The sequence below is a fragment of the Thermobia domestica genome, chromosome 8 (assembly GCF_964235325.1).
Source record: "Thermobia domestica chromosome 8, izTheDome1.hap1.1, whole genome shotgun sequence".
NCBI classification, from domain to species: domain Eukaryota; kingdom Metazoa; phylum Arthropoda; class Insecta; order Zygentoma; family Lepismatidae; genus Thermobia; species Thermobia domestica.
Window position 1 is genome coordinate 147108998 of NC_137461.1, and position 144179 is coordinate 147253176.

General features: G+C 34.7%; 1 protein-coding gene across 1 annotated transcript; it reads right to left on the reverse strand.

Annotated features, from left to right (window-relative positions):
- Nucleotides 1-21235: 21235 nt before the first annotated feature.
- LOC145691853 (alpha-tocopherol transfer protein-like) lies at nt 21236-108041 on the reverse strand. Its single transcript, XM_081767165.1, has 7 exons — nt 107904-108041; nt 67047-67192; nt 56048-56210; nt 47836-48085; nt 36037-36147; nt 28878-28983; nt 21236-21799 (listed from the first exon to the last, which is right to left on the reverse strand). Exons 2-7 carry the CDS (start codon nt 67183-67185, stop codon nt 21648-21650), a joined length of 921 nt encoding a protein of 306 aa, XP_081623291.1. The 5' UTR covers nt 67186-67192; nt 107904-108041; the 3' UTR covers nt 21236-21647.
- Between the last annotated feature and the right edge of the window lie 36138 nt (nt 108042-144179).

A 144179-nucleotide genomic window follows, 5' to 3' on the forward strand; every position in this document is an offset into this window, starting at 1 on the left:
TTAGGAATAAAACATTGTATTCGACCAAGATGGGTGTTAGGTCATAAGGTACGGTTGTTACCTAGGTCTAAGACTACGGTAGAAGTAAATTTGGTTAGTTCCTGGAATAACAAGGAATACTTGTTAGAACCGGATAGGAAGATAGAAGCCCAATACAATGTGTTGATTCCCCGTGCACTTTTATCGGAGGAAAATAACAAGATCGAGATTATTAATCCATCTAATAGAGCAGTTTTATTGAAACCGAATATAACATTAGGAAAAGCGGAAGAATGTGTGGATGAAGAGCAATTGAAGAGTGAAGGATTATCAGCTGAAGATATTGATAGTATTTTAAGATCTCGTAGAAATTTTGATAAATTTAGATTGAAATTTGGGAATGAAACGAAACCGGAAATTAGGAATAGAATTGAGAATTTGTGCTATGATTTTGCGGATGTTTTTGCATGGCAGGATGACGAATTAGGCCAAGTAAAACATTTTGAGCATCACATAGAGTTAGAAACAAAGGTACCATTTAGACGTCACCAATATCCGATTCCCATAGCGTTAAAAGATAAGGTTAAGGAGCAAATTAACATTTTGTTGAGACAAGGAATAATTGAAGAAAGTTCAAGTGCTTACAACTCTCCAATGTTGTTTATACAAAAACCGTCAGGGGGTATTCGTGCAGTTTTGGACTGTCGGTTTTTAAATAAACATGTTAAATTGCATAGCATTGCGCTGCCCCCGATACATCAAATTTTAACGTGTATGGGAGGACACAAATATTTTAGTATTTTGGACGTAAAATCGGCCTATCATCAAGTACCAATTTCTGAGGAGTCACGGGAGTATACTTCATTCAATATACCGGGCGTAGGAGCTTATCAGTATCGTGTTCTTCCAATGGGTTACTTACAGTCACCCGCCATATACACAAAGATAATGGCAATGACCCTGGCAAATGTAAATCCTGAGTCAGTTTCCTACTATATGGATGATGTATTCCTATATACGGATAATCAGGAGAAAATGGTGGATGTACTTCAATCAGTTTTCAAAAGATTGAGACATTACGGACTCAAACTATCTGTGGAAAAATGTCAATTCATAGAAAGGAAAATTATGGCTCTGGGACATATTGTCAGTGATGCGGGATACGAGGTTAGCCCGAAGATAATCCAAGCGATAAAAGCATGTAAGGCCCCGAATAATGTAAAACAGTTGAAATCTTTTCTTGGTTTAACTAATTATGTTCGAAAATTCTGTAAGGATTATGCCAAAATCACATCAGCGTTTCAACCTATTTTGAAGAAGGGTCATAAGTTCGAATGGAATGAATCTTACCAGCAGGCGTTCGAGCAATTAAAATCAGCACTAATGAATGCACCATTGCTAACACCATTTAGGGAAGATTTAGACACAAGATAGATATTTTAATAATTTAATTAACTATAATAAATGTACTTTTCTACGAATTTTAAGTAGGCCTATCCCGACTTTATCTATTTCTCGTCTATTTCAGATAATATCCGAAAGCGAAGGAAATGGACATCAATACTATATTATTATTAATATCAGCGTTAGTTTTAGGAAGTGTATTAGTAGTAATAGTAATTATAACATGTTATATTTTGTTAAAATTAAATAGGATAGAGAGAAAATACGAAAATAGTGTAAGAAATAGTAAAAATAGTGTAAGATCAAACATAGATGTAGAAATAAATGGTAGAGATGAGTCTGAGACTTACGCAGTTTCCCATGCATCACCAATTTATGCCACTATTTTTAATAAGAGCAAATCTACACTAAAAACTATTCCACAAAGCACTGAAATCACTATTTTAAGAATTTGCCAGATGGTAGTATAGTAGATTTTTGTGAGAGCACTGAAACTGAACGGAAACACACACAATTACACCACATCACCACAGAAGATGAGAAAGACACTAATACATCAATGGGACACTGTAAATTCACGAAAACCGACGTTTTCAACGAAGATTCCGACAAACACGGGAAAACTGAGTGCCCGAAACAGATGAAAAGTGAATTTTTTTATGCGTGTGACATAGTGGTATTGTAAAACAAAGTGTTTTAAAACTAATAGTGTAATAATTGCGACGCAATATTGGAACTTGATGTTATCCAGTCAACGGTGACGCGTGAATAGAAGGCAGGAAGTTGAATTAACCTTGACAAAGCTTGATTGAAAAACTGTTGAGCTTGCAGTTACTAGGCTGCATGAAGAGTCAGGATTTCCAATGCCCTGCTGCAGGATTTTCTTTCGGTTCAGATTAAATATCAGTGAATAAAATTTTTCATGAAAATAAAACATTAATATTTTCAAGTTTTATAGTGCAAATGTGAATATGTTAATTACATATGTTCTAAATAACTATGTTACAAGTTTTGATTTTTGCAGTTCCATCCACAGAGAGGTGGAAAGAGACGAAGTTAAAACATTACTGATACGGCCAATAACTTCATTGGTTGGCAAGTATGAACATTCAGAGTAATGGAAGTTTTTGGTTATTTGATATTGTAAAAGCGTTGTCGCTAAGAGGAGATAACTCAAGAGTACTTGCAAATGTATGTATGCACAATCACTCTGGACAAAATGTGATGTGCAAGTAGTTTAGTAAAAACTCGCTAGATGTCGCGAGGATACACTTTGCGACATTACATTTTGAAATGTCGTATTTTATAATGTAAGAAAGTAATACAAAGATTAAAAAATTCGAATATATATATTTTAAATAAATGTTAGGTGAAGGAAGATTAATTAATATTTATATAATTATGTTGAATAATAATACATATCTTATTTCGTTTCAAGTTGATATTTATCCTTAATATGGTGTCAGTATACATTATGTACAGGGTGTTTATAGAAAATCGCCCTCTTACGATGTCGAATTTGGTTTGCGGAGCAACCAAGTTTTTAAGGGGGGACATGTGGAAGAACTCGATTTTCGAGAATAATAATTTGTATATTTTAGATTTATTGTTATGTTTATGTCTCGAAATCGTTAAGTAAGGTTATGGGAATTTAATGTTGAATATGTAAAGTTAATGCAAGCTGCACAATCTCGCTAATAGTTGTGTCAGCAATTCATTGTAAACAGTTGTGTATAAGAATGTCATCGTAACGTGTCTGGCAATGTAGGAAGGAAATGTTGACAATGTGTCTTTCCTCACATTAGCCAGATTCTAGAAATTGTACAAAACGTGAATTTGTGGGATTTTATGAATTTCATGAGATTACGGATGTACGGAGAAGTGCTTAGAATCGGGAAGTCAGAACGTGTCGAGGGTTGCAGTTTTGAGTTTTGACACATGGAAGGAATTTGTCTCTCCATGTGAAAACGGTGTCGCACGTGCCACAGCAGACGGAAAAAGCAGACGATGGTAGTTGGACCCGGCCAAACAAAACCACAGGACGAGAAGGTTTTGAGAGAGAGTTCCTGAGATTTCCTAGAGAGTTCGAGAGGATCAGTTTCTGAGTTCTTGATGATTAGTTCTGAGAGTTCCAAGTTTGTTCATCTACTTTGAAGACACTTGGGTTCGAGTCTGGAGAACCAAGTTACATTTAATTATCCACCAGATGATAGGAGAAAACAGTACGTTGTACTTCAACATATTCTAACGACGCAGAACTTCGAGGGAGATTTACATTGAGAGGCCCATTCCTCAATGCACACTTTCATCGTCCAACAACAAGGAGTGTCAGCTTAAGGAGCAGAGTTCAACACCAGAACGACGTGGGACAGCAACAGATTTATCCAGGTATGTGTGACTCCGAGTCAGAATTCAAAGCTCAATACTTGATCGTACTATACCTTACTGGCAAATGACTCCGAATATCCGTTATAGCAAACATTCAGAAATCTCACAGTTCATTCATCAGATTTCAGAAATACAGTGTTTTATGTTAAATGAAGTGGACGTATATTTATTTGTTTAATCCCCATATGAAAACCTCTTGCAAGTTAAGTTATAATTTACCCACTCATTCTAGATGGTGAGTGGAAGGCGCCTAGTAGCACTCATCTTTGCATCCCCAAGTAGGCACTGAGTGGCTAGGTTGTCAATATTGAATACTAATTAACTACCTGAATATTGAAAAAAAAACACGAATAAATTTAACCCTATATTGTCCTTATATATATATTTTTAAAAGGCCTATACAAAAAACTTAGTTTACATATATTGGTGGCAACACTTCTAATACACACACCACAACTATAAAATTATTTTATTTTATTTTATTTATTTATTTATTTATTTATTTATTTATTTATTTATTTATTACATTTATTAGCACTACGATTGGTAACCTCCGGAAATCCTTGAGGTTAAGTTCCAGTCCTTGATAGGGTTTCTTTAATATTAATCAGTATTATATTATAAATCATTTTTATAGCTGTTACTTTTTTTACTACAATTTCAATTAACTATCATTTAATTTATTATTAATTTTACATTATCTTTCAACAAGAAGACACATACATAATACAACCTAATGACATAATATGATTATGATAGGTGACTCTTCACAGAAGCTTTCGCTTGTGAGTGAGAAACCATCTTCATAAAGTATATATCAGTGAAATTTTATTATTTGTTCCTCTTTTTTCTCTTTTTCTTCCTTCTCTCCTCCATTTTTTAAAAATAAACCCCTCAGTAGTTGTAGATAAGCATATTTCAAGTGACGTTAGTCGATTATTTACTAATTTAATACATTAATTTAATACGTTAACGCTCTTAAGTCATCATTCTTTATTTCCTTTAACCAATTAGTTATCAGTATTTTTAATCTATGCATTTTTCCTTCTTCCCTAATTTCTTTTGGAGTATTATTATAAAGTTTCGGAGCCAAATGATATGTTTGATTTTGTGATATACCCTTATTTACTTTAATTGTTTCAAGATCTTTTTGAGTTACTTTTCTTGTTCCATACCCATGAGAAATTTTATTCTATTCATTTTCATGTTTTTTTACATAGAGTAGGACTGCTTTTATATATAATTTTTCAACAGTTAAGACTGAAAATTCTCTATACAAGTTTTCTAGACTGTCTTCTTTGTTTTTATTTAAACATATTCTTATAATATTGTTTTGCTGAACTTTTAAAGGTCTTATATGCGTCTCATAGGCAGATCCCCAACTTAAGATACCATACTGCAATATATTTTGTGTTAGTGCATAATATATCATACGTAAAACTTTTAATTCTAAACACCCTCTTAATTGTACAAATTTATACAGCAATTTTCTTAATGTCTTGGTTACATGTTGAATATGCGATGTCCACTTTAAATGTTTATCAATTTTCACTCCTAAATAATTTTGTTCAGTTACTTTATTTATTGTATTACAGTTACAGTCTAAAGTATTAATACAGTTATGATATTTTAAGACAAAATTTTGTGGCTGTCCGGTTATTGTTGGTGAGAAAGCAATATAATTGGTTTTCGTTAAGTTTAGTACCAAGGAATTTTGTTCAAGCCATTGTTTTACTTTCTTTACTGTTATTTCCGCTTTTTTTAAAAGTTTCTTCCCACTTTTTCCCTGTTATTGTTATAGTGGTGTCGTCTGCAAAAGATTGAATATAGCCATCAATGCCTATATTGTACAAATCATTTATATAAATTATAAATAAAATTGGACCTAATACTGATCCTTGTGGCACTCCATAGCTAACCTGTGTTGTCACTCATAAAATTTCCAATTTTAACAGCTTGCAATCTATTACTTAAATAACTAGTAAACCAAGAGAGTACTACACATCTTACTCCATAATGTTCTGGCTTAGTTAACAATATATTATGAGATATTGTATCGAATGCTTTGGTTAAGTCCAAAAATACTGTTATTACTTTTTCATTATGATCCATGTAATTTGTTATTATTTCCGTTAGTTTATAAATTGCATCAGATGTACTTCCATCTTTTCTGAAACCAAACTGATTTAATGCAAGTATGTTATTAGTTTCAAGAAAGGAAACTAATCTCTTTTTAATACATTTTTCTAATATTTTAGCACAATTACTAAGTAGCGATATTGGTCTATAGTTATTGAGATCCTTTCTTGACCCTTTTTTAATACTGGTTTCACGAGTGCTAGTTTAAATTGATTAGGGAAAATACCTGTTTCTAAACTCTTATTATATATATGCAACAGTGGTTTAGTTATTTCTTCTTTTACATTTTTCAATATTTTAGAAGTTATTTCATCTAGTCCTGGAGCCGATTTTGCTTTTAGTTGGTTTATATGAAATGAGATTTCTTGTTCAGTAATAGGCGTAAAAAACATACTATTTTTAGCTTTGTTTCCTAGATTTTCATTTATTTTGGTTAAATTTACATTTTTTACTAACCTTTCACCTATATTGCAGAAATATTTGTTGAATGTGTCAACTACCAGTTTAGGATATTGCTGAAAGTTAATGTTACCCGTAGCCGTTTGTATTACTTTAATGTCCATGCTTTTGTTTTCTTTTTTGTCAATAATGTTTGATATTACATTCCATAATTTACCTGTATTGTTTTCACAATTAACAATCTGCTTTTTATAGTACTCATTTTTTACCATTTTTATCAGTTGAGTTACCTTATTTCTATATTTTTTATAGTGTTCTTTTATTTCTAGATTATCTTTATTTTTTATTACAAGTTTGCTTAATTTGTAACTTTCTCGTATATGTAATATCAATTCATCAGTTATCCATGGCTTTAACTTACGATATTTTGGGATAGTTTTTTCAATTACTATTTGTGAAGTTTTAATACATTTTTGTAATGTCGAAATGAAAACTGAAGTAGCTAAATTTACATCCAAACTTTGATACACATTCAACCAACTACACTTCTGTATTTCATTTTTTAGTCTTTGGTAATCTATAATAGTTCGAGGTTTGTTTGTTGTTGATTTATCGGCAATTTCCATATTTAAGTTAACACAGGTAATATAATGATCTGTAATTGCCGTATGCAATATTGCTGCAGTGACATTTTGAGTATATTTTTGCCTTAAAAAGATATGATCTATACATGTTTTAGTTGTTTCAGTTACTCTTGTATAATTATTTATGCATGATATATACCCGTTTTTATAAAGTATGTTTAAGTAGTTGTCTACATTTTCGTCGTACCTATTACTTAATATGTCAAAATTTATGTCTCCAATAACCAACCCATTTGTTTTGACATTTTTAAGTTCATTTTCGAAGGAGCGTAAGAATTCTCCTTCATTACCACTTGGCGTTCTATAAATACACATTAAATTATAGTCTTCTTTGCTATATGAAATATTTAAACTTAGACCAGAAGCATCATTTAATTCTAATTCTGTAATATTCTCAATACTAATATTATTATTTATAAATACCATTACACCATCTGCTTTATTTAGAGATCGTTTTGTGAAGAAACAATGATAATTTTTTAAATTTATTTCATATTGATTATGCCATGTTTCGGAGAGAACTAATACATGTAAATTTAATTCTAAATTTTGTAATAAAATTAAAAGCTCATCCCAATATTTACGAACACTTCTAATATTAAGATTCAAGATGTTGATACCAATTTTATCTTTAAACACGTTATTAAATAAAGTATCAGTTTCGCATACATTAGTTTCGATATTTTGTTGAGTATTTATATCTTCAATTATAGAACATGTTTCAAGCATTTATTTAACCCTTCCTACAATTCTTACTACCTGTTTTTGCTGAAAATTACGTCAATTTATCAACATCTTCTAGGCTACGTAATATAAAAACATCTTTATCTCCCTCTCTTTTATGCAACTTTATGCTACCTGTACTATCTACCCACAGGAAGGCATAATTCTTTTCGCTTTTAATTTTCCTGGCTTTTCCAAATACCTTTCTGCGGTTTAGAGTTAGACTTTGATTGACATAGATGGGTTCATTATGGTTATATCCTAAGTGGGTACAATTGAGATTCCTCTTTACTTTACGTTTCTGGAGGAAATTTTCTTTAACCTCTCTTCGAACAAACTTAACCATTATTGTTCCTGATGTTTGGTGAGGAGCTTTCTTTACTCTATGGCATACATCTATCATTTCTCTTTCAATGTTTATGTCTAAAGCACGGCCCAACTGTTTTACAACTTCATATGTATCTTCGTTCGTTTTTTTTGGTACACCCTGTATTTCTAGCGTGTTTCGCCTTCCATACTGGTTGAGCTCACCTAATATCATCTCAGTGTCTAGTAGCTGCTTTTTGAGAGCGATGTTTTCTTCCTTCAGCCGTTCAATAGTAGCAAGGCACGCTGAAATGCTTTCTGATTGTTTTTTGATGATGTCTGCATTTTCATCCAGTTTCTGATGCGCCAGGTCAAGAGACTTTCCAAGTTCACGCTCAAGGTCGGTGTTGTTTTTTTTTTCTTCATCACGGATATATCATCTTTTAGTTCTTTTAACAGTTTATAAATGTCTTCGATAGATGGAAGCACTTCATTCTGTTCTGAATTGGTATTACGCCTAGCTTTTATGTAACCTCTACACTTCCATGGCAAATTTGATTGTTTCATATAATCCACGTCACTTTCTTTTAACTGCTAACATTTTAGGTGGGTCCAGTTTAGACATTCAGTGCACTGAATTTTGGAGGTAACGTTTTGTCTCAGAACAGGTTTGGAACACTCAATGCAGGAGCTCATAATGTTTGTTTATATCTTATGATCGTACTCCTATTCAGGTATTTGATGTTTACGTGTCAATCAATTTATGATTTTTGCAACAGATAGTAAAGTCAGCGATATTATTTAACAAAATGTATCTAGTTAAATGTAAGAGTGCTTACCGAATTCGTTATTCTTGTATCACTTCACTCACGTAAACAGTATCACTTAAATTTAAACTAAATATTAGGAGCACTTTATAGTGTGTATTTACACATCCATATCAGTGTTGCCATATTCTACCTTTCTTCTTTCTTCTCTCTTCAAAATGTCCTCCCACTCTTCATTAATATTCAAACCATTATTCCAGTTCATAGCTTTATTGTAAACTTCTTTTATCCTCTTCGTTTCTTTCCACTTTCTAACCAGTTGTCTCCCTTCATATTCCAATATTTTCGCTCCTTCCCAGTTTACTTCGTGGCCTGTTTCATCGACGTGCTTGTAAATAGCATTAGTGTCTCTCTTCAATCTTACATCATCTTTATGTTGTTTCAAACGTTCTTGCATTCTCTTCTTGGTTTCCCCTACATACACCTTATCACACATTCCACACGGTACTTCATATATCACTCCTTTTTACATAATCCCGCTGGCGTTATCATCTTCTTTTTCCTTATGATATCTATTTCTTCATTCCTCCTTTCCTGTACGTCTTAATACCTTCTCTCTTAAGAATTCTTCTTATCTTCTCTGATATCACCCCTGCACTTTCAATACCATGCCATCTTTTCTTCTTGTCCTCTTCTTTCTCTTCTTCTTCTTTCTCACTTTTCTTCCTTCTCTTCTTGCTCTTTTTCTTGTCCTTTTCACTGTAACCATTCTCTTTCAGCTGTTCCCATATCTTTCTATATCTTTCTCCTTTCGATCTTCCTTCATATTTATCATTCTGATCCTCTCTTCCATATTCCTAATGAAATTCAGTTTTGTTCCTTCATCAACATCACTTCTTTTATTGCAGTAAACTCCTGCTGCACATTCGTTTGGACCCACTAAAGATTATAGACAGCCTTGTAAGAAAGTTGTATTTAGTTTGTGTTTAAGATGGACACAAGGCCTCTTTATCATAACAAGAAAGAAAAAATATATACGGAGCCTGAAAGCACTAAAAGATAATAATTATTATTTTTCTGCCAGACCAGAGTATGCATTTCTTTATTAAAAATAAATTGTTTCGTAACAGTTTCCATAACGTAACGTTATCTTCCTCAGACGTTAATATGTATGTTCATATTAATGCAAGTAATAGAGATATCATAGTATTAAATTGTTGATATTCATTGCTGTTTATTATATAATTTTAAATTTATATTATTTAACAATACGATATTGTTATGAATTACTGTTTCATTTATATTTAATGTAGTGAGATTCTAGTAAAGTGAAGACTTCTTCCTTTATTTTCTGAACCTCTAACTCATGGGCTTTTCTTCTATCATTTTGTTCTATCACTTTACAAGAATTTCGCTACATGCCGGATAAGTACAAGATCAAAATGATAGAATAAAAGCCCATGAGTTAGCGGTTCAGAAAATAAGAGAAGAAGTTTTCACTTTAAAAGAATCTCATTACATTCCGGATAAGTACAAGGTCAAAATAATCGATCAAAACTCTATGAGTTAGAGGTTCAGAAAATAAAGGAAGAAGTCTTCACTTTACAGGAATGTCATTACTTTTCGGATAAGTAGAAAGTCAAAATGATAGAACGAAAGCCTAAGAGTTAGATGTCCAGAAAATGAAGGAAGAAGTCTTCACTTTACAAGAATCTCATTACAGAGCTTCTTCGTGGCTAAGCGGTTAGCGTACGCGCCTTTGGTGTGGGATACCCGGGTTCGATTCCCGGCGGGAGCTCGTGTGGTTCGGATTCCACGTTAATCAGTAGGTCCATGTCTCATATAGCCTAGCTGCTGAACGGAACGTTAAATTCAAAATCAACTCAACTCAACAATCTCATTACGTTCCGGATAAGTAGAAGGTCAAAATGATAGAACAAAAGCTCATGAGTTAGAGGTTCAGAAAATAAAGGAAGAAGTCTTCACTTTACAAGAATCTTCTGACATTCCGAATAAGTAGGTCAAAATGATAGAACAAAGCCTACGAGTTAGGGGTTCAGAAAATAAAGGTAGAAGTTGTAAGGACAAGTATTACTGTGTTTTATTTTTTAAATAAAGGATTAGTGTAAAAGTGTATATAATTTTGTTACTGATAAAGGTAAGTCTGGCCAGACATATATATTTAATTACATATATACGTATTATGTGTTATATATTTATAATTTCATCTTGGTTATTGCTTACTTATTTGTATGTGTATATCTGCTTAAACTGTGTATTTCTTACTTGGATTTCTTTCAGCTTTATTTAACAAACTCAACATTCGAGTTTTTCCTATATAGTTTTTTCGTTTAGTGATCGATGGAATTATCCATAGGCTTGCGACGGTTGCTCAAATTCAAAAGATTTTTTTTTGCGGATTTTTAAGCGAAAATAAAATTAAGCAAACTAAAAAGAGAAGGGTAGTCAACCATATAAAAGGAAGCCTCTCGGAGCATAGGGGCTAAATGACTATGGCTGTTAGAGCCCTTATACGTTGTTGAAGGTCCTGCCTCGCTTTTTAAAAAAAAAAAAAACTTTCCTATCTTGTAGGGAACGGTCTGAATGATAACGGATGACAGAGAATAAATTATTTCTCTCGAACCTGAGTGATGCCGTTAGAATTTCTGATTTTATAAGGAAATAAGTAGGGACTGGCCTAAGTGATGGCTAGAGTAAGGAATGAGTGATTTCCTTGGGTCTGCGTAATGACCAAGTTTGATAACATTTAGCTAGCCAGGTGAAAAGTTTGAATAACAGCTTATTTAGATAAGTGATTCCCATTATCTTCTAGTTAGGAGAAGTAGGTTATGATTGTTTTTTAACCTCAGAGGCAGAATACACTTTAAGGTTTCTTACAGATTTTTTTTTTTTTTTTTTTTTTTTTTTGCTAGGTCAGAGAAGCCTGAGTAATGGTCTTTTCTTTAGAAAAAGAAAATCAGTCTTTGGACTAAGTAATGTCTATTAACAACAGGGTCTCTTACATTTGTAGACGGAAAGTTGTAATCAGGCTTTCCTGATAGCGGTAGGCGTCAAACAAAACTGTAAGGGAGTAACGAATCGGTGGAGTCTGACTAAGTAAATTTATAGAAGTCTGTTAGTCTAAGTAATAATCATCTAACTTAAGGAATAGAGCTCTGAAGTGAAAGAAATCCGGAATCTTCTTCTTCTTCTTCTTCTTTTTTTTTTTTTTGTTACCTTAAGGAATTTCGTCGTATCACTTCAAATTATTTATTTCCTACATAAATATTTATTTACTCTGATAAGACTAATTTTCATTTGAGAATAAGACAACCCATAATATTTGATGGTAAATTTTATTATTTGTTTGTGATTAATTATGATTGGATTCCCTTAGAGAGCCGAAACAGTCTGGAAGGAGTGAACCACAAAAAAATCTTCACTTTACAAGAATCTTCTTAGATTCCGGATAAGTACAAGATCAAAATGATAGAACAAAAGCCCGTGAATTAGAGGATAAGAAAATAAAGGAAAAAATCTTCACTTTAGAAGAATCTCATTACATTCCGCATAAGTGCAAGATCAAAATGGTAGAACATAACCCATGAGTTAGGGGTTCAGAAAATAAAGAAGTCTTCACTTTACAAGAATCTCATTACATTCCTTATAAGTACAAGGTCAAAATGATAGAACAAAACTCATGAGTTAGATGTTCAGAAAATAAAGGAAGTAGTCTTCACTTTACAAGAATATCATTACACTGCTGATAAGTACAAGGTCAAAATGATAGAACAAAAGCCCATAAGTTAGAGGTTCAGAAGTTCCCTGTAGGCTAAAGAGGACAGTTGATTAATGAAAGCGGATGATTATGAAATAATTGTGTGGATGCTGTTAGATGAAACAGCAGAAAATTCATGGACACAATGTTGTACGCCACAAACTCACATGAACTGGGATAGGACAAGAAAACCTTCTTACCAGAGTTGAGCGCTCCATCGCTCAGACACTCTACCCTTATATGTTACTTTATCTTTTAAGGTAAAGTATATATCAACAATGTTAACAGTAAGCTTTCATTATTGAAACCAGCTCCAATACCCGTTCTTACACGGGAAATATACGTTTATGGAAAACATTTGAAAGGTTTATGTTAATTCCTTTTCCTTCCTTATATTGCGTATTTTATTGACGGCAAGATGAAAAACTTTGCTCGACCCAAGTGCTAACTATATTTCAAACAACATTGTATATGGTGCAGGCGGTATTCTTCGTGTAAAAACTAAAACTTAAACCCCTTCACTGTTAGGATATGCATTTCATTCTAAGTGGATTGACAGAAACCAGGTCGATAGATGTGAAATATTCAAAAATTCCTTTTAAACGGTCCGAACATTTCATTACTTTAGCCATTTTATTAATACAAAGTGACAAATTATTTAGAAGCGAAATTTTCGAGAACAATTGGAAACATGTCAACTTACGCTCATTTAGTAATAACTTGAGGTGTTGATGACATATTCTGAATTACATTTTGAACTTCTCGTCCTTAGGATAATCAAAAAAGTAATAAAATAGAATAAATAAATAAAGAAAAGAAAAGAAAAGAAGAAAATAAAATATATCGAGCCTTGTGCCAACTATGATCCAAAATCTATTTCAAATAGTACAGTCATTTTCCCATGATGATGAGAAAACACCAAAATATTAGAAAATGTCACCTCTTCCCCTTACAAGTGGAATTTTTGAAAACTTAGGGTAGTTTATGTACCCAATTTCATCTTACTAACTCCAAATGTTTGGGGAACACTATAATTTTGTAGCACATATTTAACGCCACCCTTTCCGTTAGGATATGCATTTCAATGAAAGTAATATGATCGTAAAATGCGGCTTTAGGATAGTGTTATTCATGTTCAAAAATTCGGTTTAAACAGAATTCAGTTTAATCCGTTTTCCGGCAATAATAAGATAGGCAATTTCATTTGAATGACGAGAAAAGACCTATAAAAATTCCTCGATCTCGCCCCCTTTAAAAGCGGAATTTTCGAAAATACCGAAACATGTATTCCGTTAATTTAAATTAAGATTTGCAAACTTACAATTTAAATGAATCCTTACGTTTGGCATTTTCTGAATAAATAGTGGAAGTTAATTATTATATATAATGCCCTCTTTCCCTCTTTTCTTACGTGACAAAATGAACTCTGCTCAAGTTGCATCTTTTACCTATAGTAGTATGACCTGAATGATGATGAGTAAGTCATTTTTCCTCTTCTGTAGATACATAATGCTGTAAACCTACTCCTAATATGTTTTAGAAAAGTTAGTGAATACCTACCTGCCATAAATGTGAGGTAATGTATACACATAAAGTTCATATTTAGAAAATATATTATTCTAATTTCATATTTTTGACGATTGATTTTCATACCTTGCCTCTCTCTACTCATCATTAACAAAACTGTCTCTATGTAAAAGTATAATTAAAAGTCGATAAGCACTCAATAAATAGCATGAAATACATTGTTGGATTTTTTCTGCACTTCAAAGACTCATTTGACTACCTTTAGTGACTACAGTTATTTGAAGAAATACAGGTAACGAAGTGTTATTACAAAATTTACAACACTTTTAAAATATTATTGCACAGGCAGAGTTGTAAGAATATCCAGTGGTATGCTAGATGCATTAATGGAAACTACGAAAGGATGTTCTTATGGATCAATTGGTGGGTTCGTCTTCTGGGTAGTTGGTTTTGGTTCCTGCCTAAAAGACCTGGCATCAAATAACGTTAAACGGGCAATAGCATGTGTAGAAAATATACTAATATTAGTAGACACAGATCAAGACTGAAAAAATTTAAAATAATATTAAAACATTTAACGAGATAGCATAATAAAACAAAACTAAAAATTTTCATGAAGAAAGGTTTATATGATATTATAAGTTAAACTAAGTCGAGATCAGATTAAGAAATTATCGAATGGCAATCAAAAGAAATATTAAAACAATTAAAATTAAAATTAACGAGAAACAAAACTTAATAACGTTTATATAAAAGCCAATAAAATAATTCACAAGTAAATATTGATTAAATAAAGAAAATTCTAACTACTTCCAAACAGCATATTGTTCTATAATCAGATCCATTATTACGTTGCGTCACATTAATGGACACATATGTTTAGACACGTGAAGGAAGACAAATATTAAGAAAGAAGCAATGAAATAGGACTATGTTCAGTGGCGAGGCTTAAGGGAAGAAGGGCAAACAGCGTCTACCCTTTAAAATTTTATATGTATTAAACCATTAAGCCTGATTTACTAACTTAAAATTTTGTAATTTAAAGATTCTGAACATAAAATTTCCTTTTTTTTTTTTTTTTTTTTTTTGTTTGTTTGTTTTCTTTTGTTTACTGGGATGAAACTACTATACATACTTTTCTACAACATGCTTCCATGTGAAAGACAGAAAGCAAAGCGTCTCGCGAAACCTTGAACATTATTCCTCTGCTGCATCCATTTAACTTGCACCGACCTATAGAAGCGTAGGAGTCACAGCCACGTGAGAAATTAAAGTCCAAAGACTCGCGCTGTGTAGTAGTACCTGTGAAAAGACAGTTGCCGTTCTGTCTACTTTTACAGGGCTACCTATCTTATTTATTTTAAGCTGGATTTTTAAGTGACAGAAACAGACCGCTATTTCTTCTTATTTGTTTTTATTTTAAACCATCTTTTAAGCTCCCTCTATAAAATATTAAATTGTTATAACGTACCCTTGAAGAACTTTAGTATATATATTTTGTCCCTGTGTGTCTCCAACTTCAGAATTTAAAAAAAAAAATCCCCATAACGAAAAGTTGAGATGTATGGACAATTCTATCACTTTTATGTTTTTCGCGAGAGAGACAAGTGCGAAATTCAAGCATGATGATGATGGCTAGCTTTTATCCCTGTGTATGTGTGTGTGTCTCCGTCTGTCTGTCTGTCTATAAATTATTTTGTTATGTGGTGGTGCTCTGGTCATGGAATCGGATTCGACAAACCTGATTTTAATTGTGCAGCTTAGGTGTTGTAAGGTATTTAGAAATGACTATCCCTAAACAGGGTATCAGGAAGTAATGTCCCTATTTCTAGCAAATGTAATACAATTCAGAAATCTGTACTTCGGGAAAATAGTACTATACACCAAATTTAACTAATTATAAAATTTTATATTTAAAGGAACAGAGTAAACATATATTGCAAAGAATATTAAAAACTCGAATATTAATACTATATGTATGAATTATCATGGATCATCTTACTTGGAATACGGTAGTGATTAGTGTATATCAGCATCCTTTATATAATACGAAATATCAAAACTAAAAATAGGAGTAAAAAAACAAAAACCTTACAAATACAATATATATAAGTGTGTGTGGTGTCTGTCTGTCTACCCAGTTTTTTCGGCACGCTTCGCCACTGGATGTGTAATCTGACCTGAGCCATCATTGAGGCAAATTCAATATTTACAATTCTACTAGTTAGAACTAGACAATGAATAGCTAAATAATGGGTTACAAAAGTTTGAAACTACGCTAGTTAACATGACCAGCTTGCTTGTAAAAGAAAAAAATTGATAATGTTAGTCTGGCGTTGTCTCTATATGTTTTGACGTTTTACTTCAACTTAAAAAAAAAAAAATCTCTATATTCTCCTCTCTGTCAATTTTGTTGTTTGCACGGCAGTTTTAATTGTAGTCTTCGAAATATTATAAACATCTAGTTTTGTTTCTCAGACAGAAACATAACCACACCTCTTGCTTTTTTTTTCAGTACCATATATTGTAAACCTATTATGTTTAGTGTTTTAACCTCTTCAGAACAACGTATTTGTGACGTTAAAAAATGGCAGGTTGTTTCCTGAGTCATAGACCTCAAAAGCTGGGAAAAATTGCCTTATAATCTTGAATTGTAGTTTTTTTGAGGAAATTTAAGCGTGAAGCTCAACCTCAGCAGAAAGGAATAAACAACAAATTTTAACTTGGAAATAAACGCAAACGTAGTTACGTGACAACCGAAGTAACCGAAGTAATTAATTAAGGAAGCTAGAAGAGCGCTAGCTGGATGCTCAAAATATATACAAATAAGCTGGATGTATTATCAATGTCTTTAGTCAGACACAAGTAGGAAATTAACAAATTACACAAAGATAAAAGTAATGAGCAAGGATGTTGATACATTATTATGGTTAAAAGAATCTAGAATCTGTTATTACACTTATCCTTAATAAAAGAAAAAGGTATACAGAAATGTTTCCAGAAAGCTTAAGACTACATGATCAAAGTTCACTGTGAAAATAATAATAATAATCCAATGAAGTAGATGACGTAAATCCGAAAGTTCGTCCATGGAATCGAACCAACAGCTTCAGACGTGGAGTATCGTAAGACTAGGATTATGAATATAGTGAAATTGAACAGTAAAATATTTGTCTAAGAAGCAAGGATTACTTATGGAGGGATTAGAGGAGGGAGAATGTAATGGTTATACGCGGACAAATCATATAATATGACGGAAAGAAAAAGTACGGGAAAATATAATCTGATTCAGGATCGAGAGAAAAGGAAAACTATGTCAAACCAATTGAAAGATTTGCTGCAATATCCAGCAAATTCACAATGAAGTGAATGTTCAAAACTAATCTGATTTAGAGTAGCATCAAACATAACAAAATCTTCACAATCAGCATTTCACAATACAAAAAATATTTTACAATGATTTTTCAAAATTTAGAATAATTAACATTATAAACTGTATATACTGAGATTTAATCAAAAGAGCGTATTAAATACTTTATTTTGTTTTGTAAAAGTCATTTTTAACACTAGCAATATAATGGAAACTTATTAATTTAACAAATAATAGTTAAAAGTGTCGGTGATTATTCAATAAGTTTCAGTAACTTTACTCGTTATATATGCAATACTTCAGTTATTGTTTTGGATGAGCCAAAGTCAAGGTAACTGTCACTAACGATGTTTTGAAGCCATCAAAATACAACAACAACAACAACAACAACAACAACCACAACAACTACTACTACTACTACTACTACTACTACTACTACTACTACTACTACTACTACTACTACTACTATTACTATTACTACTAATTTTACTACTACTGCTGCTGCTGCTACTACTACTACTACTACTACTACTACCACTAATAATAATAATAACAACAACAATAGTTCCATATTCCGAACAGTGTTTGAATGAAACTTACGGTAAACACAACTTTTCGCTAAAGAACTATCTATATAACAAAGGAATTATTTCATCAATTTTCGTTAAGTTTAACTACAATGTGATACCTTCTTGAACCATTATCGACATAGGCTTTAACTGAGGCCTCTACAATAGAACGATCACCTCTTGTGTAAGAGGATCGTAGTGTGAATTTAAGCCACCGAAGCTCGGAGGTGCGCAATACTGTGTTCGTCAGTTTTATCGGTGTTCTTCCATTTCTCCCACATTCAAATCCCATCAGTTCTTTCAAAATCATTCATTCCCTATCACCATGTCTCTTTCGACCTACACATGAGAAATTTGTTGGTAGAAGTAATAATAATAATAGTAAGCTTTATTAATTTCTGTCGGCCAAATCGAACAGATGTTGACCAAACTGAGGACTTTGTCAAAATCATATTGGTTTATTCAAATATATAAGTACTAAAGAAAAAGCAATGGAGCCGCAATCACTCAGTGGAAAAACTTCACCTTTGTTGCGTGGGGTCCCTGGTTCGATCAAAGTTTGCGCCAAGTAAACTTTATGGTGGGTAAACACCGTGTGCCTGACCTTCCTCAGAGTTGACTTATTTTCTTCTACTTTCTTCATTCCATTATGTCTTTCGTTATCAACGTCGCTGGCTCACTTCATAAACGTGGAATGTTAAACGAAGCAAAATAAATGAAAAAATAAAAAATAAACGAAATATTAGCTTACTTGTTGCATCTTCGAATCAATCTGACCACTCATTACATACTCTTTTGTTTATTTAAATACATGGACAACTCTTGGTACACTATTATTATTATTTTCTTTTAGTTTTCTTGAGTTGTTTTCTAAATATAGTTTCTTAGCAAACTATATATAATAAACTTGTTAGACCTATTAATATAGTCATACTTTGTCTTATATAACTCCGTAGTTAAGTTTTGATATCTTTCGATATTCCTAGGAAGGAATTAATAATTCATATTTTTCTTTCTTTTTAAAAGTCTGTGGTAGTAAAGTTCACAAATTCTTGTTTATTTATTTATTTTTTTAGATAATGCTGTAGAACAAAAAGAAAAATAAATATGAAGAAAACAATACTATTACTTGGAATACACTATGTGATAAAATATTATGAGATAATGTTGATACTGAGAAATATGTATGTCATAATATTATATTATGTTTTGTGTCTTTAAAAGTGGTTTCTTGTGTTTGTAGTGGTTTCTAAATTTTCTGAAGACGATTTGTTTCATAAATTTCAACTTTCTTTTCTTGTTTAACGTGCCTATATGTTAATTGCTATGCTATCAGACCAGTCCCTGAACATAGTTTTATCAGTCTTAAAGTCAGTGCTCAGCTGTTTAAGAAATGGACTGGGTAGCATAGTAGTTAATGAACCACCATGGCAGGCCACTGATCCGGGTTTGATTCTCGGTTCATTTTCTCTGTCTCTCGGTCCAGTTTCACTCTTTGTATTCAATTTATTGCATGCTTAGATCATACGCATGAAATTACATTCGGCTATTTGTAATCAAAATTACTAGTATATGTTATTACAGTCAAATATTACAAAACTCATCAGAAGTATAAAAACTGTTTTTTGATTAGAAGATATCTTTCACCAATTTCTTGAATTTACGAATATTTTTCTCATTTTATATTACAGCGAGTAACATGTATAATTTCTCATTTATGTATGTTATACCTTTTTGATAGTGTGGTTTCTATGTTGATAAATATGAAAATCATCTCTTCTACGCGTATTAAAAGTGTTATATCTTTATTTAATACGAAATCTTCATAGTTCAGCTACATGACGTACACTATTACACGATACAAACATAAACTTTGTAAAGATAAAATACTAAGCACCTTGAACAGGTGTCGATGGAAACTTATTGTTCGTCACAAAAATCTGAGCACTTTGTTTTAAAATTTAAAAATACTATTACTACTGGTGCTACTACTCTTGCTACTTATATATAATTTTATATGTTTTAGCTACCAATACCGCCTTAAAGAAATTCCCACTTATACTTGCATGAAGGTATTTGTTTCATGATCCATTGGGGAAATATAGAAGTTCAATAGAACAATAGCAGGTGATTGGTTTCTTCTCTGAAGTTTAACGTACATTTTCATCACAGATGCTATACGAAACGGGACCAAATATTTAAAGCAAGATCCAAATCTGGGTCGCCAGAGAAAATCAAACCATGGAGAGCAGGCATATTAACCGCTAAGGAGGGTCACATTAAGGAGGAAAAGTAGCAAAAAGAGTTAGGGTCTCGAAGGTGCAGGAGCGTGTCCTATTTGAAGTTACTCTCACTTACAGTTCTTCCGTTCCTTATTTTCACTGGTGAAATCACTCTTCTGCCTTCTTTCTAAATGTCATGCTAACAATTCTAATAATATTTCTCTTTAGAAATCATAAGATTTTAAATTGTCATTTGTGTATGAAAGTAGAACATAATTTGTTACACCACTATACAAAAATACTGGTGTAGTGGCTAGTGTCTTGCCCCCTTTGTACACGGTCCTGGGTTCGGTACCCGGAGGGGAGAGCGTTGAACTTTGTGCTCATTACAGTGGTTCGAACTTCACAATAAACTGTAAGTCCACGTTTCATACAGCCTTGGTGCTGAAAAGGAACACCAAACTCCAACCAACCACTATGTAAAAGAAGGTAATTTATCAATTGGTAAATTCTTCTGAATGAGAAGCTGGGTTATGATTTAACTGATATTCATAGACTTAAACTTCGGCTTTCTGTATATGTCATTGGAAATTATTCCATATAAATTTTCGTTGTGATCACATTATTTCTAACGTAAATTTTCAGTCTTGTTTAAGTATTCGAAACCAAGATTGAAACTTCACCAAATTTAGGCCACTCTTGTAAGTTGCCTTTCTGAATACGGGTACATATTATTTCTTTGACGTGTTTAGAAGACTAATCCATCTTATACCAATACCTTGCGTGTGCATGTCAGTTACGGGTCACGTAACTACCACCATGCCAATTGCCATACCTAACTAGCTATATTTTTAAACACTGCTAACAAGTTGTTATATACTTACTATTATTGTTAATTTTAAATTGTTTTATTTTCCTTCTACATATATACAGCAACGTAAGATAAAAGCACAAAGCGTAATAAAATGTAATGGCTGAATTGGAGCAATATATATATATATATATATATATATATATATATATATATTTCAAATACATATTTTTGGAATGTATTCAGGTGTACACTAATGCATATTCGTACAACAACAACAATAGTACAACAAACCATTCAATCATTATTTATTCGTATCAATTATAGCATTGTTATTTTAACTTTGAAATGCTACATTAACCTGGAAATTTCTTTCATTTTACATAGTCTACATTTCTTATCTTCTTGAAAATATTTTAATCTATTTTGATTGCAAAATATTATCCAGTTTCTCTCCTTATGAGTTATTTCTGTCTAAAATCTTCTTATTACATGAAGTTTAATGTTAGATGCCATCCATATCAATATTATTCAAATATGTACACACACAGTTATCATTTTATATTTCATGTTGAAGGTTGTCTGTTGAAGATCAATTTAGGATTTCAAGAATTATATTCGCTAATCAACAGAAAGTGCTCTAAAACTCCCTTCCATACCAAACATGTCACTATAAATTTTTGATCTGTTTGGGATTTTCGTTTCGTCAGCAGTCAAACTAGACATTTTCACTAACCAGTCACGTTTCTGTAGGAGATATTTGTTGGTATTTTCTGAAATTATAGACATAATACAATATAAGAAACATATCTTAGAATTTACTTAAGTATTTCTCAGAAGTATTAAAATTCGCAAAACAATTGCATCGAGAAACTCTTCACACAGCAAAAATAGTTTATTTCCTCATTTTTGAAAAGTTTTTTTAAATATTGATTTAAAAAAAAATTCTTCATTTGCTCTCTTTCTATCTCTATCTCATTCTCTCCTCTTCCTGCTCTTATCTATCATAGTTGGGACAACTGGATCCCGAAGCGGATACTAAAAACAAATAACTTACTGAAAATTGGTTAAAATTAATGCTAAACACAAGTAAAAGAAAACTGTGTGGTAAGAGTTATCACTTATACTTCATCAGAAATGATAAAGGAAAAGTAGGAGGAAAATATATATTAAAGAAAAGAGAAGTAACTGATGAACATTAGATCTGACACTACATATAGAATATATCATGGCATGAGTCTGACAATTTTTAGTTGTTGCTCGTAATTTCTAGTACTTTTTTTCCTCTTTCCATTCTTATCTGACAAAGCATTAGCGAAAGTACTAACAACATTACCAACGATGCAATCTAACAACATTTTATTAAGATTGACTAACACTCGACAACAAGATTCGGTGTCGAAATCATACTTGGAGGTTTCCCAAAGCACTTACAATGATTTTTTTCATTTCATTGTGTTTAGCAACGGTAGTTTTAATTAATTTATGGTTTTTGTTAGTAGTTTTTTACATAGCAAGTTTTGATCCCCTTTACTTAAGAAACAATTGATATTTGTAAAAAGTGCCAAAATTAATGTTCCAATTAATTTTGAAGGGGTGATGTTTTGAACTACTTAAATTCAACCCGTAATGTTGCTAATTTTGAATTTACTACGACTCGCCAGCAAGTGTATTCACACCACCAGTGTAGCCAAGGGAAAATTACACATGATCTGTGGTGTTGTCACATTGTGCAATTTGCAATTCAATCGTCAGTGCATGCAGTTCTTTACTATAAGTGAAAAATTTCGAGGTACGAGAACACGTCTTCTCTCAGGCCAACCACATGGTTCCACTGGAATGAAATCATCTGTTTGTATTGCGGTCTATTAGATCGATAATGCATAGTGACACTTGCCCATACTTCTTCTATTCAGTTCTCCACGCTCTGTTACCTCACTGCAACGTAAGTCACTCTCTAGTCACCACTCGAAAATCGAATCAAGAGCACTAACAGGCTCGCACATGCGCCAATTCACTGAAATTTTAATCGTTTGTCCGCTATAGTTCGCAGTACAAATTGCAACATTTTTTGTTGCTATTTACAAATAGCAGTATATATATATATAAAGGATGTCCAGATAAATATGTATCAATAAGAAACCAAGGTATCTCGGTAATTATTAGTGATAGGATCGTCCGGTTTCGATACTTTAGAAAGAAAAACTCACCAAGATTAATCACCAATACCAGAAGATCATTGTATTCCTTGGTGGCTCGACAAACATCAAGATGGGAGTCAACTTTCTTCCAGGTGCTCTTTATTACTTAAGGCATCAAAATTCAGATGTAATGATAATGCTTCGTCAAAAATCGTCCAACTCTTGCAGTGGTGTTCAGTATACAAAAGTTTTGATGTATCCACATAGATAAAGTCTAGAACAAATCAGGGGACTTCGGTGAGTAGGGAAGGGCATTGAATAGGACCTCTTCTTCCAATTTAATTATGTTGAAAATGGTTATCGAGGAAACTTCTGACATTCTGAGTGTAATGCGAAGGAGGCGGAAGAGGGCGTCTTATTTGAATGTGTATTCATGTGGGAAATGGGACACAGTATGGTGGTCAAACATTTCTAAGTACATTACTTCTGTAACTGTATCCTCTTCATATCAAAAGGGCCCGATTACAGGATGCTATCATGTTCCAGAATTAAATGGAAATTTTCTTCATTCCCTATATTGCAGTACCTCGTTTGAAGAGTTACATATTTAAAGAATTCATTTCATGCATTTCAATAGCGAAACTCATTGCCACTGTAGGTCAATCATTATACTAAAGTTTTGAATAAGCTCTAACCCGTAAGCTTTTGTGTGTGATATAGTATACATTCAATCGTGGGATTTGAAGTTGTATACTTCCCTGTCTAATTGATTTCCGTGGGTTACAGAGGAAAGCTTTCTGAATTCTCTACTTGCTCTTTATTCACTATTTTCTTACCTCTGCGTTTTCTCCATAACATGAAATCTGTTACGAGCAATCAATTTTCTGATGCACAGAAAACGACGTTACATTGTTTAGTTGTAATATTTGTTACTAAAGCAAAACACGTGCACTCTAGTAGCGTTGTGATCTTCCACCTTTGGGTAATTTGAATTGTAACATTTCTCTTTCTGATATGCCAAACTGGACGATCGTCGAAACATATATTTTTTATTACTATGTCAATATATTTATCTAGACACACTATATATTCCAGACGGGAAATAACACCTGTTAAATTCAGCTCAACATATTCACCTTCTAAGGTAGGGAATCATTTCACTTAAGAATGTTAAATATCAATAATAATAATATGATGTTAAAGAAATGATATGACCATTCTCTTACTACTGGAAAAATCGTCCTTGAAATATTTTATTGGAGACTCTTCATAAAGAAACACAACGGTTCTCTTCTACTTGGTTGGGAAAAACTGATATTTGCTATTTTTTAATGGAGGAGGTGACGGGTGGAGATACAAAACTTTTGACTTTTTAACAACTTCTAAGTTGAGGAAGCGGGATGGGAAGGAACTGTGAAATTCCAAATGAGAACCTTAGTTTTTGCAATATGTATCTACACAACAAAATTATCTAAAATGCGTTTTTATAAGAGAAGATGTCTGTAATAATAATAATTATATATATATATATATATATATATATATATATATATATATAGATAGATAGATAGATAGATAGATAGATAGATAGGTAAAATTCTTGTTAACTGGTACCTTCAATTTTGATTACAGGCAATGATTTATGCAAAAATGAATCAACTGAAATGCGAAACCAATTTGTCGAACAATGTGTACAAACGTTGGTTTTGCTCAAAAATCGTCTGCACAATATTGGTTCATTAAAGTACCAGTCACTTGTACACCCAAGCGTTTCAGACAAACCATACCTATTGCAAGTAAAAGTGGGGTTCTCATTTGGGACTTTACCATTTATTCCTGCTTCATCCACTTACGGAGGGAGATCGGAAAGATAGTATTCTGAAAATTAGATTTCCTCTTTAGCATTTTGTCACTTATACTTTAATAATCTTTTTCTCCGTTGGATAATTCTCGAGGTGTGGAATGATAAATACCCTATGTAATTTTCTATACGAGTTTTATCCTTTTCATTTATCTCCAACCGTTTTCATATTAGTGGTACTGGACGTTTTATCTGATACAGGCACCATATCTTAGCGGCCATTTTGAAAACGGTGACCCATATGAACAATCTTTTGCCACAATGCTGTTTAGTGTAGGAAGATCTATCGAACGAGGTATCACTTGACACAAATTTTCGTTTAAAATTTCTAATTTGGGCTTAGACCCCATGAAAGGCGGCCCTGGGGAGCACCGCGACAACATCATTCGATTTGCCCCATGGTTTTCCTATTTGAGTTTTTGTTTCGTTCATTTTTGTTCAATCGTTTACATATTAGTGATACTGGACATTTTAACTGATATAGACACCATGTATTGGCGGCCATTTTGGATACGGTGAACGATATGAAAAATCTTTTACCACATCGCTCTTTAGTTTTAAAAGATCTATCGAACAAAGTGTCACTCGCCCCAGTTTTGATTTAAAATTTTAAAGTTGGGCTTCGGGCCCCCTTGGAGAGCGGCCCTGGGGGACACCGCGACGTCACCATTCAATTTGCCCGACGGTATTGCCTATTTTCGTTTTTGTTCAGCCCATTTATGTTCAATCGTTTTCGAGATATTTTCGTGGAAAAATTAAAATGGGCCACCCTGTGTATATATCGTCAAATCTCGCAGAGGTGAACAAAATGGCGTGTTTCAGGATAAATTCTGATTAGTAGTTTCGTAAAAATCGAGATAAACAAACTTGTATGACCCTATAACGTATGCCATTCATTGTCAATCTGATGCAGTTGATAGTTTATAACCTATGCTACTAGAATAGATTCCTAATTTATCTATGTATTTAGGTACATATTCACTAGAAAGAATATGTATATATTGTATTTTGATTTTTCCTAACAGTGATGAACATACTAATTGTAATGAGAGACAAACGAAATATAAATTAAAGAAAAAAATTTAGAAACAAGATAATATTAGATATAAAAATCGGTAATACGTTAAGATATAGATGACTCACCAGACAGGTAAACCAACTTTGATGCTTAATAAAAATTAGATGAGATGCATAAAAACCGGAATGGGTAGTGAAATGATTACGCGGATATAATGGTAATATAAGTGCCTTCTCATTTTTCTCTGAGGGACATGGAAAAGTCTGAGAGAAAGAGTTTGAGGATACTTATGGAGAAAAGGTGGTTGAATGTACTGTTATGATGGGTTGAATGTCCTGAGATTAATTTAAGCTCTTAGGTACTATCGGCGATTATTGATGCGAATCAAGAGAAGAATTAGAGCCTGTTTTCTCTTTTTATAATCATTTTTCTTCTTTTTAGTTTTCGTTGTATTTATCTTATTTAAAAAATCTTCTTCCATAACTTAATGGTTTCTAAACTTTCTTTCATCTTCCGTTAATTTCTTTGGTTACTTCAATATACTATATATAAGCAAACGATGTCTTCTAGGTTATAACCCCCTCCACAAGAGATTATTTAAAAAAATATATTTACCGTGTTAGGATGTACATACAAAAAATCCTTAAACGATAAAAGCTTAGAACTTCAACCTCCCTTGATGAAATTCTGTCTACTCCACTATATAGAGGAATTCATAAAATACTAATTGAATTTATATATATAATATATATAAATTCAATTAGTATTTTATGGATTCCTCTAATTTGCTTTACATATTTAGACACTTGGTTTATGGTTACAGAGTGGTCAAATTTAAATATCTCTCCTTTCAGCAGTTAACTCTTCTCCTCTTCCCTGTCATCTTACTGACCAATTCGTCGCATTGAATTTACCTTCCTCCACTCAATTCTCTTGACTTTTATTCTTGCGGTACTATCACATCACTCAATATGGTGCGTTGAATATGGTGCTCAACTGGATGACTACTTATATATTCTTCTGTTAATTTTTCTTTTTTTCCAAGTTCTTGTTTCATCTATCTGATAAAACATATAGCGAAGGAGTTTATAATTCACATTCTTTAGTATTAAGTGATACCTACTATTACTATCTTTCTAAGTAATTTTGATTATTATTCACCCGTCCGAGTACTTTCTCTATTACAACATTGTGGTATCCACAAGTTTCTCAGAAGTGATTTTCTGACGGTTATCCATTGTCTCTCTCCCTCTCTAGTGATTTCTTCTTCGGACATTCTTTTTCTTCTTAATATGATATTAATATTAATCTTGTAGTTGCGCATGTACTCCTGAATTAAATGAGTGCTTACAAGGTAATCTATGGTACAGTTTTCATATTTATATATCAAATGTTTTAATATGATATCTTGAACACGTAAGGCAGTCTCAGAATCTTGAAAATATGTATCAAATCTTTTATGTTTTTTTTTCTATAACTACTATATAAGTTCCTTTTATTCTTATTTTGTTTGGATTTACACATGCCCATGCCAATATTCCTTTTTTTCTAACTATTCATCTATCATTAGATCAATGCATACATACTTATATATGTACAATCATATACATACATACGTAAGTTCGATTTACATACATATAGAGAAAAGTTAAAGTGTACTAAAGATACTAGAACACTTAGGTTTCAAGCTTCCTACGAGCAAGATGTGAAAAAAGGAAAGAAATTAAACAAAGGAAAATTAGGTTAGTTTGATCTTTTTGGTGTCACTTCTTTTTCTCGTTTTTGGATATAAATGTGATTATGAAGAAATACAGGTATGATGAAACGTGGAAATCATATATGATACTGTGAAAAAGAAGAAGAGAAAGTACAGGAAAAAAATGAGTAAGATACGTCAGGGTGGGGAATTGTCTGAGAATGAACACTTTGATAAGTAAAGAATATTCATAAGATTGCAATGGCTTCAGATATACATGTATAAGTGGATTTAGAAAGAGTTATTAGTTCAGACTTAAATAATGTTGCGCCTAATTAAAACAAAATACTAAAGCTGACCCCTCAAAGGTTTTAGGTTTAATAAGTATTTGGACATTTTTTTAATAAAACGTAGAAGGCAAAGAAGAGAGTAGCAAATTCATACCATAAATCCCTTGAACGAAGGAGCGTCTCTAATAGATGTTGAATCGGCAATTAAAATAATAAGGAGCGGCAAAATCAAGGGGTTGATTATATTTCAACCGGAGGTCATACATTAATTAAAAACAGCAACAGACTAATGTATTTAATATGGAAAAAGAAAGAAAATACGAAAGTAATTCACAGAATCGATAACAGTGTAGTCCTTATTTTTAAGATAGAGAATAACATGAACTATAAATAACTATTGTCGCAACTCTTAACCTATTATAATGTCTTACGGAGGATTCTTACTGTTAAAAATAAATGGAGTAATTTGAGGAGTGTCTTTTTCAAAATTCAGTAATCATTCAAGTGTTACAATTGAGTGTTTGTTTATTAATATTAATCTTGTAGTTGCACATGTACTCCTGAATTAAATAAGTGCTTACAAGAGTAATCTATGGTACAGTTTTCATATTTATATATCAAATGTTTTAATATGATATTTAAAAAAACGTATTTTCTGGAAAGGTTACTTCTCTGCATTTATCGAGTTTTGAAGAAAACACTCCTCAATTATCAATGTTATTCCAAATCAAAAACAGAAAGTGATTAATCAGTATTGATATACTCTGCAGTATTGTTGTTTTTTGTGTTTAAACATACTTTGAAGTTCGTAAATTTATAAATTTACTACATAAAACAAAGTGTACCTTCCAGGCTTTGCAGTGGCCCAGCTGTACCCCCATATTCATCTGGTAGTGATTCCTTTGGAACTATATCATGTAGGTCCTTGAAGTTCTTATTAAACAACCTTACCTAGAAAAGAAAGACAAAAATCCATGTTAATGAAATGAAATGAAATTTTTGAGTTTTACGTCCCACGGTTATGCCGGTTAGGCTAAAGGAGACGGTAATTATGAGAGATGAATGAAATGATGGAATGAAGAAAGTGGGAGGAAACGGGAAAACCCCGAGAAAACCCACGCACACGGTGTTTGTCCACCACAAAGTTCACTTGGCGGGAGCAAGGTTTGAACCCGAGACCCCTAGCACCAGAGGTGAACGCTCTACCACTGAGCAATCCATGTTAATAATAAATACTGAAATTAAATAATATAAAATAACCAATATGTATGAAACTTCTTTCTGTTTGCTTCATTTTGTCACTATATTACAATAATACACAAAGTAGCAAAGATAAAAATAAGAAAATTCATTACCTTATCTTCAGATTTAAAGGTATATGAGCAATTTTTCAAACTTACTTTTTGAGGATTTAAGATGAATAATATACAATAGCTACTATTAAATAAATATAATAGCAGGAAATTAAGCTCTTTATCTTTCTTCAATAAATATGACTAGGATTTAAAGGAGATATTTTGGAGTTAAAACTAATAATAATAATAATAATAATAATAATAATAATAATAATAATAATAATAATAATAATAATAATAATAATAATAATAATGTTTTAGAGTAGAATAATGCTTTCAGTAAATTTATATATAACATTTGATTAAAAACCTAATCGTATAATTTACGTCGAGCACCATTGTGTGCAATGAAATTAATTTTGCATTAGTTACAAACAACCACAAAAGATAAGAACTCAACAATAAACACGCTTTTTAATTATCTGCCAATCAACCCATTCTCTTTATTATTGAGCTATAGATTGTCAACAAGACACACAGAGCTAGCTCTACCGTACGCGCAGCGCATGTATTTGCATAGGGCAGTAGGAAAAGACATAAAATATGGAAAATTGAAATATATGAAAAATGTATTATTTAATATAAATTTCTCTATTGGAACCTGATTTAAATGATGTTTGTTAAATATAGTAACCTGTTCCATATATTTGCATATAACATTCATAGATCATACTTTTTACGTTAAGTTGATTGATGGTCGCGTGGGCACTGTTAATATTATACAACACTATGCGGCGCAACAAAGCAGGTCAGTTGTAAAGTTAAAAGAAAGTGTATTTCTAATTCCGTTGCTTGCCGCGATCTTCATATAAGCTTTAAAACCCTCTTATTGGCGATTTTTATCGTTGTTTATTAAAGTAAGATATTACTAATATTTGCGAAATTATAATAGTGTATCTTTAATCACAGAATAAATTAATTAATTTCAATTTTTTACATGATCATAATGAGTTTGTCTTTATAAACCCGTCTGCTTCAGTCACACACATTCAGTTATTTGTTACAGAGAATAGGATAAAGTTTATTTTACTGTAGGCCTATAGCATGTAGCGAAATGCTAAGGTATTCTAGTGATGTGTCTTGTAATGGTATACACATTACAACGTTGCAGCGATCACCAATTAGAAGATCTTTTTTTTTTTTTTTTTGTTTTGTTTTGTTTTTTTACGAAAACTGAAAATTAATAGGTTCAAATACTTTTACCTCGCAATATGTCACGCAATGCATTGTAATATATTAGATGCCGAGTATTGGGAAAGGAAGTCCAAAAACAAACTCAGTGGTGTGCAACAAAATGAATCTTTGTGTAAATATTTAAAATGTAGAGCAGGAATGCATTATACGAAACCACTGAAAATAGAATCATGTCAAGTACTTTTAGTAGAGAACTCAGCAATACCAAAGTTACTACCAGTAAAAAATCAAGTCCAATTCACAAAAATTGGAAAATGAATGAAGTATGCATACTGATCTGACATTGTCGAATCCGTCTTTAACTGATACCAAAATAGTGAAAATACAATATAAAGATCCGCCGGAAAGACCAGGAGCTGATTTTGTTTATCCACGTAACTTTTAATAGTAGAAAATTTTCACTGGAACTTTTGCACACATAAACAAAAGAATATTATTATTATTGAATTCTATATTTTAATTATGATGTGGTAATTTAGTTTCAAGCTTAAGTTTCAAGAAAAGGAGAGGGTGATAAATTATGTTGTTTCATAGATGGTAAATTGCCCTGGAGACAAAACAAGTAATTAATGTCATCTCCGTTTTGTAAGATGTCTAGTGATGTAAATGGTGTTCTATCTCCAGTGTGCAATGTATCTAATTCTTACCTTACTATCTAGGTTCATTTTGACTTCTCGTGCCATATTTTAACGTGCCCTTTAGATATCTAAAGCTTGTTGTTAATACGTATAACTAACATAAACGTTAAAAATCAGAAGCTGTTGACGAGGTCAGTTTGGCCCAAGATACAGTTTCTCATTCTTTTCACACATATATAGCATCTGTATAAATTTTCCTTCTCAACAAATATTTCTTTTCTGATGTTAGTAAAAATGCAATATTTGAAACATGGTTCATATAAATGGTAAACTACAAAATACCTAGTGCGCAAAGAAAATCAGTTATAGACTTTTGAGTTACAACTTAAGTTTCTCTTGCTTGTAATTGAAATGAAATGAATTGTCTTTTTTATTTCTTTCTTTCTTTTCTTTTTTTTTTTTTTTTTTTTGGTTTAACATCCCACAGTCATGCCCTCTAGGCTAAAGGAGATGGATGATTGATGAAAGTGAATGAATGTAAAATTAAATTGCTCTCCACCGGAAGTCGAACCCGGAACCATGTGTATCAAAGGCACACGCGCTATCCTCCTCTAAATCAGCTAGGAGTTTCTTTTTTCTTGTGGTCATTCTATAGTAAAACTATGCACACGAAATATCACAATGGTAACTTATTTATGTTGAGAGCAGATTTCTCTTTAATACAAGTAATATTGATTGCGAATAATATTATATGAACTATGAAGTCAAATGAACTGCTCAGTGGTTTAAAAAATTTATATAATTTAAGGACTTACATAATTCAGTTGCTCATCAGTTAGTATTTCGTGTACAGTAAATAAAAATCTATGATAATCTCACACATTCTCAAAAGTGTAATTTTAATATAAAACATTATTAGAATATTTACACAAGAACACTACTGTCTAGGTGGCAAAGATTTATACTATAAACGTAATAGATAAACAGATAGTAGGGCTAATAGTTAATCACTAACGTAACGTGAAAATCTATGCATTTTGATCGCAGCTTCTATACGATAACATAATAACAATAGAAAAATATATCTTACAATATTCTATATTTTGACATTTCATAATGCATACACAGGTGCTGTCTTTTAATATTTATGTATTTACTGTAAGTTATTAGTAGTTTATTATATTCATGAAATCACTATTAGACTGCATAGAAGCATTGACGCATTAGGTATCTTTTCAGAAGCTGTGAAAGCCGCAGCGAGAAAAAAAAATATTTCTAAAGAAAGTGCTGAAACAATACATAAATAAATAAAGTAAAATAAAACATATAACTAAATAAATAAAAGTATATAAAAATCGTTATCTTGTGTAAATCTAAGAATTTTTCATCCAATGTTTTTCATATTCATTGCTTTAAAACTACAAAGTTTGTTTTCTTCTCAATATTTTTAATGACAAATGAAACAATCGCAATTAATGTTGCGCTCCACGCAGTCACATGTTTTCGCAAAGGTAATTGAAACTGGCATTGTAACTTATATATATATATATATATATATATATATATATATATAGAGAGAGAGAGAGAGAGAGAGAGAGAGAAAGAGAGAGAGATAAATATTTATACAGTATACAATAGAAAGGAATACTATGCTACCATGACACGCAATCGATTCAAGAGCTTGCAATTACAAACTTTATTGTAGTTTAATTTCCAAAATTTCGCTTCATTCCACCCCATATAATCTATTCTAAAACCAAGATAGAGAAAGGACTGTATATTATATCAAAAGAACGGATAAAATCATGTAAATGCCCTCAAATTTAGTATTTTCTTTTCTTTTTATGCCTGTTGCGAGACAAGTGTTAGGTAAATTAAACTAGTTATTATAATGAAATGTGCTAAATAAAATGATTTTCCAATTAACAGAGGCAGTAGATTTGTTAGTAGCTAATGAGGTTTTTTTATTATTATTATTAGATTTTTTTACTAACCAGCTATCAAAAATGCTACAGTGAAGAAGATGATTCACCAAAAAGTTTTGTGCCTTTACATGATAAACCTGCTACCTATCTCGAACGTACGAAAAATTTTCCATGACTCGTAACACTGATACGCAGTGGCTAATTGCTCGTTTTGCTTTGAAGTAAATGGAGCAACATTTATTAATTATATTATGTGCTGAAAGATACTGGTATTTTCTGCCTTGTAGTGAAGTGCAGAGATCATGAGTATCAGAGAATCATTTTAACTTTTAATTTGATAAAGTAAAAATTACTGTAATAAAATTTGCTCTGATTGTTTACTATCGGTAAATGCGGAAATATGGAAAATCGTCACTCATTTACCATAAAGGATGTCCAAAACTTTTAAATAGGCATTTAGTATTTTTCCTGCTTTCTATCGCATCTGTTATGCTACTACATCCTCGTGGTGAGTTCTGGGGAGTTTCAGAATGTATGTGCGAAACGAGCTAAGGGCTGCAAGGGAAAGTTCATCAACAACTTTTCGTGCCCTACTGTATATGTATAATGTGTTTTGAAAACATCAATACGATTTCTTCAATACGATCAATTGATTCTAATTTGTAACCACATAGGAACAATAATATCGCATCTCACTTTTCTCTTCCGTTTTATTTTCAGTCTCAGAATGCTTCAGTGTGAAAAAGAACCAAAGGTTATTGCTGTGTAGCACAATTTTCTTCGTATTGTCGTGCGGATTGCATAGCCGCAGCTATAAAAATATTCAAGTTTCATGAGGCAAAGGAAGGGGTTGATCAAAGAAATCCAAATTTTCTGTATTGACAACCACTAACACGACAACTTTTCCGCAATCCGGCCAATCGAAATAAATAAATAAATTAAAAAAAAATCGGCCCACCTTAATCAACAATGGTAACGTCATGGAATCTTCTGAAACAGATGCATCCCTAAATTGTTACTATAGATCGGAAGCAACCTCTATGTTACAACATTCTAATAGCTAGTCTATTAGGTACATTATGGAGCAGTGTATCAGGTACGTATGTATGGGTACGTTTGGTTTCATTTATCTAAGAAACTACATGGTCAATTTCAATGAAAACTTTAATAATATATTTTCTGGAATTTTAGGATGATCATAATAACATTCTAATACTATGTAGCTGATTAATGGCCAAAAAGGTTATGGAAAGTGTGTGAAAATCAAATAATTGCCTTCTTATCGTGGTAACCTAACAATTTCTATGAAATTGTATCTATGAATATAGCATTATCATTACCAGTGGCGAAGAGTACTATGAGGCTTTGAGGCCAGGCCTACCCTGTTGTCTACCGTATATTTTCTTCATCTTTGCTTTCTTATTAAATAAAGTCAATACTTCAACATTTAGCTTTTTTCGGTAACAAAATAGTAGGTTAGAAACACTTGGAGACTCTTCCCTCTGAGCTTTACCAGCTCACTAGACAGATTTACGGGCTTTGCTGCTATTATCGCTGGGGATTGCACGCGTTGTTGGGAAGGTGCTAAGGTTCGCCTGTGGGATTTCAGTTTTAGCGTTGAAAGTATCTTTCTATGCTAACATGTTATAAAATGATTTCCTTAACACAGAGTGAGAAGCTTCTGTGTAGAATTATGTATTTCTATTAGTGATAACTTGTTTAATTAAGGTATGTACTCTCAGGAGTTATTAAGAGTAGTTTTTTTTTTCCTACATGGGGTCTGGTCCATAATAGCTTGTAGAGTAAAAGTTTGATAAATTAAACATAAGTATAAATTTACCAAATGCTACCGTACAGGATAAAATAATTATATTTGTGTGTAATTTTTAGTTGAGATTCTATTTCATAGAATCAGTGGGGTATTTACAATTTTGTTTCGGGGGCTCTGCTTGTTTCGGTAGGGGCTTTGCTAACTTTATTCCTGGAAATGTGAAAATTCTGCAATATACATATAAAACAATAAAAAGTTGCGATAAAATTTCGATGAGTGCTTAAGCCCGGAAGTCACCCCCTTAAATGTGCCACTACTGCATAGAATACAACATTACATATCTTGCGTTGATTCTAATGAAGTTCCTTCTGAGCATTAACATTTCTAGTGAAGTCATTACCATGTGATGCATTAATTAAATGCAGTATTGTACCTAATTTAAAGTATGAGATGCAAGTAACAAACGCTTATCCAAGAAATATGACAGTTAACTGTAAGAATGTACTTCGTTTTTTTCATCCCTCCATTTTCAAATACGCAGAAAATAAAAACAGCAAGTGAGGATGAGATTCCCCTCATCTGCCTTGCAAATCTCAGACAGAAGAAAATATGAACTGCACTTCAAAATATTTGTAGTGGAGCTAAATGAGAATATTCCATTAATAATAATAATAATAATAATAATAATAATAATAATAATAATAATAATAATAATAATAATAATAGTCTACTTTCCATTTACTTTTTGCTTCTTCATTCTTTCTTGTTAAATTAAACAACAACAACAACAACAAAAAATACTGTATACAGCTAGAGAAAATTACTGCACACTGTATACAGAAAGTTCATTAAAATAAATAATTTGGTAATTCTTTTGTTCAACTCAATAAGGAAAATAGAATTCTGATTATAATTTTAAACATTTTATGATATATTAAATGTTATTTGTGTTATTAGTTTATCGAGCCTACCCTACTTGTGGGATTACGCTTCGCCATTGATCATTAGGTACGAGAAAGCAACTTATCTATTTCCTGACATTGGAGAAAAAAGTCATTAGGAAATTTTTACGAAGACTTTGAATCAGTAGTGAATTCGAACTCACCTTAACAAGTTTTGTTATCCAAATATTCTTTGAGTTCATTATTCTTCTTTGAATAAAAGAATTTGAAGAAACTCACCTTATTTCTTATATCTTTCGGAATTACGCTTAATATGAACTTCGTAAGTGCCATGGCTGCATCATGTACATTTACTCCAACAAAATATTTGAATTTCTCAGGATAACCTTTCTAAAAGAAGAGAAAAGTACAGAATAATTTTTTTGAATATACGTATAGTACATTAGATGTTCATAGATTCAAGTTGATGGTATAATTAGTAAATTTTCGTCTCTACTATATCATATAAAATACTCGAAATACCCTTTTTATGTACAAAAAGAAAATCAACACTTTATGGTTCAATCAATATAATCAAGTACTTAAGCTTTTATACCTGACAGACGCAGCAACCTAGTGTGAAAGGCTCATCCTCAGGATCACGTGTTCTCAGTGGGGTTATTATAATTTTTTAACAACCAGTTCTGTACATATATATATATATATATATATATATATATATATATATATATATATATATATATATATATATATATATATATATATAGGGTGTTGCAAAATAAGTGTTACAACTCTTGGGAGGTGAATCCTGCCACTGAGACAAGAAAAAAAGTTCTCTTGAACTTTCGGCTATTGGACATAGTTTCAGATCTACAAGGTGCCGAAAGCGTGGGAAAATGACTTTCGGACGCTAATAGTTCGGAAACTATCCAACGTAAAGAGGGCGGGTAAAAAAATCACTAAAGAAGTCATACCTGCTCTATTGAATTTTGCATATTTCACAATCCTACCATGCACGCGCAAGGGATTCCCCAAAGAAACGTAGGGAGTCCCGGATAATCTGCTAAATGAAAGTTGGTCTAAATGGATATGAATTGATGGGGTTTCTACCAGGTAATAATAATTCGTTTGTATTAAGTCGATATCTAGAACAAATACAAAATGGCGGAAACTTTCATGCTCGTCATGTGTGGTTGCATAATCGCCAGATACGGATGCTGGCCAACAGTGAAGTTCTGAGTATTAAGTGTAGCGTATTTGTACTCAGATGCTCTAGAAAGACATCTGGAGTACCGGTAGAGCACAAGAGATGGAGCAGGGTGATTCACATGTGTGGAACACGTAACGAAAAATGCCCAGAAATGCACTTATACTCAGTAAACGTGAGTCCAAACCGTCGGAAATGTAAGGATTAGCGTCAAGAACATGAATTTCAATTCACCAATAATATTCCCTCAAACCGACGCATTATGATGTGCACGGTTGCATACCAATAAGGATGCAACAACTGAGGCCAAGTTGAAATTGTGCAAGGGGACTCACTAAGAAACTGGGTAAACTAAATGAATGTCTCTAGTGGGATCACATGATCGATATTGAAATGCGGACAATTTGTGTGTTGATATCGACATGTAGCTAATGGACAAATGTGAACATGTGCGACTACTGCTGGGACACCATCCCATGTGGGAAAAAATAGGAAAATAACTACCCGGGTTCTGAATCTGAGGCCGTGGGCTCCAAGTAGGATTGGAAACTGCGACCACGCGAGCGAAAGCGAGCGCTCTAGCCCTGAGGCTCGAGGGAGCCTGACTTTCTCTGTATACATTTCTTTGAGGAGTACCCACTTTGTATGGCAAGCACTTTTGTACAGCCTCCCGACACGCTTGTTTGTTACATTTTGTTACTCCTGCTGCACAGTTGTAAACAATCAGAGCTTTAAGATGTTTCTTCCTATTTCTCATGTCGGTTTATTTTCCATATGTATGGTATTCCAGCTGTAGTATTACATGTGCCAAATTGGTTCATTTTCGTCTTTGTCTTGGCATGTGCACTGTGTGTAAGATACATATTTCTGGAGGTATTTTGATATCGAGTACGTCATATGTCCCAGAAGACGTGAGACATGATACAAGTTTGTTATTTTCACGCTTTATCACAATTTGAGCCATGGATTAAGAGATTTCTTTTCATATGTGTCGACTGTGGGACAATGTCCCAAACAAAGTGGGACATTGATACAATCTTGTTCGAGTTACGTTCTACCAAAAAGTGCACTAGATGTAATAGCAGAATGTACAACGTTATTTTCCTAGTTTTCGCATGCGAGACGGTGTCCCAGCAGTAGTGGGACATGTTAACATTTGTCCATTAGCTATATGTCGATATCAACACACAACATTGGCCACATTTCAATATCGATCATGCGATCCCACTAGAGACATTCATTTAGTTTACCCACTTTCTTAGTGAGTCCCTTTGCACAATTTCAACTTGGCCTCAGTTGTTGCATCCTTATTGGTATGCAACCGTGCACATCATATTGCGTCGGTTTGAGGGAATATTATTGGTGAATTGGTTTTCATGTTCTTGACGTTAATCCTTACATTTCCGACGCTTTGGACTCACGTTTACTGAATATGAGTGCATTTCTGGGCATTTTTCGTTACGTGTTCCACACATGTGAATCACCCTGCTCCATCTCTTGTGCTCTACCGGTACTCCAGATGTCTTTCTAGAGCATCTGAGTACAAATTCGCTACACTTAATACTCAGAACTTCACTGTTGGCCAGCATCCGTACCTGGCGATTATGCAACCATACACAACGTGCATGAAGGTATCCGCCATTTTGTATTTGTTCCAGATATCGACTTAATACAAACGAATTATTGTTACCTGGTAGAAACCCCATCAATTCATATCCATTTAGACCGATTTTCATTTAGCAGATTATTCGGGACTCCCTACGTTCCTTTGGGGAATCCCTTGCGCGTGCATGGTAGGATTGTGAAATATGCAAAATTCAATAGAGCAGATATGACTTCTTTAGCGAATTTTTTACCCGCCCTCTTTACGTTGGATAGTTTCCGAACTATTAGCGTCCGAAAGTCATTTTCCCTCGCTTTCGGCACCTTGTAGATCTGAAACTATGTCCAATAGCCGAAAGTTCAAGAGAACTTTTTTTCTTGTCTCAGTGAAAGGATTCACCTCCCAAGAGTTGTAACACTTATTTTGCAACACCCGATATATATATATATATATATATATATATATATATATATATATATATATATATATATATATATATATATATGTGTGTGTGTGTGTGTGTGGAGAGAGAGAGAGAGAGTAGATGCAAAGGTAGATAGACATATTTAACTCTCTTAGGAAACAAACCATATAAAGTAGACAAAAACAATTTTTTTACTGGATACCACAAGTGACAAGTAGGGACCTTACACGGCATCCTAATATAAGGTGATGTGACAAAATTAATTAGCACTACAAAAATCTTGGAAACGAATTATCCTAGATAGATGGTTGTCAAAAAGTATTGGAAAGATCTTAATCCAACAATGGATCGACAATTGTTGATAATGGTGTGTATGCGTTTCAAATATAAATAACTATCACCACTACACTCACGTGATCTCAGTTCTCATTCTTGATATCTGAGCATTTGAGATTAAGAAATAAACGCTTATACCTTCTTCTGAGAGATCATATATTTAACCCCGTAACTGTAAGAATTTCTAAAAGCAAAGATAGTTAAAGTATAATTTACTGTTCCTAGGTATAACTGGTAAAACGTACTGTTTTATCTGGGTATAACAAACGGTTCTGAGAACAGGAAAGATTTTAACAAATGATTCTAGCGAATCGATGCGAATCGCCTGAATAGTACCACTGCATATTCTACGTTAGATTCTTAGTAATTTTTAATTTTTGTGTTGAACTTTCTTGTGGTTCACTGCAAATTAGAAGGCTCTTTTAGATGGAGGTGGTACATGTATAATTAAAAGTTTTAAATGGCTAAAATTTGAGGGAAAACACACAGAAAATATGCTAGGCAGGACTAAGTCAATAGAAATTCAAACAATAATTATAAGCAATACAAATTTTCAAAAGTACATAGGCTTGGCATGTATTACAGACTATTAATTTGTCCACAGTAAACTAGATTATCATGTTTCCGTGTTTTCATTCTGTATTTTTTAAAAATATAAAATTATCTATGCTTCTGTACATTTACTTTTTCCTGAAAACAAAACCAAATTCAATCTTTCAAAAGTCTGGGATTCATATCATATGATACTAAGCTTTACAAAACCTGGGTGTAAAAAGGAAACTCCTTAATTACTCCAGAAATTAAATTGCTAAAGCTGACTACATGATAAATTTGAGAATAAATAATAATAATAATAATAATAATAATAATAATAATAATAATAATAATAATAATAATAATAATAATAATAATAATAATAATAGATATTTTATACCCATGAAAAGAACATGACTAATTGGTTTCCTGTATTTTCTTTTCGACCATAAATCATAGTGCTCAATGGTTACTAATGCAAATCGTGTATCCTGAAAGTGCATCAGTACTGAAACCTATTTTCAACTCAATGTAAGAACATCATTTTGTTTTATCTAACCACATAAGTAAGAGTAGCATAATCTCTAATGCTTCATCCGAAATTTCAGAGTATTGATTTCTCGATGAAAATAACTAACTAATCAAATAAATAAATAAATGAAAAATACATAAAAATAATAAAAAATAAAATTGAGAGAAGTAAATAAAATGAAAATAGAAATAAAAACACAAATACAAATAAATGTAAAAATCTTTGAGCAGAATATACAAGACAGAACCCAATACCAGAATTTCCTCCCCAACTACTGGTACGCAACCAATAGGTTTAGAATCGTTGATATAGGGTAATGATAATGGGTCATTTACATTTGTTACAGTTAGTGAATTGATTGTATAATGCACTGGCGATAAAGTCTATTTCCCAGTTGAAATACTGGAATTTCGAGAGATGTGTGAAAAATTTTGCATCCAGCTGGGGTAAAAAGTGTTCAGGGTCGGTCTTAGACAATTTGTCGCTCCATGTAATAGCATCATTTGTCACTCTTCTTTCTCTAGAAAGAACACTTCACACAACCGACGATTTTAAGTACGGTACCCGATAATAAATTTAATAGCTTAATATGTATATATACACACAGTAGTGTCATTAAACGGAGTTTCATAACGTAGTACTTGAAAGATGAATCACGTTTCTTTAATTGTTTAGTTAATGGCCTAGAACTTGCAACATCAAACCTTTCAATCACCCTCATTAAAACTGTATCCTGTAAAATGTTTAGGTCTGCTGCTGTTTAGAGGTAACAGACTCTTGACCTTGACATCTTTCTAGGTTTTCCCGTTCCTTCACATGTTCTTAATTATTAACTTTCTTCCCTTTTATGTCTAGGATCATCACTGTTTCTGATTTTTCAAACAAATGTAATAAAATTTAACCAACTCAATATAACACTGTTTACAATATTTCATAGCATCGAATGTAATCTAAAAGAACCTGTTGGTCTGACAAACCGAATAAGTGTAGTGACCAGTAGCGCTGCAACAAACATATACAGTAGTAGCGCGACACTGGATGGAAAAAGGAGCATATACGAGGGACATGCTCCTTTTTCCATTTATAGTTTTCAACAGACCTCCTTATAGCAGACTGAAAATTAAGAAATATGCTCTTGATCCTTTCAATGGGTGTAGGTATTTACAAAAAACAAAATAGCTATCTCAGTTTAGTGAGTTTTCTTTAAATATTTATTTGTTTTTTATTTCACTCATTCAACTTAAGAAATGGGAACGGGAAAGTTGTGTGGTGGCCCGTACAAACACATTCTTGTTATACTGTATCTTGCAAAAATGTTTTCAATTTCATTATAACCTCTTCTTTAATTTAGCTCATCCTTCAATTAGAATGTTTTCACAATTTATTAAAATATTATTTTGTTATGCTTTAATGCAGTTTACTCTATAACTAGGGCCTGGAAATTGAGGAAAAATCCTACTTTTTACGAGTACCCGAAGACGAGGCTTAACATAATATGTTTATTTTCGGTCATTGTAGGCCAGAAAATGGTGGATTTTATTTGTCCTTTTTTGCCTTGTTCGGCCTTTTTTTTCTTATTGTTTGTTTTTTAAGCTTTACGTAGGTCTTAACGTCTTTTCTTGTACTTCATCTTTCGACAATAAATTTACTGGCCATTAACTCGAATCACCACCACCTCTTAAACATTTTTTCTTTAGTAAAGAAAATTACAATGATAAGACATTCTTCAACGACTGGACTGATAAGACCAGATCTGCAACAATTACAACTCAAATAAGGAGGCATAACAATGTCCTCCAGTAAGGGGGGTGAGGGTGGGGAAGTTTTCTTATTTTAGTTTCTACTTCAGTTTGTGGAAGGAGGACAGACCGTTAACCTATCAGACGGTTGATTCCTTGAGCATTATATTCATTAAATATGTAATTCTAATTAAATTGAGTCTTATTTTTACGTCCTTTTTTTAATTTTTAGGTTCTCTTTTGTTATATTTTTAAGTGTTTTTATAGGTTCTTTTTAGACAATTTTTAGGTCTTCAACTTTCGAACCCTAATTATAACATTGTATATTAGAAATATTATTTTAATAACATGTAAAACAGTATTTTTTCCAAAAATCAAAATATGTTGAACGAGTTTTAAAGTTGCAAAATAACATCCCTTATAGTGATGGTCCTTGTGTTGTTTCATGTTCAGAATGTTATTTTAATAGAATGTTGTTTGGATCAGGAAGCCATTTAAAAATGGAAAAGGAACTTTGAGACGATGTAAATGGAATGTCGTCTGACTTTTATTTATTTTATTTAATTACATGTGAACATCTTATCTTCTATCAGCTCTCTATGAGGCTGCATAAATAGTGTTCTTCCTAACATTAATTTTAAAATTTAACATTTTCAAGCGATTTATAATGTTATATGTAAAGGAAGTTCCTCGAAATGAGAATCTCTTAATATAATGGACATGTAGTAAATAATTGCTTAACACTAAAACTTTCTCATCCATATCTGCTATTCAATCATATATTCTTCTCGAATTCCTACATTTTATGCTGACATGATATATTTCTATGCTTACTTATTTTCCCCGTTCTATCTTGTTCAATAAACTGAAGAAAACCATGTCACCTACCTCTGTTTGTGATGCTTTATATTCTAATCCACAGATGGAACTAAGTAAAGCAAACGTAAATTTTGATTGGTGAATTAAAATCTTTTTCTAAAACCAAAACATTAACTTTCTTCTAAAGGTCTGCGAGAATATAACCTTTCAAAGGGAAGGGTGGTTAAATTTTCTTGAATAAGATTTTACATAGATGTCGATGATGGCCTGCGTGCAACTTGTTAAATGATCAAATATCTGTTTTAAATAAGAATTTAGACAGGAACGTAAGTTTACACTTATATGTTTTCACATAAGTTTTCACTTTTCTTTACTCAATTCCTATATACACAATTTGGAGTTTACATATACCTCTTATAATTTGTATAAGATTATAAAATTATGAACGTGAAATATTATCGTATCATTATACTAGCACAATAATTTATAATTTTTCTCACATTACATTCGTGAGTAGCCGTATGATTGTTTACGTCATGGTATATAATAGCCTGAAAAAAAAAGAGTGGTTTCAAAAAATAATTTGCTTACTATAATAGGAAATTTTCGTTACAATATGGCTTTTATTCCACAATTTAAAAACAATAAAATACCAGAAAAGTGTTTCTTAAAATGTTTCTTCAAGAACTGTTTTATATCAGGGGAATAGAGGGGGTAGTAACTGAACCAGAATGTTGTTAAAAGAAAAAGAAAAGAAAGATTTTATTGGTTCACATCACAACTATTAGAAAAAGGATATGTTTGTTCTACATTGAGAATTTGTTTCACTGTGAAGAAAGATGATTTTATATAAAGGGTTGAATATCAGAGTAGCCATGTGTCAGGCTCATACTTGCGAGAAAATTGGACCAAAAGTCTAACTTGTACATAAAGTTTAACAGCGTAACAAGAAATTACCGCTTCCAACACTGAATAAGTCATGTTTTTCGATAGGTTAATATCGCCTTGAGTAAAGAATGACATCTATTCAGTTCGTGCACTTAACTGAATAAATTTCTATTTTGGTGCTCAGGCAACTTTAGCACTCAACACTTTATATTACAGGTAGAGATTATATGGATGGTATAGATTACAGGTATATGAAAGTATACTCTCAAAAGTTTTTCTCATATTTGCAGAACTCTTCAAAAACATCGAGTTATTTTTTTGAAAAAAAAAATATTTTGTGAAGTACAAAAATATTTAGCAATTAAATACTATAGTTAGTAGAAAAAAATTGAAATGCATGAGTTTAGTTATTTACTCAATTACATATCATTATTTAATACTTCATTATAAACATTTTGAGTATGAAATTTCAAAGTAAACTTAATTTTCACTGAAATCATGAAATAGGTTGATTTAATGAGATCTTATCGAGCAGAATGTCGTTATAATTTGAAGGTAAACATGTGGAAGTAAATTAATAACTATTTGGGTTCTGCATTGAAGACAGTAATTTGTGTGTTGTAACTAGTATATAATAATAAGAGTTATAGTTCATAATCTATAAACTATGTTTTACAGTAAAAAAACAAAAAAAACTTAAGAATTGCAGTCAACCTGAGAACAGTGTCAGTGCAAGGCTAATTTATTTCAAGTCCTTAAGGTTTTTCCTTCAGAAATTGGTTTACCTTTCTATTTATGTATCACAAACAATTAACACTATATAAAGAAAAGAAGTTTAAACGTTGGTAGTTACCGAATTTAAATCCTTTTTGTGTTCCGACAAACAAGAACTACGAAGATCTTATCAACTTTATAATATTATTAATTTATAATAATTATAAGGAGAAAACAAATAACCAATTTTTAACATACGATTATTAATACTTTAATTATTATGTATATTGAATAAGAAAAAAAAAGAATATGTATATTTACAAATAGTGCTCAGAGACACTAATTAAATTATTTTACGTATTTTACTTATTCTGCGTATTGTACTGAAAATATTAATTGGACACTGCAACCTATGAAACATTAAGTTAATTTATGAAGACTAACATATCAAAGATCATATCTTCCGAAAACCAACTTATAATTTAATACAATAATGCTTAAGTAACAAGTTGGAATTACTTCCTCGTTAAAAAAAAAAAAAAAAAAAAAAAAAGGAACACAAGAACTTTCTTAAAATATGTTCTAGCCTAGTCCAGTAATGTTTTTATTGTATATTCAAATGTATATTCCTTTTCCTCTTGCCTCAATTTCAATCGGACAAATAAAATAAATGTATGAATAAGATTTTTATTATAAAAACAATCAAATTTGTTTCTTCAACTTAGAAGATTATTTATTTTAGACACGTGACAAAGCGACAGGAGTCCGGTTTCAGTCACTAAATATCAATACCTGTATTTTCGTATATAGACACAATATATAAACTTTATCTGCTATATAATACTCACTTCGATAGAATTTATGCTGTTTGTCCATGTCTAACTGTAGAAAATGGAGTAGTCTGTCTTCAAACAGTACAAATATGGATAAAAAAGCTTGAAATGTGATTTCTTATGTTACGATATAAGAGAACGACAATCTGAGGTTATATGTTGGAAAAATATTTTTGTATACTTCTTCGATTAATAGAAGACATTATCAGTGCAATAATGCAAACCATAATTTATTAAGTCCTTTTCATACCATTGAACATGCATTTAATTTGATATTTGTCACCTTTAAATATTTACTAAGATATGTACAGTAATATATATCCTTTATGTTGCAGTAGTAGCCAAAAGTAAATACATGAAAATGATAGAATTACATACACATCTGAATTATCTGTAGTGTAATATGATTAAAATGCTGATGTCAAGAGCCTGAAACTATGCATAAGTTTTGTTTATTAGTATCACAATGTTCTATTGTATTTTTTGTATAATTTTCTATGCGCTGATCATGAATAATATGTTATTATTTATCTAAATGTAATTTTATACAAATATAATTTTATTGTTAGAAAAGTGTTATGACACCGAACTTTCCTTATACTGAAACTACCGTCGTATACCTAGATCTCCGTCGTGTTACACCATGTTCTTCTACACTATATCCTATGGCTCCATTATATATTTATCAATCATTAACTAAGTAAGATAATTATTTTTCAATACATTAGCATAGTAATAGACCACTTAAAGTTTTATTTGCTTTATTTTATTGTAAGCTATAATGTGATTACTATACATAATATCGTATACGGACACAACTCCTGTTGTCTTCAATTTAAGTAAATATGTAACAAAAAGCAAAGAAGGAGTGAGTTTTTTTTTTTTTTTTACGATAAAACGCTCACTTTTGTAATAAATTATGAGCATAGTCCTGTGCCGTAGATATATATACACACTCAAAAACATCATAGAACTAATAATTCCATGTTAAAGAAGAACACACATACAAATCATATCTATCTATGAGTTGCTGTGGCCGGTATGAAGGCGCACGTTCAGCTGGGTGATGTGTGAACAGTTCACCGATTCCTATCAAGCATTATTTGCGGTTTTCTGAAACCCGACTTAGCTACATCTTAATTTACTTAACTTTACACGTGCCTCGTGATACTGAGTTAAATATCGAAAAATAACATTTCTTCAACCAGGAATAGAAACAGGAACCACGTACATCGAAATCAAACAATTTGGCTAAGCAGGAGCTCAGTAATCTTTAAGAAAGGAAAAAAAAACCTTCAACATTCATTTTCTTTTCACCCACCTCACAGATAGCAAATTTCGATGCATATATTAAAGTAAAAGATATCAAAGGGATAAAGAATACACTATGTAACTAATTTATTGAAATCGCATGTAAAATAAATATAGAATTTCTGGAAAGTAAGTTCATTGAACATGACTGTACAATAGTTATTGTTTGGGATAAATTATATATATATAAAAAATGCCATAACATCGGAGATCATATGTGGAACTTACCATATGTAAGCAAAATTTATTTTCGACATCATTATATTAATGAAAGGGTAGACGAGCTCGAGCATAGTCATCAGCTTCTGCTGACTTCACTGAGATAAATGAATAATATTGCTCTTCAATTTCTTGTTTACGTCATATTTGTGTATTTTTGTGTAGCAAGTAGCAATACGAAATCTCTTTTAACTATAACGCTGGTTAAACAATCTCCAATCTTATCTTTGAATTAGCTTCCTTTTTTTCTGTGGAACGACAAATTCTTTTGTTAACTCTGTTAACTCATTATAAAGATCAAGGAGAAGAAGAAATGCTTCTCATATTTATCATTCCAACCTTTCAAGGTTGCATGCGAAGTTCAAAATTTATCTTACAGTGAAAATAATAATAATAATAATAATAATAATAATAATAATAATAATAATAATAATAATAATAATAATAATAATAATAATAAAGAATTCGATATGCGTCCTGAACTGAACGACACATTCCATTTAAATATCCAGAGGTTTCGTAAAAATGGACATTTTTGAATTAGATTTTCACACATCTTGAAAGAGTATATTTTAAATACTATAATTGCATCATCAGTAATCCAGCCGATGTTATTTAGTAAATCAGTTGTCAAAGCTTACTAAAGCTTTAGTAGTTTTTTTTTTTCTTTTTTTTTTGTACTATTAAATAACAGAGCAGATCTAGGTTAACGTAAACGCTGTGTTGGGTGTCAGAAGCTATTTTCTATATGATTGATTTGTGTTAAATTTTTTTTTTTTCCATCAGTTATGTAGTTTAATGTGAAATTTGTCACTTGACCTACGAGATCAGGCGCAAAATACCACGTTTGCAAGGCATTAAGTATTAAAGAGCTACTTGTCAAAAAGTTTATTTACTGAATTATTACTATGATACTTACAAAAGCCATAGTTACATATTTCTGTACATCCGAAGGCGTCATTCTTAATGTATGTCCGAGCTGAAAATTGGCCACATCATACACTATAATTAGACCAAGTCTAAAAGAATCTTCTTCCATTAGAACGTCCATTCCCATTGCTATTTTCATACAAGATATTTTAAAGTCAAAATCTTCTGGATTTCTTGAATAACCGATTATTACTACACGATAGCCTTCACTTGTTAATCGAGGACTAATACACATTGGTCTGAAAATGTTACAAGAAGAACAATAGCTTTAAATGAAACACAATTCTCAAATCAGATGAATTATTTGACCCAAAATCAACCATTCACCTTTTTTATCTTATAGTAGTCTAAGTGCTAGCTCGTCTACTGTTCACAAATAAGATTTATAGAGAATGTTTTTAAATTATACAACCCTCTGACTTCGAAACTCATTGATATAAGTTTCAACCTAGTTTAGCTGCAGAATTCTCTCTTTAAATAACTTTTCGAAAAGTCAAGTCTAAGCTTTATCACCTTCTCATTTAATCTTCACAACCCAGTCCCTTGAAGCACCACAATCCTGGTATGGGGAGTAAATTTCGGGATTTTCGGAGAGGTGGACAAATTTGAAATATCTTACGTAAGCTTTATTTGACAGAAACTCACCAAATATAAAGCATTTTACTCCACAGTGTCTATAGTTTGACTTATGAATATATTTGTATACATGGGAGTCAATGATCTTAGTTATTGATGATCTTAGATTTTTATTGTTTTTAATATATAAAATATTCAGACCTTCCCTCTCTCCGTCAAATATTGAGAGCAGCAATAATATGATTATCTGCTCCCAGACTTTCTTTAATGGACTTTATAATATACTAAAAATTTTCACAACGATAGATTTTTTTTTTTTTAATTTTCGGCATCCTGCCATACAATATATTATTTACTGAGAAAGAAATATTTCTAATTAGGCTGGAGCTCCTTCGTGGCTAAGCGGTTAGCGTACGCGCCTTTGGCATAGGAGACTCGGGTTCGATTTCCGGCGGGAGCTCATGTGGTTCGGATTCCACGTTAATCAGTAGGTCCACGTTTCATATAGCCTCGCTGCTGAACGGGACGTTAAACTCAAAATCACATTCTAATTAGGTTTCTCGTCTGGAGCATGAAGACTCCAAGGAGATAAAATTGTGTACGAAAAAGAAAGCAATAGAATATAACATTTTTTTGCCTCCTGCTTCCCTATTCTCTGTCACATACATCCTTCATACTGTGTGGTTTCGTGCATAAATAAAAACTAGGAAACTTATAAACAGCGTGTAAAGTTTACGGAACAAAAAATGAACATTTATTCCACTTGCAAGTTAGGTTAAAATAGCCCATCATAAGAGAAGAAGAAGAAGAAAAGTAAGAAGTGTCAAACAGCTAGTCTTTGTGACACTAAAACAAACTTCTATGCCAGAAACTGGCTCCACGAGATGGTTGGGTCTTTACACAATGAAGGTTTGCTTGAGTCTGACTGCTCAATGGAAAATTCCAGACCTAGAATCAGCATACTCTATGTTTTCATCAGTACTACAAGAATACAGTAGTACTGATTTGCAGGTAGAGAAAAATAAGGATTAGCAGTTTAGTACTGATACGCGTTCTAAATCTTAAATAAATATAAAATCAGACAGATTAATAATCTGTGTTACAGTTGCGGCCTTCTTTCGACATATTTTGAAAGTCTGATGAATGCAATGATATATTGCCGAAATTATAATACTGAGTATTAATTAAAAGTGTTTACTTTCGTATTTTTTTTTTAAAAAAAATTTAAGTTATACGTAGTTCCAAAATTAGAATGAGCAGCATTCACTCAGATATGAAAACCAAAGAGTCTCTCTATTTTATGAAAATTCATAGTTTCATGAAATAAGTTTTCTCAAAGTCATCCCTAAAGTTTTAAAATTACTTTCTCAGGAATAAATTTTCTCAAAGTTGCCACTAACAACTTTCGCCAAACGAAGTTTTAGATAAACTATTCTCTTACATCACAAAATGGTACATTCATTTAATTGCACGTAAGTCCTTAGGGAATGAAAACAACGATATATACATAAACTTCATTTTACTTCTTGACAGCTTGCTACATTTTCTATGCTAACGTTGTAGTTAGTTTTCAGAATTATTTGTGTGATGGTAAGCGCTTTGTAACTAGTTTCAGATGTGAATGAAGACATGATAAAAAAAAAAGTTAAATTGAAATTGATCCACTGTTTTTATAAGGATAATTAAAGTCGTCTGAATAGTATTATGAGTACAGTTTTTGAACAGAAAGTATTTTCCAGTAAATTATAAATTGAACCCTGACGTTATACATACATACACTATGTGATCAAATAAAATGTTAGAAAACCTGAGGATGGGCTTTGAAGAATATGGGATGAAAATAAATGTTAGAAAGACAAAAGCAATGGTGATTGGTACGAAGAGGTCTGTGTCAAATATAAAAGTGGGAGGGAAGCAAACAGAACAAGTGAATAGTTTTTGATATCTGGGTAGTATTCTTAGTAGTGACATGAAGTCCGAACGTGCAATAAAAGCAAAAATAGGAATGGCGAAAGAAGCCTTTAGGAGGAAGAAAAGTCTGTTTTGTGCTACCTTGAATAGAGAGTTGAGAAAAAGACCAATAAAATGCTTCGTGTGGGGTGTTGCACTGTATGGGGCGGAAACGTGGACATTACGTAAAAGTGATGAAATCGACTGGAAGCATTCTAAATGAGGGTATGGAGAAGGATGGAAAAAATTAGTTGGGTCGAGCGGAAAACGAATGAGTGGGTGTTAGAAATGGTGAGGGAGAAAAGAACACTTTTGGATATTGTTAAGAAGAGGAAGAAAAACTGGTTGACACATTGCCTAAGAAGAAATTTATCATGAGGGACGTCATAGAGGGTATGGTAGCGGGGAAGAGAGGCAGAGGGCGAAGAAGACTACAGTTAATGGATGATATAAGAACATAAAGATCATACGTGAAGACGAAGAGGTTAGCGGAGGACCGTGGAGCATGGAAGCTTCTCAGCTGCTGCAAGTGACCTGCCAGTAAGGGCAAAATACCTATGATGATGATGATGATGATGTGATCAAAAGTATCCGGACATCCCCAAAAACATACGTTTTTCATATTAGGTGCATTGTGCTGCCACCTACTGCCAGGTACTCATTATCAACGACTTCAATAGTCATTAGACATCGTGAGAAAGCAGAATGGGGCGCTCCGCGGATCTCACGGACTTCGAACGTGGTCAGCTGATTTTGTGTCACTTGTATCAGAAGTCTGTACGCGAGATTTCCACACTCCTAAACATCCCTAGGTCCACTGTGTCTGATGTGATAGTGAAGTGGAAACGTGAAGGGGCACATACAACACAAAAGCGTACAGGCCGATTCTTCTGTTGACTGACAGAGACCACCGACAGTTGAAGAGGGTCGTAAAGTGTAATAGGCAGACATCTATCCAGACCATCACATAGGAATTCCAAACTGCATCAGGATCCACTCCAAGTACTATGACAGTTAGGCGTGAGGTCAGAAAATTTGGATTTCATGGTCGAGCGGCTGCTCATAAGCCACATATCACGAAGGTAAATGCCAAACGACGCCTCGCTTGGTGTAAGGAGCGTAAACATTAGACGATTTAACAGTGGAAAAACGTTGTGTGGAGTAACGAATCATGGTACACAATGTGGCGATCCGATGGCAGGGTATGGGTATGGCGAATACCCGGTGAACGTCATCTGTCAGCGTGTGTAGTGCCGACAGTAAAATTCGGAGGTGGTGGTGTTACGGTATGGTCGTGTTTTTCTTGAAGGGGGCTTGCACCCCTTGTTGTTTTGTGTGGCACTCTCACAGCGCTGGCCTACATTGATGTTTCAAGCACCTTGTTGCTTCCCACTGTTGAAGAGCAATTCGGGGATGGCGATTGCATCTTTCAACACGATCGAGCACCTGTTCATACTGCACGGTCTGTGGCAGAGTGGTTACACGACCATAACATCCCTGTAATGGACTGGCCTGCACAGAGTCCTGACTTGAATCGTATAGAACACCTTTGGGATGTTTTGGAACTCCGACTTCGTGCCAGGCCTCACCAATCTACATCGATACCTCTCCTCAGTTTAGCACTCCGTGAAGAATGGGCTGCCATTCCCCAAGAAACCTTCCAGCACCTAATTGAAAGTATGCCTGCGAGAATGAAAGCTGTCATCAAGGTTAAAAGTGGGCCAGCACCATATTCAATTCCAGCAGTACCGATGGAGGGCGCCACGAACTTGTAAGTCATTTTTAGCCAGGTGTCCGGATACTTTTGATCACATAGTGTATATATCTGGATGTTTGCATGTATGTATGCTCAATATATATATATATATATATATATATATATATATATATATATATATATATATATAATATATGTGTGTGTGTGTGTGTGTGTGTCAGTTGGCTTGACACAATTTAAGATAAGTGTAGAGAAGAGACCTAGGCCTTTTAGAATTTTTGAAGTGTATTTTCTGAGGGAGTAGATGTGTAACATTTATGTCAAAAATAGAGACATCGTGATTCGTTTAAATTAGATAAGGAAACTAATTTAGACAGATAAACTTCGTATTAGAAATAAGTTAAAATGTGTTTGAATGTTTTCTAAAATTCTTTTCTAAAGATAATAACAGGGCAATTTCTATATTTTAACGTATCATTTTCTAACCATAAAGGTGAAAAAGTAATGAAAAAATTGAACCGTTTAATAGCCATGTTTTTTTTAAATAGAGTTTTGAGATTTTATGAGTACACTTTGATCGAAATGTGTACTCTAGTGGAGGGAGTATATATATAAAATTTTTCATTTAAAAAATGACGACTGAACCACTTGAAATGCATTTTTGAAAATTATCTGAGGTTGTATCATTCAATTGCCATTCAAATATGCATTCTAAGATGTAAAAGAGGGTTCACATATATATTTTTCAAATATTTTTCATAGATTTATCCTTCCCATGCAAAGAGCAGGCATTTCAGCTAGTTTTGTCATATTCTCTAGAACTGGTGGTAGAACTAAACTGTCATACAGATGTTTCGCTCCAGTTTATTTCAAGTGTAAACTATAAAAAAATTCTAGGGAATGATCGGATAACTAAAAACCATAGCATGCTCACATAAACTTAAGGTTATGTATTAATTGTAATAATCTCTAACATGCTTTATATAGAGAATCAGAGTCAACAATTGAAGGCTTGATTTGGGTAAGGGGCTCACGTAAAGAATTCGAAATTTTGCAGGATAGGTTTTTCCTTTTAGTTTTCATGTCATGTTCCAGAGACTATATACTGTAATTTAGATTGTTTGTAGTCCCACATACTCATCTAAATTACTAATGTAATCTGGAAAACAAGGCACGAAAACTTTTTTAAAACCGTATTTTTTTAAAAAAAAATCTTCAGTATAATTTCAAATTTGTTTTAAAAAATGTCTTCTGTATAATTTCAAATTTGGTACGTGAGCTCTTTCCAAATCAGCCCTTCAATCGTTAATATACGCACTCAATGTCTAATGCAATATGAAAGTATTTTCTGTAGTCTGATAGGCAAGTAAATTTAATACCAGCACTTAAATATCTCCAGGTGTAATCGCCGTCAGCATTAAAATTATAAGTTAGTCACTTGATGTTATCGTGCTTTATGATTTATTTCACCTTAGTGGTCCTCATGACAATTAAAACCAAATTTCCTCGATTGGAAGCTAAGTCTGTTTCGTTGCTGCATACCGTAGGTTTCCATTTCTTTTACAATCATTTGTCATTGCTACAAGAGTTTCTTGAGCAGTTGATTTCCTAATGGCTGTGAGTAAGTTGGTGTGATAAAGGTTTACTGAAAGCTTTTGTTATGAGATGGAAATGTAAATGAAACTGTTATATAGACACAAGTGGTGCATTCAGAGCACAAGGGAATCAAGACCAATTTTTGGTCGTTTCGGACGTATTTTATCTTTAAGACCTTTATATGGAGTTCCTTTCAGAGCCTAAAGTATTCATGTCCAATCTATTACGTTTTTCCTCTGTAGCGAGCAACGTTAAAACAAGAAGTAGTTTATTTTTGTCACTTCCGGTTTCAATAGAGGGTTAATAGGCTTCTAAGATGATATCAGTTCTAAAATCGCTAAATCGATTTTAAACCTGCTGCACTCCATCTCTTACCGTTTTTGCTTTGTGTAGATCAATATCAATACTGAACATAGGAGTACACATTACCAAACGTCTCATCATACGAAACCTGCTTTACACGCTCTCATGTTTACAGTTGGTTGGCAATACTGACAAACTGGGCTCCTTGGAAGAGGAATAGTCCACAGTATATTTTTCTAGTGACGAATGATGTTTATGCCACGTTTCATGGATATACATCCAGTGGTGCAGAAACCATTTGCCACATTGTATTTACAATTGGTTGGCAATACTGACCAAATAGGTATGTCTGGGTGCAAAGCGATATTATCAAACCCTTGACCGAGTTACGTTCTAGCAATGAACCAAAAAATAACATAATGGATTCAGGCGCTTACACGTGATGCATCGCTACATTCATTTTTACTTCTGTCGAATATGCAATACATAGGGTCAAAAACACCAAAAACTGGCTCCTTATAGGGTCAGGTTGCGAGTTTGCCCGTGATTTGAAAACGGTTTCGTATTTCTCTTGGCAAGAGCTTTCAGACGATATATAGGTTTTCCCCAGGTACTTGGTCCCGGAATGGAATCATCCCTATTAAGTTTAACCGGAAAAAAAAAGAGAAAAACACGGTATGAAGCAAGTAACTTAAGAAGTCACTCAAATATATCCAAACATAGGAAACAAGAAATATTCAAAATAGAAAGGTTTATTGTAGAAAATCTAAAAATCGAAGTTAATGTGGGTTCAGCTGCACCCACTGCATCCACTGTGGCGCCGCCTATGATACTGAACCAGAATTTGTAGTGGATTTCTATCATTCCAGTCTCAGTAAAATGGATTTTCGGACACGAAATGTATTCTTGGAGGCTTTATAGATTGCAGAAAACTGCAACTAGCTATTATTTCAGGTTTCGCTCTATAGTGATCAACGTTAAAATCGAAAATGTATGCTTCTTACCACTTCTGGTCTAAATTACCTCTATCAACGGTCACAATTTCTTGCTTTTGAACCTCTACATTCTGGGCAAAATTGTTGCTGATTCATCAAATAGTTCTTGAGATATTTAATAATTGGATGGACAGCCACATGGACAGACAGGGTAAATATATAAAAGACTTTTGGTAAGCCAAACTCCTTCAAAATATGTCACTTTATGATTACTTTACTAACTCTTCAGGTGTTAATAAGCATAGGACAGCGAGAAATCACAGATAAGAAATATGGCGTGTTCAGCATACGTACTAATCAAGTCCATTTTGGGTCATTTTCAACATATTGTGTTTTTAAGATCTTTGTCTGAAGCGCCTTTCTGAGCTTAAAAGATGAACGTCCAAATATTGTAAGTCTTATAATATAATAAAAAAAAAATGTACTTAAGTATACCGTACAAACTTAACGTCTCTTTTCCTCACAATATTGGCAATTGTGCTTGACTCCCTTGGGCTCTGAAAGGAGATGTATTATTCCATAGAGAGAGCGTTAGCTTCCACCTGAAATAAGAACTCTGACTTTCCACTTCCTCAATAATGTCATCTTTCATAGTGACAGATGAAAGGGGACAGCGATAGAATTATGCACCAAGATCTCAAAGAAGAAAGACTTCAAAGGAAACTGAAGAGAATATAGACTTATCAATTCTTCTCAATGGAAGTTAGAAGGGGAAACAGAGTTATAAAATTAGACCTGCATTCCAATGCAACTAATGTAATTGGATTCCAGCATTTTACTTTAAAAAAATAGCTTTTCCCATATTTCCTAATTGCAAGTACCAAATTTCCCTAGACTGGGAAATTTAGTTCAATCTTCGAACACTGATTATAAATAGCAAGTCGAGACTAACCCACAATATTATTAGTAAAGTAGAAAACTGGTATTACGAAGATTCGGCCGTCAGCAGTGAATTCTCAAGTAACACAATATAGAAGGCAGCGGTTCAAGTCACCTTGTAGGTTTTGGAAACGTATTCGTATTATTTGAAAGTAATTGCATACATTCAGTGCGTAACTACTTACTGTTTCTCAATTTTTCGCATCAATTTGTCATCAAGGAGGTCTCTATTCTGGATTAACTCAGGAGCAAGTGTTCTAATTGTTATACAATCATTAAGTTTTTGTTTCGTCCTCTCCAGACTATATTTTGACTGTCGTAGGAAAGTGAGCAATATGTTGTCAGTGACTGAAAAATAAGGAAAGTATAATATAATCAATTATATATCTTAAATATAAGTACTAAAACTGTATATTAAAAACATAGTCTACCCCAAATTTCCTACGTCATCGGTGATATTAGATTGGTATGATTGAAATGTCCGATAACGTGCGTCACTTTCAAAAGAAAATGCATGAAAATTACAATACTTGATCTAAGTACTCGCCGGCGACAGTCATACACTTTTGTCAACGCTTAACCAATTATTGCATTCCATGACGAAAGTAATCTGGAATCTGCTATGCGAAAAAATTTCCATCATATGTTGTACCGTCCGGTCATCAGGGAAGTTTTCCTATCTTTCCAAGGAACTGAGGTACCAGAAGAAGTGATAACATAATATCGTTTTAACAAAAGAAACACTGACCAAAGCTTAAAAATCACTGTATTTTAAATTACAATATGCAACGGTTTCGGATATCTAATACATCCTTCTTCAGATACTATCGGACATAAATCTGTTCGATAGTGTCTGAAGAAGGATATGTTATATATCCGAAACCGTTACATATTACAATTTCAAATACAGTGGGTTATAAGCTTTGGTCAGTGTTTCTTTTGTTAAAATAATCAATCCAAAGCCATGGATAGTCTTGCTATAATATTGTTGCAGTTTAGCTGTTTTAGAGTAGGTGATGAGATAATTTCCATGTTTTCTTAATTCCTTGTATATCAGGATCAAATAGTTGTACCGAGATTTCATTCACAGTTATTAAACAGTTTAGAAAATCTTCCTAATCTTTGCGAATTAGTTTGAAAATCCTTTGTGTGCATTCTAAACGTTATTTTTGGAGAGGTGTCAACAACTTGGAAAGTTACTTGCGGATACCTTACTCTTAGTCAAATGCCATCAGGTGTGTAGAGTACATTGATACCGGTACTAATTATCACCTTCCTAGCTAAGAAAATTATAGTCACAAGTTTCAGTTAATAATAGCTGAGACAGCACACTTTGTTCTGTGTTTGTGGACAGACTTACATTATGGTGGTCACCCTGTAGACTTATAGCTGACTTTTCCTTCCGTCATTTGATATGTATAATATGATGGACATTCCTAAGCTTACGCAACTGACACCGTTTCACTGATCGTTTGCATGGATTTCCCTTTGTAATACTGAAATCTTATCCTGAAATTTAACAAATATCCTGCCATCTCCTAGTCTTGTGGTCTAACTCCAGTTCAGCAGAACATACTAAGATATTATTCGTCACAATTATTATTGAGACAGCAGCTTATAATTGCGTTAAATTTCAGACCTCAAGGTAAGAATATTTAGTTCTTTTTCTTTTATAAGTATAAAGTTTTTATGTTAGGTGCTATGTTCACCACGAAACGAAGACAAGGGAAGCTGCCATCTGCATACTGCAGTGCATGGGGACACGGTATTAGTCCTAAACACACAAATCCTAATAATCTCTTGTGGCGCTACCATCAGGTCCAAGCCAAGAATATTACAGTATATATAGTGAATACCGCCATGTTTTATCAAACATTTAAGTTTGTAATCTTTATTTATTGGCGTTTTCAGTGTACTTTAGGATATATTCATATATATTGATTGAGGAACGACCAAACAAAGTAGATATATATAGAACTGTTCACAATTAACAAACAGCAAAGGTTTCTAAGAATTGAATGTACAGATTTATTCGGCAACGGCGAGTACAGTTCTCCATCTAAAAATTATTTCGGTAATATTTACTGTTAATATTTCTACGACACAAATACAAGATAAAAATTTAATTTTTCTGATAAATAAATGCATATTTCTGATTGCACAGTCCATTGACAAAATTCGACTTGTAAATAATAGTATATTCCAGCCCTGGCCACGGCGAGCAGATAGTGGAAACTCTCCTCGTGAGCGCTCACGAGCATCCTACGTGCAAATACCATTGTTCGTGCTTCGTGAATCTTCGGGTCTCGTCCTTCGAGGAACGGAAGTGTTGTCAACCTTGGCGGTAATCACTAGCCCACCAAATAAAAAAAAAAGTATGTATGAATGTATGGTAACTGATTGCCATTTAGTGTAAAGTGTCTTTTACAATGTGGTAACCGTTAACTATAGACAACACAAACTTGTAACAGCAATCAAATGATAAACTATGTACGTTCCTTTTCTTCTTTTCTCTTTCCTTTTGTTAAAGAAGGATGTGGTGGAACCAAACCATCGCTTCCATTTATAAAAACTTGCTAGTTTGCCCAATGGAAAACCAGTTTTCTTATCAAGTTCTTAATCCGAGTGTGGGTTTGTTATATTATGTTGTTTCGCTTTTTAAGAAAAGAGATAATCTGTTGATAAGAAAAAAAAATACTGTAGCACTTGTTTGCAATTATCTAAGTATTATCTCCAGAAAATTAGCTTATGCATGTATGTGTGTACGAATAGGCTTAGCAAGGGGTTGGTTGTGGAGATTAGAAGCCACTATTACACTATTAATAGGAAGAATAGTATTTCTTACTCCACTTTTAAAGTTACTTTGATCCCAAAGAATCAAACAAAATATTAAGAGAGCCAAAGAGATTTTCCATTTTTAAGAGTGACCATTAGTGCCTACAATTAGTTTTTTTTTTTTTTTTTTTTTTTTTTTTTTTTTTTTTTTTTTTACAAGGAGTGTCTTTTTAATAAGGAAAAATATATTGTCTTTGGCTGGTTGCTTGCCGGTGGCTTGTTAAAAGTGAAAAAGAATGTTAAATCATACAACGACTAAAGCTACACATTTGTTTTTCTTCGATAGTTACTGACTGATTTTGAAAGTCACAATGTTGTAGGCCTACTGTAACAGCATAAACTCGGAAGGAAACGTTCCAACTGAATGATACGAACACTTATTCCCAATGTCTTGAACATGAAACGTGGGTTGCACGGATAACGCTTAAAGTGGGCTGGACTGCACTGGAATTTCCTTCCGGCATATTAGTGTTTGGTCGGAACTCAGTTCTTCTGTGTAATTGTCTCTTAACAACATTTGAACATTTATTTTAGATAATAATAACTAACTTTATGGCCTATGGAACCAGAAGGTTCAATGCCGCGTTTACAAAATATTTCCACTAACTTCTGTCCTTAGCCAACTGGATCCAGTTTCTACTCTACTCTTATTTCTGCAAGATCCATCTCAATATTTTCTTCCCATCTGCGCCTAGGTCTTCCTAGTGGTCTTCTTCCAATTGGGTTTTCAGTTAAAATTATGAAAGCGTTTCTAATTTCTTCCATTCTAGCTACATAGCCTGCCCACCTGAACCTTCTGCACTTAATGACCCTAACAATTAGGTGAGCGGTATAAGCTATGCAATTCCTCGTTATGAAATTCGTCCAATCCCCATTTTCATCCCTTTTTGGTCCGAATACTACTACTACTACTACTACTACTACTATAACTACTACTACTACTACTACTACTACTACTACTACTACTACTACTACTACTACTACTACTACTACTACTACTAATAATAATAATAATAATAATAATGCATTATTATTATTATTACTATTATTATTATTATTATTTTATTAATAATAATAGTAGTAGTAGTAGTAGTAGTAGTAAAGATTAAGTACATGATAAAACAGCTTTACTAATGTATAGCAGACAGCGACTAGTGCCACTTATGCTCAGCCTACTATCATCCGTGCTTCCAGTTTTGGCACCTGCATACATAATACGTTAGTTATCTAGCCACTAACTCCCCCTGTGTACATCTGCTTATAGAGACCAGTATCGAGCACAGTCGTTGTAAAGAGTTGAAAGCGGTAAGATGGCGAAACGACGCGGCCCTACACCTACACTTAAGTTCAACACGCAGTGGGAGGAGGATTATCTCTTTGTCGAAGAAGACGGTGTAGCCAAATGTTTAGTGTGCTTTAAAACATTACACGGATTTAAAAAGTTCAACCTTCAACGTCACTACAATACTTATCACGTGGAGCAATACGGGGAACTTGAAGGACATCTTCGCAAAGAAGAACTGAAGAAGTTGAAAGAGAACAAGGCCGCATCGGAAATGGAAGACGGGGAGAGAACGTGTGAAGCCTCTGTGCGGGTGAGTTACAAAATTGCGTTGCATATTGCGAGATTGTTGCGCCCTTTCACAGACGGAGACCTAATAAAGGAGTGTATAGTAATATCAGCAGAAGACTTTTGTCCATCTCGAATACAGCAGTTCGAATCGGTTCCACTTTCCCGACAGACTATTACGCGACGCATAGAACATCTTGCAGATGATGTTTTGAGCCAGCTATCGGAACTTTCGAAAACGTTTATTACATTTTCCCTGGCGCTCGACGAAAGTACGGATGTTACAGATACTGCGCAGCTTGCTATCTTTATTCGTGGTGTACATAGTGATCTGGAGATTCGAGAGGAACTGTTGCACATAGTACCTATGAAGGGCACCACAACGGGCGCTGACATTCTTGCGTGTGTTGAAGAAAGTGTCGAAAATACAGGTCTTGCGTGGAATGCACTGGTTTCTGTAGCGACCGATGGGGCACCTGCTATGGTTGGGAAGAAAGCAGGGTTTGTGGCGCGACTAAAACTAAAACTCCAAGAGCTTGGGGTGTTGCATGATATCAGAGGAATTCATTGTATGTTGCATCAGGAACAGTTGTGTGCAAAGAGTGTAACGATGAACGATGTCATGGACGTTGTAGTTCGTACCACCAGCTACCTCAGAAAACATGGACTGAGACATCGCCAATTTAAATCCTTCCTCGAAGACCTAAACAGTGCATACGGAGACATACCTTATTATACAGAGGTGCGCTGGCTGAGCCGTGGGAACTTGTTAAACCAGTTCTTTCAGTTACTAAACGACATTGATATGTTTCTCGATATGAACGATCATTCCGTGCCAGAACTGAAAGACGACCAATGGAGATGCAACCTTGCGTTTTTGGCAGACGTAACTACTCATCTCAATGCTCTTAACCTCTCATTGCAGGGTCAACATCTGCTAATTACAAATATGTGCGATCGCGTCGAAGCGTTCAAAATGAAGCTATCCCTTTGGGCGCAGCAATTTGAAAACAATATTTTGGTTCACTTTCCCAGCTTAGGCACCTTACAAGAATCCGGTAAACTTCTTGACTTGACTTATTACCGCAATTTGCTGCTTAGCCTTAAGGACGAATTTGAAACCAGATTTCAGGACATAAAATGTTTGGAGATGAGCTTCAGGGTATTTGCCACCCCATTCTCTACAAACATTGCAGACGCTCCTTCTGATGTTCAGTTGGAACTTATAGACTTAGTGTGCGACAGGGAATTTAAAGAGAAATTCCATCAGAAAAGCAATTTACAAGAGTTCTATAGGAATTTCCCTCGATGTCGATTTCCGCGACTGCATAGAAATGCTGCCAATATTATGTCAATGTTTGGTTCGACGTATGTGTGTGAGCAATTATTTTCAAAAATGCGACTGACGAAATCAAACCAGAGAAGTTCGTTGTCCAACCATCACCTGGAATGTTTGTTACGTCTAAGCTGTGTGCAAACAATATCACCTCGTATAGAGACACTTACGAAGAAATTGTGCGGTACATCTGCCTCAGAGAACAATGCTTGAAGTAAAACACTTGTCAGTTACTAGTGTTTATAGTGTATTTTCTTTTTTCTGTGTTTCTAACTTTATACACATTCGGCCTCTTTGTGCGTTTTCGTGTTCTGTTGGTTTGAATTTTGATTTGCTACTGTCAGACATTTGTCTCTTGTGGCGTTAAGATATTTGAGTACGCTTCGGCAAATGTGATTGCATTTTTCGAACTTTTGGGAATGTGCAACAAGTGTTTTTCTTTTGGGACCTTTGTCTACAATCTCGGATTTCTGTGGTAAGTTATAAAAGCTATTACAATGTTTATATTTTGTAGCTACGGAAATCTAATAAGTATAGACTATTTGGATGATTTCTAATTGAATAATATATTTTCGAATAAAATCTACTCAAATAATCTGATTTTCGAATTGTTCCTCATCTCTGTTTCTTTGCCTACATTAGCATCCAGTGACAATTTACGGCAGAACTTAAGCAGATATTATGCATATTTCGAACACGATCTTATTATTATTATTATTATTATTATTATTATTATTATTATTATTATTATTATTATTATTATTATTTTCTACCTCCCGTCGTTCTGCTATCAATCTAGCAACGAAAGGCGTTTACAACTTAGCAAACGTGAAGCGAGTGATAATTTCAGACCGAGTGCTGATGAAATACAACGTCACGAATTGTGTAAGCAAGCTAAAAAGGCCTGAAACAATTCGTTTCTGATTTTTACAGTCGTTTTTACGTCTGTAAGCTGACATGTTTAATATTAGTTTCTTTCTTTCTTTCTTGTTCATTTGTTAGTTACTTTAACGCTAACTGTAACCTCTATCATGCGTCTTCCTCGATCAAAAAACGTACCAATTTTATTTCCTGCAGTGTTTTCGCGTCACTGCTTTCGAAATGGGGAGGGGGAGAGCACACCTGCATATTTCAAACTTGCGTCTGCTCAATGCTTCAACATCGTGCGAATTTCTGACCAGGCTTGGCCGTAGGTTTTTTGCCATCATGTGTGGTTGGCAACACTTATCGGATGCAGTGGAAGGGGAGAAACTACCAGCCCCTGTGCTCACCTGTTCTTGTCTCTCGCTCGTGCTCGCTCTCGCTTCGGCTCCGGGAGCCAATTCATGGACAGGCCTGGTATATTCCCTCTTGGTGAAACTTGGACTACCTGTTTGCGAAGTCAATTTTTATCTTATTGACGGAGTTTATATTTTAAAATAATCTGCATTGTAGAAATAAATTGAATTAATTCATTCTTTCAACGAAGTATGTTATTTATATAATTCATACATAATTGTATAATAATAATAATAATAATAATAATAATAATAATAATAATAATAATAATCTATATATATAAAAGAGAACGTACAAAATCCTTTGTCCGCTCATCACGCTAATACGGCTGAACCAATTTCTTTCATTTTTGGGGGGTTGTTAGGATTTGGACCCTAGATGGTTTTTATCATATCACTTTAATTTTCAATTACCAGTGTCTTGAGATAATTGACCATTCAGGTGTCCATACGTACAAATCCTTTGTTATTAGTTCATCATAGGTAAAAATAAACGTATTTATATGCAACCCGCATGACCGTGTGACTCGGCGGGTTAACATAAATGACAGGCGCTATAATGTTAACATTTACTGCAATTTGAAAGCGAAAAAGTAAAAATTATCTAAGTAACAAAGTTTATTGCGTTCCGGGGTGACCGCAGCGAAGCGGGGCGGGTTAACATAAATGACAGGCGATATAATGTTAACATTTACTGCAATCTACTATGGTTTTTATCATATCACTTGAAAGCGAAAAAGTAAAAATTATCTAAGTAACAAAGTTTATTGCGTTCCGGGGTGACCGCAGCGAAGCGGGGTGAACGCTGCTAGTAATAATAATAATAATAATAATAATAATAATAATAATAATAATAATAATAATAATAATAATAATAATAATAATAATAATGTTCGAAATAACTGCATTTATAACAGCATTGTAGCAACTATTTTCCACTCCAAATTTGCAGGTCTGTGTGGTGTGGGGTGGCGGCAAATTTCAGAACTAAAGCATGTGATTGGAACATGCACGCGTTAGTTCTTAACGCCGTAAGTTCTAAGCGGCACAAGTTTTAAACTGCAGAAGACCTATAATTTAGGACATATGTCCATACTTTTAAGACTTTTGCCCATATTTTTACGACTTATGCCCTTATCTTTTAGGATTTGTGCGTTTAGGATTTGTGAACGTTATCTCAGTACGTGATGGGTACTATTTAGTATTGCCCACTAGATGCGATTTGAGGAAGTCTGGTCTTGAAACCGTGTTATGAAAGCATTATCTCGGCTCGACAAGTGTATATGTTTCTATTGGAAAGCTCAGTCTTGTCTCGTATCTCGTCAGAAAAATTCTGTCCCGTCTCATCTCGTAGGCAACACGTGGTATCGGGTACCGCAGTTTGCCTTGTAAGAATTATTGATAGGATTTCTATCAATTTGCTTACTCGCTGGAGATTTTCAGTGCCTAAAAGTGACTTCTGGAATCTCGCCACACGCCTCTTTCAGTTCTTCCAACATAGCTTACAGAGTAGGGTTGTCATTCATCCCAGAAAATCCGGGACCGTCACGGAATCAAGATTTGTGACCGGCGGTCCCGAAAACATTTCTCGGGACACTTAAACGTACCGGATTTCAGGAAAGAAGAAAGGAAGAGAATATTATAGTAAAAAATTCAACGAGAGAAGTTGTTTGAAGATAACAAACGCCGTCAGAACATATTGCCAATGAATTAACCGTTCTAAAAAAAATAATAAAAGAAGGATACAACACGAACTGACAAAACATGTGAAAGGAAACATCATACCTTGAACAAGGTAAAATAGACTCTGTAAACTACGAAACATAACAGATCCTAAGAAATAAAAAAAAAAAAAATGCTTACAGGAGGAGGGGGGTAAATCATCTGCTTACCTTTGCTTAACTAGGAAGGAGGAGGTATACTAAAATGACTAAAAATGTGATTACGTAATACTTGAACAATTCTATCTAATGGAAGAAAGTAGATTAGTGTGTAGCACTTCTTTTCATTTTAAGCATTCCGAAGATTCTCGTAGTTCAGTAGCGTCCCGGATTTTCAGTTCTGAAATATGGCAACCCTATTACAGAGCCGTTAAAATATTTAGCGGCCAATAACTGATGGAAATGCTAAAGTATGGGCAACAATAAAATAAATGAGAAATTTGTATAAAATTAAAAAAGAAAAGAAAAGAAATCACCTTTTCTCGAGACGAAACCCGCAGTAATGTTTGCTTGGGATTTTAATGACACATTTGAATGATATACAGAAATTGTTTCTTAAGACAGTTTAACGTGTATTAAATGCCTATCCCAAGTTTAAATGATCCAACTAAAAATTTTGCTACACTTATCTTTGTGCATAGAACTGCTGGTGCACACAACACAACAGGTTATTAACAGTTGTACTCTTCATTAGATTAATACTGACTGTACAGAGTAAGAGTTTCAACAGTACCTTTTAAAAAAATAATACAGGAAAGAAAATTATTAATGATGCCCATAAGTACTGCTCTTTATGTTTCACTTTTGTATCTAAGGAGCTTTCAAGTATAATTTTTTAGTTGCTAGAATTAAGAAATTCCATTATACCGAATTTGTACTATAACTACAAAAGAAAAAGTATACTTTAGTTATTTCCTTTTGTAGTTACTTTTGTTTACTTGTTCCGCTTCTACAATTTTCTACAATTTTGTTTCTAGTTCAACCGTATGAATAAAAAAAGAATACACAGCCTGCTTTAAACACTGAAGACTCTCTGTCTTGTATACTGGAAACTGAAATATTCGTTTGAATCTACTTTATTGTATTGTGTGGAACCAACTTCGAGTTTTCCCTTTATAATTAACGAACCATATTTACAGCCACCAAATTTTACACGATAATAGTTGTCACCTAGCGTTAGATTTCAGAGTAAAAGTCGCTGATTGGTTATGTCCTTGAGGAGTGATAACCGAAAAATTGCACCATAGGCTTAATATTGCAACGGGGACTTTTTCTATTGTTAAATATACTGTATGTATATGTTTGTGTGTCTATTGCTATATATTTTAGAGCGTATATCATTTGTAGCAGATAGTATATGTGTCACACTTTTTGTACGTCTATACAGAATCAGCCTTAAAAGCATTCCAGACTATTAATAGCCTTACCCAAGTCTTCAACGTAGAGTTTGTAAACTTCCACAAGCTTACATTTACACATTCCCATATCTAACCAAGAGCAAACTTGCTAGTTCCTTGATTACAAGCTTACTTCAGACTTGGTATAATACGTAATACAAAGCAAGCCTTAAAAAATCTTTAAATTGACACACCTGTCAAGTATGACCTAATATTTACGTTGGCAAAGCTATACGCAGAAAAAATCTCTAACACTAAGCCTAACACAAATACGTTTTTGCGCAAACTTCACTCTTAGGTCTTTATCTGGTCTAAACATATGAAGGTTTATAAATCAAGGTTATCTAGACTCAAAACACGACATAAAATTTACACTTGGCAAACCATACACAGAGAGAATCTCTAAAGTCAAGTCTATCAAAGGAAAATTAAGGGCGAACTTAAACTTACTGTATATGTGTTTGCTTAAAGGGAGATAGTGTATCCTCTGTTAGACATTTCACGCTACAGTGACTATTTCAAATGTGCTTAGATCAAGAGCTGGGAGGCTGTTAATCTGCTAGTACGAGGACCAATGGAGCCGCGGTGGCTCATGTCAGTGGTAGAGGGTTCACCTCTGGAGCTTGGGGTCCCGGGTTTGATCCCAGACCCAGCCAAGTGAACTTTGTGGTGGACAAACACCGTGTGCGTGGATTTTCTCGGGGTTCTCCCGTTTCCTCCCATTTTCTTCATTCCACCATTTCATTCATTAGTCACCATCACTGTCTCCTTTAGCCTAACCGGCATAACCGTGGGACGTAAAACTCAAAGATTTCATTTCATTTCATACGAGGACCAACTAATGGATTTATAACAAATAACCTACAATTTATCAAGGTAATATTATTTGTTTCTTGTAAACTTACTTACTTCAATTATAGGTGCTGTCGGAGGCAAATCCGACTGAGTAAAATATATATATATATATATATATATATATATATATATATATATATATATATATATATATTCAGGTTTCATTTTAATGTTGATTGTAACTGATACTTACGTAACTCGACAGGCAAGTGTGGCTGTTTCTCAAGCCATTCCCGAATATAAAGAAGATCTTTTTGAACTTCAACTTTATCCTCATTGTGTAATGTTAGCAATCTTTCCTTTTCTACCCAGCTCAGTGGCTCGAAAATCATATTTTACCTGTAATAAAGCATATATATAGGGTCTATATCATATCCTTAATCACAGAAATTCTACTACAAAGTATAAATATTAGGCTAATAGTAAATAACTAAAATATCGTAGTTTTGAAAACGAATTAATTTACAATGCTACTTACAGCAATACATACATGTAAAGTAATACATTGTTTCTGTCCTCTCATCCATTCACACACGTAATTCGTTTATTACACACACACACACACACACACACACACACATATATATATATATATATATATATATATATATATATATATATATATATATATATATATATATATATATATATATATATATATATATATATATATATATATATATATGTGTTATTTTGTATTTAAAAAAAGTCTAAAAAATACAAAGTAAAATTGTAATTTAGTTAACTGCTGTTTTAAAAGTCAATAAGCAGGAATAACAACAATTAGTCATGACATAACTTTTCCAATACATAAAACGAAGAATTTTAAGCGATAAGTAGAAGTCAATTTTAGAATCAGGGTGGCCACAAAGTCCCGCAACCCCTGGAAATAAATAACATAAACCACTGAACGTACCGGTACGCAAATAATTACACGGAAAGAAATGAATGACATGAACAACAAATCTTTCGTGAATTTTTGTTGAGATAGAGAACGTTAAATGTCCAAAGGATCAGTCTTGTCTCCCGTCATTCTCTTGACAAAGGATAATACGCAGCCAGGTTCTGTAGGACATTTTGCAGAGCATTGCAGGCGTAACTTGCATGAAAGCTTGTTTCACAATTTCTGTCAATTCAACAGTGGTATCGTAACGCTTTTCTGCAACGATGCCCTTTATGAACCCCCATAGAGTATTATCAAAGGTGGTGAGATCTGAGCTTCATGATTTCTCTCATATAGCCAATGCCAACAACTTGCAAGAACACGTTTTTCAATACTGTATCTGGAAGTATTAGCCATCGTTCACACAATCTGAAACAAAGGATCGAAAACCTTACATTAGCATTTATCAAGGGGTAACGGGAAAACTTACATTAGCAATTATCAAGAGATAACGGGAAAACTTACATTAGCATTTATCAAGTGGTAACGGGACTTTGTGATCACCCTGTAGGTCACAAGAGACTTTTTCAAGGGTCTTTAATATTTATCACCTGATTAGATGTAGAAGAAAGAAATAAAGAACATTATTTCGATCGAAGTTAATTTGTATAGAAATTTAAAATTCTGGGGTTTATTTCTCAAAACAAGAAGTTGACAAGCTCACAAGAGGCAAGGGATCAATTCTCATGTTACTAGTGGTATATATATATTTGTTTCTCGAATAATTTGTTTACTACTTTTTGTAATTATAAGATGGGAAAACTGTTTGAATACTTCTTCTATTTCTGCTTGCTTACATTTTAGCAATAGAATATTTATTTGTTGCTACGATCTCAGTTTTTGGCATACGTTGCCTGAGGGGGCGGCATTTTTTTAACAAAAAATTTTCTTTTAAGTTTTGTGTAATTTTGGTTAGGTAAAGTTAGTTTAGATTAGGTGAGGTTAGGTTTATTATTGCAATTTCGTGTGGATATATGGCATAAAATTGAGTGTATAAGACACGAACAAACTTGTGCTAGATGGCCACTAAAACACGAATGCTGTCCAACCGAGTCAGGGCAGGAGCGGAGCAGAACGAACCGAGCTGTATGGAGGGGGTGTCCATAGTAAACACTTATGAGAGTATCACCAATCATCTCAGCGACCGCAAAAACTATGGATTTGACACTAATATCTGTCATTTTGTATTGTTTATACATGTCTCGGTAAGCCTCCCGCAGGTAACCCCCGGCCCGCATACAATAGTAGTTGAATTTGAAAGTCATCGCTAATGAAAGTGTCACCATTGATCTCAGCGATCGCGAAAAGTATGGATTTGACAATAAAAACGGTCATTTTGGTTTACGTCCTCCTGAGACCTCCTGATTCGAATTAAAGAAAAAAGAAAACGCTTGTTCTTGGTCTGGGGTCTGGACCAAGTTACCCGTGACCAAAATTTGGTAACTCGTCTGGTCTTCACACCACACACAAACACATGGACAAACAGACACACAAACAAAATCTTTATTTTATTTACATTAGATTAGTTTAATTCCAGGATACATATTTTCCTTTATAGGTTAATTCCGGACATTAGTAATTGAATTAGTAATTTAATAATATTCCAATTATATTCAACTATTATTTCGTAAAACAGAATTTATCATAGTCAATATTGTGATATTGATCAAGTAGAATTGAACGATTCGTTTTAAATATTTTACATTCAAATACAATATGATCCAGTTTGCCAATCCCTTTGTCCTACTAACAATGTTCTGTACTTTCTTTTTATTTTCAAAGAACTTGATTGGGGTAAGTGCTGCAACAAAAGTTATCCTGTAATAAAAATAGATTTGATCTCAACCAATTTTTAATTACATTCCACAGTTTCTCCTTTCTAAATTTCTGAAGTTGATCTGGATTATTATTCTGTGATTTCCAAACTTGTACATCTTATTGTAATGTTCCTTTAATAATATATCTAATAATATGAGGGTAAGTCAATAAGGAACTGCAACATTTTTCTATTTTCTTTCAGGTTGGTTCTACGGCATTTTGTGCTCACCAGATGTTAGGTGTCACCGTTGGCTTCGCCTGTGGTAGGTTGCAGCATATCAGATCAGTCTGCTTTGCGCTGTTGCGAAATAAAGTTGGCCCTCCATTCTCTTTCTGCACCGAAGAACAGGGTTTTAATTTTAAGTTTTACGTTTCACGGTTATGCCGGTTAGACTGACGGAGATGGTGATGATGAGAAATGAATGAAATGGTGGAATGAAGAAAGTGGGAGGAAACCACGAGAAAACCCACGAGCACGGTGTTTGTCCACCACAAAGTCCACACGGTGCGAGCTGGGATCGAATCAAGGACCCCAAGCACCGGAGGTGAACGCTCTACCACTAAGCCACCGTGCCCCTCAAGAACAGTGTTTTATCATCCTTTTCTAAGGTCTGAAGGTGTATCCGTAGCGAAAATTCACGGAAGACTTCCAACACAATACGCAGACAATATGTTGCTATAGCAAAGTATTTACCAGTGGATTGAATAGTTCAAAAGTTGACGAACGAGCGTGAAGGATGAGGAAAGAGCAGAGAATCGAGTTACAGTAATAACTGATGACATTATTGAACAAGTCCGTTTCTTGATTCAGAATAACAGATGAGTGACTGTTGATGAAGTGACAACCCATATGCAGATTAGTGATGGTTCTGTATATGACATCAAGCACAACAGGTTCAACTTTCACAAAGTTTGTGCAAGATGGATTTCGAGAAAATTCAATTAAGAGCACTAGCGAAAACGTTGGGAGAGTCTGTCAGCACTTACTGGATCGTTGTGTTAACAAAGATGAAGCATTTCTTAGGCGAATCGTCACTGGAGATGAAACGTGGATTCATCACTTTCAACCAGAGAGCAAACGCCAGAGCATGGAATGGCATCCCTGGTCTCTCGTCAAGAAGAAATTCAAGAGTCAATCTTCTGTAGGGAAATGATACTCACAGTATTTTTGAAATCACAAGGGCCAATCCTGGAACATTATCTGGAAAACAGGTCAACAATATACAGTGAAAAGTACAGTGATATGCTTGTAAACAAGTTAAAGTTTGCAATTCGTAATAAACGCGAAGGTCGATTGCCGGAAGGCGTTCTTGTGTTACATGACAATGCGTGTCCAAATAACACCGCCTGCACCCACTCAAATTTTTTAAAGGCTACGTTTGGAGAAGGGGAAGTACCCTGCGTACAGTCCTGATCTCGTTCCGTCGGACTACCACTTGCTTGGTCCTCATGTTACCAAATGCTTTAAGTGAGAGAAAGTTTTATCGTTAGGAATAATTACTTAGTACGTTGCATTCATATACAAAATATGTCCATAATGGCTTTCTTATAAGCTATTATCTCCTTAGAAGCAAACACTTAAGATTAATTTTTTTAAAAACATTACTCGGGTTGTCAGAGATAAGATCCTGATACATTTAAATTATTCATATATTGATCTTTTGAAATAATATTAGATATTTCTTGTGTACACTTTACAAATTTAGAGAGTGGCACTTAAAATAAACTAAGGGTTAAGTACTGTATCTCCGGACCAATCTTAGGAAATTTACCGGGTCCAACTAAACTGCGCAGTTTTCGCCGACATAACGCTGCGGATATCCGCAAGGGTTGGCCTTAATGTTGTGGTGATCATGAACGATTCGATCATTATGAACGAATCATGGCGTGAATCAAATGAATTATGATTCTTTTCACACATGAATTGATTTTTCTAATGAATCCTTTTTGAATTGCTTGTAGTGATCGGATTGAATTGTGAATCACAAACTGCTAACTTGTGTAGGGGAATTGGTAGCGTTGTTTCTGCAGACGCACTTGCAGTTGACGAGGAATGGGGAAAGAACAAAAATACGCGTGTTCCTTCTTCCTAGTTTCGTAGATTCTGAGAGAATGGAGAGAAGAAGCTGCGTTGCTAGAAACTTAGTTTTTCCCTCAAGCCCTATTATGAAAGCAGGATGTAAAAATAACAACATTGGAAGTAAAACAATAGCATATTGAAACTTCATAATCGCAGCGAAGCTTGCAACGACTTCCCGAGCCACTCACGCACCACAATGCAACGCTGTCCGTGTCACATGGCAAAGATGATTCACGATATTGCATTTCGTCACAACCCGCTTTATGCAGAGCCGTTTTGACGTATGATTAGCGTCATACTAAAGGCCTGACTACTGCAGGAAACATATGTCAGTCGAACTCTTTAGTATGGTACTAATCACGCGTCAGAACGACTCTGCATAAGACCTAATGAATTTATTAAGTCGCACAGAAAAGAAGCGCAGTATTCCAAGCGATTCATATGATCGAATAATTCATTTGCGCAAAACAGATACCCGCAAACCTAACTGATTCAATGACTTAATCACTTCCAACAAATTCACTTGCGCGAAGGGATTGCGTTGAATTGCGATTCATATGAACGAATCAAATGATCGAATCATTTAAATGAATCAGAGTAAATAATCCGATTCCCCGAAATGAATCATTTTGCCCATCACTACTTGGCCTATAGAGTTGTTCCTCTGTGGAGATTTCCGGAACATGTGCGGCTGCTTTTAGTCGTCGCATACTTCAGGATAACATAGTTTAAAAGTCTAATAAAAGTCTGCTTGAATATGTATATGTTAGAAACTCTCAGTTTGCGAAATTTCTATTGTCACAAGGGCAATCTGAACAGTGATTTCTATTATCTCTGTTCTCAAATATTCTCTGGTTTGAACAATTTGACAATATGCCCTCACTTTTTTAGTGACTCTCAAAGTGAAAACCAATTAGTGTTACACGTCTCTAAAAAAAAAAAAATGTAGTCAAGTAACAAAAATCTTATGCTAATGGAAGCGTAGGATTGAGTTACGTAACCTTTTCAAGCAAGCCATCATCATGTTGAATATACATACAGAAATGGAGTGGGTTAGTGGGTCAATGGGTCAAGTGGGTCAGTGGACAATGAGTCAACAGGATGGGACCCACTGCGACCCACCACTCATCGTGACCCACCGACCTATTCTGCTCACTGAATTCTAGACAGCCTACGTTTTACTTTCAAGATCTTTCCTTTTCTTCTTTTTTCGTGTTTATATTGAAAACAGAACTTTAGGCACTTTTGGATATTGTTATTCGTAATTGTAATAATAACAGTTGGACTTACTATTTGGCTTTTGAGATACAGCCTGTGAGCTTTGAGAGTTGCTAACTACTGGCATTTTTTTTTTTTAATCACCTGTAATACACCCTGTTTCAAAAAGAATATACGTATTACGAAGAATTATTTTGTCCAAACTATTATCGCTGCGCTTCGGCTCGGTTATTGGAGAAACAAATACAGAGTCTAGTTTATATTAATAGCCGCTAGATGTCAGTTGTCTTCTGTTTTGCTTGGTAACCGTCATATGTTTAAAATGGCTACTCCGCAGCAGAAATCATTTTGTGTTCTCGAGTTTGCGAAGTGCAATTCCGTGATTACAGTGCAAAGACGTTTCAGGTTGAGGCACCAAATTGATCCTCCAATGGGTGGAACATTCGCATATAGTAGATACAGTTTGTAGATACAAGATGTGTATGTAAAGGAAAGAGTTCTGGCCGCCCTCGTGTTCCTGAAGAAAATGTTGCACGAATTCAAACTGCTTTCCAACGTAGTCCTTCAAAATCAACTCGTCGTACCAGTCGGTAGTTACAAATGCCGACAACAACAATTTGGCGTGTTTTGAGACGTCGGTTGGTTATGAAGCCGCACAAGTTACACCTGTTACAAGCTCCGCGTCCTGATCACAAACGCAAACTTGTGGCATTTTGTAACGAGATCCTGGATGCTATTGACAATGATAACACTTTTGCACAACGCATCGTGTTCAGTGATGAAGCGACTTTCCGTGTTAGTGGTCGGGTAAACAAACAAAATGTTCTAATTTGGGTCCTACAGAACCCACATGCAGTCATTGAACATGTACGAGATTCGCCCAAAGTCAATGTGTTTTGTGCAATATCCCGATCATCTGTTTACAGCCCATTCTTCTTTAATGGAAGCACGGTTAACAGTCAGCAGTATCTCGCTATGTTGCAATACTGGTTGTTTCCAAGGCTGCACGGAGACAACTTCATTTTTCAACAAGACGGGGCACCCTCTCACTGGAGTCGCCAAGTGCGTAAATATCTGAATGAAACTACCGAACCGTTGAATTTGTCGTCAAGGAGCTGGCGACTTAGCATGTCTCAGCTGGCCTCCACGGTCACCGTATTTCCCACCCTGTGACTTCTTCCTGTAAGGTTTCGTTAAAGACAACGTTTATGTACCACCACTCCCACAGAACGTGGAAGAGTTGAAGAACCGGATCCGTACTGCCATAACATCAGTGACGCAGGACATGCTTGCGCGAGTATGGGAGGAATTTGAGTATCGATGTGATAATGTTCGTGTCGCTGATGGAGGACATATTGAACATCTGTAATTTGAACTTTGAACTGTAATTTGAACTTGAGAGGTTCGTAAATATGTGTGTAAAATTTCATATTCATATGTCTTAAAGTTTAATAAATATATGCATTCGAAATACGTATATTCTTTTTGAAACAGGGTGTATTTGAATTACTATATAAAATATTCAATGTAACTGTGTGTGCGTGATCATCACGGCCAAATTGGACAGTCAAATGAAATACCTTTTGGTATATAGTTAGGCCCCAGTCCCAACTGTGAAATTATCATAGGCGTATCGCTTTCATTATAATATACATGGTAAAGGGGGGTGGGGTCCGAATTTTTGCGAAAAAATTAGTATCTCACAGATTGTTTAACTTAAAGATCTAAAATTCAGTATATTAACTCTTTATTAAAAATGAACAGAATATGTCCTGGCTGGGGGGATTTTCTTTATATAATTGATTTGTAAAAGTAATCAAAAACGATCGATATTAGTTGAAAAAAGAAATTGAGAAACAAAAGCTGTAGTGCTTCGCATTTTATATCTACTGCTTTCTATTATAATAATTGCTGAACCTTGTTTTTATTATATGGGGCGTTCAGAGCATAAGGCAATCAAGCCATAAAGTTGTGAGAAAAATAGGCATAAAATTTGTACTGTACGATTAAGTACATGAAAATGTTAAATCTGTACGGGATGCTTAATTATATGGAAAATTTTAGTTCCCCCCCTTTTTTTCTTCTTTACATTGGTCTATTTAACTTTAAGACTTACAAGTTTTACCTTATTTTTCACTGAAAATTATCTGCAAGTCAACAAGGAAATAATTATATATGGATCAATGGGTCGTGGTCACGATGGGTGATGGGTCAGTAGGTCGTTGGTCAAGTTTTCATTGACCCACGCCATCTCCGTACACATACCACTGAAATATTCCTCTTCCAGTATGTAAACTGACTTTTGAATTACCCTATAGAATAATGCCGTCTAAGATTAAAAGTAAGTTAAAAATTTACGCCAAACAAGACCAAGAATATTTTCGGAGGACTTTAATCTCCCTGAACTTGCTTTCTGACTGAGGTTTCTGCGAGGTTATTCCTACGATCACTGAAACACAATCTTTAACACAAAGGAATTAGTCTATTTTCTACTACTAAAGTTTATGTTCGCCAGAAATAAAATTATCCAGTTAAAACGTTTTAAAAATTACGTGTTTTATTTTTAAGTTTATTTTTAAGGAACTTTGCACTTCTTCATGTGTCTTATGATGACAAATACCAAGTATTCTTTCTATATATGTGTCGAAACCCTGAGTGGCAGAAGCTGTTAGGATGTGAAGAGAAGAAGACCACTCACTCAAAAAGTTGCTGCCTTTCTTGAAAATTTGACTTATACCTTTGACACAGCTTCTTGGGGATATTTTCAATAGAGATGAGAAAATGGTGGTACATTCCAAGCCAAAACGGAGAAATAGCCATCCATTATCTCGCCGAAATGTGTTAAATCTTCATCCAGCACTGATTTTACTATGTAGTTTGAACAAATATGTTCATAATATATATAGACACAAAGAATAAAGCGAAACATTAAACCATACACAGAAGATCCTTTGACTGGATATAAATTCCGTGTTCTGCAATGGGACATCTAAAACATTGTTTTTGACGTGTTAGGTACGTTAAATTACATGTGTGATCCTGTTAATAATTGAGATGACCATACATGTTTATACTCCATGAAGAAGCGTTTTTACTCCATAAGAGCGAACAACATCCGAAATGTAAAGGTTCAAGTAGTATCCAAAGAATCTTAATTTTTGTTTACGGGTGAATATCGAAGATACGTTCCTTCACGTTTTCTTAATGCTGTCCAACTTCGAAGTCTTCTTTCTAAGCATTTATCGAAACGTCGAGTGGCGGAAGCTGCTGGGGAATGAACATAGAATACCACTCGGAACATTGAAATCTTCTCTTGATAATTTTACTCATACTCTTCTCGCAGCTTCTCTGGGTGCTTTCAACCTTGTTGAGAAAATGGTGGTCCATCCAAAGCCAAAACGGAGACACAACCATCCATTTACATGCCGAAATATTTGAGGGGAATTCACTTTTCTGATTTGATTTATTTGTATTTACATTGTCAGCGACGTAGTCAGCATATTAGGATAACATTTCTAACGAAACATTAATAATAGCATACACAAGGGATCCGTTGGGTCAAACCTTGTGTTGTCAAGTGGAGCGCCAAACGATGACTTTTATTCTTAAAGATCAGTAACAAGAGTGATTATTATCGAAACAGAGATCAACCACACTTGATTATACGTGAAGGAATGTTTACATAACACAGCGGGAAACCAAAATATACAAAACAGAGAATTTAGTTTTTTTTTTTTTGTTTTTTTTTTTAAATGCTTGTAAGGCTGGTTAAATGAATGAGGGTTCCGCTGAACAGCAGTTGCTTAATGAAGCAACGCACTGCAGCATCCTCCTCATGCCATTGTAGGCTCTTCTACGTAATGTGGTTTTGCGGGGAGGTCTGTACATTTTGCCTATTTCTTTTAGTATATCATTTACAGTCTTGGTCTGCTGTTTATGCCATTGCTTTACAATTTTGCATTGATTCTTTGACGTCATTATGTCATCCAAATCAGGAATCATGGACTTAATTACATTTATGCAGGACATCAATGACTTATCGATGGAGCGAAGGAGCCTTTCTTTTTCTATTTGAATGTTTTCACGATAAAGATTGAAAAGAGTAGGATACCAGTCATACCACGAAAGCTGATCATACAATTTTGTAGTTGTTGCCTGTACTTGTTCGTTCAGTTGGTCATAAGACTTCTGGAGCAGTTGAGCTGCATCTTTGGATACCTCGAAGGACATCTCGTCAACAAGACTAGATAAAAGGCTTTTTATGATGGAAGCAGGTGGAGGATCTGGATATTGTTCTAATACTCCTTTCACTTCACTACTCACATTATCTTCTGGCTTTACTATATAGTAGTTATCATTGCTACTTTCGCTTGATCTTGGTTGCGAAGAAGGTACACTATACATAACTGTAGAAATGCTTAGCAATTTGTTCCAATCACCTCTTTTCGGCGTAAGCGGCAAAAGTTTATCATTTTTCTCCAAATATATGAGTATGGTTTCGTTGTTTGGATCCTTTTCTTTTGACGAGGAATCTTCATCCTTAGGTGTATTATTATGCAGAATAAACTGACTCTTCAGTGCTTCATTTGTTTGCAAGATCCAGTCGTGCTCAGTCGGGTACATGTGAATGTATTTGTCGAAATTAGCTGATTTATCATCTTCGCCACATAAGTCTTGTTGTGGACTTTCCCACGACCTGTACTCAGGCAACACAGATGTCGTGAATTCGTATGTGCAACGTGTCTTATCGCATAGGTCCACACTGTAGCGAATGTAATTTTCATGCCAAGCGCTATGTTTTTGGTATCCGGAATTTTGTGTTTCTTGTTCAATTATGTCGCAAGAGGTTCCAGGTAAATCCAGCATTGAACTACAGTGGTTCATTTGTTTCCTCTCAGATTTCCGAGACACATTGCTTTTGCCCGTGAAGTTTGGTGGACAGAGTGGATCATTTTGTATAGGATTTATGCTTGCTTTATGATTGTCTTGAGGTTTCAAAATAGCCGTAGGTTGAGCAGACATGGATGTGTTGTTTATATCTGAAATTACGCTTGTTAAGCGATGTGATTTCCCTGCTCGTCCGGCGATCGACTGTAAAGATCTCGGAGCTTGACTCAAGGCTGATTTTGAACATTTTGCACGTGATTCCGTCGGTTTCTCAATTGCATCCTTTGTTAGAGATGGCACATTTTTACGTGTCGCTGCACATTCTTTTAGTCTTACAACCTCGAAATAACGGTGATGTAGCTGAGCAAATTCTGTCAGGTGACGAATTACTATTTTGTAGTTAACAATGAGTTGTTGCAGTGCATTGAATGATGTTAGCTGAATTGTCTGTGGGAACCATACAACCCTACAGAAAGTTACGTTAATATCAAATAAACGAATTGAATGTTTGGTAAACGCAAAAACAATGGTGCCGTCAGAAGTGTTACCGGTGTGCACAGACTCCACGAGCAGACGCTCAGCCTCTGGGGCAAGATCGGTAATATTCGGAGAAATATTCTGACGAACACCTTCTTCTTCCGGGACCTGGCCAATTTCCTCTTTAACTATATCTTCCATAAATCTTCTTAGGCGAAACGAGATGTTAAACAGTTTTGTCTTCATTTCTTGTGACGAAAGGCAATCTTCAGTCCATTTCTCAACTAGATCATTAAACACTTTTTTCAAAGTTAAGTCACAGTCGTATCTTATTTTCGCAGATGCTGTGCTAATCTGATCCATTTGCGTGACTAGTTCAGAGCCAAAAACTATTATTTATCCAAGCCTGACGTTTAATCTCAGTTTGTTTAAGCGCGCAATTAATATTTACTGATGAGCAAACCATAAATTATAATCACTTTATTGTAAAATGTATTGCTAAGGAAATAGTGGTCAATAATCAATAATAAAGAAAAAAACAAATAATGTTTAAGGGGGCAGACTACTAAATATTTTTGAAAAACTAATAATTTTTCTTTTGCCCGTTTTTCGTAAGTGGAAAGAGGTAATAAAAGGTATTTTATTACAATAATAGACAATGTTATTCTACATCCGAAAATTCGAATCGGAAGAATTTTCAGTGTTGCCATCCATAGAAATTACAGTGTGACCAGAATTTGAATTACTCAAAAATCTAGGTAAAGGCAGCGACTAGAAAAATGAACTCAACGGTAATTGATGACTTATCATGCTGTCTACCTTTCTTGTTTACTACTTTTTAAAAAAATGTTTCTACTTATTTTATAATAACTTATTTATTTTGTAATAATTTATGTAAGTTTTATAAAATAAATAGAAATGTTATTTAAAAAGTAGTAAACAAGAAAGGTAGACAGCATGATAAGTCATCAATTACCGTTGAGTTCATTTTTCTAGTCGCTGCCTTTACCTAGATTTTTGAGTAATTCATATTCTGGTCACACTGTAATTTCTATGGATGGCAACACTGAAAATTCTTCCGATTCGTATTTTCGGGTGTAGAATAACATTATCTATTATTGTAGTAAGTTACATTTTATTACCTCTTTCCACTTACGAAAAATGGGCAAAAGAAAAATTATTAGTTTTTCAAAAATATTTAGTAGTCTGCCGCCTTAACAATGGTAGTTACAAAGAAGTCAAATGTTATGTATTGAATACACATATGTATTAAATGCATTCTAAATCACAGGCAAAGAAAATAACGTGTTACATAGACTTGAATATTAGGGTTTTCCGGGACAAATCCGGTTTTCAGTGAAAACAAATAACTGTCCCGAAAAAGGCTTTCAAAACGCCTGTTTTGTCGTCCCGGTTTTCGTTTTTCAGATTGAAAAAACAAATCAACCTGCAAGAACTAGCGTTTCTCACCTAAAAACGGAAGGTAGTGTTTCTGACTCAAATGATGACGCAACAAACTAAAAAAAAAAAGTATCTCTTCAACCATAAATGGGAGTATGTGTCGTAATTGGCGCAATATTTAGAGCCTGTTAGACAAAAAAAAAAAAAAAAAAAAAAAAAAAAAAAGGAAGAACGAAAGAAAAGAAATCGAAATTCGGAATAAGGGATGTCAGAGAGCTCTTCTTATGTTACATTTTAACATTCTTTATACATCCTTTCTGGGGCTTCATTTGCGTTGACTGTATATAAAATGGGGAAAATTGTGAGCAGAACTTAGAAAAGACAGGTATAGTCTGAGCATAAACAAACCCAACCTTTCTCTTTGAAACTAAAGATCTACGGGTGGCATTATTTAAGGCAAAAATATATCAATTTTCTGCAGCCTCCTGGAAACAATGTGACTGTGGCAATTCCTTGTAACTGAGCTAAAATTTGACTCATTGACAACCTGTATGTTGTCCTATTACTCTTTTCAAAGTTTTAATGCAGATAAGGAAAACTTGTTTAGTTTGTAACTCTACTATAATTAATTGATTCTGCCCAAATGAGTAGGAACCGTGATCTTACATATAACCTGAGATTGGGGTGTCCCGGGTTTGCGCTTACTAAATCTGGCAACCGTAGACTTGATGAAGCACTTGATTGAAACGCTAATATAACTTCATCTACTATAATTAGCCTATTAGGATATATTAAAGAATTCGTTTGTTACCATTTTAGAGATTAAATAATAATAATAATAATAATAATAATAATAATAATAATAATAATAATAATAATAATAATAATAATAATAATAATAATAATAATAATAATCATGTGTAGATATAGCTGATGCGAACGTAGAAGTTGGTCAAGGATTCAAGCTTTTAAGTTGAAATAATTTCAGGTGTTTTTATACGTAAGTTAATGTGGAGAATTTTTTTTGTCTTTTAATAATACTGTATGTTGTTCAATGGGAGAACGGGTTTAAGCCACGAAACTGGTACATAGTATAATTTTAGCCATTTTATGTGGCTAAAGACATGCTACTCTCCAAAATTATTTTAACAGTAAACTTAACTCCACCCAGTGGCGGACCTAGCCTGGGGCCGTTCGGTTCGGCCGTTCTCCGCAGTTTTTGAGTGGTAAAAATAATTTAAGCTATTATTTATATATTTTTGAAAGTTTATAGTAAACTCATGATATACCTATCATAGTCTGGGTTCTGCCTGCCCCTCCCCCCCAGCTTTTACCTTCTAGATCCGCCACTGGCTTCACCTAGAAGAAAGAAAGTGAAAATAAATATGCAAATAAATAAATAAACCAAAAATACTCCGAAGTAGCAAGAAAGCTTTCAGCTAGTTGGCACGTGCTTGGCTTTTTGTTTTCTACTCTTGCACTTTCAACGCGTGCTTTCATACAATTTACATTTTGTTGCAGTACTTTAGATTCTTCGCAGACCGTCATAGTATCACTGGCCGTTCATTGGCTATTGACTTGTCGCCAGCGTAAAATACTTGCGTCAAGCTTGAATGCAAGGTTGCCCCCTTGTAACTTCGTTACTGGAATCCAGCTTGCGGCACGCTTGCACGCTTTCAAAGCAAGCTGGATGCAAGCTTGCTGACTTCCAATGCAAGCTTACAGCAAGCGATTTGTAAGTTGTCTCTGCTACTAGGGCTGTAATTAAAATTTGGCAAAAATATCTCCATAATCTTTATATATTTAAATATTTTAGTATGAAGAAAATTAGTGTCAAAATTATGTTCTCAACATTTTATTTTAATCAATATTACCCTAAAAATATAAAAGTTATAAGCACCATATTTAAATATCGACAAATGTTTTCAATGGTAAAGCGCTCACCTCTGGCGTGTGGGGTCCGTGATTCGATCTATGTACCGCACTGAGAAAAAAAGGTATGTGGCGTGCGTAAAAAAGTAGTTTGCATGTGTAAATCCTGTAGTTTTTAGAATTAACATACAGCAAACGTATAACTGAAAAAGTATATTTTATAAGTACTTTCTGCATAAGTGTTCCGAATAAACGTAATTTACAGAAGAACGAAAGAACTGTATATAGGCGGTCAGTATCTCACATACAGATGGACGTATGTAACATATAACTGACGTATACAACATACACATACGTGTGTAATATACAGAAGATTGTTAGATGTCAGACATCCTGCAACGGCTTGATGTGACATCTAAGCAGGAAGAAGGGCAGTGCGTATGTAGCATATGGATAACGTACTAATTTCTGTAGTAAACATAAGGATTCCATATATTTATACAATATACTGCTGTCCGGATTACAGATTTTTCTCAGTGCCTCAAAGTGAGTTTTGTTGTAGACAAACACAGTATATATGGCTTTTATCGGGGTTTCCTCTTACTTTCGTTATTCTGTGATTATCAGGGAATTCATCATTATCATCTTCCTTAGCCTTGGTGCATAATTGTATAAACTAGTAAAAACGTAATTTTCTACCTAATGCTGAACTTTGAGACTTCACTCCGAAGATATATCAGTTTTTTTTTAAAGCTCTATAGTGGGGCGGAAACGGTAGTTCGGTGGTAGAGCGCTTACCTCTGGTGTGGGGTCTTTGGTTCGATCCTCGGCCAAGCAAGCTTGTGGTGGACAACATCATGCCCGTGAGTTTCCTCAGGATACTCCCACTTTCTCATTCCACCAATTTGTTTCATCTCCATTCATTTACCTTAATTATCGTCCCTCTTAGCCTAAAGAGTATAATCGAGGGAGGTTATACTAAAATATTTCATTTCATTTCATTTTCAAAGCTGTATTATATCACAGTTTCCTACAAATTCGTAAAATGCGACGAAAAAAAAACAAACTTGAACGCAAAATGCGATGTATTTATATTTATAATTTCTTAACAAACTAAGCTATTTTTGCAACAAGAAACAGTACATAATTGTTTCCTCTATGTTAAAACAGTTTTCTCTTCATGTATATCATTACAGTTCAGTTATAAATACTCGCTTGAAAACTCAACATTTTCCTTTAGGTACCTCTTACATCCGAGAAGTAAATCCTATCCAATACGTAGCATACACCAAATTTCTGGTCACTGGCAACAGAAAATGTAATCTTTCAGTTTTACGTCACACAGTTATGGCGGTTAAGTGAAAGGAGACGGTAGTAATAAGAAATGAATCTAATGGTAGAATGAATAAAGTGAGAGGAAACCTAAAAAAACGAGAAAACCCACGTACACGGTGTTTGTCCCCCATACTGTCCACTTAACACGAGCTGGGATCGAACCAGAGACCCGACGCACTAGTGGTCAAGCTCTACCACGGAGACACTCCGCTTCCTGGCACTAGCAATAGAGTTGATGCCGAAGATGCCTTATGCACTTTAATATTATATTGAAATCAAGTGCCTTAATTAGCTTTCGAGGTGCAAGATTCCAGCTAATTTTTCGGACAATAAGAAAAACATGAGACTCAGTAGTACTTTTTCTGTTTTTTTACATTTTCGTGGTTGTTCCATGCTTTGGTATAGAGTTCATAAGTGACATACGCAGTTATTTCATAGCATTAGACTAGAAAATCTATTGGCTAAACCCATATATTTTTCATTGAAAATGAAAAATGAGAAACAGTGTAAAGTTTAGAACTTAACAGAGAATGGGAAAATGAACTGGGTCAGAGTTTTGCAACATCAGTTTGGATATGAGCATTATGTTTTTTAAAATTTAGTTATTCTGTTTTTGTCATAAGAATCAAAGTTCACTTCCAAGACTGCATACTTTCAAATCTCCGTTTCTTGACGGTATTACAAAATTTAGGACATAATAGAAAACCAATGAACGTGCTGAAAACCAATCACCACCTTACACACTCTACAGGATGGCAAAGTTAGTACACAGACACACACACATACGCGCGCGCGTATATACAGTATATACCTTTTGGGTCCTGGTCTGGAGATGCAGATAGCAACAATATTAGATAAAGTAAACCATAGAGTAGATCTACCAATCCATCAAACTGTTACATCGATTCTTTCCAGATGAGAGTTAAAGTCGATAGGCGTTGGCACTAACACCACTTATTGACATAACAGTTGATGTAATAGCTTGGTGAGTTCGTAGAGCATTGCTAACGTTCCAAGTTAATCTACGACGTTGCCACATAATGAAATATTTGATTCCCTGTAGCGTTTGAAGAAAATCCCGGAAGGTATACCATTATATAATATTTTCGCTTTGAGTTGCAGAATAGAACGCCACACGATTGATGGTGAGTGCGGTACATGAGACAAGGGTAGTACTCGTTTGTCACTTTGTTCCTCATGGTATTACAGTTACGTAAGCTTACTACAAAGATTCCTTGCAGCGATGTCTATGTCATTATGTTAGGAAGAAGCGTCCAGATCTATTGCAAAATTAAATCATACTGCTGCACGATAATTCAAAGCCACTTAAACCAGTTTGTGTATGGAACCTACTGTGGCGATGGGATGGGAAGAGTTCGATCACCCAGCGTATTCACCGGATTTTTCACTATGTGATTTTGACCTCATTCTCTAGGTGAAGAAACCACTGCGTGGTAGATGATATGCGACCTGCCTGGACATTGAAAATGCTGTGCGCTAACAGATCATCCACTTCAGGCATGCCGGAGAGGATGGTTCTGTTTTATTTATAGTATTCGGTGTCTTTCACATCGATGACAGTGTTAATGCATATATTGTGGACAGTGATATTATTTTGAGGGTTCATCATAACGAGACGAGTTTTTGTAACATATGAATTAATACATGTCTATGCCACACGTTTGCTTGGGCTTTTTTTCATTATTCCTACCAACAAAATATCCAATGTGGTAGGGATGGGCACGAGACGAGTCAAAGGCAATTTTCTCGAGTTGAGTTCCGAGCCGAGTCGCTGTTTCTGAGATCGACTTTAGAGTCGAGTCGAGTCAAGTTTCATAAATGGCTAGCTCGTTCAACTCGTTTTAACTCGTTTCTAAATCATGGCCTGATTTGACTGGAAAGCTAAAGCCATGAGACGTGTAAGCAGTAATATGGTATACTTTTAGCGTCGCTCACGAGAGGAGACATCGCTCGCATTTCGTCTCGTCTTGATAACGAGACAGCCTCAAATGTCATGAGCACCAATATAAGTATATACTGTAGTCCTTATAATCAAGGCTGAGACCTGCACAATCAATTTTTTTTTTTTTTTTTTTTAGCTCAAACAGAAACCTATCCCGAATAATGATGTCAACCTGCTCGGCTCGATCCGGCTCGGTTGGGTTTAGCCATCGACTCGGCTCAATTGAGCTTGTAGTGCCCTTTCTTCCGCCGCTGGTACGGCGCAGGCAATCCCACAATATGTGTTGCTTATCATAAGATCATCTAGAAATACCGCTCGGTTAACATTAGAGCATCGGACTTACAAGAGCTGATTCGTTGCCAACGTAGGACAGGCTAACAAGGAAGGAAACAGGACCTTAGCACATCAGGAATAAATACGCAATGCATTCCATAAGATGACAATGGAAATCGAATACAAGTATAGAATATTGACCTGCTTTTATTATCATTAATGTATATAGTACACAAACAGTTGTCCTCTCATCACCTCGGTATAGTTATGCCAATACAATTATATGTAAATATTCATATATTTCCAAAGTTATCCCCATTAACATCTAGGTTACTTAATAGCATTCCTGTTCTAGATCTGACTCATCCCAATGCACCTAATTAATATTTATTCATTGTACATCATCAATTAATTCTTCAAATTGTCGCATTTTCATCATACATACTGTATATATCAATAAACATTTATATTATATTTATACTAACAGCAGAAGGATGATCACTTAATTACAGGAAGCAAACGAATCATTTGAGATGGCTAAAACATACACATATAATAACCGATTAAACAAGTATGAATGTGAATAGGCATCTGTTGTCAACTTTGTGATGAATTTAGCAATACATATACCTTATTCTTCCTGATGCGAAAGACGTTATTTATAACCAGGAGAGAGAAGATAATCCACTTACGGAATCCTCATGTATTCCAGACTGTTAGATCTAGTACAGCATATTTATGTGGTCTTTCCTTCTGAACGACATTATTATATATACACGGTTATTTCTATTTCAATCACTAATAATACATAGCAGAAAATATCAATTTAACAGAGGAAAAAGAAGATAACTGGTTATAATTTCTCGGCCATTAATGCCAATACACCGGTGGCGCAGATTAAATATAACCCAACATGAACTTATATAACAAAATAACAGAAATAATGGCATGAATGCAATATTAACAATAACTAATATGCCCTTGCAAATGGTAAAGGTAAACAATAAGGGCGCATACAAAGAAAAATAATCTTTTACTGTAATGGAGACCAGACGGGTCCATTACAAGCTGATGGCTCAAGACGACCCGGTTCGGATGAATAACCAACTCGGTTCAATTGAGCGAATGGCTCGGTTGAAACGAGTCCATCGGCTCGGTTCAACTGAGATAATGGCTCGGTTTAGTTCGGCTCGAGCCAGCTTAGTTGGGATGAGCCATCGGCTCGATTCGGCTTAACTAAGCCGAGGGCTCGAGCCGACTAAGTTGGGTAAGCTGTTGGCTTGGCTTACTTCTCGGCTCAGCTCGATAGTGAATGAGCTGTGAGCCGAGCCGCTCGAGCCGTTGAAAACCCTAAACCCGGACCGCGCAGTTTTGAATATGCTTGGCCGGCGCCCTATAACTTTTGACAATTTTGGCTCGAGTCCGAATACTTGCTCCGGAACTCAAATTTAGAATTTTGTAAATTATATCCTTGCCTTCTAGACTTCACGACAATCGAGGTTGGCAGACAACTAGTTTTAAGTATTCAGATACAAACTGCCTATCTTTCATGTTTATACGCGGTGTTATAATAATAATAATAATAATAATAATAATAATAATAATAATAATAATAATAAGTTATTGTAGTAGTAGTAGTGTCATTTATAATAACTATATTGTCTTGTATGTATATTTGAAGAGAGTGCGTGAAACTACACATAGGATTTAGCCCGATTTAGCTCGACTCGACTCGAAACTCAACCCAAATTCGAGTCAAATTTCGAGTCGAGTTGGAAAAAATTTCTCGAGTCGAGCTCAGAGATGTCTACTTGGAGTCTAGTAGAGTTTCAAGTAAAACTCCTCGAACTCACTCATGCCTATCCCTACATTATGGATACAATTTCAGTTGTTATAACACATTTTTAATACATCCTTTGATTGTCTAAATATTACTGAGTTGCATTGACTTACTTCTCAACCCTCATCGGGGTTAACTCCCTATTGAAAATTGTTTATAAACTTTTTAATACTTAGCGAATTTTCATGAAACAAAAAGCATTTTATATCTTACAATGATAAAATTTATTACATGATATCTCATTTGTGTCATTACAGGTATTAGTTGCAGAACATTTCTTCAGCCCAACGTCTAACCCTGCGTGAGCAGGCTCAGTTAACATTCCGGTGCGAATACGGTAGGTCCGTGTTACAAGTGCACAGATAGTAGCGAAGTGTGAAAACACCCCGTGCTTCGGTAGATGCAAAGGCCGTAAGGAATTGCCTTTTAAAGCTAATGGATAAAAGATCTGTAGCAGATTTTAGGAGACACGGTCGCCTCTTAACACCCAGGACGAAGGAAAATGTGCAAATGGTTCGAGAAATGTCCACTCAAAGTCCTTGAAAAATTCAAAGACAGGAATGGGGAAGAACTGAATTTTCACAAGTTGAAACCATATTGTAATATTTACGGGTAGAGTCAATGATGGATCGAGATATATCCCTTCACCAATTTTATTATAAAATTAATTCTTTTGTGTGTACAAAAGTACTAATAACAAAGTTTCTCTATAATGACCAAGGTTTGTAGGTTATAATGTTCTGTACGGGTAACACCTTAGCTTCATACCATACTGAGAAAAAAAATTGTAGGTGGCGTACTTAAAAAGATAGGTTACATGCGTAATTCCTGTAGTTTTTGGACTTAAGGTATAGCAGACATATAACTGAAAACGCATGTTTTATAATACCTGCTGTATAAGTGTTCCGTCTATACGCACTTTCCGTATGAGACAATGTAGGCGGTCAGGATCTCACATACAAATGGACGTATATAACATATAGCCGATGAAGGTAACATAAGTAAACGCGTGTGATATACGGAAAGTTGTTAGATGTTATACATCCTGCAACGGCATGATGTAACATTTAAGGGTAGTGCCTATGTAGCATACGGATAACGTATGCTCCGTACTGATTTCTATAGTAAGCAAGAGGATACCGTATATTTGTACAATATACCGCTGTCTGGAGAACTAATGTTTCTCTGTGCAGCCTCCAGAGTTCTCAAGGATTCGGTTCTAGGAAACCTCAGCTCATAGTAGCCTTCACGAGGTACAGTACTGTTTAAGGTGAAGCCCTTACATTTCATAGCAGCCTCCAGGGTCTAGTTGTAGTTAGAATAAAATCTTAGCTTTATAACAGCCTCCAGGGTTTAGGATAGGTTGCGATCAGTTGGTCGACTGATGCCAGGTCCATCGGTGGTCCCTCTTTTATGTGTCCTCCTCGTGTGGCTCGTCCTCCTTCGGATCCTTTCATGTGGTCCGTCTTCTTTCGGTTTCCTTCGGGTCTTTGTATATCGTCTGCTACTTGTAAATAATGGCACGTGTCGTCATACATGTGCTTTTGTTGTGATTCGGGGATCCTTACAATATTACTGCAAGGAATTATCGCTGGAAGACTGTGATAATCAGTTGGAGTATGAGAAGACGATATTTGCTTGGTATAAAATCTGGTCCGATCTTTTTGGGTAATATCATGTATTCAGATGATGGCATATCTTACATGGGTATTGGTTAACCTGCACAATTGTTAGGCGGGAGAGGATCCGAGGGTGGTTGTGGAATAAAGCCAACATCCCTCAAAGGTCAGTGTGTGGTGAGGCATGGTATCCACAAAAGTTGTGGGTACAAACGTCATTCGGGACAGAATGGACGCAGAACGGTAGGTTGCTATGCTTGAATATTATACTCATGGTACTGTATCAACGTGAGACAATTAAAATGACCTAATCTTTACGCAAGATTGAATCCGCCTCATTTATGTCGGTGCGTGGTTCAATACGCAGTTTTCAGCAAGAAGTTTTGACCTAACATCCTGTACCTTCTTCGTCTGTGATCGGCGAAAGAAAAAGTTTACCGCAGATAACCAAAATCTCTTGATGAGTCGGAGGAGTGAATTCACCAAGCTTTTGCAAACGTATTCTTCGAGTACCTGCAGAACTCTGTCGCAAACATCCCCAAACGTAAATGAAAATGGTGGATAAATAATGATGTTTTTGTTCAATTAAAATTAGTTAAGAATTAGAAAAGTTATAAACAATTTTCAAATGGAAGTTAGTCTCCGCCCACCCTGTTAAATCTCACAAAATGTTTCAATTTTTACTTTTTTCATTTTCATACATTCTGGTCGTATTCTAATGAAACTTGGAATATATATATATATATATATATATATATATATATATATATATATATATATATATATATATATATATATCATAGAACCGTAGTTAATAACATAGAGCCGCAAACTATTGACAGAAATAAACTGTGAAATATAAATGAGACACTACTTGTGATAACCATTCGCTTTACTCAACTTCACAGATGTCACATGTTTATACTTCCTGTTATTCTTCAAGATTTGAACTTCATTAAAAATAATAAATATAACTACGCGTGTGTGTATATAAGTGACAAAAGTTATTATTATTATTATTATTATTATTATTATTATTATTATTATTATTATTATTATTATTATTATTATTATTATTATTATTATTATTATTAACTGAAATGCCAGTACTTCCCATGGGGAGAACAGAGTTAATGAAAATCTTTGAATCGTTTTCCCCATAGGTACCCCTTTCCCCATCCGTATTCCAATGAAAGTGTAGTTATAAAAAAAACTCATAATACAGTATACCCGTATTAGCACAAATTTTTGAGCTCTCCTATCGTCCTTTGTATACGTCCTTTAGTCTTAATGACATGATCTGATTTAAACAACTCGCTGAGTAAAACAATACGTTTATTGTTAAAAAGATATTAACGTCTAACAGTTTCGCGAACTATCTACTTTGACTTCATCAGATACTATGAATACACAGGTAGTGACAGAGTCAATACGAGAGACAGCAAAAAAATTCCCTGATTAATGATTGGCTACCATATGCTGCTAGCCAATCTTTTATTGTAAGAAATATTAACGTGTAACAACTATCCACATTGGCTTCATCAAACACTATTAAGACATTATTCAATATAACAGACAAGGAAAAAATTTCCTAATTCCTGATTGGCTACCATATGCTTCTACAGCCAATCTTTTATTGCAAGAAATATTAACGTGTAACAATTTCGCCGATTATCCACTTTGGCTTCATCAGATATTATGAATACATAGGTAGTGACAGAGTCAATATAACAGACAACGAAAAAATTCCCTGATTCCTGATTAGCTACCATATGCTACTACAGCCAATCTTTTATTGTAAGAAATATTAACGTGTAACAATTTCGCCAACTATCTAGTTAGGCTTCATCAGACACTATAAATACACATTTAGAGATATATTTATTTTTATCAGGAATCAGGAAATTTTTCGCTGTCTCATAATGAATCTGTCACTACCTGTGTATTCATAGTGTCTGATGAAGTCAAAGTGAATAGTTAGCGAAACTGTTACACGTAATATTTTTTAACAATAAACGTATTGTTTTGCTAAGCGAGTTCTTTAAATCAGATTTAATCTGTTAAAAGCAAAGTTTGTACATACAAAAAAAAAAAAAAAAAATTACAGTCAATGGCATGATAGATACTCAGATTTAGGTAGGTACTATGCCTCGAAATTCCTTCCAATCGGTTAAGCCATTTTCCATTATGCAATCACAAATAAAAGCCAAAGTTAGGTTCAATGTAGCGAATATATTAAGATTTCTCCTCCCCTACTTTCAACCGGAATTTTGGAAAACGTTGTGGTATGTCTGCACTTACTTTTTAATGAGGAGCATATATGCCGAGTTTCATCTTCCTAACTTCAGGAATTGATGTGGTGTTCTGTTGTAATTTCTTTTATTTCTCTTAGCATACGCATTTTTTTTTAAAAAAAATTCTTTTTGAAATAATCATTGCAATCGAAAAAAAAGGAATTTTCTGTCTGTCCAATTCAGATATATTGGTATGAGCTGGACGTCTACGACTGACAAGATGCAATCACGAAGTGTCCCCTTTGGATTTGTGTAAAATTGATTCAAATGCAAACGTTCTCCGCGACACAATATACTTTGTACTAATTTTAGCGGCCCATACGGGTAATTTGCATATTTATGGGCCTCCATATACCCGGAATTTAATCACTCACTACTATAACGCTCGGGCACAAAATTGCTTTCAGTTTTTTTTTTTTTTTTTTTTAATGTAACTGGTCATGAATGTGGGCATATGCGAAACAAATTGGATCAAGTACTCCTTCTCTGACACATGTTACCCAGCCCGGCCACCATCTTGGATACGCCATACTGGATTCAACTTTCGATTTTTCAAATGGGAATAGGTGAAGGTGATATATCAAATCCATGTACAATTTTCTCGGAAATTCACTGTAGTGAATTTTACTGTAGCTTGTACCGATTGGAAGATATTGCATGTTAAACCCCTTCAGGCACTTCGTGAATAGACATTGTAGAGTAATATCAGTTATGCTTACGTTTTTCATGTTGAAAAATGAAAACAATTTCTAAGTGGAAAAATACTGTAGGTATAAACAAACTCTTTACAACATTGGTGTCACAATCTTTTTACATTTCTGTGATTGTTATTACTTCCATGTTATACTATAACAAAGAAGTATTGTATTACGGTCAAAAATTTTAATCTAAATCCAGATACGACCAAATTTGGGTGAAGACCTACCATTTCCGTATTGACGTCTGTGTGTCTGTATGTACGTGCGTTCAGAGCATATTTCGTCAACGATAAATCACGTAAGAGATTACATATACACACGGGGTCCTGCACAATTTTCTAATTGATTCAATATTAGTGAAGTTCCGGACATTTAATATGCAATACCTTGCAAATGGTACAAAGTACGGTAAAACTCACTACACCAGTAAATTTCCGAGAGAATTGTACATGAATTTGATGTATCACTTGCACCTATTCTCATTTAAAAATCGAAAGTGTAATCCAATATGGCGGATCCAATATGGTGGCCGGGGTGGGTAACATGTGTCAGGCAAGCAGTACTTAATCCAGCTTGTTTCGCGTATGCTCACATTCATGTCCAGTTACATCTAAAGAAACTAAAAGAATTTTTGTGTCCGAGTGTTATAGTAGTGTAGATTGAATTCCAGATAAATGAAGGCCCATAAATATGCAAATTAACAGTATTGGCCGCTAAAATTATTACAATGCACATTGGGCCGCGGAGAACTTTGCATTTGAATCAATTTTATACGAATCCCGAGGGGGCACTTCACGAATGTACATTGTGAGTCACTTTCATTCTTTCACATCAGATTGCCCCTGTTTCTCTTTCAGCAGCGAAATCTTTAAATATGTTGAAATACACGTTGCCGTTGAAATAAGGAATATAAGGAAGTTAGGAGTTTATATAAGGAATTAGGAACTTCCGACTTGAATTAAGCATTTTCTGAGATCTTGATATTATAGTGGAAAATTTTAATAATTTAGAGATTGTCCTTTTTCTTCCATTTAGAAGGAGTCGCGGTGGATCAGTGGTAGAGCGTTTACCTCTGGTGTATGGAGTCCTTGATTCGATTCCAGCTCGCGGCAAGTAAGCTTTGTGGTGGACAAACATCGTGTACGTGGGTTTCCTCGGGTTTTTCCTTTTCCTTCCACTTTCTTTATTCCAACCTTTCATTCATTGCTCATCATGATGTCTCAAGTGATGAAAATTTTCCAGAAAATTTTCAAACAGAAAATTTTCCGATTTATAAAAACATACTCCACTTTTCCTACATCGTTGTTTAGCCGAAATGTGAGGTGGAACATTTTCTTCTATATTTTTCTGGAAAATTTTCCGTTCTTAACAAATATCAGTGATCAAGTAACAATTCCTCAGTATTCATAAAATTGATTGAATTAATGTATAGAAATGTTAAAAAGTGAAAGATCATTTAAAGAGTCTGAAAATTTTCATGGCTCATACAATTTTCAGTACTATGTAGGAACAAGTGAAACAATTTTTCATACATCGAAATATTTTCTGTCTTGTATGGAAAAATTGAAGAACTCTTTATTAGTCGGAAAATTTTCATCATTTTGAAGCAAAAAGTAAATCAACTTTTTGTGAACCGGAAAGTTTTATTGCTCTGTAGAAACAAGTGAAAGGAATTTTCATAATCCGGAGAATTTTGGATATTATGTATAGTGATGTTTGGTGGAAAATTTTCCACTATATTTAACTGCACATTCAGCTATAAAATTCAACTCTATAGAGGAAAGTTAAACAGCAACAAATTATCATTTTCCAATTAGCTTTCGGAAACCAGAAAATTTTCTATTTCAAGTTAGAAAGTAAAAATATACAGTGTTTTCTCTCTCTCTCTTTCTCTCTCTCTCTATGTGTGTGTGTGTGTGTGTGTGTGTGTGTGTGTGTGTGTGTGTGTGTAAAGTACAGGAAACATACATCGAGTTCGTAGAGAACAAATATCCCATTCCAATATTTAAAATGCAACAGGAAATTGAAAAGAAACCTTTGTGAATTTATCAATTTCTGAAACAGAAGATTCCACTATTTCTTCACATGTAGACCTGCCTATGTAATGAAATAACTACACAAAAGTTCCTTATGAAGATTATTTTTGTAACAGAAAATAAGAAAAAAATGTTTTTATTGTGTTTAACACTCGTAAATCATAATTTCAATATTGGAATTTTGTATAATCAACATCTTAGAGCAGAAATTTGTAATGTAAAACTACCATTATTATGTATAAAAATGTATTAGAGATAATGACGATTCGATACATATATGTAAGAAATGTGTTTCTTATTTTGTAAATTAAAATTAAATTACTTGTTGCTTTTAGAACGCAGCGCTAATAGTGCAGCTTTTTATGTTTCTTTTATTATTTTAATGGAAGAACAACTAAACAAAATAGCTTCCTTATTAGTTATATTTCACTTTCTCTTCTGAATTAATATATGAATAAATAAATGTTTATTTCCAGAAAATGGTCAGTATTTGTTTTCATGAGTTACTTAAACTCGAATTTTGGGTAGTCAAAAATTTACAGTAGGCACTTTATATTATATTTACTTATTTATAAATGTTGCAGTATGTAAATCTATAAAAGTAGTAAAGCTATGAGAAAACCGTCTTATGCGTATTAAACTGACGAAATGTAATATTTTAAGATCAAAGGTGGATTCTGAGGGAAGAACGCATTGAAGTTTTTGAAACATTCTTGAAATGAAGAATCGTTAGATTTTCACTTCTTGAAACTTTTTAAGATAATATTTATTACCAATAAATTTAACGGCTAAACAACGATGCAGAAATAAGTGGAGTATGTTTTTATGAATCGGAAAATATTCATGACATTTAATAAATTGAAATTTTAAATAATAGAATGGGATATTTATACTCTAGGAACTCGATGTATGTTCTCTGCACTTTGCACACACACACACGCACCCCCCCACATATATATATATATATATATATATATATATATATATATATATATATATATATATACAGGGTGATAAGAAACTATTTGAACAAACTTCGGGAGCTGATGCCTGACACCGAAAACAGCAAAAAAGTCCTGTGGAACTTTGGTCAGTGACGGATAGTTTCGGCGATGTAAGGTGCCGGAAGCGTGGGGAAATGAACTTCAGAGGACTGTAATTCAAAAACAACGCAACATAGAGAGTGCAATTTAGAACATGACAATTGAAGTCATACCTACTCGATTGAAAAATGTGTGTTTCAAACCTGCGCAAGATGTGTGCGAGGCACTCCTTAAAGGAAAATAAAGATTACTTGCTAGGTTATAGGGAACCCCGAAGTTCTTTTAAGGAAGTCGGAATTGTTAAAACCCGGCAGCAGTGTTGCCACGAGACGAGACATTTCTCATGTCTCTTCTCGTCTCGCCAACACAAGACGAGACGAGACGTCTCGTGAAATGTCTCGTCTCGTCTCGTGTCTCGAAAATGCAAATGCTGGCGGGAAAGGCCAAGATTGAAGTTGCCAGTGGTCATAAGGATTGCAAAAGGAAAATCCCCTTTGTGAGAAAAGATTTTGAAAGGCCTTAATAGAAAAGTGTCCTCTGTCTATTGAATGAAACAATCGTGATACATGAGCTTCCAGAAATATCATCCTTAATGTCTTGTCCAAATTCCTCTTGCTGTAAACTGAGGAATTCTCTATTTTTTCTCATTTCTACCTGGAATGATGAAAACAAAACAAAGACAGGGAAGATTTTTACAAGCTTAAGAAACCGAACTACTACCACCATCCATTCAATTTGAAAACTGGGTACACTCTTCACAGTGGTCTTTATTCTTTTTGCTAAATGCACCGAAAACGGCAATTGAAAGACGTCATATTGCAACTAAAACTTTTTTCTCCTCTCTCTCTCTCTCTCTCTCTCTCTCTCGCGTGCGTGCACACATACAAACATACACACAGACTTTTACCATTTTACCAATCGCTACCTTAGGGGCGTCTACAATATACAGCAGTTGTAAAATTCAGCTCTTCCTTTGGAAGCCGGGCGAAGGACGAAGAAAGCCTAGATATGTCGACGAACCCTTCAAATTGTTGTTTGCATTCAGTAGACTTATAATACTAACGATAACACTGGAGGTGAAGAGGTTTTACAGAGGGTATTTGTTTTGTTCCGCGGAAATGCTGGATCTGACCAGAGTGCGAAATTGCCCTCTCCTTCCATGTTGAGAGGAGGGGAATACTTTCCTTTCCTATTGAATAATATTAATTAGAACCTGAATTATCTTCAGAAACGGTTTCCTACAGGCACATAAAACCCTACGAACTTGATAAGTGTAAAGAACATTTGGTATAATATTCATGGAACTCCGTTGAAAGCAGAAAATATCATGAGAACGGGCAAAATTCGAACACTGAAGAACATAATTAACATAAAAGAAATAGGATACCAAACCATATTCTCCCCAAATTTTTCAGACTGAAATCCTCTTATCCCCACGATTTCGCTCCCTGACACTGATACGAAAAGACAAGTGCTGTTAAAATCCATACACATGACCCTTCCGGGACTCAACCGGTGGTATATCGCCGTAGACCCCTGGGCTTTGTATGAATGTGTACGTTGTACGATCACGAATAGATCACGACAATAAAAGAAAATGTTTAAAAAAAAGTCGACATCATTAATCGAAAATGGCCACCCAAAAATCATTTTTTACACCACTAGCTAATCTGGATGTACCGTCATGAGTAAGTTACACAAACGGGGCGAACACCATATAGGGGCACAGACTCCGCGGGTATGGGGACAGATTTGTAAAATGGGGGTGTAGAATGTCCCCCAAGCATTCTTTCCTCCGATTTGTCGTTCAGCTTCCAGTACTATGGCATTTTACTTTTATTAAAAAACTAACTAACTCTATGGCCTATAGAACCTGGAGGTTCAATGCCGCGTTCACAAAAGCTCTCTACTGACTTCTATCCTTAGCTAACTGCATCCAGTTTTTACTTTGTATTCCAATCTCTGCAAGATCCATCTTAATATTGTCCTCCTACCTGCGCCTAGGTCTTCCTAATGGTCGTTTTCCGATTGGTTTTCCGGTCAAGACTTTGAAAGCGTTTCTACTTTCTTCCATTCTAGCTACATGATCCGCCCACCTAAGCCTCCTAGACTTGACGACCTTAACAATGTTGGGTAAACCGTATAAATTATGTAGTTCCTCGTTATGAAGTTTCCGCCATTCCCTATTCCCGTTCCTCTTGGATCCGAATATTTGTCTCAGGATCTTGTTCCAAAATACTTGCAGTGTATGTTCTCCCCTCAGAGTAAGCGACCATGTTTCGCAACCATACAGAAGAACAGGCATGATTATCATTTTGTACATTTTAAGCTTCAAATTTCTCGACAGAATTCGCGACGACAAAAGATTTTAACCGAATAGTAACACGAATTCCCTGCTTTTAGTCGACATTTAATTTCTTCGTGAATACGATTTTCCTCTGTTAATACTGATCTTACTTTTATTACTCAATAAAATTATTTTATTCCAAGCTATTTTTTTTTTTAATAATTGCAACAAATCTAAACATGCTAAATTGGAAAGTAGTGTTTGGATTGGTCTGGGTTAACACTGCAAAACCTAAAAGCTGGAATATATGAAATCAAAGTATATACCTAGGTATATCTTTCTGGAATATTTGAAATCAAGTGTCTTCGTCTTCGATGTACCTATGAGCAATTTACTGTATATTCGTGTATTGAAACTCGTGAAATAAATTTCAATGTTTCAGAATGTAAAAAATAAAGAAGTTAGGATCGAGGAGAATCAGACAATTAACAGCAGAGAAATATTATCTTGTAAACTATTTGTCCTTGCCTTGTGAGCTTTTTTGAATTTATTTTTAAGACGTTTAGGCAAATTTGGCTCACGCTGAATGGATGATGATGGGAAAATTAGTAGAATGAAGAAAGTGGTACGATACGAGGCAACTCCTAGAAAACAGACATACTCGTTTTTTTTTTAACCACAAAGCTCACATGGCACTAACCGAGATCGAACCGATTACCACACGCGCACCAAAGGTGAATGCTTCACGGTGTACTTTTTTTTTTTAGCTACCGTGACATTTCTTGTCTTGTGTGTTCTGGGTAATAACTTTGTTGTCTCTTGATAAACATGGTGAAGTCTGCTACATTTTACTTTCATTCGTATGACATGCCACAATATTTTACGAGACAAGACGAGACAAAACGATACGAGACGAGACAGAACCCTTCGAGACGAGACGAGCATATCTTTCCGAGACGAGACATGCTTTTCACGAGACGAGACGAGACAGCCTGAAGTCTCGTATCGTATCGTCTCGTGGAGACACTACCCGGCAGCTCCATGTTCTTCGTGTTCGGAACAACGTGTGATGTGATGTATTTCGTCACTGTATATTTTACGTTGTCTTCACTTATAAGCGTGAAAGAAAACATCGCAGCATGCTTTTTCCCGAGCACGAGAGACCTCACTGTTGACGATCCTTAACACTTCGGACATAGCGCCAATGGATTGCGTTCACTGCTGTCAAAGCTTATCGTTTTCCTACTTTGGACCAATCATAAAGTCAGAGCGTATCTCAAAATTCGGTTGATGGCAATTCTGGAAATTTCACCCTGCAGGAAATACTATGCACACCCATTGAACATTAATGAAATATACATTTTTGGATTGTGTATGCATTACCTCCTTTACACTGATAAGGGCCACCACTCCACAATTTTTCGAATTCGAAATAGGGTCTCTTGAAGTGCAGCTTTTTCGCGATTTTGGACAGCCCTAGCTCTGAAACTATGCATATTTCCCCACATATCCATAGGAACTTTTTGACTTATTCTGATATGAGGAATCACCTCTTACAGTTGTCGGTATAGTTCATTAACACCCTGTATAATTAATATCCGGCTTTCTGTATCAACTGATAATCAAATTTTAATTTTCAACCTTACGTTATTCATCTGTCTTTTATCCTACAACAGCATACCAGAACATTTTCAGATCTATGTATAAGTTCTGGCTTCTTGCTCTATCTTCTACAGTGTTGAATTCAAGCACCTTCATGAAAGAGAAAAGTCTCCGTAGGTTTCTTCAAAGCCCTTTAATTTCCAGAAAAACATGTTTGTACATATAGTGATGAAAGTCGATACTGCTAAAGACGTTGAAATCTATTCAAATGTTCTAAGTTCTAGGGAGAAAATTCATTGTTTCTTGTCAAATGAACCAACATAATCTTCCTTATGTAGGATATCTTCATTCTGGAACTAGCTTACCCACAGAAAAAAAAAAAAATCTGTATACGGACACTAACAAAGATTAGATGTTTAAATACACCAACTCAACAAAAGAAACGTTACTTTGTCAAAGGTAGTTGCCGTCTTTAAGTACCTTAATGGAAGTACGTACGCAGAAATTTATTTCTGGATAGATCCAATGCTTTTGGGCAGCCCCAAATTCAATATGAGGATACTTTATAATAAAAATTGTAAAACCACCTCTAAAATTACACTAAATTTGCAAGAAAGTAGGAATTTGGGGAGGAGGCTCCATATCCACACAACCCATTCTCTGCACACATTCCTACCCCAATGGAACTACAACCTTGAAAGGCTACTCCCGTACAGAACGGGTTTTATTTGGGTGAAGCGAGAATAACCTATCGGGCCCGATCAGCGTATGTTCTTTGTTTCTTGGTCAGATTGATTCTTACGAAATACATTTTTTTCTTAATTTACATAAAAGCAATTAGTAAAAATAATTCTAAAGCCAAAACTAAAAATTGCAACATCCGAAATTTTAATACTGAAAATCGTGTAATTAAGCATTTGTTGAATGTTTGTGAGAGAACGATCTAAAAACGAATACATGGTTTTAATTACACACACTTCATAAATTGATACCCTTAAATTTTTGGTTTTGTGCGATTTTTCCCCTCCCAGAAAAGTGACGATTTTATTAATATTAATTTTCGTGAATGTGAACTTTGTCAACACCCAAACCTCTTAAATTTTCTTGGCGCGCCTCTACAAGAAGTTCTGAACTCAACACTGATCTCCTGCTTGCTTGTGTTGCGTTAACTATTGTTCCTTCAGCCCAGCACTTCCTTGTGGCTAACACAAGCATTGAGCTGGAAGTACATTGGATAGGAATCCTGTGAGTAGGGAACACCTGGGACGAAAAGAGAAAGAGAAAGCTGTATGGTAGTTGGTGGGAGAAAAGTGATGAAATATAAATGCCATAGACGACCTCATTACTTATCCTTCTCCTAACAGAAATTATGGCAGAGCATTTTACTCCAACAGCCATGGTACCAAAAATCATGTTCAATACATATGATTAGTCCCCACTAGTGTGCGAATTAGATAATTTATATTGGAGGGGGGATAAAATTAGACCAACAAAATGTAGAGTCTGAAGGTGCAATAATTCAAAATGAGACAATAATGCCTTACCCCCTCACACAAACAAACATAAATATGATTATGACATCTGTAAAAAAACAAGAGATTTATTAATTCAATAAATTTACCGACAATAACTATGAATATATTGTGTGACATGCACACACCACACCTAACTTTTCTGAACGTGTTTTAATGTTGTACTCACTCTTGTGCCCATAGCTCTCTAAGGTTTATTTACTTAATAATTGGCCTGAGTGATAGCCGTGATCACAAGCATATGTTAATTTTTCCGCTCGTATTGAAATCTTCCACTTTACGTTATTACACACAGCCTTGGAAAAGAAAACCTACACTGAAAAAAAATTGTAGGTAGCGTACTTGAAAAGGCAGGTTACATGCGTAATTCCTGTAGTTTTTGGACAACGTACAGCAGACATGCAACTGAAAAGGCATGTTTTATAATACTTTCCGTATGTGTTCCATCTATAAGTATTTTCCCTATGAAATAATATAGGCAGTCCGGATCTCACATACAAATGGACGTATGTAATATATAGCTGAGGAATGTAACATAAGTATATGCATGTGACATACGGAAAACTGTTAGACGTCAGACATCCTGCAACGACATGTCTAAGGGCAGTGCGTATGTAGCATATGGATAACGTATGCTCCATACTGATTTCTGTAGTAAGCAAGAGGATTCCGTATATTTATACAACATAGCGTTGTCCGGAGAACGGATTTTTCTCAGTGTACTTCAGTATTATGAAAACCACTAAAATTATTAGTTACACCGGATTTACTTAAAAAAAATTACGTATTAGCCTATCATACGAGAAATGGATTGTTCCTAGTCCTGATTTCTGACAAGGAGGGCCAAATATTTTAAAATTATTAATTCAAATTTCGAGCTTGCGCTTCTACTCCCCGCTAATGCTGTGCTCTCCACATTTGTTTCTTTCAAAAATCTATTCCGTGACGGAGCTCAGGAAGTCAACGCTTACAAGTACTTTACTGTTAAGTTACTGTTAGGAAGTTTCTCCAGACAGAATTATTGGCGTGGACAGCAAACTGTACAGCGAAAAATGAGAAATGAATAAAATGGACGGAAAAATGAATGGCCGCTTTAAAAACCCCGCTCCAGTTGAAGTGCTTATACAGACACGGACAGTGATACGGAGAAACCGGCGTATTAGCAAGTGCTTAGAGTAATCTTCAATTATGCGCTTACTCACCTACACTATAACGTGTCTGCTCCCCCAGCGTGTGCGTCAACATACAGCACGCCACATTGTATAGCCACGAGAGAGTACAGTTTCAGAAATTTATTTCTGTTAACTGTAAAAGACAGTGATGTCCAGGCAATAATAGTCCACTTATCTATGTTCTATTAAGTCCACTTGTTCTATTTACTGGATATCATGCAAGTTGCTATTTAATCATAGCCCTTCACAAATAGTGTAATTTTTTACGCGACGAAGAACTCTTTTCTCAACATGAATCTAAATATTGGTCACCCTACTGACGATTGTGAATTTCTATTGTAAAAATGTGCATTTAGCACGGGTCGGGTATAGTTCGGTATATGGTATACTTTGAAATGATAAAAATTAATGAAATAAGCATACTTCCGGTAGAAGGGGGGGGGGGCGAACGCCAGCATCCCCGGTGCGATACTTCAGTTGATTTCTTTGAAAAAAAGAAATGTGATTGCGGGGGAATATTCCCCTCATTCCCCCGGTAATTCGCACCCTAGCTCCCACTATTGTTTTGAACAGGATCTTACTCTGTGTGCATTATTTTGCAATGTCAAGTTTAGTAAAATAAAGTACTGTCAGTTAAACAGGTGCACTTTCAGATTTCTAATTCTTCTTTGGAGTTTCGAGATATCCAGCTCTCGATTTCTACTACCTGATTCTAGCTCTGGAGTCAGACACTCAATTTTCGGTTCTGGAGCTGGGTACTCGATTCTCGGTTCCGTTTCCGAGTACTCAATTCTCACTATATCCAGAATCGGGTATTTTTTGAACTGAGTAGCTCAGATCCGAAAAGTTCTGGCCATTCATAGAACTTGTTTTTGAATATAATACAGATAATAAAGTTGAGACACCTAAGACACGTCATTTACTTGGGAAAGGTGGGTACGATGCATGCAGTCCTCTGGAATCCTATTATGAAGAAAATACAGTAGAGCGTCGATTATCCGAACGTCGGTCAACCGAACGACCGCTTAACCGAACTGTGTACTCGCTCGCACCTGTTACTCTCCCACCCTACCGTCCATCATCCCCCTCACTCCTAAACCAAGTTTCCCACAGTAGTCCCCGCACTGAGCCACCGCTGGCGAACATTGCTTCTAATGGGGCCTTCATAAGGCGCTGCTGACCGGCCAAGCCGCCAGTCGCTGTGTTTCAACAATCAGCACACTTCTGTCGGTTTGGCACTGGCTGTAGAAGTACAGTCCAGTCCAGTACAGTACAGTTCGATTATCCGAACAAACCAGTTTTCCGAACACCCATGCCCCCCAATTACTTCGGATAATCGACGCTCTACTGTAATACCAAAGCAAGATGGCATGAGAAAGAGAAGTACAAAATAGACTACAATATCTCGAAACATTACACTATCTATTGACAAGTTTCCTGCAGCGACAGACCATCAACTGAAGAATGCCTGCGTCAAAGAAGCTGAATGCCTGCACTATCCCATTTTTTTCAATGATTTTGATTTACCAGAGCTCATTTATATATTTACTCTTTATGTTTGTGTCTCCGTCCGGGAGACAAGAAAGTCTCAAGAACTAAGTACCTGTTGGATTATCATCAATTTAGGCAGTGGTGCCCACCCCCCTTATATCCATGACGCACCTCCCCGAATTGTCTATCCATAGATGTTCTTCCATGAAAAAAAATCTTTCCGACTAATTTTCACACCCCCTCTAACATATTTATATAGATTTTTAACCCCCCCCAAATATTTCAATGACGCAGTTTGCGTCATAGCCCCCCTTTGTGGGCACCCCTGATTTAGGCCAGGTTGTAGAGAGTCAAAAGTTAGCCATAGTGTTCGTTAAGGTTAACGGAGGACACTTGGAGATATGGGAAATCAGATATTAGTTCTCCGTGTATTCCGAAAGGAATAATACGGATACGCTACCCGCAATACTGTTGACAATAACAGGTTAGTATATCGCTCACTGTGCAAGGTTGTAGAGAGTCAAAAGTTAGCCATAGTGTTCGTTAAGGTTAGCGGAGGACACTTGGAGATATGGGAAATCAGATATTACTTCTCCGTGTATTCCGATGGGAATAATATGGATACACTACCCGCAATACAGTTGACAATAACAGGTTAGTATATCGCTCACGGTGCAAGGTTGTAGAGAGTCAAAAGTTAGACCTAGAGTTCGTTAAGGTTAGCGGAGGACACTTGTAAATATGGGAAATCAGATATTACTTCTCAATGTATTCCGATGGGAATAATATGGATACACTACCCGCAATACAGTTGACAATAACAGGTTAGTATATCGCTCACCGTGCAAGGTTGTAGAGAGTCAAAAGTTAGACCTAGAGTTCGTTAAGGTTAGCGGAGGACACTTGGAGATATGGGGAATCAGATATTACTTCTCCGTGTATTCCGATGGGAATAATATGGATACACTACCCGCAATACAGTTGACAATAACAGGTTAGTATATCGCTCACCGTGCAAGGTTGTAGAGAGTCAAAAGTTAGACCTAGAGTTCGTTAAGGTTAGCGGAGGACACTTGGAGATATGGGAAATCAGATATTACTTCTCCGTGTATTCCGATGGGAATAATATGGATACACTACCCGCAATACAGTTGACAATAACAGGTTAGTATATCGCTCACCGTGCAAGGTTGTAGAGAGTCAAAAGTTAGACCTAGAGTTCGTTAAGGTTAACGGAGGACACTTGGAGATATGGGAAATCAGATATTACTTCTCCGTGTATTCCGATGGGAATAATATGGATACACTACCCGCAATACAGTTGACAATGACAGGTTAGTATATCGCTCACCGTGCAAGGTTGTAGAGAGTCAAAAGTTAGACATAGAGTTCGTTAAGGTTAACGGAGGACACTTGGAGATATGGGAAATCAGATATTACTTCTCCGTGTATTCCGATGGGAATAATACGGATACACTACCCGCAATACAGTTGACAATAACAGGTTAGTATATCGCTCACCGTGCAAAATAGTAATCTGTAGAATAAAACACTAAAAATATTTTTCTTTTCAAATATTCCTTTAACTCAGTAAAGGTTTCGAAAGTGGAATGAAGCGTAAGAGCAAATGAAAAAAAAAAAAAAAAAAACTTCAATTTTAACGTTGTGTCTACTGTGACACTGCTGCTTGTTAAGATCATCCTTTCTCAAACTGTGGACCGCAGAGCACAGGTAATCGTCGGAGTTTGCCCTTGTGGTTCTTATAGATTCAACAATGGTAAAAAAAAGAGCGAAAAAAATTCAAGCAAATTGTGTATAATATTATAGAGAGGATCTGAGAGAGATAAATATAATACAAACTGCAATATTATATATTGGTGTATTATTATAAAAATTTTTTCATAGCTTTCAATGATTAATAAAAACCGATATATTATATATTTTCTTCTGTTAATACTAACATGAATTAAGAAAAAATTAATTACTTCTATTTTTAAACTATAATATCACGCTATATATTTGAATATGCTTAAAATACAAAAATAAATAAATAAATAAATAAATAAAATTATGAGTTTACTTTGGAACGGCAGGACCTAACAAAACAATTACATAGCAGGCATATGCCTATCATGTTCCCTCAGGTACATGGGAATGTGTCCAGTATGTGCCCTATGTACCTCTGAGAGAGAAATCACATGGATGGCAAGTGATAGTCACAGTCTATGTCCGCCCCTAGGCACATGTCTGACTGTACCTGGAGAACGTGTCTAGTATGTTCTAAGTATGTTCCCCATGCCGTAAGCGTCAACGAACCACAAAATTACTCCCCTTAAATATGTTAAATCGTCTATATGCGTAATGTGTTTACATTAAGGTAAGTCTAAACAACATTTTAAACAGTATAAAAAAAATAAATAAAAAATAAATATAATAAATATAAAAAAAAAAGGCTGCGCACGAAACACCAACCTTTGGATTACTAGCCGCGTGCTCTTCTGACTTGGCCATGGAGGCAATAAAGACAACATTGCTTGTAGAAGGATAAATTGCTGAAGTCTTTTGAATTTGGCTAATCAGAGTGCTCCTTTAACCGCGTACATTCAACGATAACCGTTTGGGATCAGATAAAAGCTGCTTGCCATTAAATTTTATAACAAATTACGAGTGTCTATTTACTTTATTTTATGGTACTCCCATATTCACTTTCAAATGATCGGCGACAGTTGCCATCTAATAAAGTTGATGCGTTTATTGCTTCTAGTACACAATCGCTTAGAAAAAGAAGCAACAAATGCATCGAATGTGGGAGATGAATTTAGAACACCTAAATGGCGCATGCCTACCACATCTTGTGCTGTTAGGGTATCTGAAACAGTATGTACCTAAAGGATGTACCTAGAAAATGACAGATATATGCCCCAAGTGACGACATAGAAACAAATGACTGTTAGAGTGCGAAACTGAGTTAGGTATATAAATGCTATATTTGTGGTACATAGTTGCAAATATTAATTAGGTGTAACAAATACCTAAAACTGTAAGTAGCTGAAGTACATACTTAGCACCTGAATATCATGTCATGTGCCAAGTGTAGGGTACCTAAAAAGTAGCTGGGACACCTAAATGGCAAATGCCTAGTACATCTTGTGCTGTTAAGGGAGTAGGGTAGTACGCAAATTATTTTAATACAATTGGTCCTCGCTTGAAAAAAGATTAAGAAACATTGTTTTAGCCCATTTATTTATATGAGGATTTTTTATTTTTCTGTTTTGTTTGAGATGTACTGTAATTTTAATAGTTAGACTTTACTGATTTTTTCTTCATATCTGTTCTAGGATTTTTTAATTCGGGAAAATTAAGTTATCTTATTTATAATTTAAAGCTTTAGCAGTATAATTTAAATAATATTAAATTTATATGTATTGCAAGTTGATTTTCAGAGAACATCTTAAAGAAGAAACTTATATTCTAATCTTAAAGAAGAAATCAATACAATCACATTGTTAAAAGACTAGCTCATTTGAAAGATGATGATAATAATAATAATAATAATAATAATAATAATAATAATAATAATAATAATAATAATAATAATAATAATAATAATAATAATAATAACAATAACAATAATAGGGGCCACGGTGGCTCAGTGGTAGAGCGTTCACCTCTGGTGCTTGGGGTCCCGGGTTCGATCCTAGCCCCCGCCAAGTGAACTTTGTGGTGGACAAACACCGTGTGCGTGGGTTTTCTCGGGGTTCTCCCGTTTCCTCCCACTTTCTTCATTTCATTCATCACTCATCATCACCGTCTCCTTTAGCCTAACCGGCATAACCGTGGGACGTAAAATTCAAAGATTTCATTTCATTTTTTTCAATAATAATAATAATAATAATAATAATAATAATAATAATAATAATAATAATTATTATTATTATTATTATTATTATTATTATTATTTCCTCATAGGGCCTATTAAGCGATCAGCGCACAAGGGAATCAAGTCCATTTTTGGGGGGTTATTTTGTACACATTTCATCTTTAAGATCTCTATCTGAAACTCTTTTCAGACTTTAAAAGCTTCATTTCCAGAAATTGTAAATAATTCTTCTAACGTAAAGATCGGTGTTAGCTTTCCCGTGTGCAGAATGGTCGGAAAGTCCGTGTATCCCTAAGATACCTTACTAGTTTTCTACTAGCGTATCTTATTATATTTGTTAATAATATAAGTAATATTAATGTTTGTTGATGTTGTTACAGCTGATCTTGTAGTCATTTTATTATTATTATTATTATTATTATTATTATTATTATTATTATTATTAGTAGTAGTAGTAGTAGTAGTAGTAGTAGTAGTAGTATATTGCTAGTGATCTGTGTTTGTCTCACTTAGTTATTCTATGAATTCAAATGGCAGATACAAGGTCATTGATTTTCTGTCGAAGAAAAGTTGATCAGGAGTGTGTGGGATGAAAAATGTCCTCGCATAGGCGAGACATAGCCCTGATCTGAAGACACCCGATAACTCGTTATAGTATACTATCAAGATGCACATGTCCAAGCGTCGCTAAAGAACCAACGAACGAACTTTGAACAAACAATATGGTATGCCTCCAGTACAATTGCATCTGCAGTCTTGTCAAAAAAAAAAAAAAAAAGTCACAAAGAACTTAGAGGTGCATTCAATTATGTATCCAACATGATAGAGCACATATGGATCCCTTGGAAAACTGACCGTAACTTTATTACTAAGTAGTTCTAGTAAGAAACTAGTAAGGTATAGGAATGTACAAACTTCCCGGACATACTATGCTTAAGTGTACTCGTAATGTACAAACTTTGTCTTTTTTTTTTCTCAGTACTTCGATAATGGACCTGATTGTGTTATATTCCCAACGTCCCCCATATATCAATGAGTTTTAAAGTTGAAGATGGGATAAGTACTAAACACTGTTTCCTCACTCAAGAAAATGGGCCAAACGTTATAAAACATTATAATTATTTTTAAGGAGAAAAATTATATTATTATACACACCGTAAAAACTTTTTATAGTCTGCCCTCATTAACGTATTTTCTAATTCAATACGTGCCTACAGGTGCTGACAAATTTAAGAACACATGCAAATAAGTATTAGAATATTTTAATAATGTAATATGATTGTACTTACAAACTACTCACAAGCTGGAAATTTGACTCTGCCAACATTTATGGTAACTTTCATCCGATGTGCGTTGCAGAATAAAGAAGGCGTTTTTTTTTTTTCTGTTTGTTAGATTTCACAGGCTCATCAAAACGTCAAGGTCATGAGAAATTTTAATTGCACATGTAGAGCACTTTCAGAGAATAATGATAATCTCTTTTAACCAGTGTATAACTCATTATGTAACTATACTGCAGCACACAATGAAGAGAAACTATTATGTCGTCAAATACCTTTTGTTATGGTTTTTAACAAACATGTTAAGAAATATTTATACAATTAGTTCATCGGAGATTTTTTTTTTTTTTTTTTTTGTATTAGCCAGAGGCTAGTGTACTTTTAGAGGACTATACACTCTCTTAGGTGAGAGAAGTGAAGGAATTGTGGGATGAAAGAGTAAGGGATGGTTGAGCTAAGTGTCATTTATTTATTTAATAATTTATTGTGGGAACTAGGATCGGAGAACTTAGTATCACTAAAACTATACTAATAGTTGTTTCACTCTAGCGTTGACCGCTGTACACCAGAGATGGAGTGGGTCGTGGGTCAAATGGGTCAGGATTTGTGAGTGGGTCAGTGGGTCATGGGTCAACAGGCCGTGACCCACTGTGACCACCATCCACTCTCACCCATCGATCCACTCTGACCCACCTACCTACTCTACTCAGTGCATTGTAGACAGCATATTCTGAACATTGGTGAATTGTCTACGTTTTACTTTCAAAGACTCAATTTTTCTTTCTTTTTATTTGCTTCTATTTAGTTACCTGAGATGGGAATATTTAAGTGAAAAGGAACTTCAGGTAGCCTATTTTACCTTGATTTGAGACTTTCAAACTTCATCCTATTTTCCACTGAAAAGTATCGTAATTCTACAACAAAAAATTATATATGATAATAAAATTGAAAATCATCGTAATAGGCCCATGACAAACACTTTACCATTTTATACCGTAAAGGTCAGATCCACTGGTGTTGTAACAGAGCGGTGTTTAAGCGATTGACCGTAGGAATTCGACCTCCGATTAGTGATAATTTCACAGCCTTATTTTATTTCAAATATAAACTCTTTAGTCGATGGAGAGGAGGGAGTGGATCATGGGTGAGAATTAATGAAGATGGATTTTGGTGTGTGGTTGGTCGGAATGGGTCACAGTGGTTCATATGGTGTGTGGTGGATCACAGTGGGTCGTGGAGAGTAGGTCACAGTGGGTGGTGGGTAAATGGGTCGTGGTTAAGTTTACATTGACCAACGCCAACTCTGCTGTACACTATAGATTAAAATCGTGCTTAACTAGAAGTTCTAATTGTTTATATCTAACAAATATATTTTTGAGCTTGCCCTTTAATACCCTCTAGTTGCGTACCATATTTATGTAAATACTCAAGAATTTTGTGAGGGGAGCCATAGACGCACACACTTGCATGCAAGATTTGTTTCATCATGCATGTTGGAAGAATTTTTTTGTCTACACACGTACCAACTTGTTGTCCAATTTAACGACCTTGGCATTACGGAGGAAAGTGTCACGTGATTTTTTGTACTGTCGTGATTGGCGGACCTAAATATAGAACAACCAACTTGCATGAACGAGCACATAGACGGTAAACATACATAAAGAACGGCAAAACCATCATGCATATTTACATTAGATTTTGAAAACTTTCCACATGCATGAACGAGGCCATACACTATCGACTTACCTGTAGTTTTGTCATTTTTCATGATGTTCAAAGATTTCTTCATGCATTTGTCTGCGTGTATGGGTTCCTTTACACGTGCAGGCGATAGCACAAGTAGTGACATCTATTAGTGTGAGTGTTTATATTATTAGGATTAGCTTGACACACAGGTTGAAATGTTTATTATTTATTAGGATACCAAGTAATAATTCGCTTACAGAACCAAATAATTTCATTACCATGGTATTACTTAAACATTCAACAAACTTTAAAAGTTCGTTACTGAATTCTCTGTGCCTTATGCAGAGTCGTTTTGACGTCTGATTAACACCATACTAAGGGGTTGACTAACGGATGGTTCTCAAAATTGTATTCAGAGTCTCCGATTAGGACGTAGTATTGGACCAAGTTAATCACATGTGACTAATTAAACTAGAGCAGAGACTAATCTTCTACCCATGATTTAGCGCGCGACACAACATTTCGTATTTCGTAATTCATGTATTTTCATAAACAGACTACGCATGCGCTCATCTACTTTTCCGTAGTTGCCACATTTATTTTACTCACCGATGCATTGGGGTTCTATAAGTTAATCATACCCAAAACAGCATTTTAGTTGTACTCAAAGTAGACTCTGAATACCAAAAAGTGCACCTTCCTTAGTAAAGATTTAGTATGCTTACTAACTAGTCTGTGACTAACCTTCGATTAACGAATTGTCTCTGAATACGGCCCCCTATGTTTGTTTGTTTGTTTGTTTGTGTGTATGTACCTGTTATTTGCGAATTTTCCAATTTGAGCCCTCCATTCGATAGAGCATTAAAACTATATGAAAGAAGTGGTGGATTTTTTCGCGTCACTCTTATCGTCCCCAAATATTGGCCGAAAAGGTTCCGATTTCGGGAGGTTTAAGGAATCATATCTCGGGAAATGTACGTCATAGAGAGATGATATTTTGCGAATGTTTCAATTTTGAGCAATCTATTTTGAGCATGTATCTTTGTAAAACAACGTATCGTAAAACTTTTTAACAGAACTCTTAAAGAAGAACATGTGGAAAAAAATTAGTACTCAAGGAAATTATAAATGGATAGATATATTACAAGAATCGTTTAATGAATGCAGTAATAAAGTACATGAAACAATTGGCATAAAGCCTGTAGAAGTTCATAAAAAAGATAATTCTTTTTAAGTTCGTCGTGGCAATGCTCTTTTAGCATTCTCAACAGGTTTCACTTCGCTTTTGCTATGTTATTATTACTTTTTTTTCAAAAAGAGATAATGAGTTAGTCATGATTCTAAAGTAGCCTTGACATTTCTAAGATAAAGGATTTGCATTCAGGATATTATGTAATACTCGTATAATTACATTTATTTTCTTTTTGCAAACAGGTCATTTTCCTAGGAAAGTTTCGTACAGTGCTATGCACCAATGATGGAATCTTTTTTGTTTCTTTATTCGTAATCATTTTACTGTAGATATACTGCACATTGACCTGTTAAAATATTATAACCACCCACTACTTTTTGTTCAAAGTCGTTGGACTGACATAAGAGTCATGGGACAATATGAATGCTGATCAGACCGTGACGGAAACTCTTACTCGATTAGTCAGGGGGGAATAACGGCTACTCAGCGCTTACCACTAATGCGTGGGATTCCTGCTTCAATCCCCGACCAAGTAAGTTTGTGATGTACTACTATGAGCAAAATAAATGACGCGTCTCTTTATTTTGAAGTTTATTGAAAATATCTCCGTTTTCTTTATATGTTCGAAATTTCGGAAGGTTTCCCGAGCAGGACAGGTTAATAACAAACCCGTTTTTAATATTTGTGTTAGATATTAGCTTAAAATAAAGAAATTAGAAGCAAAAAACATTAAATCGACAGAAATCTCGAGAATTACCAACTCTGCTAAAGTGGGAAATTTTCAAGAACGCGAGGGAATTCTGCAGTTCAACACGAAGCAGCGACATCTATGTCATTGAGAGAAGCGTGGATTAGATCTACAAACGAAAATTTTAACGAAATATTTCTAGTATGTCTTATTATATGCATTATCAGCGAACTCCAAATATATGAATCTATGCTAAGTATTAACGTATAGATAGTGCAAATAGTGGAAATTACCTATGGAAAAAGACGAATTGTTAGCCCAATCGTAATGAAAAATCGTCTTTACTGTAGAACAGGTTCAGCTTACGTAAGAAAGCAAGTAGCTCAGTTAGATAAAGCAACGAGTTTGTATACCGAAGGTAGACGGTTCGAATCCCGTGGAAGTACTGTTGTCGTTTTTATCACTAAGGTTATTTTATTTATTTTTTATTTGGGAAAGAATCAAAATGTAACATATGTGTAAAACTCATGACGATACCAAAAAAAAAAAAAAGTTTGGATATTTTGATAACAGATTTCCCTATTAAATGTTTAATTTTCTCTATAAATATTTGTCTTAAATTGAAATTGTTTTGAATTTACTACATAAGCAAAGTTGCCCGAAGGAGGAGAGCTCAAGTAATAGATATTCTACGTAAAAGCAACCTATTGTAGAATGATGATGCTTCTTACCTTCAGCACATAATCTTAACGTTAGAGAGTCAGAGAGAGAAAAATCCTGTTTTTCCTCCCCTATGACCACTCATCTTAAAGCTCTATCTATAATGATTCGTGTCACATAATTTCGGCTCTCCAAAGACATTCATATTTATTATTATTATTATTATTATTATTATTATTATTATTATTATTATTATTATTATTATTATTATTATTATTATTATTATTATTCCTGAATATGAGCCAGAGCCCACTCTGAAAAATTGCATCTGGCGTTCTGAGTGAAAGTTCTATGGGACTATTAGAAAAATATATTCCCGTTTCCACGCTGATGGTAGAATTTCTTAAACAGTTATTGAATTACGTTCGAAAGGTAGGCGTAAATAGCGCCCCCGCAACAATGTGGCGTGGGGACCGCACAACCTGCAAGGCCAAAAAATATACAGAAAGTACGCCGGGGCGGAGCAGGCCAAATTTTCACACGGGCAAAGTGACTTTTTGGCGCTCTTCCCCTAGTAGTAGCCTATATTTTACATTTTATCATAGTGTTTTTAATAGTTTAAACCAGGAGCGTCATTTCAGATTTTGCTTTGGGGGGGGGGGGCAAGACCTCTTGATATAAGTAAAATTTCGCGTTTTTCACTGATTTACTACTATTCTAATGATAAAATCTATATACATCTCAAACTCAGGGGGGCAAATGCCCCTCCCTGCACTCCCTAAATGACGCCCCTGTTTTAAACCCATTTTCAAAAAGAAATCCATTACCTAGGAAAACTTCACAAAGAATATGGCCCGCTATAAACAATACCAACTCCACCCCCTCTGGTCTAGTGGCTAGCACGCCTGCCCTCTGTGGTACTGGGTCCAATTCCCGGTGGATTACTGTTGAACGATAAAAGTGGTTCGGATTCCACTATAATTAGTATCCACATCTCCCTTGCCCATTAAGGCATAACCGTGGAACGCTAAACTCAAGCAAACAAACAAACAATACTTAATTCCCGGCACTCTTTATTCTACATGCCATCTCTCAATTTTTCGATACAGCCCCCTTAGTACTATGAAACTCTCTTCTTCCATAGTGAAATGTAAAAAGATCATATAATTGCCACTACTTTACAAGAATATAAACCAAAAACGTCAGTAGAAAGCACATTGTAAAATTTACTTTTTGAGGCTCGTTTTGGTGCCCCTCTTTCTCTGGCACCCCGGGCAGTCGCCCGGCCCTTAGTCCGCCCTTGAAAGTACGGACGCATAACTAAGGACTGCGGAGGAGAGGTTAACCTTCATGTTATGCCACTGGTTTGACGTGTTTGAAATGTTCAGTAAGTGATCGGTTAGTGAAATAATTTCGACGGTTACTGATGTTTAAAGTTTAGGTAAGACAAAGCTACCTAATCAAATACATTTGATATCGCGATGTCACAATTTGATTTTTCCTCACATAAAAAAGATAAAAACAATAGTAATAAAAACCCTTACTCGTACTGGGCTCCTAACTAACTAACAACCTAATTCTTACAGACTAGTTGCTCTGACCAACTGAGTTTCGATTTCTTACGCGAAAGAAGTCTGTTATATTAAGAGGCATACTTTTCATTATCAAAACTGTTCGAAGTAATACGAACATAGCTTAAGAACAGAGACGGAACTGAATTACCACTCGATTGACCTTGAGGGTTAATCACCAAAGCGTAGCTATAAACGTAAGTTCCAGCATGCATTTCTCTGGAGTTGTGTTCAGTATTCCTATCTGCCAGTCATGCTTGTTCGTAGGAGTAATATGTTACAAACCTAACCTTTCGATAGAGCACAATGACAGAGAATCAGAGGAAAGAAACTCTTGCCATTGTGAACGTGGGATACCACACTGTGCAATAAAACTGACGCGTCTCCTTGAAGTGATATTTCATCGAAAATAACTCGTTTTCCTTTATATAGTCTATCCGAAGTTTTTGAGGGTTTCAAAATGAGGAAATGTTACTGACAAACAAGAACGCATTTAGGGGTGGGTCTAGGGGGTCCGGACTCCCTCTGAAACCCCAACTTTTCTGTAAATTTAGCCTAATTTTGGGGATTATCTTTTAAAATTTTATTATAATTTATCCTAATATTGAAGTCGGACCCCTCCCGAAATAAATTACTGCATACGTGTCTCTGACAATTTTCAATATATTCGTTAAATAATAAAGTAAAATAACTAAATTAGGAGCAAAAAGCTTTAACACGGGCTAACTTTTGTCTACTGCCAATATTGCTAGAAGGGATATTAATAGCAAAAACTGCTAGTCAATGCTAAACCTTGGAACGTCATCCCGAACAACAAGTCTATTATTGAGAACTACATATGAAACATGTTATTAAAACTTATCCAGCTTTTATCTGGCATGAAATTATTATATACACCAAAATTCACTCTCCTAAAATGTGTATCTAAACAATGTACGAAGCAATGAAAATTTTTTATCGAAATATTTGGGCAGGAAACTCTAACAGCCAGCCATTTTATTTAAATCGCAATAAACCCTGTAACCGTACGTTAACGTGAGGACAAAGCTTGGTCCATTGGTAAATTGTTTGAAGAATAAAAACTCAATGTTCGTAGGTTCGAATCTATCCAGTCACCACAACATTTTATTCTTATGTGTAACGATGAAATAAGAAAAAAATGTATAACCGTTAAGACAAAACTTCAACCAAGTCTGAAGAGAACAATACTAAAATAGTAACACAATGACGTCAACCAAAAATTATTTCATGTAGCGTTTGGACGAAATTACAGCTGTTAACAATTGCAGAAATAAAAACAGGCTGATAGCTGTAATGCAATCTAGACTTCTGAATGCATTTACTTCCTGAAAACTTCCGTCTCGTCATTGGTATGCCGTTAATCATTGTAAAACCTTTCAATTGAAAGTGAAATGACACAAACTAAAACAGTTTTAAATCAATAAATAATGTCTATGTGTAAAAGTAGGTGTCTTTTATCTGTAGTTCTGAGTTCCTTTTACTTTGAAGTGACAAATGAGAGAAGAAAGTATGGTGTTCGAAAAAAAAAATCAAATTTGAGATTTCAACGAATTTACACGTATTATAGCCCCTAACACCGAAAAAGTTATTTTTCGATACATGTCTATCTGTTCGTCCGTCCGTTCGCTACACTTTTCTGTGCACTCGCCTAGAGGCCATACCGTTCAACTTATCTGCACCAAATTTTAGTTTAATATTTTCATAGTATTTCCTATAGTTTTTTTATTTCCCTCCTACTCCCAAAACAAGGGTAGTTTCCTGTACGATGAAAATAGAAAAAAGATATTTTCTCGTAACTGGCTCTAACGATCTTGTTTTCTTTCTTTTTTTATAAATCAATATTTATTTAGCAACCCTATTTTGTGGTATAAGGTATTTATCTGAGAAAAATCTACAAGGGGTAGTTTATACTAAGGGGGTGAGTTTTTTCTCAGTGATTTTCTCAAAATGGACTCAAATGTTTTCGTTCATATTTCATAAATAAAGATTTCATTAATAACTTATCAATATGGCATAACTCGTTTGTCCTAAAAAAATGCGAGGGGTAGTTTATTCTTGGTGGAGTGTTGTCTGGGCGATTTTCTCAAAAACGACTCAAAAGAGTTTATTCATATTTCAAAAATAAATATTTCGTTAATAACCGAACAATATGGCAAAACTCGTTTGTCCTGAAAAAATATGCGAGGGGTAGTTTACTCTTGGGGGTGTTTTTCCTCCACGGTTTTCTCAAAAATGAGTCAAGCAATTTTGTTCGTACTCAGAAATAAATATTTCATTAAAAACCTAGTAATATGGAATAACTCGCTTACCCTGAAAGAATCCTCAAGAGATAGTTTATTCGGGGAGTTATTTTTCCCTCACGATTTTCTCAAAAATTACTCGGACAATTTTATTGATAATTCATAAATAAGTATTTCATTAATAACCCTATATTTTAGTATAAGTCATTTCTATGAAAAACAATTACAACGGATAGTTTATTTTTGGGGTCAAGGTTATTTCCCCGACAATTTTCTCGAACGACAGGCGATTTTTGTTCAAATTTCGCAAATAAATATTTCATTAATAACCAAAAGTATATCTTAACTCATTGTTCAAAACAATTCACAAGAGGTAGGTTACTCTTGACGTGTTCTTTTTGAACGACTTTCCCAAGTGACTCATTTGATTTTTTTCATATTTCATAAACAATGATTGCATTAATTGGTCTATTATATGTCTAATGAAAATGTGCTCAAAGTGTGAGTTAGTTTTGTAGTGTGGATTTTCTTCAATCGAAGTTTTTTATTCGATAATCTGACATTCGATGTATTTGAATAATACGATAATTTTATTCGTATTATCCAAATGCACACTTCAGTAACAACTGCGGCCTAACACAGTTAAGAAATTGAATTGAAAAAGTTTAGTGCGGTGGCCCTGTAATTGAATATTTTTTGAGAAACTCCCTAGCTTTTTGTGGTAAACTTAGGCTTTTCTTTTTCGAGCGACAAAAGAGAGAAGAAAATATAGTGATTGTGAAAATAATATCAAATTCAGATTTCAACGGATTTACATGTTTCATGGCGTCTACATACCGAAAATGTGACTTTTCGACACCCGTCCTTCCGGTCCGTCCGTTCGGCACACTTTTCTATGCACTCGCCTAGAGGCCATACCGTTCAACTTATCTACACCAAATTTTAAAACTTAGGGTTTACTTAGTATTCTTACAGGAGCTTTTCCATTTTTTCCTACCACCTAAAATAAGTGTGGTTTACAAACAGCCGAAAATCGAAAAACGCTATTTTCTCAAAAATGGTTTTAACAATTTTGTTTATTTTTCATTAATCAATATTTAATTAACAACCCTATATTGCAGTATCAGATATTTCTCTTAGAAAAATTTACAAGGGGTAGTTTATTCTTGGAGGTGACTTTTTCTCGACGATTTTCTCAGAAAAGACCCTGGCGAATTTTGTACACACTTCATAAATAAATATTTGACCTTACAACATGGTATAAGTCAATTGACCTGAAAAATATATGAGTAGTAGTTTATTCTTGGACTTGAATTTATTCTCAGTGAGTTTCTCAAACACGACCAGTTGGCAACCCTGTATCTCGACAACGAAGCTGAATTCGAAAACTGCAAGAGGACCATTTGTCTCCTTTTGATGTCACGAATCACCTCCCGAAGTTTGTGGACATCTTTCAGGTTCACCCTTAATGAAGCTTCTTTTCGAAAAGTTAACTATTAACTTTAGGCATTGTTTATCTTTTTTTAAATCACAAATGTCGTTATTAATTTTAAGGCAGAGAACTACTTCTGAGAGAATAGATCTTGAAAGATAATATTAAAACTTAGACTTTTGTTTTCGAGACATTCCAGACAAGACGAGACATTTTACAAGCTATCTCGTGTCCAAAACATTTGCCTCGTATTATCTTGGATGTCACAAAGCGCGTCTTGTCTCTTTCTCGAGACATGTCTTATCTCGTGCGCATTCGTTAACATTTGGAAAGGATTATCTTTCTACTCAAAGCATTGTTTTTATAATGGTTGCATATTTATGATAATTGCTGTCCACATAAATTACAGTCCTTTCAGTTGAATTAATTTTTATTATTATTATTATTGAAATTGCAATATCTAGTTTAACGTTGGTCGATTGTGCACCTACGCTAAGGGAGAATGATGATGAATGAAATGGTGAAATGAAGAAAGTGGGAGGAAAATGGAAAATCTCAAGAAAACACATACCCATGCACACGGTATTTGTCCACCTCAAATTTCACTTGGCGCGAAGTGGAATCGAGCCACGGACCCCATGCACCAAAGGTGAATGCTCTATTATTATTATTATTATTATTATTATTATTATTATTATTATTAATAATAATAATAATAATAATAATAATAATAATAATAATAATAAAAATTGTAGCGAGCTCAACGGGTTTCAACCGTTCGACTTAACCAACGTTTGGGTGCCTATTCGTTCGTCGGCTCCATGAGAACTTCTCATAAAAGACATTTCATTTTAATGAAACTAGTAAGTGCCTTCTTTTAGCTCTGCGAAGTAACTATTGCTTGGAATATGAATCTGCAAAACATAAGAGGTAAAATTAACCAAATGGTGCAAGTTTCCACTTATATATACAAAACAATTTTGCAATGTCAACTACGTGAATCTTGTCCCATAAAGAAGCCAAAACCCCTACACCGAAGAGCACTCCGAGATTTGATCATTGTCCACACGGACTGAAATTGTCATTTGAAGCCAAGGCTTTAATATGAAGCCAATAATTTCTTTAAAATAGACGGAAAATTCGGAAGTTATAAGCATTTTCATATTTTTGCCTTTTCTTATAAGGGAGCCGTAGCCCCCTATACTGAAGAGCCCCCCCCCGGAGATTTGATCATTGTCCACTCGGACTGAATTTGTCATTTGGAACCAACACTTTAATACGAAGCAAAATATTTCTTTAAAATAGACGAAAAATTCGAAAGTTATAAACATGTTAATAATTTTGCCTTTTCTCATAAGGGGGCCGTATTAGCCTACACTGAAGAGCCCCACGAGATTTGATGATAGACCACTTGGACTGAAATTCTCATTTGAAACCACAACTTTTAATATGAAGCCAAAAATTAAACTTTTACATCAATTTAAACTGACTGGGTTCCGGTTCCCCCCACTATTGTTTAGTTTAGTTAAGTGGTAATTTGTGACAGCTTCACATCATCAAAAGAAGGTTTCACTTCCCCTCCCCTCCCCCAGGAGTTCGTGCTGGATCCACCACTGGAATCAATAGACACTCTTCCTATTCTTTTTGTCACCCTTGATTGTGTAGGGGCTCCCTCGTACAAATAAAGAAGCGGTAATATTACAATCAAGGGGCGCTATATATTAGGTATTTTTTTAGTTACCTACCCCTAACCGCACAGGGCCATCTTTCGTAGAATAAAAAATATTACGTGATATTCCAATCATGAAAGGGGAGAGGATGCTGTAAATATATTTCTTATTCATTTTGTCTGTCCTGCTTATCAAAAATTACTTTCTGTTGGAAGGGTACTGAAATGAGAGGGGCAAAATAAAAAGTCGTACCCCCTCCTACATGGTTGCTCAAATAAGTAGTAAAGAAAGCATTTTAAACTAAGATATTTAAGATTTAAACTAGGAAACTAAGATATCCTTACATTATGTAAGGATGGCATATTCAGGATTATTATTATTATTATTATTATTATTATTATTATTATTATTATTATTATTATTATTATTATTATTATTATTATTATTATTATTATTTGAATGTTTTTGGAGCACCGAAATTTTGTGAGACGAACAATGATATGTAGAGGTTTAAGATGGGTGGTCATAGAGGAGGAAAAACCAGGATTTTTCTCTGTCTGACTCTCTAACGTAAAGATTATGTGCTGAAGGTAAGAAGCATCATCATTCTACAATAGGTTGCTCTTACGTAGAATATCAATTACTTGAGTTCTCCTCCTTCGGTCTACTTACCTTATGTTGTAAATTCAAAACAATTTCAATTCAATACAAATACATTGTAAAACTTTTCCGTAATTAAACATCTAGGGAAAATTAACATTTAATAGGGACATCTGTTATCAAAATATCCAAACACGTAGATAGAAGAGTATCTAGTGAGAAATATTGTGAAACTTTATAAAATTCTCCAAATTAGAATTAACATTTACTGGGAAACATTCGTTATGCGCCAGCGAGCATATGGTGAGCAGTGAGCACAGGGGAAATAATTACGAAACTGTTTGCAAACAAAATTAGGGACGCTAATGCAAGTGCGACAACGGCATTTTTTTCTTTTTTTGGTATCGTCATGAGTTTTACACATACGATACAATTTAATTCTTTCGCACATAAAAAAATAAATAAAATAACCGTAGTGTAGAGATAAAAATGACAACGGCACTTCCATGGGATCGAACCCGCTACCTTCAGCATACAGACTCATTGCTTTAACTAACTGAGCTATTTGTTTTTTTACGTGAACTGAGCCTGTTCCGGTAAAGGCGATATTTCATTACGATCGTCCTACCAATTCGTCCTTTTCCATAGATAATTTCCACTATTTGCTCTATCTTTATGTTAATACTTAGCATATATTCATATATTTGGAGTTTGCAGATAATGCATATAATAAGACATACTAGAAATATTCGTTAAAAGTTTAGTTTGTAGATTTAATCCACATTTCTCTCAATGACATAGATGTCGCTGCTTCGTGTTGAAATGCAGAATTCCCTCGTGTTCTTGAAAATTTCCCACTTTAGCAGAGTTGGTAATTCTCGAGATTTCTGTCGATTTAATGTTTTTTGCTTCTAATTTCTTTATTTTAAGCTAATATCTAACACAAATATTAAAAACGGGTTTGTTATTAACCTGTCCTGCTGGGGAAACCTTCCGAAATTTCGAACATATAAAGAAAACGGAGATATTTTCAAAAAACTTCAAAATAAAGAGACGCGTCATTTACTTTGCTCATGGTAGTACAACATTGTGTTCTTGGGTTTTCTTGATGTATTCTCGTTTCCTCCCATTTTTCATTCAACCAATTCTTCCATTATCATTCACTTACCTAAATCATCCGTTTCCTTTAGCCTAACAGGCATAAGCGTGGGACGTTAAACTCAAAGATTTCATTTCATTTCTTTTCGATTAGTCAGGGTGCGTAGAATTGGAAAGGTCGGTGATATATCAGTTTGGTAGGAGCAAGAAAGTAGTGGTCAAACAATTGGAAACGGACGTCTTGAAAACAATTCGCATTTTCGGGTGTTCGCGAACTGCCGTGATTAGTGTCTTCGAAAGGTGGGAAAATGATGGTGAAACGACCACCAAACGACAAGGCTTGGGAAGGCTAAAGATGTCGGACGTCGTAAATTGTCGGAACTGGTACAACAGGATAGGATACAAACTGTGGCTCTACAATTAACAGCATCATTTAACAGACTTAAACATTTACAAAGCACGAGTGTGTCTGAGCACATAATGCATCGTGCACTGTTAAATATCTGCCTGTGCAGCTGGTGCCACACCAATGTTGCCTGCATGGCATCTTCGATTACGACTGAAATGGGCACATGCCTTCGTCATTAGACAGTCAAGTAATGACACAATGTTGCATGCTCCGATGAATCACAATTCTCCTTTCATCACTTCTATGATTTGGCCAACATACGTCGTCTTTTAAGGGAACAGCTGCTCGATACATGCATAGTATTACTACGACAGAACGATAGTGGCTCCATCATGGTTTGGGAAACTTTACATGGTCATTTCTGGACCCAATGGCGCGTGTGGTTGGCACCGTGATTATTTCTACTTACCGGCTAGTCATTGCGGATCATTGTAACCGATTTAGGTCGGTCATATTTCAAACTGGCAATGAGATCTTTCAGCAGGACAACGCTTCTTTTTACAAGCCCAGAGTTATGCTAGAGTGTTTTGAAGATCAGGCGGGCGAATTTCAATTGCTGTAAAGACCCCTAACTCACCCGATCTTAACTCAATTGAACACCTTTAGGATGTCATTCAGCCTCAGATCCCAGCTCATCGTTGAATTTACAGGAATTAATTGACTAATGTGTGCAAATTTGGTGTGTCATGCCTCCACTCACTTTCCATGGTCTTATTGCATCCATTCCAAACAGCATTCGTGTTATTCTGAGAACCAAATGTTGATTTACGAGAAATTAAGTAGATGATCGTAATATTTAGACTGATCAGTTGTAGTTTTAAAACGCCAGTGAAGAAGGTACTAAATGTTGATTATAATAAATGGATATAATGATTGTCTCAGGGCTTCATTTGAATTTCTCTATAATTAGTCTGGAAAATGTAGCTATTTTGCAAATCTGTGAGATGCAAAGACGCGTTAAGATCACGAAGTTTAAACATCGTATAGACTTATTTGCCTTAAATGAAAGAATTTCAAATAGCTAATACTGTCAGGTGGTAAGTAAGTGAGCGCATAAAACTACGACTCCCACATCCCATGAGGACTACTCGGAATAAGTGTGGTGATTTTAGTGGCTAACTAAATAAATTAGGTACTATTCTGTGTTTTGTCATGTTTTATAGATATTTTGCGCGTATATATGTGAAATGTGAAGATACTTTAAGCCTACAAGGTTTAAACTAATATTGTATAGAACTATTTGTTTTAAATGAAAGAATTTCAAGTAATACTTTCAGGTCGGTAAGTAAGTATACAAATCTGTAGCTCCTATGTCCCATAAAGTCTATTGGTGACAATTTGATAATGTTAGTGACGAATTGTATAAATAAGAAATTCTATTCTGCTTTGGCCGAGAAAATCATTAATTGTAAAGTTAAACTGTCTCATGTGCTTAGCCACATTGATTTAGAATTAAAGAACTAATCGTAGCTGTGGAATTCATTTGTTTCATTTTATTTACTCCGTAAAAACAACATAACAGGCTTACCTGCTAATGCTCTACATTAGATTCTAAGATAGGAGTGTGTGTAAGCAAACATACTGTATTAATGGTATCCAAACTTTTAAAAATTGATCAAAGGGTTGGGAAACCAACTACCAGGTGGTAATTTTGCAGAATTAGATGAAGATTATTTGAAACACTAGTTGGGATTTGGAAATATAGTATTTACGACGTGTGTGTATCTGTAAATTCTGTAAATTTACTATGAGTTATCTTGCAATTATGAATTTAAGATTGCAATTCTTTCTTTCTTTAAAGCGTTTTGTTCATTATTCAGAAAGGGTTACTCTCCGCACGTACTACGGGGCGTTAAGTAGACAATGAAATTTTTCTAAAAAGCAAAGTGCTTCAATAGTTTTCAATTTTAGTAGCGTTTGTGTTTCTCTCGTTCACCATTTCCACCAAAGACGTGTCGTTTTATGCTTTTCGTACGTCTTTAACTCAGAGATGCAATGAGAGATATACTAGGGTCTTTCTCACATTTCTTATAATATGTTAATCTTTGGTCTTACATCAGATTTTGGCTTCCTTGGAGAGAGTGAATATGTATCCAAAAATCAGGAAATTTACACAAAAGTGAATTATATAAAACATGGTGAACAAGAAGACTCTGAGCACGTTGCATTATTTCCCAGCAGAGTATTCACAAGGAGAACTAACGTTATTGCTCTAGCAATTCTCTACGATATGTAACAAGTAATCTACCACTGATGGAGATTTACGTCCCACGATTATGCGTGCTAGGCTAAAGGAGATGGTGATGATGAGAAATGAATGAATAAAGTGAGAAGAAACGGGAGAAACCAGAGAAAACCCACGAATACGGTGTTTGTCTATCACATAGCCCATTTGACGCGAGCTGGGATCGAACCAGGGACATCACACACCAGAAGTGAACGCTCTGCCACTGAGCCACCGTGGCCTCCAATATTTTGATTAATTGTAGTAGTGAACATAGAAACCAAATGTCATTAGCTCTTAGTTCAAGTGGCTTCCCATTTACCACACAATTTTGATATAAATTTAGGGAGGTCAAGAAGCATTATTTGCTGTAGTCGTTCCCCGAATTTTCATATGCCAGAAACGTCCACGTGTTCATGTCATTGGCTCTCTCACATGCAATAATCACGTGTTTATGTTTTGTGACGTTAAACATAACATTAATTATTTTCAGTGGTATATTCCGCTTTCCAGCACTTATTGATGCAAAGAATTATAATTACATGATTACTTACTGTTCGGAAGTTTTCTTCAAAATGTCATAGGTTAACATTTGCATAATCTTTCTCACATCCTTACGTTAGAATTTAATGATATTGTTCACTCTTTTTTTCTATACCTATGGGAAATTTTGATCTTTAAAAGAAATCAAAATGCTTTTGTTTCGCGACTATGTCCAGTAACAAAGGAAATGGCAACTTTCACTTCTCCCTACAAATTAAATTTCTGAAGTTTGTAATTAAACGATGTCTTTAGTCGGGAATTACCCAAGTGCAACTCTATTCATTCTGTACTTTCATAAAACTACACAAAGATAGTGCTTATAATTAATTTTGCATAGTTTAATATATTATTATACAACGTCAAGATGACTGTGCTAAATTTAACTGTACTGAATTTTGTTGGAATTGGATGTAAATAAATTTGAAGGATCTTTCCTAAACTTCATTTCACATTAAAAAAAAAGTACTGATTAACTTGAACACAGTATAGAATATTTGAAAATATAAATAAATAAATTAAAGAGCAAGTAACTCACATATTATTTGTAAAGTGTTTATTTATTGAATAACGCGTTCACCTCCAGCAAGTGTGTAACGGATCCTTTTCTCCATTTTCCGCTATAGTAATATTCTGTCTCATTTTTACTAATTGGTTGTTAATTTCATGTTTTGGCAGCAATTTTTAATTTTATAGGTCTTATGATTGCGTCACATAGGTGAATGTTACATCAAAGAGATAATTGCTTCTATGTTCTGCTTCACTAATTTTGTTTCAATACAATTTTTTGTGCATTTTAAGTTAATGTTGATATTTACATTTAGGTCTTTGACTCGTTGTAATGTAACTATGAGGTGCCTGGATGAATCTACTCTCCAATTTGTCCATTAAAAAAAATCTCAGGCGCATGGATGCCTACAGGAATATCAGTTTGTACGATCTTTCCCAAGGAAGCAAATCCGTGAAAAGTAGGCAATTTTGTCACAATATCGTACCAACTGTAGTTAAAATTGCATTAAACTAGTTTCTCTAAATGACAATTCAGGGGGCAAATGGAATTTTTATCTGCAAGGTGTCCTCTAAATTTTACAGGGTTCCTTCAAAATTTACACGGTCTTTACGAGCACTGTAATGTTTAACCTAACATATTAATAATCATATAACTGTATTAAAATTTAATCGGATATTTCTCAGAATTGGAGCCTAATACAGAAATTCCAATTACATCACTGTAATCAGCGTAAACAGTTCTATAGGAATCAGTCATTCTTTTCCAGGAAAGAAAAAAAGTTGAGTCACTGTTACCCGTTAACATGTTCACAGATTAACTCCATTGACGAAATCGACCGAGAAAATCACTCAAGCTATCTACTGCAAAAAATATATATTCAAATTGCTTATATGTACGGGATATGGATTGCAGAGAAGTTTTTGTTAAAGTCGTCTCCGTCATCCGTTAGTAAATTAACGGATTGACTCCATTAACGAAATCGGCCAAGCCAATTGCACTAGCTATCTATTGCAGAAAAAGAAATTTCGATTACATGTATGGGATATTGGTTGCAGATAGCTTTCGTTAAATTCGTTGCCGTCAGCCGTTAGTAAATTAACGGATTGACTCCATTAACGAAATCGTCCAAGACAATCGCACTAGCTATCTATTGCAGAAAAATAAATTTTGATTACATGTATGGGATATCGAGATCCAATAACCGAACCAGCCATCCAGGATCAGTGTCAAGGTCAAATTATTGATTTTTTAAAAATCTGTATAAAGATACCTATACGTTACAGTGATCTTAAAAAGGATACAAACACTTACCTGCACAAAATACAAACACCCATAGTTCACATTGAAGAATAGGAAAATTATTTTTTCTAGGAGATCACTACTTCTGGTTGAAAAGTTTTTTTTATTTAGTGTCAAATATTAATAAGTGTTTACAATAAGATAAAGATAACAGATGATTTTCAAGTTAACAAATATTATATACATTCACTAAGGAATATAAAAGCATCACGTTATCAGTTGTATCGTACCAGTAGAAATTTGTTACATTATTTTGAGACGATACTCATACATCTGGTTATCATTTAGTGAGAAAGGTATTTCACGACCAGTAGCTAAAAAGTTGAGAAAAGGGCATAATATATCCCACAGTCCGTTGCGTTATGTTGCCATCTATGTTTGTAAAAAAAAAGCTGGGTTGAGGGACAGGTATTCCAGGTCTTGGTCTGTGATACAATTTGTGAATTAGTTGCTTCAATCGTTCGATGCGTGTGTTGTCTAGCATACCTTACGACCCAATTATTCGAACTCTATCATGTCGTTGATCTTTAAAACGGAAATAAAAGTGTCCATCATCGGCATTGGCGAAGAAGATCAATTGTGACTGGAGCATTCTTTCATCACAATATTGATGTATATCACTGTACTCGAATGTCGAAACATTGTACAATTTCATCAGCAAACTTCGTCGAAGACAATAAATATTATAGAGCTGAGTGAAAACGGTCACCCAATTATTCGAATGTCCGTTATCGTTTATGTATCTGCTCAACATAAAACAATAAATATCGATCACAGAACTTGACACGTCCCGGGTTGGATCCAAGAAAGGTTTAACCTCTGAAATTGAAGGAGCCATTCTTACGTCGTCATAAAAGTTAAATTCTCTGGCAGATGTAATTACTGTGAGGAGAAACAGACAATCGGGAGAAAGGATAGGGAAATATTCTGTTTTGTTCTTTGACATAAAAGAACTTGATATCTTGGGGATGATTATATTTCATACTCATAGGAACGTTAATTTGATGTCCAGAGAAACAGTTGTACAAAGGAAGAATTTGTTTGATTTTGGAGAGAACAGGAGATTCAAGTGATAGAGAGGAGAGGAAATTTTGAAACTACACTCATACTTCCTGCTATGCTTTTAATGGGGTTTGAATCTATCATAGTTACCTCGCCATCCTCGTTCCACGAGCGCATTGTCATTATAGCAACAATCTGTTGCAAAAAACTTTAAAAAATTCGCTTACATGTACGCATATGAGCTATAGATAGCCAGAGTTAAAGTCACTATCATCCATTAACATACTCGGTTCAAATAATCGCCATATATATATATATATATATATATATATATATATATATATATATATATATATATATATATATATATAATGGAACTTTAAAATTTCCATCAATTCCACATCTACTATACAGAGTAATGTATGGACAAATGGACTAACAACACAATATTATGTTTCACTATGTGATCCTAAAAATTTCAGTAAAGACAGTAGAGAGGAATACTCGAAATATTTCCATGCATAATATATGGATAACCACTATTAGCCACCGTTAACCGTTAAGTTGTTAACGAATCGACTCAATTATCGAACTCGACCGATATAATCGTCCTAGCTAACTGTACAAGAAACAAAATTTTAAAAAATTCGTTTACATGCATTTTGTGCACAAACTTTCCTTTAAATTCATGTATATTTCATTATATATTTATGTTTACTTATGTAGAAACTTCTTACTAAACATTATGAACGCATATTTTTCCCATTTTGTTATATGTATATATATAGGGTGGTAGGTAACTCCATCGACAAACTTTGGAACGTGATTCCTTATATGAAATGAAAGAAAAAAGTTCTAATAAACATGGGACGAAAAAGTCTCCTTTCAGAGTTATGAACCGCCGAAAATTCGTAAATTCAGGTTTCGAAACGCTCTGCCTTAGAAACTACAGGACCGATCCCAAGCGGTTTAAGGAATTACAAAGGAACTAGTGTGCGCTCTATCTAAATATCTATGTTCTACCGTGGTCCGTTATCGGCGAAACGAACTGTAAAAAGGAAGTTGAGGTATAGGGATACTCCTTTAAGTACTAATGGTGCGTTCATCTCGCCGATAACGGAGGATGGTAAAACATGGATATTTAGATAGATCACATACAAGTTCATATGTAATTCCTTAAACCTCTTGGGATAGGTCCTATAGTTTTTAAGGCAGGCCGTTTCGAAACATGATTTTCCGAATTTTCGGCGGTTCATAACTCTGAAAGAAGACGTTTTGCGACCTATGTTTATTAGAACTTTTTCCTTTCATTTCATATAAGGAATCACCTCCCAAAGTTTGTCGGTGGAGTTACCTACCACCCTGTATATATGTTTTTCGATTGTCTATTGGAGTATATACTTTGTAGTTGATTGATACTCTTGAACTCGTATAAAAGTGGAGGAAAGAATGAGAATGGGGTTGGGATTATGAACAATGCAATTAGTGATTTTGATCAGATTAAGTAACTTTTTATGGTTGGTGACGTGAATCAAGTAGAAACGAATCGCTTATTTTCTATCTTTATATTTCGGGTTAGATTGAGCTGAGCTAAGATTAAAATATCCAATATACGCAAGTAAGATACAAAATACTGAGAATATTAGGAATAATAAATATTTTAATGCGTGGAACTTGCTATTTGGAAATTACTGTATTTATGAGGAGAATTCAAAAAGTAAAGGCACATTTGCAATTTCTCTTTCCAGGTATTGGCAACGCTGCTAGCAACCAGCGCGGAGTGTGTGTAGTTGGCAACACATCGAGACAACGTGTTGCTCGTATTCCTGTATTAGTCGTTGGAGTGTAGCAGACCGTTAAACATGGCAGCTCCATTGGCGATCTGCACCAAAGAGGAAATGAGACCAGTGATTCGCTTTTTGTTTTTTTGTTTGCGGAACGTGTGAAACCTGCGGACATTATTCGTCGAATGCAAGCACAGTATGGTAAAAGCTGTTTATCGCGAAGAAAGATCTACGTATGGATAGAGCGTTTCAAACAAGGAAGAACTTCTTTTATGTGACGATGAAAGATCCGGCAGGCCATCGACCTCAACGACTGAGGAACTTGGGTACATCATACCGAACCGGAAAATAAGGCTGCGAGCATGATTTTGGAAACACCCACCATCACCAGAAGCTAAGATATTTAAATGTCAACCATCAGCTAGTCATTGATGCTGTGCTAAATTGGTTACAGAAGCAACCAAAAAGCTTTTTTCTTTCTGACGGAATCAAAAAACACGTGAAACGTTGGGAAACATGCATTGAAGTCTAGTGAGGTTACGTAGAAAAATAAGGTATGTTTCAGTTTTCTATCATTAGAATAAGTACAGCTTTTCTCAAATGTGCCTTTACTTTTTGAATTCTCCTTGTATCATAAGTTGAGCTTGGCATAGCTTTACATTTCTATTAACTAATTATTTTTACCCATTGAAAATAATTGTTAATTTACTTCTTTTAAGATACAATTGCTGACTTTCAGCTATTCAGTGAGAACTATCTGAAGGTTCTTGAATTATTTCTATATTAGGGTGGCAAAATAAATGCCACTTTTTGGTCATCTAGTAAATTAGAAGTCATCAACTAGTTGGTCACACTGAGACCTATGACTTGGAGAAAGTTGTTATTAGCTTGATTAAAAATTCCCTACTAAGCAGTATATATCGTACACCCGGTGGAAGACTGTTACAAGTCAGAATTACACATTTGTGGGTATTTGGCCTTTAAAGTTTGTTATTGTACTAAAATCGCTTCCTGGAATACTGGTATTTCTGGCATCTAGGGGTTAATTTATTTAATTACGTTTATGTGAAAATACCAGCAGATAGAGGTAGTATTCTCTTCTCTATTCTCTTTTGAGTGATGATAATGGAAAATTTTCATTTTTTGAGTTGTAACGCTCTTCCACAGGGTGTGCGATACGCGTATATTTCTTGTTTATCAGTGAACTGAAACTTAATTTATAAGGTTGTAATTTGCTTGTCTGTACAAATAATCATATAACATTTCACCCTCTTCGTATAGTTTTAAAACTTGAATGAGGTAAGCTTAATCATAATGGACAATAATATGTGATTTAACTACTTCTCACATTTCTGATAATTGACTAAGGAAAATGTGTGATAATCTAATATTAGATTCTATTTGATTCAACTTCTCTGGGGTGGTGTTGGACTTAATTCAAATGCTCCCGGCGGAAGCTCATGTGGTTCGGATTCCACGTTAGTCAGTAGGTCCACGTCTCATATAGCCTCGTTGCTGAACGGGACGTAAACAACAACTCAACTCAACAACTCAATTAATTCAAAATGCGAGTATGGGTCAGGAAAGTGATAATTGAGCTAGAGTATTTAACATTTGAATGCTGGTATTTATGTATAGAATAACTCAATTGATTACTTCTCAAAGATTTTTTCTATTTTTATGTGTTTCTGTTTTTATTTTTCTATTTTGTGAATAAAATTTAAACTAATAAAGAAATCTAAATATTCTTATTCTTAGTATATATATATATATATATATATATATATATATATATATATATATATATATATATATATCTTGAACACTGTTATTACACAGTATTTAGAACAAATTATTATTTAAAGGCTATTATTCTTTCTCGTAAACGTAAATAAATTACATTATTGTGTAACCTAGATTTGGATACCCTATTACTTCTAATGTGAAGTTATCACGATCTAAGTATTATTAGTTATGTTTTTCATAGTCAAGAGATTTTGCGGTACTCTTCATTAACCGGAAGAATTGCTCCATGAAGTGTTTTACTGTCAGTATATGTTTGTGTGGCGTAGAGTTAGAAAGTTTTTACTTCATATGCATTAGATCTATTATCTTCATTAGGAGTAAGATCAACTAGAGGTGCAAATAGTAAGTATTTTATCAGAAATCGTTTGTTTATTACGTATGTTAGGTCTCCATGTGGTTTAAATCAAGGATGATTTAAGTAAGCAGTGATTTCGGTTTCATAAGCTCTATCCTATGTACAAATTGCACATCGCCTAAGTTATTTAAATCAGATAAGATATAATAAACTAATTTTATGAGAATAGTAATTAACGGACTGAGTTTGTTGCACTGCTAATATAAAGTGCCTTCTGCTTAACGTGTAGGTGGCGTTTTGTTCAATATATTCCGTTAGAATAAACACAACTTAGTAACATGTTAGCATCACACAAGTAGACCTTGTAAGATTGTAATATTAGTACGGATATACGTAGACCGTTATTCAACACAATATCTCTCGAACAATTTTTCAATTGTTTGAAATATATAGCTAAAACAGTTTTCTCAATGGATTCAATCCGTGAACATTTTGACGGGTAACGGCTTAAGCCCGTTTGTTACTCAACACGATAATCTTTAAATAGAAGCGAATTTTAAATACTGCTTTTGTAAGAAATAAATAAATTGATAGAGCAAGAGCTTATTAGAGGAGTAAATAATGGGTAGTAGTGGCTTAAATCCTTCAGCTACTCCATAACTCTTGAACGAAAATATAGTTTTGAATTTTGTTTTCGAAATAGATACCTAGAGCAACTTTTTCGTTCTATTTCATTAAAGGAGTGAATCTGTTAAAATTTTGACTGGTAACGGTGGCTTACGACCGTTAGTTACTCCACATGATAACCTTTAAACGAAAAGGAATTTTTAAATTTTGTTTTTGCAATAAATAGATAGGTAGAACCTCGTCCGAGTTACTAAATTGACCAAATCCATTAATAACTTAAGGGATAATGATGGCTCAGGTCGATCTGTTACTCTACACGATAACTCTTGAACGAAGTTAAATTTTTTAGTTCAGTTTTTTTTTTTTTTTTTTTTTTTTTTTTTTTTTTTTTTTTTTTTTTTTTGCAATGGATAGCTTGAGCAGTTATCTGAAACAAGTTAGTTATTGGAGTCAACCCATTAATATCTTAATAGGAAAGGCTTCTCGACTAAAATACTCAGTGCACAGCAGACTGTAAATTATTTTTTTAAACAATAAAATATATGATATATGCTTTCTAGTGTATGTAAGTACATTTGTACCTAGGTATATTTCATCAAAAATATAGTAATATAATTTTCTCGTATGAAGGTTCTACAAGCTACTTAAAAATAAAGGTATAATATTTTATATATGTATAAATTTCAAGAAACGCAAACAATGTAGCATCTTATTTTTCAATTGTATAAAAGAAATTTGAAGTTCAGTATGTATATGTTGAACAAAACAAGCCAAATAATTAATCAACAGTTAACTGTCAGAACCTCCCTTCCATGCAAAACACTTCACTGCACATGTTGGCCTTCCCTGGACGCTTGCTTTCGTTGGACGTCTTTCTCCCAAACTCCATTATCCACTTTCGATTCTTCACCAACACTGTGTACCATTGTTCTGTAAATAATTTACAATTTTTAATTGTTTAATTAGTATTCAGGACTCATGTGCTTGTTTAGGACTATAATGCCCACAAAAATAAAACACAATCATCAAAAATAATAAATTCATATTATATTGGTGAACTATATTTTGAAAGGTACTTCCACATTCTCATTTTGACATGTACTGTAACTAGCATTGCAATGCTTATTATCTCGTGGAGTTCATCCAGATCTGAGGTTTTACAACTTACATTTCAGCTTTCAAAATGCTCTATTAGGGGAAGTCTATAAATGTGAGCAGCGGCGTATTTCACCACGATGTAAAAAAGTTTCTCTCATAACCAGCGCCGTAACTTAGATTTTCTTCTGGGGGAAGCATTAATACGTGTATTTGCCCCCCTAGAAAAAGTTGTTTTTCTAATTCTTTGGCCCCCTCTCTCCATCTTTCTATTACTCTTTATGAGCCCTCCGGAGCCTGTGGGCCCTCCTGCATTGCAAGGTTGCGCCCCTGAGCACCTTCCATACTTGACAAATTAATTAAGGGGCCAATATTGACAAATCTCAGTTATACGAATAAATATTATTTCTAGGGTCTCTAATAGTAGACTTTTTTTTTTTTTACTGAAATGGGCCCACGTCTCATTTTTGTTTTATTTACCTTTTGTGTGCTGTTTTGTTTATGTAATATAGTGAACCTGTTTGATGCTTCATTTAGAATTTCATATTCGTATCGTATATGGAGTAAGAAAATTTTGTCTTAAAGTGGGCCCCCTTCGAACGGCGGGAAGCTTCCCCGGGGGCAGTTGCCCCCTGTCCCCCACAAGTTACGGCTCTGCTCATAACACATATATCCGACCAATAAGTGCATTTCATCAACGGTGTCCCTGCATGGCAAAGGTGCACACAGGGTCATAAAACAATGGACAGAGCACCTCAATATACAGGTGGATCCTACAGTGAAGTACTAGGCCCATCAGAGCAAACGCAGGGAAGATTTATAGTAACCCAGTGTAAACAAATAACAACTAAACTTTCTTTCAAGAGAAGAACAAGAGGAAAAAAGGGAGAGATTAAAAAGGAATAGTATCGTTCCCTGCTGAGAAAGATAAAAATGGCAAAACGAAAAATATAGTACTTTAACTGAAAACAAAAGTCATAATAGAAGAGATGATAATGGAACTTAGTCTGGCGACCTGAGAGTGAAGCTGCAAGACGAAATAAAGTTAAACGGGATGATAGATGCAAATACATGTGTACAGCGTGGAGGAAAACGATATGAATACGCATATTTCTTTTCCGTTACTGTTGAATTATTTTCAAGGGTAATACAGGGTGTCCGAGAAGTCCTTCTCTGATTACAGAAATTGATAACTCAGGCTAGAAATAAGATAGAAATATGAAACTGGTGTTGAATTGTTTACAAACTATAAAAATTTTGGTCACATCAGTACACTTCCACATGAGCACCCTTGGCAGCACGTAGCACATCTAGGCGATATTCAATCCATCGTGTCTGCTGAGGTTCTTGGTCGACCAGACCTCGAAAGGTCAGCAACCGACCCTGTGTTCTTGAACTTCTCATACCAGGCTTTAATGCTCTTGACATCAGGTGGAGTCCTCCCAAATTTTGTCTGGAACTGTCTCTGCACCGTGGTTGGTGATCGTGTCTCATGGTACCACAGGACACACTGTGCCATCTCCTGGTTGGTTGGCATGGTTTCTTGGGCTTCTTACTTACGTACTACAAACCTAAAACAAACAAAATTGAGACTTGGTAAAACAGAACAAACCTAACACAGACAAAAACTTTTATAGTTTGTAAACAATTCAACACCAGTTTCATATTTTTATCTTATTTCTAGCCTGAGTTATCAATTTCTGTAATCAGGGAAGGACTTCTCGGACACCCTGTAAATATCAAAAAGTAGGTTATCACATTTTTCGTTACATTTTATTCTTAAAAAGATAGCGGAAATTATAGAAGTATGTTTTTCTTTCCAAAACCTGATGTTCATGTTGGGAATGTCTGTGGTGCAGAAGATCGTGGCCCTTTCCCTGAGATAAGACCCTGCAAATTCTGTTTGAATGATTAGTCCCTGGCATTGGGTTGAAATAACCTTGCAAAATCTGAATGATGAGTCCCTGGCATTGGGTTGAAATAACCTTGCAAACTCTGAATGATGAGTCCCTGGCATTGGGTTGAAATAACCTTGCAAACTCTGAATGATGAGTCCGTGGCATTGGGTTGAAATAACCTTGCAAACTCTGAATGATGAGTCCCTGGCATTGGATTGAAATAACCTTGCAAATCCTGAACGATGAGTCCCTGGCATTGGGTTGAAATAACCTTGCAAACTCTGAATGATGAGTCCCTGGCATTGGATTGAAATAACCTTGAAAATCTGAACGATGAGTCCCTGGCATTGGGTTGAAATAACCTTGCAAATCCTGAATGATGAGGCCCTGGCATTGGGTTGAAATGTACCTCGCCAACTCTGAATGCTGACGTGAGTCCTTGGCATTGGATTGAAATATTACTCGCAAACACTGTATGAGAAGTACATAACTGCATATGTTAGGGAAAGGAGAAAATTATTCAGGGAAAGGCGAGCTTAAAGAATAGAAAGCATGGTGCTATTTTCCTTGTGTAATGAAAACAAGTTAGTGGAAGTAATAAGCTTGTTGTGTTCGTGATAAAGAGAAAGGAAAACAAAACTGGGTGATAAATTAGGAGCTAATTACGGGGATTTTCAGTTTAAGAAAGTTATCTGTGAACTTTCTAAATTTTTAATTAACAGATTCGGAAGGAGCCACAGGTATTCCGTTAACAAAAATCCATATAGGAAGGAAATGCGTAATTTATTCTTTGTTACGTCAGAATTCTCTGAATTGAGAAAAACAACTATGTAGTTTCACGTAAATTGTAAGAATAAAGCCAAAGAAAGCGTAACCTTAGAATTGTATAAAAGTTGAATGGAACTACGTGAATGACGAAGGAACCTTGATTCGATTTTTAAAAAAAAAAAGTGCTAATGATAAAAGTATTGCTCAGGATTTTAGCGCATGCAGGGATTTCACGAACATCCTTTCGGCGTATTTTCCCAGACAGTTGACAATGAGAAGAGCATATCTCAGTAAGAATGTTCCTTTTCCTAAGCTCGTAAGGTGGCACTCATGAGGGCTCAGAAAATCCCGGGATTCGGCTATGACTTTGATGTGAAGCCTCGGATAACCGCCGGTGAGGTGAACCGATATGATATTTGCTTTACCTGGGTAACATACTTTGTTTAGCAATGCGCGTCACAGGGATAAGGCGATACACGGAGAATAAATTTGTACTTGCCAGTGAATGTTTTCCTAACAAATCTCAATCGAACTTGTAGTCACCTTCCAATTTTCTAATTAATTTTACAAATTTGAGGAAATTTCAACAAAAGTGAATTTATTTATTTATTTATTTTTTAGGGACCGAAGTGGCTCAGTGGTAGAGCGATCATCTCTGGTGCATGGGATCTCTGGTTCGATCCCTGCTTGTGTCAAGTGAACGTGGTGATGGACAAACAACATGTGCATGGGTTTTCTCGGGGTACTTCCGTTTCCTTCCACTTTCTTCATTTCTCATCATCATCGTCTCCTTTAGCCTCGCCGGCGTAACTGTGGGACTTAAAGTGAAATATTTCATTTCATTTTGTTGTTATTTTATTTATTTTTTTGCAACTGCTTTGAACAAACCATCAAGGACTTTATTTTTCTGTTTTTAACACTTTTGATCGAAGTTGCGGAACTGATGTATATAATCATTGAATTATTGCATTATTTTGAATTAATCAAGAAATCTCTGAAGTTATTGACTAAATTTCTCACTTTTAGCCTGATTTATTCCACTTCTACGAAAGAATTGTGATATTATTGCCGCTTGACATACAGAAATAGGTGGTAAGAATATACTGTGAATTTTGAATTATAAGTCAATAATTATGAAAAAGTATTTCAATATTAACCGGCCTAATCTGGCGAAAAATGAGTTTTTATTCTGGTTGAATTTTTTGCTTTTGTGAGCTCTGAATAAAACGTTTTTAGGTAGTGTAAGAGTAGTTAGCATTGCACAAGATAAAGAATCAAGGAATGACAAACAATCGGCCTTATACAATTGGATGTAAAAGATTTTTCTTAATAACCTAATAAATAATTTAAATATTAATTTCAGTCGTTGAAGTCTGTTACCAACCACATATATTGATATTTATCTCGGATTTAAGATTAAGTGTCCAAATGTATTTATTTTACTTTAAACGAGTTTCAGATTCACCGATGTAAAATATCTGTTTTTCAACCACAGGAAAAGATGCATAATAGAACACGACTATATTGATTTCCCGGTCATAACGGATAATCTGGGAACTTTGGGCCGATAATTCGATTTATCAATAGATAGGTTAATAAATTTATTGAGTCGGTCTAAATTTAGATCTAGCTAGGAATCGCAGAACACAATGAGTGGAAGCGCCGTTTCATGACGACGTAACTTGTAGAGGCGCCAGGTGTTTACATAGTTTTTGCCTCTCACGATTTATTATAGCGTTTCTCAACCTGGGGGTCGCGAAGGTAAGCGAAAGAGGTAAATATAATTAGAATCTAATACCAGAAAATATTTTTAAATATTGTTTTGAATTTTCTTCTCATAGACATATTTTTATGCATACTGTTAAGAACAACAACAACAACAACAACAAAAATAAGTCTACTAAACATTTTCAACAGGTGCAGAGTTGTTTAAAATCAATTTAAATGAAAGATTTACGATATGAAACTAATGAGAACAGCATATTGAAATAGCAAAAAAATACAAATGCAACAAAGCCTGCATACTCAAATACAATTAAAATTGAAACCTAATGCGATAACTGAGCATGGTGTGATTTCACTAGTGCGGCAATGTCACTAGTGTTTAATCTTTGTGACACACATTGTCAAGACATTTAAAATACTCAATAACTTTTGTAACAACTGTCCAAGCTTTTTAAAGCAAAATTAAAAATCACATTTTTTCTTATCTTATGACCCAAAATTAAGGGACTTATAGAGTTTTAAAATTTTCAATCTGCCTCCATTTTGAAACAGTATGAGGGATCGGATTCGATATTTGTAATATGAACGGACTAACCAAATTCGATTCTAATCCATTCGCTTGTAGGGAAATTACTGTATTCACTATATACAAGAAATGGATTCTACTATTATAGAAATTGGTGGATATCGTGGGATCTCCGCAATAGGTATAATAAAAATCTCACATAAGCTTATTACGAACCAGCAATGATAAGGGGGTCGCTAGCAAAAGGATGTGGTAAAATGGGGTCGTGATAGGAATTAGGTTGAGAACCACTGCTGTATTAACCGGTGGAATCGCCTATCTCCACTTACATCTATGAGGAATCAGAATTAAGAAAAAAGTATAGAGTAAAAACTAGTTATACCTTCCATTGTTATAAGTGTGTTTCGAAAGTTATCAGCTTAGGGACCAGGATTAAAAAGAAAATTTTATGACAGTAGATACACTGTAACAGGTTGGTTACAATTCCCCCGGTTCATTAAATAAATTTTGTCAGGATAACAAAATTTTGCTAAGATCTCATCTAACATGTATTCATAAGTGTATATTAGACATGCACACTCATTCACTTGCTCAGTCATGCATTTCTTATTAGTACTATGATAACCATAGTCAAGAAATTTACAATGTATTTTCCAGTAGAACATAAAGTATAGAAATAAACCATTTCACAAATTATTGTTCATTATGAAATCCCGAATGAGATTTTTTTTTTCAAATTGTCTACACAAGTATAGAACAGACGACAATTTACTAAATACTGATAGTGATAGTCCACAGAATCTGACTTATCACGCAACATACTTCATAGTTGAGAAAATATCTGAACACACGATGTATCTTTTTCTTCTTTTTCTTTTTTTTTTATGAAATCCTAGGTGAACTTCTAAAAATCTTTTATAACCATAGAACAGTTGATAACTCAACCATTGAAATATCCTGAGATGTTACTGTTGTCTCCGTAAGCAAATACGGGGTAAACCCTTTGTAATGTCCCCGTCAAAGGTTGGGAAACGTTCTATATCTCAAAGTCCAACTTTAGTGCTCATACTTAGAAGAGACGGAAAATCAACGGGACCAAAGCACTATTTTAGACAGCTGGAGTTGGCACACGCTTAGTCATGGACAACGTGGTCATTGTGCACGACATCGCCGAATATCCTGAACGAACATGAAACGTCTCATTTCCTTTAAATGATCAATTTAAATCCTTGTTAACGTTTGATAACGACAGGACATTCGCTTCTGTTACTGTGTCGTAACCACATTTTTCTGTGAAACGGTACTGTAAAAATTCAAAGGATGCATCGAGATCAACTGTTGCATGGGATAACGAAGTGTCATATCCTCCGCATCAGTCGACGCTCGACTTTCTATCCTTGCACGTTTCTTACTATTTTCATTAGATTGAATCATGGACTCATTATTCCGCAAGAATGTAGAGGGTGCTTCTTCAGTATGGTACTCTTTCACATCTTGACACTGATTTTGTAATATGGATATTTCATCTTTCATTCCGCTCATAGTTTCATTCATAACCTTTTACTTTGTCTCGTAAGCTACTAAATTTTTCATGTAATTTTCCTATTTCAGCTTGGTGCTGGGCAATGTTCATTTCAACCTCGTCAAACTTATTATCAACCTTTTCGAATTTATCATCGACCCTTTCAATTTTGTTTTCACCTTTGCTAACTTATTTTCGGTCTCCTTTTGAAGTTCGTCTATACAGCGCCGGGTTTTCTGTTCCACCCTATCTGTTCGACTTATCATTTTCTTCTTGATCTGACTTAAGGAGGAAGGGAAGTCGTAACATATTTGATTTATTTGGTGGCCTAATGCTTTGAGTTGAGTGTCGGTCTCTCGTTTCAAGTCAAGTTTGTGCTCCTTATTACTAAATTTTTCATTCATGTTCTGACTCATCTTGTTAAAATTTTCATTCATTTTGTTCATCTGTTGTAATAGAGGGAAAACACAATTGTCGCCAGGTGGCACATTTTCCTTTCTTCCCACCACCGTTTCGTCACTATTTATATTAGGTGGGGAATCACCTATTTTGTCACTGTCCTTTTCTACATCTTCGGGGTCAGACATGTCGAGCGGAGATATTTGGGATCGACCTTTTGTCGTCGAATGGCCGTCTTTGTTTTCAGGGTCGGAATCTTCAAGATTTGTGTCAGTGTCTTTATAATCTGACACATTTGCTTCGTCGCGAGACTTCTTATATTTTTCCTTTGCAGTCGCTGCAGTACTTTACTATTTCTTTATTTATAACCTTTTCTTCAACTTCTTGCGTGTCGTCCAGGTCAGTACATACGAAGTGTATCCATTTGACCATGCAGCCGCTACATCTTACGAGCCTCCGCGACACGCGTCTTTATCGCTTGCGATCATGCAAATATGAATTTCTATTCTTAGCAGGGAAAACTCCTTCACACTTTTGGCTTGGCTAGTTTAGTGTTTGAACTTTGTGTTCCACTCCTCTATCTCCCACTGTTTGAAGAAAGAAGGACAATCAAACAAACAGTGACAATATCCAAATATTATTTGTGAAAACAATTTGCTTTTAAATTTTCAATATGATTGACTTCAAGTATGTTCAATCTTAATTCTCAACATTTTATAATTTAATAAATATATTCAGATCTGTTACTCAGGAAAGTTGCTGTTTCCATCGTAACCGTCCTTGTTCACGGTCGCCAATTAAAACCGAAGAAAAATTTATACAGTAAAAACTAACTATAACTTCCAATGTTACACAGTGCGTTCCGAAAGTTATCGGCATAGGGACCAGGATTAAAAAGAAAATTTTATGACAGTAGATATACTGTAACAGGTTGGTTACAAGAAGAAGATCTCACGCAAATATAAGAATCTGCACTAAACTTAGTAGATTTAACAGACGAAAAGAAGCAGGATAATAGTGCTATTCCCAAAAATATTAATTAAATCTTACAAATTTTCTTATCCAACAACTGAAGACAGAAGGCATTAACGAAAAACAAAAATAAGATTCCTGAATGTGGAAAATGGCAAACTAAAACAAGAAAACGAAAAACTTAAAACCGAGCTAGCACAACTAAAAACAGAATGAGGATATCATAATAAGAATAAGTATTCACCAGTATTCATCAGTATAAGAACGTATTCACCAATAATTACAACATCACAAACCCCAGTACAAGCAAGCAAGTGGACAAAAGCGTAACGTCAAATACTAACAAAGAAGAAACCCACAATATTTTTAAAAGCGAAGAATACAAACAAAATAGTAAAAGTACTCAGAAAACTATGCAAAAGAGTAAACCCCGCGAAGAAATATTAACATTACAAAGATGAAACAAATTAAAAAACACCTTAATTGTGGAGACCGCCACTGAAGAAGACATGGAGAAAATAACGAAAAATAAGAATCTACAGGAAGTTTTAACAGTTGATATACGATAATTTGTACAGATTAAATAATAATAATAATAATAATAATATTAATAATAATAATAATAATAATAATAATAATAATAATAATCCGTGTAACGTGGGTTCCTGTCACCACGGCATGGCGCGTCCTCAGGTTGCGGATCGAGGAGAAGGCCTCTAGATATAGAGGTTAGCTGCGAATATACTGAATAAGCAGTCGCGGACAGACGACTAGGAGTGGTCCTCCAGCTTGGGGGTTTGGGTAAGGCTAACACCCTCATCCTGTAAAAAAAGGTACTTGTTCAGAAACATTCACAAAAGCCTCGGACAAGGACTGATAACTTGGCACGACATCAGCAAAAGAAAATGGACATGAGATTTGGAACATGGAATATTAGAAGTCTTTATAGGGCAGGCGCGTTAAAATCTGTAACGAGTGAGTTAGAGAAATACAGGATGGACTTAGTAGGAGTTCAGGAAGTTAGGTGGGAAGGAAATGGATCTGAGAATTCCGGAAATTTTACGTTCTTTTACGGGGAAGGAAATAAAAATCACCAGTTAGGAACAGGGTTCTTCGTTCACAAACGAATATTACCAGCAATTAAACGGGTTGAATTTGTTACTGACAGACTTTCTTTTATTACTCTTAAGGGACGGTGGTGTGATATTATTGTTTTAAATGTACATGCTCCAACTGAAGATAAGGGTGACGATATAAAAGATAGTTTTTACGAAGAAGTGGAACGGATATTTGACCAACTCCCGCGATACCATATGAAGATTCTATTAGGGGATTTCAATGCGAAGGTAGGACGAGAGGATATTTTCAAACCGATTATAGGGAACGAAAGTTTGCATAAGGAAAGTAATGACAACGGTGTTGAACTCGTGAACTTCGCAACATCCAAAAACCTAATCGTGAAGAGTACAAAATTCCCACATCGCGACGTTCATAAATACACTTGGACATCACCAGACGGAAAAACACATAATCAAATTGATCACGTTTTAGTAGATAGAAGAAGACAATCTAGCATAATTGACGTCCGGTCGTTTAGAGGGGCTGATTGTGACACTGATCACTACCTGGTAGTAGCGATAATACGGGAGAGATTATCGTTGAATAAAGGTAATATTCAATGTCCGAAAACGGAGAGATTTAATTTAAAGAAATTAGAAGAGAGCCAGGTAAGAGAGAAATACCAGATTGAAGTCTCGAATAGATTCTCGGTCTTAGAAGACTCGGAGTGCACTAGTGTTGAGGATACTTGGATTGAAATTAGAAATAGCATTAAAAGTTCAGCAATAGAAAAATTGGGACACGCGGAAATACGTAGGAACAAACCATGGTTCGACCAAGAATGCATTAAACTAGCAGAGAAGAGAAAACAGGCAAAATTACGGTGGCTACAAAATCCGAATGAAATAACTACACAAAATTTCGCAGATATCAGGCGGGAAACTTCCAAAACTTTTAGAACAAAGAAACGGGATTTTTTGAAAGCTAAAATTAAGGAACTTGAAGATAATAGTAAAAATAAAAATATTCGGGACATGTATAAGGGGATCAACGATTTTAAGAAAGGCTATCAACCTCGTGCTTATATATTAAAGAAATCTGACGGAACAGTTCTCACTGATACGGATAGCATCTTAAATAGATGGAAAGATTTCTTTGACGATTTGCTTAACACGCAGCCAAAAACTAATGTGCGTGGAGAAAAGGAGATACACACCGCAGAACCGTATATTCCAGAACCCAATCGAATAGAAGTGGAAGCCGCTATAAAGAAATTAAAGAAACACAAATCTCCGGGTGTAGATGAAATCCCGGCTGAGTTAATTTTAGCTGGAGGCGAAAAATTGTGGAACAAGATACACAAACTCATTCTCCTTATCTGGAACAAGGAAGAATTGCCACAAGAGTGGAAAGAGTCAATCATTGTTCCAATTCACAAGAAAGGCGACAAAACTGACTGTAATAATTATCGAGTCATTTCTCTTCTGTCAACATCCTATAAAATCCTTTCAAATATTCTGTTAGCAAGATTGACCCCATACGCGGATGAAATCATTGGAGATTATCAGTGCGGATTTAGACGAAATCGATCAACTATCGACCAAATATTTACCATTCGCCAAATACTCGAAAAGAAGTGGGAATACAATACCCCGGTACATCAACTATTTATTGATTTTAGAAAGGCTTACGACTCGGTTAGGAGAGAAACATTATACAACGTTCTTACAGAACTTGGAATACCGAGAAAGCTAATTAGATTAATTAAGATATGTTTAAGTGAATCCCAAAGTAAAGTCCGGGTAGGAAAATTTTTGTCCACGAGCTTCCACGTGGAAAATGGCCTAAAACAAGGAGATGCGTTGTCGCCATTATTATTTAACTTTGTGCTGGAATACGCCATAAGGAAAATCAAAGATAGCAACCAGGGCTTAGAGTTGAACGGCATTCACCAGGTTATGGCATATGCTGATGATGTAAATTTAATAGGGGAGGATAAGAGAACAGTAGAAATAAATGCAGAGATCTTATTAAACGCTTGCAGGGACATGGGTTTAGAAGTAAATGCAGAGAAAACTAAATACATGGAAGTACGTCGGGACCGTAATACGGCAAATTGTGGAGGCGTTAAAATATTAAATAATGCTTTTGATAAAGTGGATACTTTCAAATATTTAGGATCAATGTTAACAGACGAAAATCATATTCACGAAGAAATTAAATGTCGACTAAAAGCAGGGAATTCGTGTTACTACTCGGTTCAAAATCTCTTGTCGTCGCGAATTCTGTCGAGGAATTTGAAGCTTAAAATATATAAAACGATAATCATGCCTGTTGTTCTGTATGGTTGCGAAACATGGTCGCTTACTCTGAGGGAAGAACATAGACTGAAAGTATTTGAGAACAGGATCCTGAGAAGAATATTCGGACCCAAGAGGAACGAGAATGGGGAATGGCGGAAGCTCCATAACGAGGAACTACATAGTTTATACGGTTTACCCAACATTGTTAGGGTCGTCAAGTCTAGGAGGCTTAGGTGGGCAGGTCATGTAGCTAGAATGGAAGAAAGTAGAAACGCTTTCAAAGTCTTGACTGGTAGACCCATAGGAAAACGACCATTAGGAAGACCTAGGCGCAGATGGGAGGATAATATTAAGATGGATCTCGCAGAGATAGGAATACAAAGTAGAAACTGGATGCAATTAGCTAAGGATAGAAGTCAGTGGAGAGCTTTTGTGAACGCGGCACTGAACCTCCGGGTTCCATAGGCCATAGAGTTAGTTAGTTAGTTAGTTAGTTAATAATAATAATAATAATAATAATAATAATAATAATAATAATAATAATAATAATAATAATAATAATAATAATAATAATAATAATAATAATGAGCAAATTGAACGAGAAAATGAAACAGCTAACAGGCATTGAAAGAGCAAAGAACTTTAGAAATTAGGTTATCAATG

What these genes read in the sequence shown, in the direction of transcription:
- LOC145691853 (XM_081767165.1), bottom strand. Translation starts at nt 67,185, where the DNA reads ATGATTTTCGAGCCACTGAGCTGGGTAGAAAAGGAAAGATTGCTAACA. An exon ending in ACACTTGCCTGTCGAGTTAC is followed by an intron (nt 56,211 to 67,046) that starts GTAAGTATCAGT and finishes CTTATTTTTCAG; the next exon opens with TCACTGACAACATATTGCTC. An exon ending in GCCACTGCAAAGCCTGGAAG is followed by an intron (nt 21,800 to 28,877) that starts GTACACTTTGTT and finishes CTATAATTTCAG; the next exon opens with AAAATACCAACAAATATCTC.